The sequence below is a fragment of the Marmota flaviventris genome, chromosome 3 (assembly GCF_047511675.1).
Source record: "Marmota flaviventris isolate mMarFla1 chromosome 3, mMarFla1.hap1, whole genome shotgun sequence".
Classification (NCBI taxonomy): domain Eukaryota; kingdom Metazoa; phylum Chordata; class Mammalia; order Rodentia; family Sciuridae; genus Marmota; species Marmota flaviventris.
Genome location: NC_092500.1, coordinates 83228050 through 83372228, shown reverse-complemented (window position 1 = coordinate 83372228; position 144179 = coordinate 83228050). Strand labels below are relative to the sequence as shown.

General features: G+C 38.1%; 3 protein-coding genes and 1 pseudogene across 5 annotated transcripts; 3 read left to right on the top strand and 1 right to left on the bottom strand.

The window, feature by feature from the left end:
- Positions 1 to 33554: 33554 nt before the first annotated feature.
- Mrps35 (mitochondrial ribosomal protein S35) lies at positions 33555 to 83534 on the top strand. 2 transcript variants are annotated; one of them, XM_027934254.2, is made up of 8 exons: positions 33555 to 33701; positions 38149 to 38195; positions 39317 to 39484; positions 41467 to 41527; positions 45798 to 45937; positions 53512 to 53621; positions 55460 to 55529; positions 82808 to 83534. In XM_027934254.2, the coding sequence occupies exons 1-8, from the start codon at positions 33590 to 33592 to the stop codon at positions 83072 to 83074; spliced, it is 975 nt and encodes a 324-aa protein (XP_027790055.2). In that variant the 5' UTR covers positions 33555 to 33589; the 3' UTR covers positions 83075 to 83534. The 2 variants fall into 2 exon arrangements, with proteins under 2 accessions (XP_027790055.2, XP_027790056.1); XM_027934255.2 differs by lacking the exon at positions 38149 to 38195 and having other exon boundaries at positions 33613 to 33701.
- On the top strand, positions 65760 to 66596 carry LOC114091743 (S-formylglutathione hydrolase pseudogene; annotated as a pseudogene).
- A 5071-nt stretch (positions 83535 to 88605) lies between the features above and the next one.
- Mansc4 (MANSC domain containing 4) lies at positions 88606 to 95581 on the bottom strand. Its single transcript, XM_027934213.2, has 3 exons — positions 95353 to 95581; positions 92035 to 92169; positions 88606 to 89282 (listed from the first exon to the last, which is right to left on the bottom strand). Exons 1-3 carry the CDS (start codon positions 95579 to 95581, stop codon positions 88606 to 88608), a joined length of 1041 nt encoding a protein of 346 aa, XP_027790014.1.
- An 8194-nt stretch (positions 95582 to 103775) lies between these two features.
- Positions 103776 to 128752, top strand: Klhl42 (kelch like family member 42). Of its 2 annotated transcripts, XM_027934243.2 has the most exons (4): positions 103776 to 104292; positions 104581 to 105113; positions 117633 to 117826; positions 123290 to 128752. In XM_027934243.2, the coding sequence occupies exons 1-4, from the start codon at positions 104242 to 104244 to the stop codon at positions 123739 to 123741; spliced, it is 1230 nt and encodes a 409-aa protein (XP_027790044.1). In that variant the 5' UTR covers positions 103776 to 104241; the 3' UTR covers positions 123742 to 128752. The 2 variants fall into 2 exon arrangements, with proteins under 2 accessions (XP_027790044.1, XP_027790042.1); XM_027934241.2 differs by having other exon boundaries at positions 103776 to 105113.
- Positions 128753 to 144179: the final 15427 nt, after the last annotated feature.

The window sequence follows — 144179 nt, the reverse complement described above, 5'->3', positions numbered from 1 at the left end:
TTTTAAAATTTTTATTCTTTTAGTTATACATGATAGTAGGATCCATTTTGATACACAAGCTTGGAATATATATTATTCTACTTAGGATCCCAGTTTTGTGGATATACATGGTGGTGAGATTGTGGTATATTTATATATGTACTCATTTAATTTTTTTAAAGTTATGTTTTTGGTGTAAAAATTCTGTAAAGAAAGTAAAGTCTTTAGCAGTCTCTCCTCCACCACCCTGCTTATCACCTCAGGTTTGCTAATTATCCTTTCAGAGTTTCTATTGCATATTTAAAATATTTCACACAACAGGATCTTTTTATCCATAAATGCCTTATGACCTGCATTTAAAAAAAAAAACTTAACCATATACTGTGGACAATTTTCTAGATTTATATCATTCTCATCATTTTTTAAGACTGACATCAGTGATTTTCAATCCTGCTTGAATAATAAATTAACTTGGGAGCTTTAAAAAAAAACAAAACAACAAAAATAAAGTCAATTCTCCAAAAAAACCTATGACTAGCATTCATAGAGAGAAGGCAAAGAAAATTTTACTCTTTTTAATCTCCTGGGGGGATGTTCAACCTGGAGAGGACCCATGTGTCTTAAGCTGTACTTTGTATTTTGTGATCTAATCAATGCTATTTTCATGAATATTTGGATTACAAGGTATTTTAGTCAATACTCGTGTACTTAAAACTTGGTTTGGTCAGGCCTTAACATTTTGTCATATTTGATTCATTCTTTTTTAAAGAAGAAATGTTACAAACTTAGGCCCTCACTTTCCCTGCTTTGCTGGTCCCTTCATTTCCCACTTCCCGTGAGCATTATTCTCAATTTGGTATTTCCTTTATATAGATATTAAGGGTATTTCATATTAATATATTGTATTACCTTTAGGGACATAACCTGTAAGTAATGAATTTCCTTAATACATCTGAATTGTGCATTTAAAAATGGGTAAGATGGTCAATTTGGGGAGCGAGTACCACGGATCAAACCCAGGGCACTTAACCACTGAGCCACATCCCCAGCCCTTTTTATTTTTTGAGACAGGTTCTGAGTCTTGCAAAGTTGCTTAGGGCCTTGCTAAGTTGTTGAGGCTGGCTTTGAACTCATGGTCCTCCTGCCTCCCCCTCTCAAGGCACTGGAATTACAGGCATGCCCCACTGCCCCCAGCAAGGTGGTCAGTTTTATGTTTTATCCAATAAAAACACACAGGGGGGGGGGCAATGTAAATGGACTAACAGTGATGGGTTTTTTTGTTTTTCTTTAGTAGTACATGGATATCATACCTTTATTTTTATGTGGTGCTGAGAATCGAACCCAGTGCCTCACACATACTAGGCAAGCACTCTATACTGAACCACAACCCCAGCCCCATAGTAATGTTTTTCAAAAAGGGAAGTCACCTTATTCCCATTACTACTTTTGCTTTATCAGGATTATTGGGACAAGAAACTCCTTACAAACAAATTCTTAGCAGCGATATTTGTAGTATTTATATGGGGTTGGAGGTGGGGATTGGTAGGTGCAGTTTCCTATGCCCTGTTTATATGTTGGTTCTCAAATAGGAGCTTATTGGAGCCTGAGTGGTTAATTGAGGGGAGGGATGGGGGTGAAATAAAGCATTTTGGTGTAGGCACAGTTCAATGTTACCAAACCTGTACCAAATGCCACACACTCTACTACATGCTTTTCTGTGTTTGATCATTTATTTTCATGACAACTCTCTTGAATTGTGAATTTTCTTTCTAATATTCAGTTGTACAATTGAGAAAACCCAGATGTGCCTCCAGAACCCAGAGGCTCTCTGGAGTTGTTTGCTGCTGCTCTAGAGAGCTAGCCTGTTTTTGCATCCTGGGTCCAAAAAGGTTTGTCAGCAAAGCCAAAAGATGAGAACTCTAGGTTTCCCTTCCAACAACCTCATCACCTAGCATTGCCCTGAAAGCAAGGCCCAAACCAAATTCTGCCACATGTATAGGCATTGAATAGAAAGAAGGCACAAATACACCATAAGGCCATGCTCCAAAAGCTACAGAACTGTGCTGTGCTCCACTGTCAGCCACCAATCACATGTTGCTACTAAAGTTAAAAGTTAAATGAAAGATCTTGTTATTGAATCACATTGCCATTTTTCAAATGGCCAGCAAGCATGGTACTAGTGGCTGCCTTATTAGGACAGATGAAACATTCCCATCATCTCAGAAAGTCCTATTGGACAGAGCTGCTCTAAAAAGTTCCACACTGTGTGCCCTCTGGTGCATTTCCATGGCACTCTGAACAAATGGAAGTTTCCTTAGAAGCAGAGGCAAAAATAACTCTAGTGTCAGGATTTAGCCAACTTTCAGGATTTGACCCACAATCAGGATTAGGTGACAAAATTTCCTCAAAAGCAGCTAGAAAGAAGACTGGTGGGAGTCAGCCAAGGGCACCAAAACCCTCTTGAATTTTACTGACAAATTGACAAATAGAAATTGTACATTTAAGACATGTCATGTGATGATTTGTTTTTGTATAAACTGAACACCTCCATCCTTACATAGTTTCTATTTGGACATGGTTAGAACACCTAACTTCTACAGTCTTACAAAAATTACAGTGTAGGATATTTTACATGCTTTGAAGACAGAATATGTAATCTTGAGTACACAGGATATAATAAAGGGGAAAGTTATACATACATGATGTGCCAGAATACATTCTGTCATGTATAACTAAAACAAATAAAAGAATATAATAAAGCGGAAAAGTTATGGAACATGATCAGAATATACAAGAACACTGGAACATTAAAAGACCAAACCTAAGAATCATTTGGGATAGAAACAAACGTGAAGATGCAAGCTAAAAGCATAAAGAACATTTTAAATGACATAGTTATAGAAAACTTTTTGTATACCAGAAATGAGGTAGAAATCCACATATAGGAATCTACAGGACTCCAAATAGAACTATTTAAATAAGAAGATTTCCAAGACATATCATAAAATGCCTAACAGAAAGTAAAGAATTTTTAAAACTGCAGGATAGAAACCTAAGGTCACATTTAGAGGCAAACCAAAAATCTCATTTCTGATTTCTCAATTCAGACCATAAAATCAACGAGGACCTTAAATATGATATTTCAAGCTCTAAAAGAAAGCAACTGCCAGTCAATTTTACTTTACCCAGCAAAGTTCAGATTCAAATTGAAGGGGGAAATAAAAACTTTTCATGACAAGAATAAACTAAAAGGGCTCATGAGCACCAAACCAGCACTACAAAGAACAGTCAAAGGTAAAGTGCACACAGAGGAACAATTTCCAAAGCTCCCCAAAAGGAAGTTTGATAGAAGAATAATTTACTAAATGAGAAGACAGGATTAAATAAAATAAAATCTCAAAATGGCAGGAAACGACAAAGATACCCACAAGCTAAAGGTAAAAGTATAGGGGGAAAATTCCATGGATAAGGATCCTGAAAACAAGTAGTAGTAGCTATTCTAATATCTGACAAAGTAGATTTCAAGCAAAATTAATCAGAAGAGCCAGGCACAGTGGGGCATACCTGTAATCCCAGACACTTGGGAGGCTGAGGCAGGAGGATCGTGAGTTCAAAGCCAGCCTCAGCAACTTAGCAAGACCCTGTCTCAAAACAAAATATAAAAAGGACAGGGGATGTGGCTCAGTGGTTTAGTGCCTCCTGAGTTCAATAATTCCTGGTACCTAAAAAGAAAACAATCATAAGACATAAAGAAGGTTACTACATTCTGGTAAAAGAAACAATCCAACAAGAAGATACAACAATATTTACATACATACCTACATACATCTTTTTGTTTTAAAAAACCCTCTATGCCTTTAAATCCCAGACAGACTCCAACACAACAATACTGGGTGATTTCAACATACCCTAATCACCAATAGAAAGATCCTTAAACTTAAACTTAAAAATATCTCTGACCTAAATAATTCTACAAATCAAATGGACCTAACAGACATTTACAAAATATTTTACCCCAAAACAGCTTAATTTACCTTCTTCTCAGTAGCATATAAAACGTTTTACAAAGTAGACTATATTCTAGGCCACAAAGCAAATTTTAGCAAATATTTTTAAAATGATGTAATCTCATGTATCCTATCAGACCATAATTGAATACTAGAAATCAATAGTAAGAAAATTAATAGAAACCACATAAACACATGGAGATTGAACACTTTCTTACACGAAGAATGGATCAAAGAAATGAGAAGTCAAGAAATCCTCAGAAAAGAATAAGAACAGAGATACAGCATACCAAAATCTATCCCTAGGCCTTAGAAAAAGAAGAACAAACTAATTCTATAATCAGTAGAAGAGAAGAACTAATTAAGATCAGAGATGAAATTGAGAATAAGGAAACAATATACAGGATCAATGCAATGATGAGCTGGTTCTTTGAAAAAAAAAAATAAGATGGGCTGGAGATGTACCTCAAGCAGTAGTGTGCTCCCCTGGCATGCATGGGGCGCTGGGTTCGATCCTCAGCACCACATAAAAATAAAAAAAAGATGATGTGTCCACTGAAAACTAAAAAATAAATATTAAAAATTCTCTCTCTTTAAAAAAAAATAAGATTAACCAAAAGAAATGAGAAAACCCAAATCAACAAAATCAGAGATGAGAAAGGAGATACCATACTTCTGAAATACAGAGGATTATCAAAACCTGTTTTGAAAATCAATACTCCAATATTAATTTATTACTCCAATAAATTGGAAAATCTGGAAGACATTGACAAATTTCTAGACACATATGATGCCCAAATTTAATCCGAAATATGTAGAAAACCTAAACAGATCAATGTCAAGTAATAAAATTGAAATAGCAATTCAAAGTCTTCCAAAACTTTTCTACCAGAACTCTACTGAAGAAATAACCAGTCTTTCTCATATTATTCCATGAAATTGAAGGCGAGGGAATACTCCCAAATACATTCTATGAAACCAATATAACCCTGATACCAAAACCAGACAAAGACTCATGAAGGAAAGAAAACTACAAATCAATACCCCTGATGAACATAGATGCAAAATTCCTTAATAAGATATTAGTAAACCACATTCAAAAACACATCAAGGACACCCATGGAGCTAGGGAGGCCCAGGTCAGCTCCACCAACACCCTCGGAGCCCAGGCAGGCCTAGGTCAGCCCCACTAATGCCCACAGTGCCCGCACTGGGTCCAAGATGCATCTTTGAACACATTGCCCAACACCACCACCGGCCTCCTCCCCCACTTGACACTCCATCGCTGAAAGCAGCCCCCTCCACTTGGGACACTGACTTTGCCTTATTTAGTTGTGGCAACTCCCAGCTTGGATCACCAGCTGGGCAGGAGAGGTATTGGAACCCTGCAGGAGTACTATACGCCTAAAGTGTAAAAACCAGTAACGCTGCAGATCCTCGGTGCTAGAAGGAAAGACACATGAACAGCATGAAAAATTAGTGAAAAAGTTGCCCCAAACAAATCAAGATACTACATTATAAGAATCCATGGATAGCACAATAGAAGAAATGACAGCGAAGGAGTTCAGGATGTACATAATTAAAACGTTCTGTGAATTAAAAGATGATATAAGAGAACAAGAACAGACCGAAAAAAGATCATTTCAATAAAGAGCTACATAAGCAAATACAGGAAGCAAAAGATTACTTCAATAAGGATATGGAGGTTCTGAAAAAAAAACAGTAATCATTGAAATGAAAGAAACAGTAAACTAAATTAAAAGCTCAATAGAAAGCATCACCAACAGATTAGACCACTTGGAAGGAAGGACCTTAGACAATGAAGACAAAATATATAATCTTGAAAAGAATATAGATCACACAGTGAAGATGGTAAGAAACCATGAGAAGAACAGTCAAGAAATATGGGATAACATAAAAAGACCAAATTTAAGAGTTATTGGGATAGAGGAAGGCATAGAGTTCCAAACCAAAGGAATGAGCGATCTATTCAATGAAATAATATCAGAAAAGTTCCCAAACATGAAGAGTGAATTGGAAAACCAAATACAAGAGACTTATAGGATGCCAAATGTACAAAATCACAACAGATCCACACCAAGGCACATTATAATGAAAATGCCTAGCATATAGAATAAGGAGAGAATCTTAAAAGCCACAAGAGAAAGGAATCAGATTATATATAGGGGAAAACCAATTAGGATATCTGCAGATTTTCAACCCAGACTCTTAAAGCTTAGAAGATCCTGGAACAATATATATCAAGCTCTGAAAGAAAATGGATGTCAACTGAGAATCTTATATCCAGCAAAATTAAGTTTAGATTTGATGATGAAATAAAAACCTTTCATGGTAAACAAAAGTAAAAAGAATTTATAACTAGAAAACCGGCACTACAACACATTCTTGGCAAAATAGTCCACGAAGAGCAAATGAAAAACAACAATGAAAACCAGCAGAGGGAGGTAGTACACTAAAGGAAAAACTAATCAAAGGAGAAAACAACTGAATTTAATACCAAAACTAAACAAGAATGGCTGGAAATACAAATCATGTCTCAATAATAACCCTGAATGTTAGTGGCCTAAACTCATCAATCAAAAGACATAGACTGGCAGATTGGATTAAAAAAAAAGACTCAGCAGTATGCTGCCTCTAAGAGACTCATCTCATCAGAAAAGACATCCATCCACAGACTGAAGGTGAAAAATTGGAAAAAAAAAATACCATTCACATAGATTGCAGAAACAAGCAGGGGTTTCCATCCTCGTATCAAATAAAGTACACTTAAAGCCAAAGTTAATCAAAAGGGATAAAGAGGGACATTACATACTGCTTAAGGGAACCATACATCAACAAGATATAACAATTATAAATATATAGGTCCCAAACAATGGAGCATCTACATTCATCAAACTCTTGTTAAGTTCAAGAGTCAAATAGACCACAGCACAATAATTCTGGGTGACTTTAACACACCTCTTTCACTACTGGATAGATCTTCCAAACAAAAGCTGAATGAAGAAACTATAGAACTCAATAAAACAATAACTTAGACTTAACTGATATATATAGACTATTTCATCCATCAACAAGCAAATACACTTTCTTCTCAGCAGAACATGGATCCTTCTCTAAAATAAACCATATATTATTCCACAAAGCAACTCTCATGAAATACAAAAAAGTAGAGATACTATCCTGCATTCTATCAGATCATAATGGAATGAAGTTAGAAATCAATGATAAAATAAAAAATAACAGCTACTCCAACACCTGGAGAGTAAATAATATGCTATTGAATGAACAATACATTGCAAAAGACATCAAAGAAGAGATTAAAAAATTCTTAGGGATTAATGAGAACACTGATCTAACATATTAAAATCTCTGGGACACTATGAAGGCAGTACTGAGAGCAAAGTTCATTGCATGGAGTTCATTCCTTAAAAGAAGAAAAAAACAAATAAATGACCTAACATTTCATCTCAAAGCCCTAGAAAAAGAAGAAAAATCAACTCTAAAAGCAATAGAAGACAGAAAATTATTAAAATTAGAGCTGAAATTGATACAAAAGAAACAATTGAAAAAATTGACAGAACAAAGTTGGTTCTTTGAAAAAGTAAAATTGATAAACCTTTAGCCATGATAACAAAGAGAAGGAGAGAGAAAACTCAAATTAACATCAAATTAACATCCGTGATGAAAAAGGAAATATCATGACAGACACTACAGAAATACAGAAGATAATTAGAAATTATTTTAAAATTTGTACTCCAGTCAAATGAAAAATACTGAAGGTATTGGCAAATTTCTAGAGTCACATGATTTGACCATGTTGAACAGGATGATACACACGAATTAAACAGAACACTTTTAAGGAATGAAATAGAAGATGCCATCAGAAGCCTACCAACCAAGGCAAATTCAGGAATGGATGGATACACATCTGAGTTCTACAAGACCTTTAAAGAAGAACTAATACCAATATTCCTCAAATTATTTCATGAAATAGAAAAAAGAGGGAACACTTCCAGACTCATTCTATGAGGCCAGTATCACCCTGATTCCAAAACCAGGCAAAGACATGTCAAAGAAAGAAAATTTCAGACCAATATCTCTAATGAACACAGATGCAAAAGTTCTCAATAAAATTCTGGCAAATCAAATACAAAAACATATCAAAGAGATAGTGCACCACAATCAAGTGGGGTTTATCCCAGGGATGCAAGGTTGCTTCAACATATGGACATCAATAAATGTAATTCATCACATCAATAGACTTAAGGATAAGAATCATATGATGATCTCAATAAATGCAGAAAAAACATTCAACAAAATACAGCACCCCTTCATGTTCAAAACACTAGAACAACTGGGGGTAACAGGTACTTATCTCAACATTGTAAAAACTATCTATGCTAAGCCCCAGGCCAACATCATTCTAAATGGAGAAGATTTGAAAGCATTCCTTTTAAAAACAAGATAGTGATGCCTTTTGTCACCACTTCTATTTAACATACTTCTTGAAACACTATCCAGAGCAATTAGACAGACAAAGGAAATTAAAGGGGTACAGATACGTAAAGAAGAACTCAAATTAGCACTATTTGCCAACTATATGATTCTATACCTAGAAGACTTAAAAAATTCCACCAGAAAATATCTAGAATTAATGAATGAATTCAGCAAAGTAGCAGGATATAAAATCAACACTCATAAATCAAAGGCATTTCTGTATGTCAGTGACAAATCCTCTGAAAGGGAAATGAGGAAAACTACCCCATTTACAATAGCCTCAAAAAATAAAATAAAATACTCAGGAATTGATGACAGAGGTGAAAGACCTCTACAACAAAAACTAAAGAACACTGAAGAAAGAAATTAAAGAAGACCTTAGAAGATGGAAAGATCTACCTTGCTCTTGGATAGGCAGAATTAATATTGTCAAAATGACCATACTACGAAAAGCCCTATACAGATTTAATTCAATTCCAATCAAAATCCCAATGACATTCCTCATAGAAATATATAAAGCAGTCACAAAATTCATCTGGACAAATAAGAGACCCAGAATAGCTAAAGCAATCCTTAGCAAGAAGAGTAAAGCAGGTGGCATCACTATACCAAACCTTAAACTATACTACAGAGTATCAAAAACAGCATGGTATTGGCACCAAAATAGACTTGTAGACCAGTGGTACAGAATAGAGGACACAGAGACAAACCCACATCAATACAATCATATTACATTAGACAAAGATGCCAAAAACATATATTAGAGAAAAGATAGTCTCTTCAACAAATGGTGCTGGGAAAACTGGAAATCCATATGCAACAAAATGAAATTAAGCCCCTATCTCTCCTATCTCTCATGAACAAAATTCAATTCAAAGTGGATCAAGGACCTAGGAATTAAACCAGAGAACCTGAACCTAATAGAAGAAAAAGTAGGCACAAATCTTTATCATGTCTGATTAGGCCTGACTTCCTTAATAAGACTCCTGTAGCACAAGACTTAAAATCAAGAATCAATAAATGGTATAGATTCAAACTCAAAAGCTTCTTCTCAGCAAATGAAACAATTAGTGAAGTGAATAGAGAATGGGAGCAAATTTTTACCACACGCACATTAGATACAGCACTGATCTCTAGGATATATAAAGAACTCAAAAACTTTAACACCAAAATAATAATAATAATAATAATAATCCAATCAATAAATGTGCCAAGGAACTGAACAGACATTTCTCAGAAGATGATATACAATCAGTCGACAAATATATGAAAAAATGTTCAACATCTCTAGCAATCAGAGAAATGCAAATCAAAACTACTCTAAGATTCCATCTCACTCCATACATACATACAAATGGCAGCTATTAAGAATACAAATAACGGGGCTGGGGTTGTGGCTCAGTGGTAGAGTGCTTGCCTAGCATATATGGGGCACTGGGTTCGATCCTCAGCACCACATAAAAATAAAAAAAGATTGTGTCCACCTAACACTAAAAAAAAATTAAATAAAAAAAAGAATACAAACGACATAAGTGTTGGTGAGGATGTGGAGGAAAGGGCACACTCTTATATTGCTGGTGGGACTGCAAATTGATGCAGCCAATCTGGAAAGCATTATGGAGAATCCTTGGAAAACTGGGAATGGAACCACCATTTGACCCAGCTATTCCACTCCTCAGTTTTTACCCAAGGGACTTAAAAACAGCATACTACAGGGACACAGCCACATCAATGTTTATAGCAGCACAATTCACAATAGCTAAATTGTGGCTTCAACCTAGATACCCTTCACTAGATGAATGGATAAAGAAAATGTGGTGTATATACACAATTGAATATTACTCAGCGTTAAAAGAAAATAAAATCATGGCATTTCTTAAAATGGATGTAGTTGGAGAATATAATGCTAAGTGAAGCAAGCCAATCCCAAAAAACCAAATATCAAATTATTTCTCTGATATAAAGATGCTGATTCATAATGGGGATGGAGTTGGGAAGCACAGGAGGAATGGAGGAACTTTAGATAGGGCAAAGGGGATAGAAGGGAAGGAGGGTATGGGAATAGGAAAGACAGTGGAATGAGACTGACATCATTACCCTATGTACATGTATGAAAACATGAATAATGTGACTCTACTTTGTGTTCAACCAGAGACATGAAAAATTGTGCTCTATTTGTGTAATATGAATTGAATTGCATTCTACTGTCATATACTAATTAGAATAAATAAAATTTAAAAAATTTTTAAAAACACATAAAAAAGATAATACACCATGATCAAATGGGCTTCATTCCAGTGATGCAAGGTTGTTTCCACATACAGAAATCAATAAATGTAATTCACCACAAGAATTAAGGACAAGGATCATATGATCATTTCAATAGATGCAGAAAAGACCTTTCATGTTAAAATCCAGCACCCATTCATGTTAAAAATGCTGGAGAAGCTACATATTAAAGACCATTTATGACAAACCCAAAGGCAGCACTATATTGAATTAAGACAAACTAAAAGCAGTTCCTCTAAAATCAGGAACAAGATACAGCTGTCCACTCTCACCACTCCTATTCAATATAGTCATCAAAACATTAGCCAGACTGATCAAGAAAGAAAAGGAAATCAAAAGGATACAAATAGGAAAAGAAGAAGTCAAATTATGTTTGTTGATGACATGATCCTCTATCTAGAAGACCCAAAAAACTCCACAAGAAGACTTCTAGAACTTATAAATGAGTTCAGCAAAGCAGAATATGAGATCATTATGCATAAATCAATAGCTTTCCTATTCTCCAACAGTGATTTAGTCAAGGAAGAAATCAGGAAGACCATCCTATTCACAATACCTAAACAATAAAATAAAATAAAATACTTGGGAATCAATCTAAACAAGGAGGTAAAAGAACTCTACAATGAACTTTGTAGAACACCCAAGAAAGAAAGTGAAGAAGACCTTAGAAGACGGAAAGACATCTCATGTTCTTGGATAGGAGGAAATAATATTGTCAAAATGGCCATACTACCAAAAGCAATACACAGATTCAATATAATCCCCATCAAAATATTAATGATATTCTTCACAGAGTTAGAAATAATGATTCTTAAATTCATTTGGAAGAATTAGAGACCGAGAATAAACAAAGCAATACTACACAAGAAAAAGCAGGGGACATCACAATACCTCAGCTGAAATTATACTACAGAGCTCTAGTAACAAAAACAGCATAGTATTGGAATCAAAATAGACACGAGGACCAATGGAACAAAACAGAAGAGACAGAGACAGATCCACACACCTACAGCCTAATACTTTAAAGAGGTGCCAAAAATATGTTTTGGAGAAAAGACAGCCTTTTTAAAGAACTGGTGCTGGTAAAACTGGACAACTATACATAGAACAATGAAACTAGACCCTTATCTATCTCTCACCCTTACAAAACTCAAATTTAAATGGATCAAAGACTTAGAAATTAGACCAGAATCCTTGCAATTGCTAGAAGAAAACATAGGGTCCACACTCCATCATATAGGTACTGGCACTAACTTCCATAATAAGACCCCTAAAGTGCAATAAATAAAACAAATAATTAACAAGCAGGGTTTATCAGACTAAAAAGGTTCTGTAGTATAAAGGAAAATATTCTCCAATGGGAAAAAATCTTGTTCAGAAAGGGGATTAATATCCAGAATATATAAAGAACTCAAAAAACTTAACACCAAAAAATAATAATAATAGCCCAATCAATAAATGGGCAAAAGAACTGGAGAGAAGCTTCTCAAAAGAAGGAACACAATTGACCAACAAATACATTTTTTAAAATGTTCAGAATCTCTAGAATCAAGGAGGTGCTATACTAAATCAAAGCTATACTAAAATTTCATCTCACTCCAGTCAGAATGGCAATGATCAAGAATATGAACAATAATAAATGCTGGTGAAGTTGTGGGAGGAAAAGGTACCCTTGTGCATTATTGGTGGGACTGCAGACTCATACAACTCCTTTGGAAAGCAGTTGGAGATTTCTCAAAAAACTAGAGATGGAACCACCATCTGACCCAGCTCTCCCACTCCTTGGTATTTTCCCCCCTCACTGTTTATGGCAGCACAATTCATAATAGCTAAGTTATGTAATCAACCCAATGCCGGTCAATAGATGAATGGATTAAATTGTGTCATACACACACACACACACACACACATACACACACACACACAATGGAGTTCTACTCAGGTATAAAAAAAAGAATGAAATTATGGCATTTGCCAGTAAATGATTCAAATGAAGAGAATCATGCTAAGTGAAATTAGCCAAACTCACAAACTCAAAGGTTGAATGTTTTCTCTCATATGCAGAAGCTAGAGTGAAATAAAGGAAAGGGGGAGGGAAGAATAGGATAACTTAAAGATTAAGGGAAGATCAGTAATGTGGAAGAAGGAGATCAAGAGGTAGACTAGAAGGATGGGTTAGGGGAGGCAATGCAGAATGAATTCTTTAAAAAGTCATATTATGTGCATATATAAATAATCCACAGGGAATTTCACTTTTATGCACAAGTATAAAGAACCTATCAAATATAAATAAACAGGAAAAGGAAGTAGAGGAAGAACTTGGCAGGGGAAGGGTGGGAGAAAAAAAGGGGTAGGGAAAATGGAAAATCATGAGCTGAAATTAAATTCCATGCACCTATGAGTCTGTGGGGATGATCCCAACTACTATGTATAATTATAAAGGTTTTTTAAAATAAAGACATGGGAATGTATCTCAGTGGTAGAGCAACCCTGGGTTCAATCTTCAGTAGCACCAAAAAAAAAAAAAAAAAAGAGTACAACTCTGAATATACTAAAAACTACTGAATTATTCATTATAGAATGATGAATTTTGTGTATGAATTATGCCTCAATAAAGCTGCTCTTTAAAACAAATAAAAATTTTAAAAACACATTTTTTATAAGAACCTTCTGTACTGATCATTTCCACCTGATACCTCTTATGCTTTGTCTTATTACACTTGAAAAAACCCTTGTAATAAAAGATAGTTGTAGATAATCTGAAAAATTCTAGTAAGTATGAAGATGAAAAGTACTGCCCCTGTGATCCCACAGCATCCAGAGTTAACAGTAACCATCACTTAAAGAGTTCAGTTGATTTCCTTATAATCTTTTATTTTTCTTTCTATATACATACATATATGATTGTATATTCTTTACCATATAGATAGATAGATAGATAGATAGATAGATAGATAGATGGATATAGATAGATAGATATGGATGTCACATCAACAGAAAGTGACAAAAGTAAAATTCAATGGCACGGTCTTCAGAAAACATGGATATTCCATAATTTTTATCTACTTTCTTATTAGTGACACTTAGGTGATCACCTATTGATGACCATTAGGTTAGGTGATCAATAACCCTTAGATTATTAAGACCATTTACAGTTGTTTATTAATGATAGTAAGCCTCATTATCCACAAATCTCTTTTTCTCTCATCCTAGTCCTATAAGTTGGATAACTGGACCAAAGATCACAAGTATATTAATACCTTATGATAATTGTTACTAAATTATTTTCTAGAAAGAGTGTCTTTACTACAGCATTTGATGCTCTGGCAAGAAAGCAGGGAAGAGCACACATGCATGTGCGCACACACATGCGCACACAAACACAGTGCAGACTCTGTCACACTCAGCTGCCCACATGAAAGTGATGCTGCCATCTCCTGAGGCATAAACAAGGGGTTTCAGAAGTCCTTCAGATCCTGGGTCCCTATGACTAAAAAGTCTAACCCGCAGAAGTTTTTGTTCTGAAGCTGTTGGCTACTGTGGCAACAGAGGAACCAAATTGTAGCCATAGTATATAAGTAGAAAAAGGGAATAAAAAAACAAAGGATCCATCCCCTTTGTTTTAGTTGGTTTTTGTGTCGATATGACCATGTGTTTACATGACAAAAACAACTAGAGGAAGGAAAGTTTATTTTTGGCTCACATTTTCAGAGGTCTTAATCTGTAGAGAGCTGGTTCTCTTGCTCTGGGCCCAACCCAAGCTAGCACATCAGGGAGGAAGATCCCAGAGGACAAAAACTGCTCAGGCAATGGTGGGGTCAAGAAGCTGAGAGAGCCAGGCATGGTGGTGCACACCTATAATCCCAGCAACCTGGGAGGCTGAGGCAGGAGGATTGCAAGTTCAAAGCCAGCCTCAGCAACTTAGTGAGGCCCTAAGCAATTTAGTGAGGCCCTGTCTCCAAAAATAAAAAGTTCTGGGATGTGACTCAGTGTAAAGTACCCCTGGGTTCAATTTCCCAATACTCCCTCCCCTTCAATAAAAAGAAGCTGAGAGAGAGAGGAAGGGGCTGCAGGATGAACAACTCTGCCAGGGCATGCGTACAGTGACACACCTCATCCAGCCATATCCCACTTGCTTACAGATACCACCCAGGGAGTCCATTCAAACTAGGATGGACTGATTAGATTGCAGCTCTCATAAAGTACTCTTTTCCACCTCTGAATAGTTTTGTATAACAGGAGCTTCTGGGGGACATCTCATATCCATACCCTAATATCTACCCCTGTTCCCAAATAGCTCATGTCCTTCTTACAGTACAAAATGCATTCAGTTCATCTCCAAGAGTCCCATAGACTTAATGCCTCTGGCACTACCCCAAAGTTCAGTCTACATCCAATATCTTCTCTGAGATTCAAGGCAAACTCTCAGATGTCAGCCCCTGTAAAAAATCCAAAACGGATTACATTATATCCAATATATAGTGTCACAAAATAAACATTGCCATTTGAAAAGGGAGGAATAAGGGCATAGGTAGAAGAGTTGGGGCCAAAGCAAGACTGAAACCCCACTGGGCAAACAGGTCCCTTAATTCCACATACAGCATCTAGCATGCTTGGATACAAAATGATATTTTCAAAGGACTTGGGCAGCACTGCCCCTTTGTCCTTGCTGGTTTCACTGCAAATGGGCTCTCTTTAACCTGGGTCTCTGCAGCCCCCGGGTTTTCTTGGCAGACCATCCACGTGGTTGGCATCTCTTAATTCATAGGGTCTTCATTCAGGTTTCAGCTTCACATTTACAACTTCATGAATCAGCCTCCTGAACGTAGCCTGCAGGGAATCCAACCCTGCAACATTTTGCCTTGCTTCCCAGGCATTCCTTTGAAATCTCAATGGAAGCCTCCATGACCCCTTAACTCAAGTATTTTGAATTCCAGTAGAACCAACATCATGTGGAAGACACTAAGGTCTGCTGCCAGCTCCTGCTCCCTGGGATCAGGCCTGCAGAGGCCTCTAAGTTACTGCAGGGCTTGAGCGTGTTTAAACACTTCCTAAGCCCCCTGTATTAGCAAGTCACTCCCACAGTCTCAAAGGAATTTCATTTTCTGTATCCTGGAACAGGTAGCAAGTGCAGTCTTACAAAGTCCTGAGATGCCTTATAGGCATCCTGCTGTCTCTGTGCACAGTACTTAGCATCTCATTAAGCACTATAATCTCTCCAACAAGCATACTACCTTGGCCCCAGGTTTACATGCACCATTCTGGCCAAGTGGAAGTTTTTAAACTCCTTTAGCTCTGCTTTCTGTTCATGATTTTCACAGAACCTGGCTAAACACAACCTACAATATCCATGCCACCAATCAAATGCTATGCTGTCTTAAACTTTTCTCCACAGGATTCATTAGCCCCTTACTTTTAAATTCAGCTTCAGACAAATCTTACAGCAAAAATAGCCAAGTTCTTTGCCAGAATATACCATGAGTATCCCCTAGTCCAATTACCAGTTGAGTCCTAATATCCCTCTGAAATCTCATGTGCAACAGACGCCATTCCTGTTGGAATTCTGGTCTTCTGAACTCCCACCAGAATCACCCATTAAGTTCTGCTTACAATGCTCTACAGCTTTTCTAGTTTGCATCTCTTAACTTTTTCAAATTATATCCTGCCAACCATTTCCAAAGGCTTCTGAACTATATGGTCAAGTTAGTCACAGAACAACTCCATTTATTGGTACCAATTTTACTTTCAATCACCTTTTGTATCACCATAACCAAAACACCCAACAAGAACAACTTGGAGAAGGAAAAGTTTATTTGGCTCATGGCTTCAGAGGTCTCGGTCTCTAGATGACTGATTCCATTGCTCTGGGTCCAAGGTGAGGCAGCACAACATGGGGAAAGGGCCCAGTGGAGAAAAGCTACTCAGCGGATGGCAGGGTCAGGAGTCAGAGAGAGAGGGAAGGGCTGCAGGAACAACAACCATTACAGGGCATTCCTCCAGTGACCTCTCTTCTCTAGCCATACCTCACTGCTTGCAGTTGCCACCCAGTGAGTCCGGTCATACTGACGGATTACATGCTCTCATAATGTATTCCTTTCATCTCTGAATATCTTTGCATTAACAGAAGCTTTTGGAAACACCTCATATTCAAACTGTAACACCCTTTAGCCCTCTGAAACCTATGTTGTAAGGGAACCAAAGTGAAAACTTTACCCAGCTAGGCAGGATAGAGTCTCATTTTTGGTTTATATGGAAGTGAGACTATCTGTACAATACTCATGTGAGCACCATTTTATCAATGAAAAATCATTTGGACCAGATGTTAAACTAAAGGACAAACCTCTGGGTTTCATGTGAGATAAACATACTTGGGTTGATTTGGTTTTCTGTATATGGTCTTTTAATTAGTCATTTGATGCTAATTTCCCCAGGGAGTAGGTTATAAATAATTATTACCTTTGTATCACAACTAACCCTGTTGAAGTCTTGTAAAAAATTGCCTATGTATTGATTGTTTCATTCAGTCTTGAAAGCCACCCTTTCTTCTAGGCTTGCAGGTATGAACTTCATTTTATCATTTGTTGAATTCCCCCAAGGTCTTTAGTCAGGCTATTGCTGGTTAATTATTTGTTTTTAAGCATATAAAGCATATAGCCTTTCTTATTTTTTTATTTACAAGGTCAGCATACTTCTGTCTGAATATGACAGTGGTTCATGCAAAACCAAATACAGGAAATATTCTACTTCACTTTTACAGTAGTTTCTGTATTTTTGAAAACTTTTGGAAAAAATCTCACAACAATGTTTCTACCAGTTGAGTGCCTATCAAACTTCAAGTCCTGCAACCTACCACTTCTACCAACATCAAATCCATTTTTAACTTGTTATTGCTTCATATGAAATAAAGTCTTCCTCACAGAGTTTTTGGAATGTTTAGACATTATATATGTGGTATGCTGTGTACATGTTTTATTTTCATTCCAAACCAAGTCCCTCCTCTGTGTTGCAATGGTAGGACCTCTCTGGGGAAGCTGTTTTATTTTTTTGTAAAGTTTCAGGCAGACTTGTTTCCACCACTGATGGAGTGTGAGAATCATGTGCATTTAATAGTTATACTTCTGATTATCTGATTGTTTTCTGCACTTGTCTGTAGCCTCCATGAGTCCAAGGTGGATCTATTTGTTCTAGATATTGCCTGTATTTGCCAGCTTGGTGACTGATCAGTGACCCCTCCCCCTGAATTTGGTGGTCATAGTTAAGAAGTTCCCAGAGTTGGCATCGTTTCTTAGTGTCAGAGAGGAAATCAGAGACCATAGATAAAAATAGTTGGAAGCCAACAATTGTTCTTCCTTTGGCTGCATTCTAAACTTGACAGGGACAATCCCCTTGGTGGAAAGAGTTTTCTACCACCCCACTCGAAGGAGGAGGAGGAGGGGGGGGAGGAGGAAAAGGAGGAGGTAGGCAGGGGGTGGGGAAGGAGGAGAGGAATGGGGAGGATGTAGAATATCCCCAGGAAACAAGAAACCACAGACCACACCACAGTTGGCATATTATCTTTCTTTACCAAAAAAAAGCAAAAACCTAATAGTAAAATACTTAAAATGCTTTGTTTCTCTATGGGACTGTAAAGAAAGGGTGGAGGTGGAAGTGAGTGGTAGAAATGCTCCAGGTTGACTATCTAGAAGGATCCCAACGTATAGCAGCAGACAGGGTAGCAGCAACCTGCTCTCAGATTAACCCATTCAGAGAAAATGAAGTAGCCAGTGTTTTTCTTATATTTGGAAAAACAGAAAGATGCTGTACATTATCACAAGGGTAAGTAAAAAATGAATGTGAATAAGAGCAGGAAAACTGAATGTCTATTACAAATAATAATTCACTTCATTTCCATTTGAAGGGACTTCAAGCATAATGGGCCCAGGAAGCTTAGTCTGGGGTGTGGTGACATAGAAGTTTGATGTCTGCCTGTGACATCACAGAGTTACCACTAATTTATATACCTGCTGGACAGAACATCCTGTTCCTGTTCTCCCTCCCACCTTTAAATGATTTGCCAGTTCAGTTCTTTGCATCTCTGTTCAACCTCCTCTTTGTATAGATAAAGCCTGTTCTATACTTTTCTAAGTAAAATTAAGGTGTGGGAGGTTGCCCACCTCTGGCTAGCTCTGCGAATGGGTATTGTTTTGAGTGTGTGTACAGAGGTCTCCATTCATTCAGGAATCACTTGTACATATTTCTTGGAAGAAAATAAATTGTATAAAATAGGATAAAACACTGTTAGAAGGGAGGAGAGGAGAGAAAAAGAATACCTTCTTTTAAGAGTCATGATACTATCTAAAACCTCCCAGAATGAATTTCGGTTGTCTAGGCAACATACATACATTCTGGGCTAAGATGTTATGATGAAAGAGGATGATGACATGGTTAATAAGAACATTTGTTTATTGAAAAAACATAAAACCATGGGGGCTATGAACTATGTGAGTCTATAGGGTGTCCTAATTGAGATTCTTCAGGGTGAATTATCTTGCTTCTACAGAAATGTTGAGAGCCACAGCCGAAGGGGCCCCAGCAAACTTCCAGCTGCCGGCTGATGATTGGCTCACAGCGGCCCCAGCAACATCTAGCTGATTGGCTCCTCTGTGGTGATGCTCATTGGGCTGTTTCCCTGCCCTTTCAGACCACGGAGCTGCTCATTGGGGGACTTTTTTGGCTCTGCCCACGTGACCCAGCCAATCGGCCTCAAGAGCAGGAGGAGTGTGGGAGGTGGAGAGAAGAGCTTGTGTGGGAGAGAGAGGCTTGTGGAAAGCCGGTGGTGGCAGTTGAGGCTCTGAGGGTTTTTCCTGAGAGGCTGTTTTGTTTGGCGTGTGTGGTTCTAAAAGTAAAGTTAGTTTCTTTTGACAAGTGGCTCCTGATTGTGCCCAGCCAGACTGCGGCATTTGGTGGGCCGCACGGGGAGTGACTGAGGGTAAGTGAAACTGCTCGCCCCTGAGGGCAGGGCAAGAGATTTTCAGAAAGGGCCACTGAGACAATAAAAATTACTTGGAAATCAGAAAGACCAGTATGGGTTCCTCAGTGGCCCCTGACTAAAGAAAAGATACAAGCAGCCCATGACCTGGTCAAACAACAATTAGCAGAAGGACATATACAACCTTCTGTATCTCCCCATAATACTCCCATTTTTGTCATCAAAAAGAAATCTGGTAAATGGAGATTATTGCAAGATTTAAGAGCCATTAATAATGAGATGGTTATTATGGGACCTGCTCAATCAGGGATTCCTCAGTTGTCTGCTTTGCCAAAAACCTGGTATGTTTTAGTTATAGATATTAAAGATTGTTTTTTTTTCAATTCCAATTCATCCTGAGGATAGTCCATATTTTGCATTTACTATCCCTGCACTGAATCATGAAGGTCCTGATCAGAGATATGAATGGAAAGTACTCCCTCAAGGGATGGCTAACAGCCCAACTATGTGTCAAATTTATGTTAACAAAGTAATCCAGCCACTTAGAAATCAAAATCCTGAACTACAAATATTTCACTATATGGATGATGTATTATTAGCACACAAAGATAAAAACACATTGCTAGAATGTTATGCCACACTTACAAACTTATTAAAAAATTATAATCTAGAGATAGCAATAGATAAAGTACAATTAAATTTTCCAATTAATTATTTAGGAGTTCTATTATCCTCAACCATGGTCCATCCACCAAAAATTCAAATACGAGTAGATCAACTCAAATCACTTAATGACTTTCAAAAGTTATTAGGAGACATAAATTGGATAAGGCCTTATTTAGGTATACCAACAGGAGAGTTGGGACCTTTATTTGATATCCTAAAAGGTCCATCAGATCCAAATTCACCCCGAATGTTAACGCCTGAAGCAAGAAAGGCATTAAAAATCATTGAAACATATGGAAAATATGCATTTGGATAGAATTGATATAAGTTTGCCTTTATTATTTATTGTACTACCAACAAAAAATATTCCTACAGGAGTATTTTGGCAAGAAGGTCCATTATTATGGATACATTTATCTTATTCTCCTAACACTATTCTTACTAGGTATCCTGAGGCTGTAGGACAATTAATACTCAAAGGAATAAAAGCAGCAAAGGGAGTGTTTGGAATTTCTCCCAATAAAATTATTACTCCATATACTATGAATCAAATTGATGAGTTAGCTAATGAGTTAAATACTTGGGCAATAATCATGTGCAAATCTAATGTTTCATTTGACAACCACTTACCATCTAATCCTTTATTGTCTTTTTGGTCATTGCATCCTGTAATTTTTCCAAAAATGACAAGAAAAACACCTATCATGAATGCTCCAAATATATTCACTGATGGGTCAAATAATGGTACAACAGCAGTAGTTACCCCTGATCAAACTTTTACATTTTTAGTACCCAAACAATCAGCTCAAAAGGTAGAGCTTAATGCAGTTTTACAAGCTTTTGTGGTGTTTAAAGATTCTGTATTTAATTTATTTTCTGATAGTCAGTATGTAGTTAATGCTATAGTATCTCTTGAAGATGCTGGTAGGATTTCCCCTTCTTCTACTGTTTTCTCTTTGCTTTCCACTATACAAAGTCTAATCTGGGACAGAAAAGATCCATTCTTTATAGGACATATCAGGGCACATACAGGATTGCCTGGAGCCCTTAGTTTGGGAAATGATTTAGCAGATAAAACTACACATGACATACATATTTTCTCTACACTAGAAGAAGCTATAAATTTTCATAAAAAGTTCCATGTCAATGCTAATACTTTACAAAAGCGTTTTAAAATAACTAAGGAACAAGCTAGACAAATAATAAAACAATGTCAAAATTGTGTGACCTTTTTACCACAAGTTAATCTTGGAGTCAATCCTAGAGGATTGATACCTAACCATATTTGGCAGATGGACGTCACACACTTGCCAGAATTTGGAAAATTAAAATATTTGCATGTTACAGTTGATACTTCTTCTGGATTTTTGATGGGCTCCCTTCATGCTGGAGAAAAAACTAAAGATGTTATAGCTCATTGCTTACAAAATTTTGCCACTGTGGGTGTTCCAAAACAGTTAAAAACAGATAATGCCCCTGGTTATACTTCTACCTCTTTTAAACAATTTTGCTCAACATTTGGCATTACTCATATAACAGGAATCCCATACAATCCACAGGGACAAGGCATAGTTGAAAGAGCTCATCAAACTATTAAAATGTACTTATTAAAGCAAAAAGAAGGAATTGGGAAAGGGTATATATTCCCCAAAGATAAACTTAAAATAACCCTTTTTACTCTAAACTTTTTAAATTTGGATTCATCAGGACTTAGTGCTGCGGAAAGGCATATGTGTCCAAAAAATGTACATAAGCCCAAGGTACTTTGGAAGGATATTCTAACAGGACAATGGAAAGGTCCTGACCCAGTAATTGTCTGGAGTCGGGGGTCTGTTTGTGTGTTTCCACAGGGAGAACAGCAGCCGATTTGGATTCCAGAGAGATTAACCAAGGTCCTGACCCAGTGATTGTCTGGAGTTGGGGGTCTGTTTTTGTGTTTCCACAGGGAGAACAGCAGCCGATTTGGATTCCAGAAAGATTAACTAAAGTGATTTCTAAAGACCAAAAAGAAGATGATTTGGCTCAAATCCATAACAACTGATATCCAAAACTCCAGTTTGGCTATTCTTACATCTGCAACAGAACCAGGATGCTTTTTTCAATATCTATTTTATTATTGCCCTTTGCCATATCATGAAGTTCTATTTTGTTTTTTGAGCTCATACAGACCTAGGTTAATGTTTTGCTGATCAGTTCTATTTTTTGACTATAGAGTTTTTAAACATTGCAATGGAGATTTCACCTGTAAAAAGTTATAAGGCCTTTCTATAATGTTATGTGTTGTATGTATTATATTATGTGTGCACACTTGTGTTTTGTGTTATATGTTTGAATGTATGTATGTCCATATATCATATATGATGAGCGCTCATGATAAAATGGATCCAAATATTTTTTTTCACGTGATTTATATGGTTTAATTTAAATTGGGTAAACAACTGTTGAGGATTGTTTTAATATGTAAACAAAAAAGAAGGTTAACAGATCTGTTTGTTTACTTTCACCTTTCCTTTTCATTATATTTAATAATTCTCTTAAAGATAATGTAAATTGTTAAGAAAATTGTTTTCTTTTAGTGCCTTCTGTAATGTTACATAATTTTTTCTTTAGCCATTATTGCCAGAATTCCTATCTTCATCCCAGTGCTGGTGAAGTCAAAGATAAAACCAATCTACAGCTTCTACAATAGCCATCACTGAACTGCTTGCAGAACTTGCCTGGACACATTGTGAGCTCACCTGTATGCATTGTGAACTATCTGTTGGTGCAGCGACTTGTGGTAGTGTTGGGGTATTTTTGCTGATGATGTCATTGGTGGTACAATTTTTCCAAAAGGAGCCGTCAATTGGCTTGGTGTATCTTCCTCCCTTCTGCTTGTCATGATCATCCAGCTAAAATTTGGGGGCCAACAGAGGTGAGGCAAAGAACCTCACCCCCCCGTGGTACAAAGACCTCTCCACAGGTGTGGCTGTATACTGGACCGGTAGTCAGTGACGGGTAAGATCCAATTGCAATTGTACCAACCTAAGGACCATATGTACTATTGGACAACCTAAGGCAGGCACGGTCCCTAAGCCACATGCTTGTTGTTTAAACAGAGAGGGGGAGATGTTGAGAGCCACAGCCGAAGGGGCCCCAGCAAACTTCCAGCTGCCGGCTGATGATTGGCTCACAGCAGCCCCAGCAACATCTAGCTGATTGGCTCCTCTGCGGTGATGCTCATTGAGCTGTTTCCCTGCCCTTTCAGACCACAGAGCTGCTCATTGGGGGACTTTTTTGGCTCCACCCACATGACCCAGCCAATCGGCCTCAAGAGCAGGAGGAGTGTGGGAGGTGGAGAGAAGCTTGTGTGGGAGAGAGAGGCTTGTGGAAAGCCGGTGGTGGCAGTTGAGGCTCTGAGGGTTTTTCCTGAGAGGCTGTTTTGTTTGGCGTGTGTGGTTCTAAAAATAAAGTTAGTTTCTTTTGACAAGTGGCTCCTGATTGTGCCCAGCCAGACTGCGGCACAGAAATATCTCTTTAATACATAAAACCATGAACTATCTGAGTTCAATAGGGTGTCTGAGGGATTCTTCAGGGTGAACTTTCTTGTTTCTACGGAAATGTCTCTTTGGTGCCCGCTCACCAGGGATCTGGCTTGCCCTCTCAGTGTTCCTTCTCCCCTGAACATAGGGAAAAAAATGCTTCCTGAACCATTTGCCAATGGATCGGAAATTCAGACAATCTGTAGTCTCCGTGTCGGTAGGAATCTCTGTCTCCACTGGTTGCTTCGGTGACCCTGAAGGATCCTTTTCAGGGCAACTCTCCTGGCTTGTTATCTGCCAAGAGAAAATGGATGAATTAGATCTAGGTAATGCCAGCAGCAATGAAGTCATTATTTACTCATTTATGGAAATCTAATTTATTTTTTACCAAGAATAGCCTAACTGTAAATGCAAAGTTTCAGTACTCATTAATACTTAAAACACACACACACACACACACGCTTACTTGTATGATCATTAGTCCTTCTCTTTTCTCCTTCCCACTCTTGCCTCCCCCCTCAGTGCTCCTTGGCATTTTCCCTACATCTCTTTCCTGGCTCCTTTCCTTACTGTAGTCTCTCTCCCATTGCTTATCTCCTCAGACACTGGGGTCCACATCTGCTTCACATGAGGTACCATGACTCTATGCTGGCTAACCTGACCCCCCACCAGGCCTATTTCTTGCTCTGCAGTGATGCGGCTCAGTGCTCACCTCAGGATTTTCTTCTTCATCAAGCCTAGAAGGTACTTTTAGAAACTGGTCGCTGTGTTCTTTCTCTGGTGCTTCCCACTCTAATATATCCTCAGAACTTTCATTTTCTTCAATACTGTCCATACTTACATGGGATGGAGTGCCGGTGGACAGCTGGACATCTTCAGTGGCTTCACTGTCATCTTTTTCATCTTCTAGAAGTTCCTTAAGTTTCTGTGATACATCAGAGAGTTTGGAGATAGTTTGTTTTACCTTCTCCTTCTGGTTTTTATCTAACTTTTTGATTTCTTCCTTTAGTTCCAACATAATTGGTGAGTTTTCGTCGTTAGAGCCTGTAACAGTATCGAAGATCAGAGTAATGAGCAGTTTGCATAGCTTCTCCACGTTCAGATTTTCATCCTTTTTTCCTAGGAACTCATTCTCCTGGTTTTTGTTGTCTTCACGGTCAAGGTTTAGAGCATCCAATAATTTGGCGATATTTTGTTTGCAGATTTTCTCTGGCTTGTCCAAATCTTGATCACTTATCTCAGTGGGGATACTTAAATTTTCAGTCTCCCATGACCCATGGACAGGCGGGAAGTAGTGGGAGGAAGAGCTAGATGAAATGACGCCTTCGTAGGGCGCTATGCCCTCATAGGCAATGTTGTTGTTTTCATTATCATAGGCAGTAGCAATCTCAGGGGCTTCGGCATCCTCACTAGCAGTGATGTTTTCATAGGCAATGCCGTTGTCATAGGCAATGCCGTTGTCATAAGCAATGCCGTTGTCATAAGCGACAACGTTGTCATAGGCGACAACGTTGTCATCGGTGACAATGTTCTCATAGCCAATGCTGTCCTCCAAGGCTAAATAGTGTTCAGAGGTGCTTGGGTCTGATTTAGAATCAGAAATTTCGTCCTCTTTTTCATCATATTTATTAGTAGAGGATGAGTCATCCATGTTGTTTAAGGTATCAAAAACCGTCTCAACAAACTCAGGAAACTTCAAAAGAGAAACATTAATAGGTGATATTGGTAAGACAGTCATGTAATTTGGCAAGAATTCCCATTCAGAACTATCCCACTAAGGCAGAAGCACATCCTATGTTTGCAGTCTCCAGTTAAGGGCAGAAGAGACAGGCCTTTCTCTTTCTAAACTTATGGTATAAGAACCCTCTGTACCCTTCATCTCCATCTGATACCTCTCATATTTTTTCTTATTACACTTCAAAAAATTCCTATCCTAAAAGATGGTTGTATATAATTTAAACAATTCTGGAAAGCAGGAAGAAGGAAATCACTGCCCCTACGATCTCACCTCATCCAGAGATAATGATAACCATCAATAAAAGAGTTCTTTTTCTCTATATATACATACATATACAGAAATTAGGTCATGGCACAGCCTAAAAGAAACACACATGGCTATTCTGTAATTCTTAACTACTTTCTCATTAATTACTCTTAGGTGACCACCATTAATGACCATTATTTAGCTGTCAATGACCCTTAGAGTATTAAAACCATTAACAATGGTTGTATTAATGACAGTAAACCCCCTTATCCATAAATCTCTATCTCTCTTTTTGTAGTCTTATAGGTTGGATTATTGGACCAAAGATCACAACTACATTAAAGTCTTATAATCATTGATTCTAAGTATCTTTCTAGAAAGAGTACAGCTATTTAAATGCCTGTCCTCCCATCATCTGATGGCTTCTTTAGATTAGCATTTTCCATGATCCCCTGGCAAGTAAGTGGGGAAAAGCACACGTATACAACCATTCTCTCTCCCCCTTTCTCTCTCATCCTCTCTCTCTCAATTTCTCTCTCCTCTCAATTTGTCTCTCCTCTCAATTTCTCTCTTCTCTCTCTCTCTCTCTCTCTCTCTCTCTCTCTCTCTCTCTCACACACACACACATACACACACACATACACACACACATTTCAGTCTGTCACACCCATCTCTGAGGGTTTCCACACGAAACAGATGCTGCAAACTCCAGAGGCACGAACGAGGGATGTCTGAACTCGTTCAGGTCCTTGGTTCAAGTGGCTAAGAAGCAGCATAACTATGAGAAATCTATGTTCTGAGACAGTTGGCTACCATGGCAACAGAAGAACCATATAATAACCAGAAATGTATAAGGAGGAAAAGGGGATATAAAAATCAAAGGACCCCTCCTCTTGTTGTCATAAGTTTTTGTGTTGCTGTGACCAAAATATCCAATGAGAACAACTTAAAGGAGGGAAAGTTTAATTTGGGCTCAGGTTTTCAGAGGTCTCAGTCCATAGACAACATACACAACAACTCCCTTGTTCTGGGCCCAAGATGAGGCAGCACATCATGGGGAAGGTCCCAGAGGAGGAAAACTGCTCATCCATCCCATGGTGTGGTCAAGAAACTGAGATAGAGGAAGGGGCTGATGAGTAACACTCCCAGGGCACTCCCCCAGTGACCCAACTCCTCCAGCCATGTCCCACCTGCTTACAGATACCACCGAGTGAGCCCATTCAAACTAGGATGAACTTATTAGGTTACGGCTCTCATAATTTACTCTTTTCACCTCTGAATATTCTCCTTAACAGGAGCTTTGGGGGGCCATCTCACATCCAAAGCATATACAAGGTCCATCCTTATACCTGTATATTTTCATATTGTCTACTAAATTTGTAAATGTTTACAAATATGCTCACACAATTTTTTAAATTTTTTAAAATATATATTATATATATTTTAGTTGTAGATGGACACAATATCTTTTTATTTATTTTTATGTGATGCTGAGTATTGAACCCAATACCTCACATGTGTGAGGCAAGTGCTCTACCACTGAGCTACAACCCCAGCCCTCACACAGTTTTTATAAAGAAGTTAGCATCCATTAAAAGTAGCTCTCACTGCATTCATCCAGCTTTTAAATATAGGAAAAACACATTGTAAAAAAATAAAAACTTAATATTTAAAACTATTCTATACAGGATTTGGCTATATCACTTGCAGGGCTCTATGCAAATTGAAAATGCGGAGCTCCTTTTTAAAAAAGTTATTAAGAATTTTGTCAGGGATAGCAGAGCATTAAGCCAAGCATAGCCCCCCTTTTTTATCAGTGCAAAATATTTGATTCATATTTTTGAAAATAGGTAATTATACACAAAAAATATGGACTTCCAGTGTAACTCTCCCAGTCTCCTCCTGCAGAGGCAGTTATTGCTGTCAGTATTTATGTGGCTTTCCAGAGCTGGTCCATATCCATTTGCAGGTATATATATTTACAGTTTTTTGAAACAATTAGCACATATTACATACTTACACAAATTGTCTTACATGGATTGATTTTTAGTTTAGCATTTAGAGTTTATCTTTTATGACTTCCACATTTTTAATGTTTTTATTAGTGCATTATAGCTATATATAATAGTAGGGTTCATTCTGAAGTAATCACACATGCGGGGAATATAATTTCTCCATTTCTGTTCCCAGTACCTCTTCCCTCATTCCTCTTCATGCTGCCCACCTCCCCATTCTCCACTGCAAAGGTCCCTTTAAGAGTAGGCCATTTGCAAAACCCCAAAACAAACAAACAAACAAACAAAAAACAGCCTGGCTTCTATAAAATGTTAGATTATTTGGTTGAAAAGTTTGAAGAAAATATTTTTATCATGAGTAAGTAACTGCACCTTCAAGATCCTTTCATCTGAAAAAGTATATAATTCTTAGTAACTCCTACATGCAAGCTTTACCCTTTACACCACATTTTTCTCTTACTCCTTCTCCCCTCCCACCCCTCCTTTTTTTTTTTTTTTTTTTTTTTTTTTGAGACAGGGTCCCACTAAATTGCCCAGGCTGGTCTCAAACCGGTGATCCTCCTGTCTCAGCTTCCCAAGTACCTGTGATTACAAGCATGCACCACCACATCTGAGACAGGGTCTCACTAAGTGGTGCAGATAGCTTTGAACTTTCTATCATCCTGTCTCAGCCTTCCAAGTAGTTGGGATTCATGCTTTATCCTTTATACTGCATAAGATAGATATTATAGCCTATTTATAGTCTTACAAATGAAATTTTAATTTTTAGTATAGAATAAAATTTACTATACTTGATTTACTATACTATACTGGGGAAAATAATAAAAAGTATTTTTTACTCCTCTAGCTCTGGTCATATCTATCCTCTTTAGACTTAAAGAAAGATAAAAAACAAAAAGAAATCATAACAAAGTAGAATAGGGATATAGTTCTATTTTTTTTTTCAGTACTGGAGATTGAACCCAGGAGCACTCAGCCACTGAGCCACATACCTAGCCCTTTTTTGTATTTAATTTAGAGACAGGGTCTCACTGAGCTGCTTAGCATCTCACTAAATTGCTGAAATTGGCTTTGACTTGAGATCCTCCTGCCTCAGCCTCCTGAGCTACTGGGATTACAGGCCTGTACCACTATATCTGGTGAATCTAGGTCTCTTAACATCTTGCTTATAAATTGAGAATTCTCTGAATATGATCATACTCTTTTTGCCACTAGATTTATATGCACTTATGTACTAAAATATACAAATTTGATAGAGAAAAAGAGGCTATTGCATTGACCCTGAGTTTAATTCCAGTGACCACCGTTTATTCTATGTCTTCTGAAATGTATCTCACTTCATAACAACCAGGACAAGGAAGATATTACTGTTAACCTTTTCCTTGAAACTGAAGCTCAGAGAAGTTAGATGAATTTGCCTGAGATTGCATTCACACCCCACATCCATCTTATTAAAAGGGCCATGCTTCCAATCTTTAAAATGAGGAGAGGAAACACCATGTGAAGACAGAGGCAGGTGTTGGTCTAATGTTTCCACAAGTCAGGGATACTAAAGGTTGCTGGCAAGTATAGAAGTTAGGAAAGAAACATACAACAGATTCTCCCTTAGAAATTTCAGAAGGAACTAACTCTTTGGACACCTGGAATTTGGATTTCTAGGTACCAGTACTGTGAGACAATAAGTTTATGTCCTTCTAAGTCACCTAGTCTGTGGTACTTTGTTATAATCCTAAAAAACTAATATTCCATGCTTCTACTTTAGAGCAATAATGAGATGGTAAGAGATCATAAAAGATGAGGATGCTAGTTAATACAGATACTTATCCATCTCATGCCATTTATCCCCCCATGAACACACATATGTACTGAATGGTTCCCATGACACATTTAATGCTCATAGCTACAATACTGTGAGACACATGCATTCCCCCATGTTCTAATGGTTGTGTGCTTACCAAGTAGTTGGGATTCATGCTTTATTCTTTATACTGCATAAGATAGATATTATTACCAAGAATCAGTTGTGTTTATTCCCAGTTGTTCTTGCTATAATAATTTTGTAACTTGCTTAATAAAAAACAGGGGTTCTATGAGGCCAATATCACCCTGATCCCAAAACCAGTCAAAGACATATCAAAGAAAGAAAACTGCAGACCAATATCTCTAATGAACATAGATGCAAAGATTCTCAATAAAATTCTAGCAAATCAAATACAAAAACATATCAAAAAGATTGTGCACCATGATCAAGTGGGATTCAACTCAGGGATGCAAGGTTGGTTCAACATACGGAAATCAATAAATGTAATTCATCACATCAATAGACTTAAAGATAAGAATCATATGATCATCTCAATAGATGCAGAAAAATCATTTGACAAAATATAGCACCCCTTTATATTCAAAACACTAGAAAAACTAGGGATAATAGGAACATATCTCAACATCGTAAAGGCTATCTATGCTAAGCCTCAGGCCACCATCATTCTAAATAGAGAAAAATTGAAGGCATTCCCTCTAAAACCTGGAACAAGACAGGGATGCCCCCCCTATCACCACTTCTATTCAATATAGTTCTTGAAACACTGGCCAGAGGAATTAGGCAGACAAATGAAATCAAAGTAATATGTATAGGAAAAGAAGAACTTAAATTAGCAATATTTGCTAATGATGATATGATTCTACACCTAGAAGACCCAAAAACTCTCCCAGAAAACTTCTAGAACTAGTAAATGAATGCAGAAAAGTAATAGGATATAAAATCAACACCCATAAATTAAAGGCATTTCTGTATATCAGTGACAAAGCTGCTGAGAGGGAAATGAAAAAAACTACCCCATTCACAATAGCCCCTCCCCCCAAAAAAGATACTCAGGAATCAACTTAACAAAAGAGGTGAAAGATCTATATAATGAAAACTACAGAACCCTAAATAGAGAAATCCAAGAAGTCCTTAGAAGATGGGAAGATCTACCTTGTTCTTGGATAGGCAGAATTAATATTATCAAAATGACCATACTACCAAAAGCATTATACAGATTTAATGCAATTCCAATCAAAATCCCTATGACATTCCTCATAGAAATAGAAAAAGCAATGATGAAATTCATCTGGAAAAATAAGAGACTCAGAAGAACTAGAGCAATCCTAAGCAGGAAGAGTGAAGCAGGTGGCATCACTGTACCAGACCTTAAACTATACTACAGAGCAATAGTAACAAAAACAGCATAGTATTGGCAACAAAACAGACTGGTAGACCAATGGTATAGAATAGAGAACACAGAGTCTAACCCACAAAATTACAATTATCTTATATTAGACAAAGGTGCCAAAAACATGCACTGGAGAAAAGATAGCCTCTTCAACAAATGGTGCTGGGAAAACTGGAAATCCATATACAACAAAATAAAATTAAACCCCTATTTCTCACCATGCACAAAACTTAAAATGGATCAAGGACCTAGGAATTAGACCAGAGACTCTATGTCTAATAGAAGAAAAAGTAGGCCCTAATCTTCATCATGTGGGATTAGGCCCCAACTTCCTTAATAAGACTTCTATAGTGTAAGAATTAAACCAAGAATCAATAAATGGGATGGAATCAAACTAAAAAGTTTCTTCTCAGCAAAGAAACAATCTGTGAGGTGAACAGAGAGCCCAAATCCTGGGAGCAAATTTTTTCCCCTCACACATCAGATAGAGCAGTAATCTTTAGGATATATAAAGAACTCAAAAACCAAAAAACAAATAACCCAATCAACAAATGGGCCAAGGACCTGAACAGACACTTCTCAGAAGAGGATATGCAATCAATCAACAAATATATGAAAAAATGCTCATCATCTCTAGCAATCAGAGAAATGCAAATCAAAACTACTCTAAGATATCATTTCACTCCAGTCAGAACGGCAGCTATTATGAAGATAAACAACAATAAATGTTGGAGAGGATGTGGGGAAAGGGTATACTCATACATTTCTGGTGGGACTGCAAATTGGTACAGCCAATATGGAAAGCAATATGGAGATTTCCTTGGAAATCTGGAAATGGAACCACCATTTGACCCAGCTATCCCTCTCCCCGGACTATACTCAATGGACTTAAAAACAGTATACTACAGGGACACAGCCACATCAATGTTTATAGCAGCACAATTCACAATAGCTAAACTTTGGAGCCAACCTAGATGCCCTTTAGTGTATGAATGGATAAAAAAAATGTGAGATATATATATTTATATATATATATATATATATATATATATATATATATATATATATATATATTTTATATATATATATATATATATATATATATATATATATATATATAGCATTAAAAGAATAAATCATAGAAGATAATGCTAAGTGAAGTTAGCCAATCCCCCAAAAAAACAAATGCTGAATGTTTTCTCTGATATAAGGAGGCTGACTCATAGTGGGGTAGGGAGGGGGAGCATAGGAGGATTAGATAAATTCTGGATAGGGAAGAGGGGAGGGAGGGAAAGAGGGGGCAGGGGATTAGCAAGGGCTGTGGAATGTGATGGACATCATTATCCAAAGTACATATATGAAGACTCGAATTGGGTGTTAACGTACTTTATATATAAACTGAGATATGAAAAATTGTGGTATATATGTGTAATAAGAATTGTAATGCAAAAAAAAAGTAAATATATAAAGGCATGAATTGGCATGAATATACTCTGTATACAATGATATGAAAAAATTGTACTTATATGTGTAATAAGAATTGTAAAGCATTCCACTGTCATGTATTTAAAAAAATAAAATCAACAAAATCAATAAAACAAAAAAAAATAAAAAATACTGGATAATTTAATTAAGGCTATAGTATTAATCTGTCCTAGAGTAGGAAGGATTAGGTCATTAAAAGTACACTATGGCTAGGGTTGTGGCTCAGTGGTAGAGCACTCACCTAGCACACACAAGGCCCTGGGTTCAATCCTCAGCACCACATTAGAAAAACAAATAAATGAATAAAGGTATTGTGTACAACTACAACAACAACAAAAAAAACCCAAATATTAAAAAAAAAAAAAAGTACGCTATGTTCTATGTTCAAGTGAGTTCTTACTTTGTAATTCTAATGCTATCTGACAAACTAACCAAATCATTAAGAGTTATAGGCTATACACACACAGTGCTCACAGCATGCCAAATCTGCAGGAAGCTATACTTTTAACTACAAGAGGATAACGTTGCCCTCCCCTTATCACAAATCACTTGCACTACTTGAAGACTTTAATAAAAGTGTTGCAAGCAGCCATTGCAAATTGGGGCCCGGGAGTAGATGGCCTGACTCCTATTTTGAGAATCCCATCCAGAATACATCTGCCCCGTGTGAGTCACAATTCCCCAATCCTTTATGGGCCTTATTCGCAATTGTTTTTGAACTAACTAACTTGATTTTTAAAAATCGTTTCTCTCTTTTTATTACTTTTTTCTATTTGGGGACATCTCCTTGCACTTCAGACTGGGTCTTTGAGTGTGCAGGCGCTGGAGCCAGCATCCCCTTCTCGGGGGCGGGGCCAGGCTGGCGGGAAGGCGTGCCGTAGCCCAGATCCGCCCCTTGGGGGCGAGGAAGACTTTTTTCCTCCTCTCGCTTTCCGTTCTCGCAGCATGGCGGCACCCGTGGTCCGCCTGTGGCTCGGCCTTCAGCCGGGGGTTAGGACTCTGAGTACCTTCTCCACCGCCGTGTCCCCGGCCACTCACGCTCGGAGACCTGGCCTGCGTGAGTGTCTGCCGAGTTGCCTCCAGGTTTGGGGGGAGGTGAAAGGGCGGAACACCGGCCCGACCAGGCCGTAGAGTCCCGGGCAGGCCGATTTTCCTCTGCCGGCCTCTTCCCTGCGGGGCCACTAGGAAGGCCGCAGGTGTGGGTCGTCTTCTGCCCCCGGGTTTCCTGGCTGCCCTCTTCTGCGTGTTCTGGACACTAGCCCAGAAAGCTTGCTCTCTTTCGTGGTGACCGGCATTTTCTGGTGTTCCCGCCCCCCGGGCCACGGCCCGGGTCTCCCTCTGGTTACTAGTGCTCAATGATAAGGTTTGTCGGCAGTGTTTGAACCTTGGAGTTTCCCTAATATTTAAAAGGTATACTGCTGTGCTAGAAGAAAGTACAACTGGGAATCCCAGGTCACCAAATGGGATGACCTTCATTCCAACAGAGATTATAGGGATGCTTGATAGCGTTCTTGACAGAGAAAGATAGTGGAAAAGACAAATTTGTTGACAGAGAAATACTGTGTAGTGTATTTCTCATACTTATCATAGCACAGTGTCAGGCCATCCCGTCTCACTTCTAAGGGCTTTTCGTGTCTTTAAAGTAAATTGTAAATTCCTTAATGCATCAATAGTGGCTCCTCATAGCCTTAACACTGTTTATTTAAAATTTTTTATTCTCTGAATACTTAACTTCTACTGTATGCTCGATAGTGCCCTAGATATTGGGGATGCAGCAAAGTCCCTGAGCTAGTGAAGTTTACATCCTGTTGGGAAAGTCTGAGTAAAAAAAAAAAAAGTAAACCAGCTATATAAAATTCAAGTATTATAGATGAATGGATAAAAAAAAATGTGGCATATATACACAATGGAATAGTACTCAGCAATAAAAGAGAATAAAATGATGGTATTTTCAGGTAAGTGGATGCCGTTGGAGAATATAATGCTAAGTGAAGTTAGCCAATCTCCAAAAACCAAATGCTGAATGTTTTCTCTGATATAAGGAGGCTGATTTATAGTGGGGTAGAGAGGGGAAGCCCCAGAGGAATAGACGAACTCTATATAGGGCCGAGGGGAAGGGAGGGGGCATGGGGTTTGAAATGATGGTGGAATGTGATGGACATTATTATCCAAAGTACATTTATGAAGATATGAATTGGTGTGAATATACTTTGTATACAGCCACAGATATGAAAAATTGTGCTCTATATGTGTAATGAGAATTGTAATGCATTCCACCGTCATATATAAGTTTAAAAATTAATTTAAAAATGTCAAGTGTTTACTGTTAGGAAGAAAAATAAAGCAGAATATTGAGAATGATGTATTGGTGGAGTAGTGGCTATAGGGTAGGATGAGATAGTCAGGAAAGACTTCTGAGGAAATAAATCTTAAACAGAGCCTAGAGACATACAGTATTTGGGATAAGACCATTGTCGGCCTAGGAAACTACAAGTGAAAGGCCCACAAGTAAGAATAAGCTTAGGGATGTGATCAAGGACAGAAAGAAGGCCAACTTTCACCTAGAACTAGTGAGCAAATGGGAGAGTGGTAGGACAAGATGTCAGAGGTAATGGACTGCTCTTATAAATGGTTTGGAAGCATTTAGTTTTGGTATTTGGCTTGAATTTTATTAAAAGCTGGGGATCATGTTGGATAGCTGCTGGCTTTGAATAGGGAAGTGATGTGATTTGCACTTTTAAAAGGCCCTGGCTGCTGAATGGATAAAAATGGAGAATTGATTTTGGAGGGTAATAGTGGAAGCCAGAGACTACTGTTACAGTAGTCTGAATGTCTTGATGGTGTCTTGAGGTTATAGGAAAAAGGTGGTGTAGTTGGATTTAGGATTTTGAAGTTTGGGCTGATAGGATTTATTGATTTGTTGTGGTCCTTGAGGAGAGGTCTCAAGGAAGCTTGTTAAGATTTTTGTCCTGAGCAATTGGATGAATTGCAATACCATTTAAATGGATTGGGAAGACTGGAAGAAATAAGTGAAGAACTCTGCCAAGCATTTATTATAATTGAGACATCCATTAAATATCTTTAGCCTCTTTTTTACTCTTCAGTTCTCTCACTGTTCTCTTACATTTTCAGCCACATTGAATTTGAATTTGTTTACTTACATTGATTTTCCAAATTTTTTTCCAAATATTTTTTCTTACCTGTTGGGTGCTTGGGCTACATCCTACTCATCCTTCAAGTTTTGGCTTAAAGTTTACTTCCTCTGGGAGGTTTCCCACAACCATATTAGTTACTGTTCCCAGGAGAGACAGAACTGGTAGGATGAATGGAAAGGTAGATAAGTAGATGAAGGGATTTATTAAGGGAATTGGCTCAGGATCAAGGAGGCCGAGAAGTCCCGTAACAGACATCTACAAGCTGGCAACACAGGGATGTCAGTAGAGTGGCTCAGTCCAAGTCTGAGAAGAAAAGTATTCCAACTCCAGGAGAGTTAAAAAACAAATTCACCTTTCCTCTGCCTTTCAATTTTATCCTTCCCCTCAATGGGGGGGATTAAGAATGGAATTTATCCACTCAATCTACTGACTCACACACTAATCTCCACTGGAAATACCCTCACAGACACACCCAGAAATAATGCTTTACCAGCCATCAAGTTATCTCTTAATCCAGTCAAGTTGGTACCTCAAATTAACAAAAATGCTGGCCTTAGTGGCACATGCCTGTGATCCTGGGTACTTGAGAGACTGAGACAGGAAAATCTCAAAAGTGTGAAGCTAGCCTGCTCAATTTAGTGAGAACCTGCCTCCAAATTTAAAACAGAGCTGGGGACAGCTCAATGGTAGAGTGCTTGTCTACATGCATGAGACTCTATGTTCCATACCTGGTAACTAACACACACACACACACACACACACACAAACAAACAACAACAACTAGTTGACTAGATTCAGTTCCTTGCTGTATGTATCCATAATAGTACACTGTTTATTGAAATCACTTGCTAAAATTCTGCCTTATTTGACAGATTCTACATTCTGTGAAAGGAAGGACTGTCTCTTTTGTTCTTTGCTGACTTCCTAGTTTCTGGTACACAGCAGCACTTAAATTTATCAATGAGTGAATGGTAAAGTATTGTGAGATGAAATGAAATATGTCAGATGAAGAAATGGAGTGAATAGGGATGGGGCAGGAGCCAGGAAGATGGGAGGCACATTATAAGTAAAGAACAGAAAGTTGAGAGAAATACTAAAGGGTCTGGTACTTGAAATTCATTGTAGCTGCAGAACCTTGTAAGGGAAAGTGATCAAATTATGAAGAGTCATACTTTTGTCACCTTAACTTTTTGCTCTTTAGTTTTCTTGAATATAATAGACCTTTAAGAAGGATAATAATAGTACTTGTGTTTGTTGTAATGAGTAAGATTAAATGAAATAATGAAAATCATTTAGTACAGTGTCTTCATGTGAAAATGCTCAATAAATATAGCTGTTCTAGGATAGCAAAACATTCATTTAGAGAAACATAATGTAAGATTTTAAAAGGTATTTTCTGTTTGAAGTAATCCACATTCTTCTATAATCATGTGATTGGTAGGAATAGCCACTTTTGTTATTGGTGTTAATTATTGTATCACTGGCTTTTCTAATATATAATAGAGAAGGAAAAACTGAAGGGCTGACATTTTGATAGAATAGAGTGATTCCAAATATGAGCAAGTATATTTATAATTAGGACATTTCAAACCAATCATCTTTAAATATTCAGAATACTTATTTTTATACTTATAATTAGGACATTTAAAACCAATTATCAGGCTGGGGATGTGGCTCAAGCGGTAGTGTGCTCGCCTGGCATGCGTGCGGCCCGGGTTCGATCCTCAGCACCACATACAAACAAAGATGTGTCCGCCGAAAACTAAAAAATAAATATTAAAAAATTCTCTCTCTCTCTTAAAAAAAAAAAACAATTATCTTTAAATATTCAGAATATTTATTTCTAACTAGGTATTTTAACTTGGGAAAGTAAGTTTATTTTACTGTGAACCTTAAAATTTATTGAAAAATATTTCTTTAGATGATGAGTTCACTGTATCAGCAATCAAAATAAACTTTATGTAACTGTGAACTTTTAAAGACTATTTGTTTTTGTTAAGATGATTTTAATCTGAACTTAAAACAGATTATCATTTCATGCTTATGTTACTAAGTATTGTTTTTTTTTTTTTTTGAGGGGGGGGGGGGGTCTTAACCAGGGATTGAACTCAGGGGCACTCAACTACTGAACCACATCCCCAGCCCTATTTTGTATTTTATTTAGAGACAGGGTCTCACTGAGTTGCTTAGGCCTTGCTAAATTGCTGAGGCTGGTTTTGAATTCTTGATCCTCCTGCCTTAGCCTCCCGAGCTTCTGGGATTACAGGCATGCACCATCATGTCCGGCACTAAATATCTAAAATTGTGTTAGCAATAAGGAATAATGATGACTATTATGTTATCTTTTAGGTACAATAGAAAGAACATCCAAAAGTGAAAGGCAGCTGAGAAGAAAGGTAAAACAATTTATATACTCTACTATACACTATTTTAATGATTTCTGAAATTCTAAAGAGAGGCAGATGCTCATCACAAGGCAGAAGGGTTCTGTTAGAGAAGGCTTCACAAAGTCATGTTTATTGGGTGATTGCCACAGTCCCAGTAGGGGTTGTTAATCTTTGACCTTTTTTGCCCTGTACCCATAAAAATGGGTCATCTTTAAGAGGTATACTTACTCATATACTCCCAGGAAACAGAATATAGAACTATTTTTTATGATGCCCTTGTCAGTCATGTAGCTTGGGTGTATGCATTCATCCAACCAGTCAGTCTTACCCTGTAGGTATCTCTATGGAGGAATCCAAATTATAAGGTCAGTTGATGAGCTTGGAGTCAGAACAAAAGCACATTAGCTGGAAGTTAAGTGGCACCAAATTGTAATCATCTAGGCGGTAGTTTTTGTAGGAATATTACCTGCTTCTAGGACATACACTATACTGGTTTTGATGTTGCTTAGATGGACATTGCTGCATTTTGCCACCTTAAAGCCTACTTTTGTATGCTAGCCATCCTTCTACCATTAAAAAAATATGTATTGTGTGTGTTTTAATATATGTATTTTAAAACACATACATACGTGTGTGTGTGTGTGTGTGTGTGAATATGATTGACTAAGCTATCAAGTAGTTTTTCTCTGGGCTCGGGAGACATATAATTTCTCATTATGTATTTATTCAATCTGTTTAGCCCTAATTTACTTATTTCCAAGTTCCAAGTACTTATTTTTTTATTTCCAAGTTCTTAGTGTTCCCTTATATACTGACTTCCATGAAAGAAATATTGTATGATATATAAATAAATATACTGCATAAATAAAATGTAAAACAACTGCTGAAAGTCTAATTAAATAAATCAATTTTTAGTGAAGGAAATGTGACATTAAAAGAGATCTTTGCCAGAGAGTTTGAAGAAATAATTCAGAGATTATTTAAGTAGGTTTTTCATTTGAACAGCAATAGATTTGTTGGAGGCCAGATTTTATATAGGTTGCAATTCCACTTTTATTTCTCATAATTACTGCTTATGGTTTAAAATTAAAGAATATGTTTTAAAATTTTAAGTATTTTATGTTTCTTAGGCACTGCCTCCTAGGACAGAGAAAATGGCTGTTGACCAGGACTGGCCTAGTGTTTACCCTGTTGCAGCACCATTTAAACCCTCCACGGTACCTCTACCTATTCGAATGGGTTATCCAGTAAACAAAGGAGTGCCTATGGCAAAGGAGGGAAATCTGGAACTTTTAAAGGTAAGATTAACTGCTGGTATATTGGCTCAGACATACCTAAACAAATGCTGATCTCCCCTCTATTCCTACCCACCTTCAAGGTTCAGTATATAGCAGCATATTGTATTTTAATATAAATTTTCTTTCCAGGTGATAATATTGTACTTTGATCATTCACGATACAAAAGATTCAAAGAATCCTAAGCCTTTGAGAATGTAATTAATCAGTCTGTGTCTTTCCTTGTAGCCTCTAAGAATAGTGAAATAAGCTAATTTGAGATTGAGAATCAGGATGTGAAGATTCCATTTTTTTTTTTCTTTTTTATTATTTATTTATTTATTTATTTTGCATTACAATTCTTAATACACCATTATACAATATTTTATCATATCTCTGATTATATGTAAGGTATGTTGACACCAAATTCACATCTTCATACATGTATTTTGTATAATGATGAGGGTCTCCTTTCACCATCCATAAGATTCCATTTTTAAAAGAGGAATTTTAAAACTTTCTTTCCAGAAAGGTAGAATATTGTTTAATATTATTGTGATAGTCCACCAACTTTACCTGATTTATTGCTTAAAACAAAATAGTTCACTTTAAAAGCTTCATTTGATAGCATCTATAATGATTTATGTACTATAGATTTTTTTAAAAAGGAAAACATAAATGCTTAGTCTGAGAGTGCATATCTTAGATGATTTCCTTTTAACATACAATGGAAGTTATAGTAGAAAAGGAACTATTTTCCACTAGATGAGAGTCTTCTTTCAGAATCAAAAAAGTTTATTTAAAAGGTAATGTTAAAAAGTGAAAAAGGGGGTCTGCTTAATGACAGAGCACTTCCCTAGCATGAGTGAGGCACTGGGTTCAATCCTTAGCACCACATAAAAATGAAACAAATAAAACAAAGGCATGCTGTCCATCTACAACTATAAAAAACAAAACAAAACAAAAAAACTTAAAGTGAAAAAGGAAGAGGAAGAAGCAGTACTCTGCTACTGGACAAAGTGTAAATCAAATTTGGAAATAGGAATACTTCAAGAGACACAAGAAAGCAAACATTGAGGAAAACAAACCTTTTCTTCAAATGAAGAGAAAGAGAACTTAATTGAAAGGGAAGGCCTTTGGAAAATGTCACTGGGTGGGAGAGAACATAAGTATATTTATAATAATGTTGATGATTGTGAATGGTATTTTAATAAATATAAAAATCCAAACATTTAATGCATGCCATCTATTCAAAAAGTCACAGTATCATTGAATACACTTAACTAAGCTAATGTGTTAAAGTGCTTAGAACATTGCCTATGTAAATCCATGTAAACGTTAGCTATTATTTTTTCTTTTTATGAACTTGAGGTATGCATTTTCATGTTTCAAAAATATAAACTGAAAGTAGTGGTGAGAGGCTATAATACCACTGCTTGCGGGGCTTGAGGCAAGAAGATCACGATTTCAAGTCCAGCCTGTACAAATAGCAAGACCCTGTGTCAAAAAAATAAAAGTATAGTAAATGAAGCCACCCAGCCCATAATACCAATGGTCAGTGCCTATTTTAATATTGTAAAAGAACTACCAGATTTTATATGCTACATAGTTTATTGGCCTATGATTTAGCTTTATGAGGAAAATTACATTTTTTAATGTTTTTATTACATTTAACTACCGGACCTATAGTTCTAGCTCTTTAGGAGACTCAGACAAAAATCTAACTTGAGCCTACAAGTTCAAGACCACCTTGGGCAACCTAGAGAGACATTGTCTCAAAAAAAAAAAAAAAAGTTGGGCTGGGGATGTGGCTCAAGCGGTGGCGCACTTGCCTGACATGCATGCGGCGCTGGGTTCGATCCTCAACACCACATACAAATAAAGATGTTGTGTCCGCTGAAAACTAAAAAATAAATATTAAGGGATTCTCTCTCTCTCTCTCTCTCTCTCAAAAAAAAAAAAAAAAAAAAAGCTGTAATTTATTGTTTAAAATTTTCTATTTTAGATTCCCAATTTTCTGCATTTGACTCCTGTAGCAATTAAAAAACACTGTGAAGCTCTTAAAGGTAAGTAATATGTTTTCAAATAAACTTTATGTTGACTTTGAACAACGTTTAAAAATTTAAAGACAGATTTTTAAAAATTGATAATCTCAGGTCTGATGAGATTCAAAATACTTAGAATAGTGCCTGCATAAGTCCATGTAAACATTAGCTATTATATTCTGAGTGATTGTCAGTTTCTTCTTCTTGTTTTTTTTTAATTTTTTAGTTATTGATGGACTTTTGTTTTATTTATTTATTTATATGCAGTGCTGAGAATTAAACCCAGTGTCTTACACACACTAGGTAAGCACTCTGCCACAGAGCTACAACCCCAGCCCAGTTTCTTCTTTTTTAATGAAGGATTTTTAAGTTGTTTTCAGTGAATTATTAGATATCAAATCTGCAACTTTTTTTCCCTCACCACTCTAGACAGTAACAAAGAGAAATTGAACCATAATCCTTGCTCACATGTTTTGAACTTACTGTTGAGTTGTTAAGTCACATACATTAAAAAATTGAAGAAAATATTACAGTTTTGCCAGTAAATACAAATCAATATGATTCAAACTGAGGATAGTAAAGAAGAATGCTAAGTATCACAATAGTCAGTGGGTTCAGTAATGGGATACAACACAGGGAACAGCTATTTTGATGAAATTGTTAAGATTTTTAAAAAATTAGAAGTGATATATGCATATGGTGAATCAAAAACAAGTCTTATGTTTTCTTTTCCATACCAAGCCCATTATTCTAGAAATGTTCTCTTTTATTCATTATTTAGTTCTAGTGATTACTTTCAGAGAGTATTTATTTATACTTATGTTTATAACAAGTACTTTTTATGTTGTGTGTATATAGAATAAATAATAAAAGTAATCACCAGAATGTGATTAACACCTCCAGTTCTGGATTTATTAATTTTTGATCAATATCTGTTGATTCATAGGCATAAACATAGATTTCACCCACTTATACTAATTACTACTTCTCCTTACATGCATAAAGGAAAAGACAAATTTTTGTTCATGGTTCTATGTGTTTTCCTAATTATGTATACATTCCAAATTAATTTTGATCTAATTTGCATTGGACTATATATAGGATAAGCGCATTTTGAATTGTTCCTGGTTCATAGCTATTAGTGATTGATTTTGTAGTTTAACTCAAGAGTTAGTACCTTTGGATAAAGTCTTAATGTATTAATGCTGACTAAAAAATGTATAGCTGGCACAGTAGTCCACTCCTGTAATCCCAGGTACCTGGGAGGCTGAGGAATGAGGATTGCAAGTTCAAGGCTAGCCTTGGCAGCTTAACAAGACCCCGTCTCAAAACAAAAAATAAAAAAAGGGCTGGGAATGTTGCTTAGTGGTAGAGTGTGCCTGGGTTCAATACCTAGTACTATAAAAAAGTAAAATTTAAAATAGAATTTTTTTTTAAAGTATTGTATAAATGTTCAGCATACTTGTTAAGGCTTTTCAGGGAGAAAAAAAGAAACCCAGAAACATTTTATAGGTAAGTTGTTTATGTTGGAAGGAAATATAGGATAATGAACATAATTATGATTCAATCTGAGCTTTTGGGAGGACATTACATTAAAAAATGTAAGGGAAAAGGTATCAAAGGGTCCTAAATCAGAGGAATAGTAATTTTCTCTTAAAATGAGGATAGAAAAACCTATTTTATTTAATGTGGTCCGTTGCTTTGGGATAATGCAATGGCCTTTTCGGGTGTCTGTCTGTTTTTATTTGTGCTTGGAATTGAACTAAAATTGATGACTATTCCAAATTTTTGTGCCTTTTGGCACAAATCAGTATCACTTTTTGATCCTTTGTAATGTCAGTTAACAAGTGCATTACTCTACACTGTGATAAATTTCAATTTTCTTCTTTTTAAGCACTATTTTTAAATGTGTGTTTATAATCTAGTATTTGCTTATTTTAATGAAATATTTCTAAAATTCCTAATTTTTAAACCAAAGGCTTTCATATGGCACATTTAGAAGAGTAGCATTTCTAAAAAATATTTTTAGTTGTAGATGGACACAATATCTTTATGTATTTTTATGTGGTGCCAAGGGTTAAACGCAGTGTCTTACATGTGCTACGCAAGGAGCTACATCCCCAGCCCATAGCATTCTCTTTTACAGTACTTAAATAAGTTTTTTTAAATCTTTGCTTAATTGTGCCTTTACACTTCTGCCAGCCTCTGGATTTAGATTCCATCTTCCAAAGAACTCAAAATCTTTCAAATATTCTCAGTTCTCTTTCAAATAGGGAAAATCTGAAGTGCAGAAAAGTTAGGTAATTTGCCAGAAATTTAATAATCAGTGGTAGAAGTTGAATAAAAACCAAGGTCTTTTATTCATGTCTAGTCCATTGCTCACCTATCGGATGAGTAAAGGCTAACAGGAGTCTATTATATACTCTCCAGTTGGCTGTGTTTTTTTTTTAGACACATAATTTAGGTAATTGAATTTAAAAACTATAATTATCATCTGGAGATTGAGATGACTTATTCACAGTTTAAAAGAAAAGAAAAAGATTCAGTACAAACCCAAGAACTCATAATTCTCCAAAGTAGTCTCTTATAAAGTGCTTGGCAGTAATATATCTTATGGTACAGGATGTTGGAATTTGTTCATGATGGGATTGAAATCTAAACTCAAAAGTCTTGCTCTGTTCATTTTTTTAAAATGTCAAATGTTCTTAATTCCAAAATTATGTTTCCCTTCAAGATAACTGAATATTTATCTTTTGAACAGGATGTTTAAAGAATGATGTGAGCTATGCTTAAATTGTGAGCATGTTTTGAGTCACAGATATCAGAGAATGTTTGTAACTCAGAGTGAAATTTTACTGACTCTGATTTTAAAATTAAGCCTAAAGGGAATTAAATATAGTACTTCATATTAGAAAATTGTTATGTTGGGAATATAGTGTTAGCAAAGTATCTCTTACTGTCCCTTAAATTATCACAGAGGAGCTCCTACATCCACGTATGTTTATGACCAGCCTTTCTTGCAGTTGGGCTTTGTTGGAGAAAGCCATGAATCTGTGAGATCTAACTTGTTTGGCCCAAGAAACCAGTTACTTAAAGTAAGGGAATTTAAGGAATGAGAAGGGGAGCCTAATAGACTCAGAATTTTTCATCTCAAGCCAGAAGCCCTCTATCACACTAACTCCATAGGAATAGGACAGTATGAAGTCAGCTATTGATACTAATGGGAGGCTGAAAGGCAGTGCTCTTCTCCTCATTGACCTGACATAATACCCCTGTGCTCTGGAAATCAACAGAAAGCCATGGTCACAGTTACCATGCTTGGAACTTCCTTTTGTGGCCTAGGTCTCAGACCCAGTCCCACCTCTACTCTGGGCTGTTTTGACCAAATATATGAAGACAAAGCTGTTTCTCTTTTCATTTAGCCCCATTGGCACACAGAAGTCATGTGGAAGAAACATGAGTTATTGTTAGGATTCGTATAAGGATGACTTAGGCTTTTATGCCTGTTCAAGTTGAGGCTTTAGTCAGTTCCATTTCTGGAGAAGTATTGACTACACCTTGCTTTCCTCTTAGAACTTTTCTAGAGCCTCTTTCAATTCCTTTCAGCTGATCTTTTATAACCTTCATTTTGGAGTGAGTTAACATTATCCATTGCTTTTCACAAACAGTAATGCTGTGGGCACTGTGAACAGTTTGTTTTTAATTAATAAGGAAGAATTAAATTGTCCCATAAAAGGTATATGTAGAGCCATAATACATTTCAATTTTATTTATTTATTTAAATCTTGGGGCTGGGAATTGAACCTCATGCATGATAAGCACATACTCTACCACAGAAGTTACTGCTCCACCAAAACCTGAGGGTTCTCTTTTAACTGAACACACTGTTCTCCACCAAACCTAATTTATCCAAATCATTCCTATAATTCCTCCTTAGGGCCAGGCATGGTGGCACATGCCTCTAATACCAACAGTCAGCTCTGAGGCAGGAGGATTATAAGCACAAGGCCAGCCTGAGCAACTTAGTAAGATCTTGACTCAAGAAAGTAAAAAGATTTGGAGATGTATCTCAGAGATAGAGCACTCCTGGGTTTAATCTCCAGTAAAAAACTGCCAAAAAAGTACCCTATTTGTACTGAAGAAGAAAAGGGATAAGGAATGATGATGTGTGTGTAAAGAAAATCTGTGTTGTCATTTCATGTGACCTGAGAGTTATATAAATAATTTGGTATTGTCATTACACATTACAATGAGGAATTATTTGCAGAACTATAACTTTTTAAATTCTCAGATTTCTGTACTGAATGGCCAGCTGCACTAGACAGTGATGAGAAATGTGAGAAGCATTTTCCGATTGAAATTGACACAGCTGATTATGTTTCATCAGGACCATCTATTCGAAACCCTAAAGCTCGAGTAGTAACCTTAAGGGTAAGAGATTTGTTAAAAAATAAGAATCATTAGAATACTGTATTTAAAAATACATTTTGTAATATGATTACAAAATTAATACATATTTGTCATGGAAAATACAGAAGTTTTAAGTTATAGAATAAAATTGTCTCTAATTCTCCCATTCAAAAATAATAATTATTAATAAGTAGCTCATTTTAGTATAAATACAGGTACCCTTTGTATATTTTAATGGGATGATACCATGTATGTTGTAGTAATCTGTTCTTTTTCACTAATTAAGAATTAAGCAAAAAATAATAATAATTCCTAGTGATTTATTTTTATTTTTTATTTATATATGAGAGTGGAATGCATTACAATTCTTATGTATATAGAGCACAATTTTTCATATATCTCTGATTGTATACATAGTGTATTCACACCAATTCGTGTCTTCATACATGTACTTTGAATAGTAATGATTATCACATTCCACCATCATAATAACCCCATGCCCTCTCCCTTCCCCTCCAACCCCTCTGCCCTATCTAGAGTTCATCTATTCCTCCCATGCTTCCACTCCCTATCCCACTGTGAATAATTCCCAATATTTTTAAGCATTCTTTAATTTTATAGTTAATGGCTACATAATGTATATGTGAACATCTCTTATGTGCCTGGACAATTTTTTTTGAGGTTGGGATGCAGTGTGCTGTTTTGTTATTGTTGTTGTTGTTTTGTAGTGTTGGTATCAAATCCAGTGCTTTATGAATACTAAGCAAGTACTCTACCACTTGAGTTACATCCCCCACACCAATAATATTCTTTTATGGAAAAAGTTGTAATAAGTATCCTTAGAAACCAATATTTGTATATGTTCCAAATTATGCTCCCAAGATAATTTCCTAAAAGAAAAACTATCAGGGATGGGGTTGTAGTTCAGTGGTAGCATGCTTGCCTAGCATGTGTGAGTCACTGGATTTGATTCTCAGCACCGCATATAAATAAATTAAAAAAAATAAAGGTCTATGAACAACTAAAAAAAGTATTTTTAAAAAAGAAGATCAAGTCAAAAGAAGTAGCTCCTTTGAAGTTGTTTGATATAAATTGAAAAATTTCTGCTGAATATGTAAAAAATAAAACACTAGCAGATTGTGAGAAAGCCTATTTTCTTATACATTCTTGAATGTAGATATTATTACCCTTTCATTAACCTCTTTTCAGTTGCTCTAGACACCCGTCAACCACTAATCTTTCTGTCTCTATGAATTTGCTTATGCTTGACATTGAATAATAAAATATGTATTCTTTGGCTTAATGTTTTCAGTATGTTTTGTCTGTTCTAGCATGTGTCCTTTTTTACTCCTTTTTATTGCAAAATAATACTTTATTTTATGGATGTACCACATTTTATTTAGCAGTTTTCACAAGAATATAGATGTTGCTGTGTATTTTACATTACATCATAGGACACATAAGGTCTGGTTGTCTGATTTCTTAGTAGACTGAAAGTGAAATTGAGCACATGGTTAAGAGACTTAAAACCTGCGCATTCTATTGTGGAGTTGTTTTTGATTGTTTTGCTTTTCCCTTAAATGACTAACCTATGGGTGGATATATTCAATAAGTTTTAATCAAGTAAAATATTTTTTTCCCCTGGTGGTAGTGAGGATTGAACCTAGGGATGTTGTACCCACTAAATGACATCCCCAGCCCTTTTTATTTTATTTTGAGACAGGATCTGCTAATTGCCCAGGCTGGCCTTGAACTTGAGATCCTCCTGCCTTGGCCTTCCAAGACACTGGAATCATAAGCATGTACCATCATGCCCAGCTTCATTATATTTTTTAAAATATATATTTTTTTAGTTTTGGATGGACACAATACCTTTCCTTTCCTTTCCTTTCCTTTCCTTCCCTTCCTTCCTTCCTTCCTCCCTCCCTCCCTCCTTGAGGATTGAACTGAGGGCCTCATGCATGCTCAGCAAGCGCTGTACCGCTGAGCCAAAACCCCAGCCCCCAGCTTCATTATTTTTGATGCTCAAAGTACATTCTAAACTTTCGCCAGTGGGTACTCTTTTAAGTTGGTTCCTTTTGTTCCAATTTATTAGCATTTGAGTTTGCTTGTATTCTAGTATAAAACAGTGATCAAGGTGTATATTTCTTATTGTAGACTTGGAATCAGCCATTTCTCTAAGGAGCCCTGATACCTGTTAGTGTACAGTGGTATTTAGAAACCAAAATTGGTATGGTAGAAATTTTCAGTGGATTCTTTCAGAAGTTTTCCAGTAAATAATTGATAAGTCGGGGTTGGGATTGTGGCTCAGCGGTAGAGTGCTCGTCTAGCACATGTGAGGCCCTGGGTTCGATCCTCAGCACCACATAAAAGTGAATAAATAAAATAAAGGTATTGTGTCCAACTACTTCTAAAAAATAAATGTTAAAAAAAATAATTGATAAGTCATGGTTAATTCCCCCTTTTAATTACATGTAGCTTTTTTTTTTTTTTGGTCATTTGTATTAAACAAAATTTCTAAAATAGTATTTATATTGTCTGTTATGCTGTTCTGTACATTAATGACTATGCCTTTAGTGTTTTGTCTCTTAAGCATAAGGTAGAATTTCAGCTTAATAGTCTTTGTTATATTAGAAATGTATCCTATTCCTAATTTATTAGCATTTTTGTAATGCTCTCCTTTGAATTCCTGAAACAGTGAATTATATCAATAGTTTTCCAATTACTGAAGCATTTCTGAACTCTAGGCATATCATTCTTTTACTCTGCTGCTGATTTGCTTTGCTAGTAATGTATTTAGGATCATTGTCCTTTCCAATATTGCTTTGGAGAAACATCAAATCACCCCTCTTACCTGGAGCATACTACATGGTATTACATTTCCAAATTTTTGCCCTAGTAACTTGTAATTTAGTATTTGAAGTCTTGGTAAACACAGCAGTCATGGGGCAGTTACTTCATATATATTTTTTAAATTAAACTTTGTATTTTAGAATAGTTTTAAAATTTACAGAAAGTTTCATGAAAACTACAGAAGATTCTCATATTTTCATTCTGAATTTTCTCCTTTTGGTAGCATTTTACATTATACTATGTTACATTTATCAGGGCTAATGATTTAATTTTTTTTAATTTTTTTGGTATCAGGGATTGAACCTAGTTCTTTTTATATATTTTATTTAGAGACAGAGTCTTGCTGAGTTGTGTGAGTTCTCTCTAAGTTGCTGAGGCTTGCTTCAAGCTAAAGATTATCCTGCCTCAGCCTCTTGAGCTGCTGGGATTACACGCATGCCTCACTGCATCCAGTTAATGATTTAATATTGATATAATATTCTTAAAGTCTATGCTTTATTTGAATTTGCCTAGCTTTTACCTGATGTTCTTTTTCTGTTTTAGAATGCCATTGAGGGTACCACTTTATATTTAGTCATCATGTCTTCTTGGACTCCTCTTATCTGTGATGTTCCTTAGACTTGTTTTTGATGACCTTAACAGTTTTTTTGTTTTTCCATGCTGGAATTAAACCCAGAGTCTTATGCGTGCTAGTCAAGCACTCTACCACTGAGCTATACCCCAGTCCTAAAAGATATTTCGTTTTGTTTTGTTTTTGAGACTGGATCTTACTGTGTTTTTCAGGCTGGCCTCAAGTTCCTAGGCTCAAATGGTCCTCCTGTTCAGCCTCCTGAGTGCTGGGACTCAGGTGTGAGAGAGACACTGTGTCTGACTTGACCTTGACAATTTTAAGAATTTTAATTATGTATTTTTTTAGAATGTCCTTCAACTTGTTATGTATTTTGAGGGGGAAAATCCCAGACATAAATTGCCATTATTATCACATTATATCAAAAGTACTGGCTGTTTACGTGATTGTTCACTGATGATGCTAACCTTGATTACCTGGCTGATGCTAATTAGCATTTGTCAGTTTCTCCACTATAAAATTACCTTTTTCCTGGGCTGGGGATATAGCTCAGTTGTTAGAGTGCTTGCCCTGCAGGCACAAGGCCCTAGGTTCAATTCCTATCACCACACACACAAAAAAATTACCTTTTTCCTGTCCTTTCCAGGAAAGCGAAGTAACTATGCCAAGCCCACACTTAAGGGGTCAGGAGTTATGCTATACCTCCTTGAGGGAGAAATACCACATTCATTGTTTGGAATTCTATGTGGAAAATTTGTCTGTTCTCCCACATATATATATTTGTTCAACCATTTATGTCAGTATGGACTCATGGATATTTATTTGATACTCTTTTAATTGGCTTTTCTATTTCTTTGCCATACCTCCATCATCTGATTTTTAAACATTTTCTTATTATATGTCACTATAAAATACTCCAGACTCATCTCACATTTTCCCTGTCCTAGTCGAAGAATCAGCCATTACTCCAAATAGCCCTGACTAATGTACTTTTGATTCATCTGGAGGAGAACTGCCCATCTCTTTGAGGTACCTTTAAGAAACCTCAAAAAAAAAAAAAGGTTTTTTTTTTTTTGTACTGTATGTAGCCTGTATCCTAGTAAGAACATATAGCAAAAATGTGTTAAATCTATTTTTGTATTAAGTGCTAACAGATAGATAATTGCCAGGATTTTCTGATGTAGCTGTGATTGATTTGTAATTTTTAAAGCATGGTTTCTTCAGTGTCAGAGATCAGGACCTTCTGCATGTTAGACAAGCACTTTTCCACTGAGTATACCCCTAACTCCTGATTAATAACTTTCTTTACTAGGTTTTGGTATCAGGGTCATGCTAAATTTATAAGATGAATTTATGAAACAATAGAATTAAGCATGTGGAGTCTAGTTTGTCTCAATCAATACGGTGGGGTAAATATGATTTAAAGATATTCAGATTTTTAAATTCAGAGAAGGAAAGTGTTATGTTTTTCTCTATAGTCAGAGAAGTAGTTTAGAATTAAGAACTTTTGTTTAAGACTTTACTTTAAAGCACTGTCTTCTGTTTGTCTCGTTTATTCCTGACAAAGATCCTGTGAATGAAGTTGTACTGAGGAAACTGTCTCAGGGAGGTAAAATAATTTGATTGAAATCACGTAGCAAGTGGCAGTCCTAAAAATCAAACCGAGCTCTTTTCTCATGTGTAATACCAGAGTTTTTAAATCATACCATACTTGCATGTTGAGAAAATATCTCACATTTAAACCTTAAATTTATGTTGCTTCTTTTGTGTTAAAATATAGACATTTGAAGATAGACACATACAATCACAACCTCCTGTGATTTGAAATATCCATATTATTTTGGGGATAATATTGGTGGCACAATACCTGTTCTTTGAAAAATAGCAACTTGAAAACAAAAAGCTTAAGCATTGCTTTGAATTTTGATAAGGAAAGACAATTGAATGCCACTCCACCTTGCAATCAGTGTTAGTCCATGTAAGACTATAATTCTGCAGTGTCTTTGAGTGCTAGCAGGTGGCGTGAGTGTACTGCACACTATTTCTCAAGTATTTATGAGTTTCTGGCATTTAATGTATGTAGTTTTGAACATTAAAATGTCAATGTGAATATGAGTTTTAAGGTTGTTGTTAGCTGCTGTGTTTTTTGATATCTTATGGCAAAAAAGCTAAAACACATTTTAAAAATGCCTTAATGTATTGCTAAACATTATTATGATTTTATTGAAGGGAGTTTCAAAAGGACAGATCACTACATTCTTACTATCCTAATATAAACGCTATTCATTTTTCTCTGTAGACTGTCTCTGTATATGTGCATATGCACATGTATTTGCATAATTATAATAATGTAGGTACATTTTCTTTTTTTTCTTGTAATTCTCCATCTTGTTATTAATCTGATTTTTCATAAAATGGGTTATTTATCTCTTAAGCTGTAAACCTAGTTGTTGATACATATTCTTTCCAGAAGACTGTGGTAATTCCTAGACCATTGCCAAAAACAAAATAGATATTTTTCTTGCATTAAAGATTTGCCATTCAATGGGGAAAAATTGGCATATAAATAGGCTGCTGTGGCATGGTGTCTTGAGGGAAGTGCAGGATTATTGAAGCTAGAGACAAGAACCAGATGGAATTTAAAAACGCTTAGCCTGTTTGCTTCTTCATGAACACTTTCTTAATGCTCTACATGAAGAATAATCTATGCTTGCTATGGTTTGGATAAGAGTTTGTCTCCCAAGGATTCTTGCATTGGTAGCCCCTCAGTGTGGCAGTCTTGGGAGGAGCCAGACCTTTAAGAAGTGGTGTCTAGTGGGAGGTCCTTTGGTAATTTGGGGGAGGGATTAAGGTAGTTCTAGAAGAGAATAAGGTCATTCTCAGTGTGAGTCCTTTACAAGAGTGAGTCTGACCCCTGAATTTTTTTCTGGCTTCCTGTCTTGCAATATGTTTTCCTTTTTTTATATGTCCTCCTACATTCTGATGCCAGTGCCTTGACCTCAAACCTCCACAACTGTGAGCTAAATAAATTTCTTTATAAAATTACTCAGTTTCAGATATTTCATATAATAATAAAAAAATGGGTGAATACAATGCTTTACTTTATTTAACTGTATTATCATATCATACCTATTCATCTCTAGATACTTTTAGCTCATGCTATAATCTCTACAATTTAAAAAGTATGTTATTTTATTCCAGTATTTCCCAAAACATGTGTTAAGGAAGACTAATTCTGTGAATTATTCCTTGAAAATTGAAATCTGAGGTCAAATAAATTTGAGAATCATTTATATACCAAGCCTGTATTTTAAAGTCTCAAAATACTCCAAGAAATACATTTTTAAAATCCTGTTAATAAACTCAGCATTTCCTAAATGTAAAAAAAAAAAAAAAAAAAAAAAAATCTTAACAGGCTGTGTATTAACTTTTGGAAAACATTGAACTGAATTGTTTAAAATGTTTTGAGCTGGGCGCAGTGGCACATGCCTGTAATCCCAATGGCTCAGGAGGCTAAGGCAGGAGGATTGCAAGTTCAAAGCCAGCCTCAGCAACTTAGTGAACCCCTGAGCAACTTAGCAAGACCTTGTCTCAAAATAAAACATAAAAAGGTTGGGGATGTGTAGCTCAATGGTTAAAAGCTCCTGGATTCAATCCTTGGTATCAAAAAAAAAAAAAAAAAAAGTTTTGATCCTTCCCTGATGTAATATTCCAGCCTCTGAGACATCTGTAGCTTTAAAAAATGAATGTCCCTAAGATAGTTGCAGTGATATAGGTCTTATAATTGCATGGTAGAAATTTCTTAAAGCTATTATATTTTATCCATTTATTCTAGTGTCCAACTTTGATAATACTAATTGAGCTTAATTCTGTTTGTGCTTCTAATAAACATTGTAATTTGCCTTCTTTAGGACATGTCATTAATTCTTTCAGGAAGGTACACATGCTCAGAACTTTCAAAGAACTCCCAATAGTATATTCTTTTTATTTTATTTCTTTTTCTTTCCACGAACAAGATCAGGCTTTATAGTGTATGCCACTGTAACTGTATAGAAAGTAGTTTGAAAAGATTTATGTTTTGTAGGTTTAATATCAATACAAATAACATTGCTACTTCTTTAAACAAATTATATGAAATTATTTTTTTCAAATAATTTTTTCTTTTACTTTTAAGGTGAAACTTTCCAGTTTGAATTTAGATGATCATGCAAAGAAGAAACTTATTAAACTTGTAGGAGAACGATACTGCAAGACCACAGATGTACTTACCATCAAAACAGATAGGTAAAGAAAGAAAAGTTGAGCAGACTGTGCACATGTGTTTTTTGTCCTCCAGCACTTCAGCAATGCTTTTAGTAACGAAGGGTTATTAGCAAAGTTGTTCAATTCCTATCTTTAATATCTTCACACTAGCCTACTTTTGTTATGTTGTTCCTGTATGCAGAGAGGACTGCTTAGCTAAATTATTGCTATTTTAATATTAATTTTTATATATCCATGCATATAAAACTTAAATTTTGAAGACAAAGTATGATTTGCTAGTGATTAATGCTTAAACAGGTAGTTTGTTTTTTTGTTTTCTTAATTGGCTTTATTTGTGATTCTGTAATCTGGCAACATCTCATTCTATAAAATAGAATACATGTTTCCGTAAATAGGTTTTTACAAAATGAAAGCATCACAAAGAGTCTTGTAGTTCAAAATTAAAATTATCAAATTGTACATGTGGAAATTTATCTAGGCATTTCTGGGAATAAGCAGAATTCCAGAGCCAGGATAGATATTTATAAGTTCAGTTATAGTTTATTATATATGAATTTATTAGTTTATGATTTTCAATTGATTTAAAGAAAGGTTGTTGGTATATCTTTGCTAAATGGTTATTTTGTTATTAGAATTATACTTCAGTTGTTTCTAAATTATGTCAAAATATAAAAGACCTGTCTTTAGAGAAAAGTGAGTGTACAGGTCACCTTTCTCTCTGCCTAACCCAGTTTCAAAGCATTTGGAGGTATCAGAAACAATTTGGTGTTACATCATCAGTCTTGGTGATAGGAAGAGGGAACATGGCATACATAGAGATATAGTAATAGGGTAGAGGCAGAAAAGAAAGGAACCATGGTTTCTGATTATTTCCTTATGAGGGAAATAGATATGAAACATATTAGGAATATTCCTTTTACTCTTTTTAAAAATTGCAAAATAATGTTGAATTTTACTTTGTTCAACTTTAAAAATACCCTTTAAATGTTACTGTTTGAAACTCTGTAAATACCTGATAATGTTGCTTTTTTTCCAGTATCAATATATATGTTTTATGGTAATGCTTATATAGAATAGATAACTATTAAATAAACATAAAGGAAGAATGAACAGTGTAGTTAGTTAAGTCATTTGTCATTATATGGTTTTATTTTATATCTTAAGAAATTGGAAGAAATATTTTGTTTTTCTTTTATTAATTAACCTTAATACATGTGCTATCTCATGTATATGTAGAAGTTCTAACTAATTTTAGGATATTAGTTCTGTCTTAAATATAGCAGTAATAGTACAGAATTGTATATAGTGTAACTCATTTTTAAAGAGAATCAGCTCTGGAGAAATCAACACTTGATTAACATCTATCATCTGCCTATTTGTTTATTTATTTATTTTGAGATAGAATCTTGGTGGGTTACCCAGTCTGGCTTTGAACTCCTGGACTCTAGCAATACTCCTACCTCAACCTCCCAAGTAGATGAGACTTTTTACACACCATTGCACCCAGCTTGTCTTAACTATTTTTAAAATGGTTCATTAGATATGCTTATGCCATTCAGCAGATTTTGACGTGGCGAAGGGGACTTCAGTTGGACACAGTCATATTAAAAATAGCATAAGCTGTTGTATACAAATAACTACATTAGTGACGAAAGCAGAGTTGAAAATAACACCAGTGTTCAGTATCCTTAAATAATGTTATACATAGAATGATATACACAGAATGTTCTTATTCTAAAAACAAAATTTTCTTAAAAGCAGAGAATTTCTAAAGATATTATCTTCTGTATATACTTTGCAAATCATTCTGTATACTAAGTTTCTAGAATTTTGACTTCTTCCTTCTTTCTCTTTTAAAGGTGCCCTTTAAAAAGACAGAATTATGATTATGCAATGTATCTACTAACAGTTTTATACCATGAATCTTGGGTAAGTGTATATGAATGTTTAATGATTTTTTTTAGTGTAATTTAGATGACATTATCCTTTCAAAATACTCTTGTGTGGCAAGTACTTAATTGAATATTTTGTGGACCACCACAAAATATTATTATTCGATTATTCCATAATCGAAGCATGTATGGAATAGCATAGGTGGCTTCTCCTGATATCCAAAGCGAAGATCTTGAAGTAGTTTATCTAGTCCATCTCAGGTCCATATTAAAAAGTGCCTGAAATACTCTTGAAATGCAGAGTTTCTGACTTTTGCTAGAAAATCACAGTGTTTTGCTTTGTTGTTATGTTTTGTTTTGTGTTTGAGTGAAAGTTGTCTGTTATGGGAGAGTAATCATTTTTTGTATAACTTTAGAATTTATGATTTATCCTATTTTCCAAAACTTTGTAAAAAGGTATTTTAGGTTTATTAAAATTTTTAGTTAACATTTACTATCTGACTATTACACATTAGGAACAGTTAAGAGCAATTAATTATTTAGATAGTATTAAAAGATGTCTTGTGGGGCTGTGGTTGTGGCTCAGTGGTAGAGTACTAGCTTAGAATGGGTGAGGCACTGGGTTCAATCCTCAGCACCACATAAAAAATAAAGGCATTGTGTCCACCTACAACTTAAAAAAGAAAAGTGGTCTTGTGTCTGAATTTATTCAGTTGTAATAGAAATATATATACATTTATGAAAAAGATTTTGCTATATTTGAGCATCAACTCATCTGATTTAATGTTAGAAACTAGAATTTTTTTAAAAAGCATTTTTAGTTGTAGATGGACAAAATGCCTTTATTTTATTTATGTATTTTTATGTGGTGGTAAGGATCAAACTCAGTGCCTCACATGTGCTAGGTAAGTGAACTGTCACTAAGCTACAACCACAGCCCACCAATATGTTTTGTGTTTAGGTAATTCAAAGTTTTAATTATTGTTGGGTATCCTAGCTACTGAAATAGGAGAACCACAAGTTCGAAGCCAGCCTTGGCGACTTAGCAAGACCTGTCTCAAAATAAAAAAGGGCTGGGGACACAGCTCAGTGGTAGGATTCCCTTGGATTCAACCCCCAGTACCACAATAAAAAAATAATCATTTTAAGAATGCATTCAAATTAAGTTAAATTTTTGTAGATTGCCCAACATAAGGAACTTAGGAGATTCGGTAGCATCTCATATTAGGAACATTTGAAGGACTAGAGCTAGCTACAGAAAGTCACTCTCTTTAGATGTTCAAAGAACTTCATATGAAGAAGAACTTAAATAATTTGTTTTTATGACTTAAAGATATAACTGGGTGGAAGCAATAGTAAGATTTCAATTCATTAAATGAGAACCTTCCAAGAGAAACATCCATAGATGCCGGGGGCTATTTCGATGGGTAGAATATGTTCCATGTATTGGCCTTCTTCTCTAAGATATGGTAAAAGAAACATATTCCTGAGACAGGTAGCTGCATTAGATGGCTTTTGGGACTTCCTTCCAGCCTTCAGATACTGTGATTCTGAGAATACATGCAGCTGTTCTCTAAACTGTGAACAGCATGTTTATTGATGTTAATAATAAAACAGTTTTAAAAGAGAATGAGTGGCAAGTGGAAACAAAGAAAATTTTATTTCAAGGTTAGTAAAGAACAAAAAGTAGCTAGTTGCTCTTTTCTTCTTTTGCAGTTTTCTCATTTTCATAATTCAGCTGAATTTTCTAATTTCTGCTTCAGGAGCAATATGATAATAACAGTTAATCTCTCTTTCCTGTCAGTTGATTTTAGAAATCCCTTTGGCTTAAGATGATTAAGTTCCCTTCAGAACCAGCAACATGGCTGAATTAACTACAGTTGTATGGCTAGTGCTTAAAGAGTTAATAATAAACAATAAAAGCCAAACAGTTTTGAATTTTTCCAACAGTCTTTTTAAAATGAATTGCCCCAAAGGAAATGACAAGCATAAATAAATTCAGTGAACGTTGACTTACTGGATTCTTTCTGTGGTTCCATGACATAGAATCCAAACAAGCTTGTATTCTGGATTCATGCAAGAAGCCTTTGATCTTTAATGCTAATTAGTTTGATGCCAGGATGGGTAGCCACATATAACTGTCTTAAACAGATATAATTAAAGAATTCCTATATTAAAATTGGCTCATAGTCCTTTCTAAACAAGTACCATCAGTGAAGAAGCTTTAAGAGAATGCAGATGAGCCATGAAATTTTGCAGAGCTACTGGAACAGAATTTTTATTGAATCAGAATTCTTTTTTCCCTCACCAGCATGGAATTCATACTTGAAATTGATGTTACCACCTGGCATTTAATCCAGTATTTTAAAAGCCCCTGTTTAATCCATTGCTTTCTTTTTTATAGGCTAGCTTCTAAAGCATTTCATACTCAAATATGTGTATGCCTTGGCTTTTTAACCTTTCCATGGAGGTTACCTTTAAATAGCATTGAGAGGAAAGTAGTTGGAACCTTCTGAAGAAGGTTCATCTATACTTAAGCTTAAGGATGTTACTGTTGTATAATATTCAAAACAGTTTAACTATAGAAGTATCAAAAAGGGGATTCCAGGGTTGGGGATATAGCTCATTTGGTGGAGTGCTTGCCTAGAATTTACAATGCCCTGGGTTCAATTCTCAGCACCACCACCACCAAAAAAAAAAAAAAAGGACTGGATTCCAATGCCGGTTTCATTGCTTTCAACCTCTGAGGTTCAATTTTCTTTTAGAGAGTTTTTGGATAAATTAGAGAACACCTATGTAAGTGTGGAACAAATAATGGGTTCTCAGTAAATGGCTATTAATATTGTTAACAATACTAAAATGAAGAAACCTTTTTTCTTAGAATTTCAAATTCATTTATTTCTAATTTCAGTACATAGTTTACGATGACAGTTTACCCAATTAAAGTCATATATGTACCCTACAGTGTTTAAAATTTTAGAACATATATTCTACTCACAGTTTGACTTAATTTATAATAGTGAAACTTCCGAAATTAACTTTTATTGCATGATGTTTGTTAACCTAAACCTTCCAAAAGCAATTGGGTTAAGAAATGATTGAAAAAAGCATTTCCTAGAAGTCTTGCCAAAAGATAGAGTGAAACACAAACACAATAAAAAAAATAATCATTTTAAGAATGCATTCAAATTAAGTTAAATTTTTGTAGATTGTCCAACATAGGGAACTTAGGAGATTCAGTAGCATTTCATATTAGGAACATTTGAAGGACTAGAGCTAGCTGCAGAAAGTCACTCTCTTTAGACGTACCTACATTTACTCTGGAAGATGTAGAGCTCTGAAATCAAATTCCAAAGATTCTTCAGTGGTATTGATATTGAATTAGTACTAACAATTACTTTTTAAAATTTAAATTTTGGGCTGTCTTATTGGATTTCATGACAGACTTATTGTCAAAAATATATCTAGCTTTGTAATAGAGTGATTCTGAAGTTAGTTAACAAAAATTTCTAAGTTAGATAATTTTATACTTACTAATACAGGTCATTTTTAAATGGGATCTTACTGCAAATACTTCTGATAAAAGTAAAGTTGAAAGGAGCAGAGGCATTCAAGCCAGATTGAGTAAGCTCTACTGGGGAGTGTTCATGATACTTGTAATGGTACCTCCATCAAGTCTTGCCCCACAGACTCTAGGGATGATCCAACCTTAGCACAACTGTGAACTTGGAATGGATGTTCATTGAGAAGAAATTGAACCTGTGCCAGAAGTACTACCTGGGTGGGTTGACTTTCCTGTTTGTTCTCTGGAGCTGGTCAACATCTGCTTTTTCTAAGTCTTCCTTCCCTCCGCCTGCACTGAGCAGAGCTAAATCAAAAGTTAAGTCTGGGGCTTCCTTTTCTGGGTGATCATGCTCAACACCTGAATCACCATTTTCTAGATTTACCAGTTCTGCTGGGCCACACTATGCCCCTGATACCCCCTGCCAACTTCTGCACAGGACCTGCTCATTCTCAGAATGGGCTTCTCTTCTCTGAATTCACACTCAAGCCCCTAATACTTGTTCCCTTTTCCCATATTCTCTGCTGACATCCTCCAGCAAAGAATCTTGACTTAAAAAAATACTTTCGCAAAACCATAATCACCATTTAATTTTGAGTTCATTTTGATTGTATGTGTGTGCTGACATACACATGCATTGCCAGGTCCTATTAGAGAACACTTGAACAATGTTTGCTATGTTGTTTACTCTTTCTTATATTCAACAGCTGTTTAGTTCTTGTATACAGCCAGCCCTCCAAATCCATGGGTTTCACACCCATGGATTCAATCAATCTCAGATCAAAAATAGTCTTTTAAAAATTGCAGCTTTTGGGGACTAGGGTTGTGGCTCAGTGGTAGAATGCTTGCCTAGTGTATGCGAGGCTCTGGGTTCGATCTTCAGCACCACATAGAAATAAATAAATGAAAACAAAGGTATTGTGTCCAACTACAACTTAAAAAAATAATTTTAAAAAATCGTAGCTGTTGGGCTGGAGTTGTAGCTCAGTGGCATAATGTTTACCTTGTACATGTGAGGCACTGGGTTCAAGCTTCAGTACTACATAAAAATAAATAAATAAAAGCATTGTGTCCATCTATAACTAAAAAAAATTTTTTTAAATGCAGCTGTTTTGAACATTAGCAGTCTTTTTTGTTGTTGTTATTCCCAAAATATTTGACAACTGTATATAATAACTGTTTACATAGCATTTACATTGAGGAAACTTTAACTTCTGCAGATTTAGGAATCTGCAGACTCCTGGAACCAATCCCCCATGGATTGGGACAACTATACAAGAAAAGGTGCTATAATCCGTAGGACTATCAAAATGAATGAGCCTTCACCCTTAGGCACCTTTATTTCTGGAGGGAAATTGATGGTTATAATACAGTCTGTTGAGCTGGATAGCAGAAATTAGGCATAGTGCTGTGAGAGATGCAGACCAGGATGAATTCTACCTGACAGCTTCAAAGGAGTGGTGACAATTTTGGAAGATGGATAGAAGAATATAGTACAGAAATGGGTGAAGGACTTTCCAGACCTTGTGAGGTTAGAGAGTAGGCAGAGGTTTGGTTTGGAAGGATATAGACTAACAGGATGGGGGTAGAAAATGAGACTGGCAATAAGTCAGGTCCAGATTGTGAAGCATGCTGTATAGCTTATTCACAAAGTACACATTTATAATCAGAGGGCAACATCAAGCATTTTACTAGTTGTCTAAAAAGACATCTCTCACTATTTTAGAGTTTATAAAGGAATAAGTTGTCCTGTATCAAATGTCAAGTGTTCTTTCATTAAAAATGACAAATGTTTATTAACTGCCATTTATTTGCATGGCATCATTAGATATAGAGGTTAATATGAAACAGAAAAAACATAGTTCCCAATGGCAGAACACTAGTGAAAAACAGCATGTTTAGTAATAAATATTATAAGTGTTGTAAGGGTTGTTTTAGTTTGGGCTCTGCTCTAACAAATTACCACAGATTACGTGGCTTTAAAAAAAAGAAATTTAATTCTCACAGTTCTGGAGCTGGGAAGTCAGAAATCAGAGTGCAGCATGGTTGGACTAGAGTCAAGGCCCTCTTCCTGGTTTGCAGTAGCTGTCTTCTTGATGTATCCTTGCATCAACCAGAGAGAGAGGAAGCAAGCACTTTCCTATCTTCTTATGGAGGCACTAGTCTCATCATGAAGTCAACATTGTTGGCCTCATTATTTCCCAAAGACCCTATCTCCAAATGCTGTCATATTGGGGTTGGGGTTTCAATGTGAATTTTGGGAAGACACAGACATTCAAGGGTTGTATTATTTAGTATTTAATTTTTTATTCTTTCCCACTTACTCTTTTATATATATAGTCTTCAAGGCATTAAGATCTGATTTGAGCCTCTTATTCTATATCTAACCCGTATTTTTGTACAGGTAGGTTTTTTGTTTTGTTTTTGCAGTACTGGGGATTGAAACCAGGGATTCTGTACCACTGAGCTCTACCTCTGGTCCCTTTTTAAAAAATTTTTATGTTGCTGAAGCTGGCCTCCAACTTGTGATCCTCTTTCTTCAGCCTCCTGTGTCTGGCGAAGTTATATTATCTTACTTTCTGTATTGGTCACTAAGCACTTGACTATAGATACTTTGTCATTTATTGTTGTTTTGCCTTTCTAACTAATTGTGAAGGGCTTCATTAGCAAGGATCTGACCTTATTGTAATTTGTGCTTCAAAGTATCTAGGTTAATGTTAGGTAAGAACACTTAATATTATAATAGCTTTTGAAAGAAATATTATCCATTCTTTTAAATTTTTATAAATAGTCTTTTGAAATGGGTTTTCAACTCTATGTCTGTTCACAAATAAGGTGAGAAATGAAGAGGTAAACTTCCTTTTCAGTATTATAAAATGTGCCATATTTATTAGATGTTAGCAATAATTAGCTTACTGGTGTGAACTATTAATAATTCTTAGATAAAATTATTAACAGTCAAAAATTATGACCTCTTTTGAAGAAATATCTTTGCAAAAGTTAAAGAGACAGTGTTCATAAATGTATAATTTGGATTATGTGTAGATCAGGTTTTTCATATGACTTTATTTTTAAAGTTTAAAATTGTTTTAATTCAAAATAAATAAATAAATTGTTCTAATTCTACATTATTTTGGAAGCTCTCCACAATGTTTGCTTTTGTGAGTTTATTTTATGATGTAAATTTACATTTGACAAAGTTCATAGAATCTATATTCTTTAAAAATATTGGCTTCTCCTAGCAAGGTACATCTATTTCACATGAAGTGTGTATTCTGTTTCACACTTCATACATAAACCTAATACTACATGTTTGCTAAAGAAATGCAACTGTCTAACCACATTAACTGAACTCACATAATGAGTCTGAGAATTAATGCTGGGCCAGTAACAATAAAGAGTGACTACATGCCACAGTTTTACTTGATTCCATACAAATATGTCTGACCTTTGTTCTAAAAGTGGATCTGTGGTGTTACTATGAGGGTCATCTGTGTCTTTATCTAGACTTCTTTTTTAATTTCTCTGCTGTTTCAAATGATCACCTTGGGTTAACATAAAAAAGAAACCATGTTGGGCATGGTGGTGAACACCTGTAATCCCAGCTACTAGGGAGGCTGAGGCAGGAGGATCACAAGTTCTAGCCTAGCCTGAGCAATTTAGCAAAACCCTTTCTCAAAATAAAGTTTTTTTTCAATATGGCAGAATAGAGAATGTCACTTTCCTGGCTACACCGTGGAGTGAAACCAAGAAAACAGGCAGCTTCTCAGCAAGGTGGGTAACCCAAAAAAAGGCAGGGAGGACTTTACTGGAATTTAAAACTGGACATTCAGAGCAGATTGGGGACTCAGGAGGTTGGATGTATAAAATGAGGAAAGAGTCCCCAGCAGCACAGCCATTGCTGTGGCCAGGCTGGAAGCACCAGCCAGAGTGGTTTCTTCACAAGTGAGATGGAGGTATAAGGGGATTAAAGGAAACTGAATTTTTAGGAGGCCTGATGTGTGTGTCTAGGTATGGAACATTTATAGATCAGCAACATTGCCTGACAAACCTGAAAGGCACACTGCACATATCCCTGTGCAGAAAAGAAGCCATCATCTCTCCAGTTGAAGTGCAGAAGACAAAAGAAGGAACCATTTTGCAGCTGCAGTGGAGGAGTGGGGAGGGTGGACAGCTAAGGAAGCTAATTTCCTGGCACACCCGAGTTTGGCCCATAATACAGGCCCAGGAAGCACACACTGCATGCCATAAAGTGTGTATAAGCAACTAGGAAAAAAAATCAAACATGGAGAGAAGTTTACTGGTTGTGGAAATCCACCTAGCTTTACCCCTCCCTGTTAAACTTGCTGCTTGCAGCACTGGCAGGGAGAGAACACATCTGGTCAGGAACCAAAAGGGTGGGGGCAGGAGAGATTGAGTTTGGAGACTGAACTCAAGACCAGGAAATGTGGGGCCTGCAGGTGATGTAGGAGACTAAGAATTGACTCCTGTACTACACAAGTGGAACCCAGGGGAGATACCCGGGGTATAGTCTTCTAGTGTGGACTGTCAATTTCTGGGCCCTGGAGGTGTGCTGAAAAATTTCCAGACCAATTGGCATTCAGCGAAGAACCTGGTGCCCACTTAAGCCTAAACCCTGCCTCTAGGAATTCCACCTACAGGATTACCTCTTTCCAGCAGCCCAGAGAGTGGAGCATCTCAATCCAGATGACCCCACCTAAAACTGCTGAGAAGAGAAGCTGAGAATTTTTTGAACTCCAATGGAAAGAATTCTTTAACTTTTCATCAGGATTTTTTCTTTCTTTCTTTCTTTTTTTTTTTTTTTTTTTCTTTTCTCTGTTTAATTGTGACCTTAATGATACATGGGCATTTATACATACTCATATCTGGGCTTTTTTCTCATTTCTCACATTTCTAAAGCCAGTCATTTTTCATGGATCAGTTTTTTGAGGACTAGGATGTTTGATTAGTGTATTTTAGTTTTGTTTTGATTCTCTTTATTTTTAATTTTTTTAAATTTATTTTTCACTTACCTGTTTCCCTTTATTTTCTCTTTTCTTCCACTAACAGTCAATCTCTGTTGTTCTTTCACTCTTCCTTTAAATTTTTACTTCTGTCTTCTCTCCTCCTCCCTCATAATCATCACATCCTATATCACTTATGTTCACCCCCTGTCTACCATTTGAAATTGTAAACCCTTTTGCAAACTTGCTATTCTTTTTATAGGCAATAACTGATCACATCATTTCTGTTTATTGTGATGATTAACATTAAGATGATATAGTAGGAACTCTTTAGTTTAGTGCTGTATATTGTTTGCATTGGTTATTATTGTCTCCCCCTAAATGGTGAGGTACTGGAAACCTTCAGGAACACTACAAGCACACAGGGTAGAAACTCTGCTATCTCAGATCCTACTGCTAGATGGTTAGACACACAACTAACATGAAAAGCAAGGGAACAAATTGCCCCAGACAAACCAAGATACTTCAAAAACAGAATCTAACAACACCATGGTGGAAGAAATGTCAGAGAAAGAATTTAGAATGTACATAGTTAGAACTAATCTGCAAGATAAAGGGCGATATCAGAGAAAAAAATACAGGAAATGAAAGATCACTTCAGTAAAAAGAGATTCTGAAAAATAATCAAGCAGAAATCTTCAAAATGAAGGAATCAATAAACCTAATTAAGAATTCAATGGAAAGCATTATCAACATACTAGACTACTTGGAAAGCAGAATTTCAGGCAATGAAGACAAATATATAATCTTGAAAACAAAGTTGACCATGGAGAAAATATGTTAAGAGACCATGAACAGAACTTCCAAGATATATGGGATAACTTGAAAAGACCAAATTTAAGATTTTGGGGGATAAATGAAGTCTTGGAGATACAAACCAAAGGAATTGCACAGTCTTTTCAATGAAATAATATCAGAAAATTTCCTAAATCTAAAGAATGAAATGGAAAATCAAATATAGGAGGCTTAAAGTTCCACCAATATACAAAATTACAACATACCCATACCAAGTCACATTATTATGAAAATGCTTAACATACAGAATAAGGATAGAATTTTAAAGGCAGCCAGAGAAAAACAGCAGGTAACGTTTAGAGGGAAAACAATTTGGATCTCAGCTGACTTCTCAACCCAGACCCTCAGAGCTAGAAGGTCTTGGAATAATATATACCAAGCTCTGAAAGAAAATGGATGCCAGCTGAGACTACTACGTCCAGCAAAATTAAGCTTTAGAATTGATGATGAAATAAAAATCTTCCATAATAAACAAAAGTTAAAAGAATTCACAACTAGAAAGCCTGTACTACAAAACATTCTCAATAAAATATTTCATGAAGAAGAATTTTTTTTTAAAAAAAGTGAAAACCAGCAAAAGGAGGAACTAACATTGGAAGAATAGTCAAAGGAAAACTAATTCAAAGTAAAAGCCAGAAATAAATCAAAATGGAAGAGAATAAAAGTCATTTCTCAATAATAACATTGAATTTAAATGGCCTAAACCCACCAATCAAAAGACATAGACTGGGTGGGCAGAGCTGGGGTTGTCCCTGGTGGCCATGTTGAGGCCCACCCTCCCCTTCCAGCCGCCTCTTCTGTCCCCACCACCAACCCTGCTACAACCATAGGATCCTCAGCCCTTTGCTGCAGACAAAAAAGCAAGTTGCAATTGGACAGGAAAAGAATGGCATTCAAACAGATATCTAGCAACAAGTGCTTTGGGGGATTGCAGAAAGTATTTGAACATTACAGTGTTGAGCTGAACTGCAAAATGAAATCTACTCACCATTGAAGGCAGAAAGTGGAAAATGCCCTGCACTGTATTGGGTGTCTGGTTTCACTTGCATAGAACAAAATTTTATATCAAAATCTGGTTACCATCAAGCTGCCTCAAAACACAATCTTGTGGTCATTGCTTCAGATACCAGACCTTGAGGCTACAATATTAAAGGAGAAGATGAGAGCTGGGAATTGGCACTGGTGCTGGGTTTTATGTGAATGTCACCAAAGATCCTTGGAAGACTAATAACAGAATGTACTCTTAAGTAACAGAGGAGCTTCCCCAACTCATAGATGCCAATTTTCCAGTGGATCCCCAAAGGATGTCTATTTTTGGCTACTCTATGGGAGGCCGTGGAACTCTGATTTGTGCTTTGAAAAATCCTGGAAAATACACGTCTGTGTCAGCATTTGCTCCAATTTGCAACCCAGTGCTCTGTCCTTGGGGCAAAAAAAGCCTTTAGTGGTTATTTGGGAACAGGTCAAAATAAATGGAAGGCATGTGATGTGACCCATCTTGTGAAGTTCTATCCAGATTCTCAGCTGGGCATACTAATTGGTCAAGGGAAAGATGACTGGTTTCTTCTAGATGGATAGCTATTCCTTAAACATTTCTGCCTATGCAGAAAAGAAAATCCCTATTGTTTTTAGATTAGAGGAGGGTTATGATCATAGCTACCACTTCATTGCAACCTTTGTTGCTGATCACATCAGACATCATGCAAAATACCTGACTGCATGAAAAACTTCTAATAAGGGAGTCTCTTCAAGATTATAAAAATTAGAATTGCTGAGGGAAAATATTTCAAAACATTGGATTTCATAACTCTAAAGGAACTTCATTGAACAATTGAATCACCTAAATAAATATATATATTAAAAAAAAAGTCATAGACTGGCAAATTGGATTTGAAAACATGACCCAACAATATGCTGTCTCCAAGAGACTCACCTCATAGGCAAAGACATCCACAAACTGAAGGTAAAAGGATGAGGGAAAAAACATCTTTCATAAGGATATCGTAAACAAGCAAGAGTTTCTACCCTCATATCAGATAAAGTGGACTTCAAGTGAAAGTTAATCAAAAGGGACAAAGAAGGACACTTTTTAAGGGAACATATCAACAAGACATGACAATTGTAAATATTTATGCCTCAAACCATGAGGCATCTATGTACATCAAACCCTTCTCAGTTTTAAGAATCAAATAGATCACAACACAATAATATCGGGTAATTTTGACATGCCTCTGTCACCACTGGATAGACCCTCCAAACAAAAACTAATTAAGGAAGCTATAGAACTAAAAAATACAATGGATAATTTAGATAATTTAGACTTTACAGACATATATAGAATATTTCATCCATCAATGACTGAATACACTTTCTTCTCAGCAGCACATGGGTCCTTCTTTAATACAGACTATGTTATGTAAGTTATCTCGTATGTTAGCATGCAATTGTAGTACTTTAATATATTTTTATTGTCAGTAGGGTTATTTTGATAGCTCCCTTTCCACTGATATTTTTGTGATCTTGCTTTTTCTTGATTAGACTTCTTTCATTTTTATCAATTTTTAGCTGTATTATTTCTTCTTTATTTCATACATTTCTGTTTCTACTCTTAATTTTTCCTTCCTACTACCTAATTAGAAAATAATCTGATTGTTAATCTAGCTTCTTTCTGATACAGGTACTTTTCAGTTTAAATGTTCATCTGAGTACTGCTTCATCCCAGAGATTCTGATATTTTAAGCTTTTATTATCACTTAGTTCAAAGCACTTTTTATTTACTTTTCTTGTGCTTTCTTCCTTCACCTGTGTTTATAAATGTGAATTTAATTTTGAAGTAGTTGATATGTGGGGGAGAGGTTCTATATATCTTAAGGTGGTTGATTTCTAATGTCATAAATCATGCATGAAAAACAGTCTGCATAATTTTAAATTTTAAAAGAAAACAATGGAAATGCTTTTTATAGTGATTGTATTGGTTACATGTGTGTCAAAACTGATCAAATTGCATACCTCAAATATGTACATTTTATTGTACTTCAATTTTGTCTCAGTAGAGCTATAAAAAGAGAAAAAATAAATTATAAAGGGATAGGGATATAGCTCAGTGGTTGAATGTTTGTTGGTATGCACAAAGCTCTGGGTTTAGTTCCTGATACTGCATGGAAAAGAGGGGTGGGGAGGAACCCTAAGGGTCAGGAGAAGAATTATTCCTTTCTTAAAAGTTTTTTCAATGTAAAATGTCTTTTTTTTTTTTTTTAACACAAAGTGTTTAGTGTGGCCACCCATTTTAAATTAGGATTAAATTTGAAGATTAAGAATCAAATAATTTATCTTATTACAACTTCTTCATTTTTACATTGAGGAATTCAGACATAGAGAAGAGGTCAGGTACTTTGCCCAAGATCACAGGAACTTATTAACAGAGGAACCCAGACCTGAACTACAACTTCAGAGTTTCATATTCTTTGCATAGTATCATATTTAGTTTTGAATATTAGGTAATAACAGATAAAATCAAAGCTGACTTTGGCTAGTAGATTGCTGTCTTCTCAAAATTAGCAATTGACTGATTGAAAATTCACTGATCTCTGCAACCTGTTTTCAGCTGGGGTAAGATCTGTCTCAACTGTGAACCTTCTTAAACTATAGACACCTGGGCTCCACAGAATCAGACTGTAGCCACGAGTGTAGCTTAGAGGCTCCACAGCTAATTCTGATGCTGAACCCTGGTTATGAATGACTTCCTATCTTTTTTTAAATGAATTGTTTTTCTTATGACAAAGAGACTTGGAAAGGAGAGCTCAGAGACAGAATTTAGGGTTTGTTAAACATACCACTGGGAGTTTTGGAGAGAGCCAGCTAAAGTTCTCTTTAGAGGAGTTGGTCCTTTTACCTAGAAGAATGAAATAGCACTATACACATTGTTTCCCCTTAGTCTTTGAACGTTAATAAGGAAACTGATTAGAAATTTGGCCTCTTTTTTTTTGGGGGGGGGGGGGTGGGTACCAGGGTTGAACTCAGGGGCACTCGACCACTGAGCCACATCTCCAGCCCTATTTTGTATTTTATTTAGAGACAGGGTCTCACTGAGTTGCTTAGCACCTCACTTTTGCTGAGGCTGGCTTTGAACTCACAATCTTCCTGCCTCAGTTTCCTAAGCCGCCGAGATTACAGGCATGCGCCACCATGCCCAGCTAGTGCCACCACCCACCTCCTTTTGAGACAGTTTTTGTATTTGCAAGGAGTATCAAAGCTGATGATGTCTGGTGGGAGTTAGAATGCCAGGAGTAGGCAAGAAAGTGAAGGGATTTGTCTGTCACACACTTAGGAGTTTAGATTTGTTGTAGAAAGCAGGGATGGTGATACGCTGAAGGTGATGCACATATGCACCTCAAATCTTGTTGCCTTCAGCCATGACCTTGTTTAACTTCTGACTCTCAAAAGCCTATATATGTAAAAATCTTTAAGAAAAACCCCTTGTTCATCTTTTCCATGCAGTGGCTGAAGTCAAAAGTCTGAGAGTTATACTGTCTTCTTTCCTCTCCCCTATATCTGTTAACAATTTTTTTTTCAGTTTTTGCTTTTAAATACCTGCTAAAACTATTTTCTCCTCTTCATCCTCACTGCTATTACTCCAGAATAATCTTTATCATCTTTCACCTGAATAATTGTAAGAGCCTTCTAATTGAGTTCCTGTCTTAGTCACTTTCTGTATTACAGTTAGGGTAACTATTGTAAAAAAAGAAAGAAAAGGAAAAATCCCCCAAATCTGTTGTATCACATTGTTTTATAAAACCCTTCAATGTTTTCCCATTTCCTACGATAAAGTCTAAACTGTAGCATATCATTGGCAGTAATTTGCTACTTCATTACCAGTTACTTAGGAAATGTAGGTTTAATACACCCTGTACCTAAGCCATGATACAAAATTCTCTCAATTTTTCAAGTATTATTGTCTTATCCTTTTTTGCATTTGATCAGTTTTGCAAATTCATACGAATCTTTTAATACTCCCCAAATGTAAACTCTCTTTTTTTTCCTGCCACTCCTTTTTCCTTCCTCAAGTTAGCATTAGTTTTATCACTTTTATGGTAATTGCCTGTATACATGTCCACCTCACTCCATTAGAGTTTGTGATTACTGAGGGTAAAGACTGTATAGTTCATTCATCTTTATTTTCTCATCATCTAGTATAGTATCTGGCGTGTTAGCATTCAGTCAGTTTTTAAAGACTGATCTAAATTGAATTGATTTCTGTGACATTCAGTTAAAATTTGGCTTTGGTAGCTGAAAGAATTGACAGCAGGATTTTTTTTTTTTTCACTTTTCATCCATTATGAATATTCACCTCTCCCTGTTTTTTTTATGATTTTAAAGTTCCTTGCAATTTTTTAAATCATTAAGCTGTTTTCCCTCATATAATACAATACTTTGCTTGTAATCATAAGTTGTGGAATATTACTATGATTCATGCTACAAGCAAAGGGAGTTGTAAATAAAATGTTAGGAGGTGATAAATTTGTATGTTTAATGAAGCAGATACTTTTTTGCCTACTGTAGCTTGAGAATATACTGACCATTACATCAATTAGCTGTGTATGCTTTTCTTTTTATTAAATTTTTATTTAAAAGGGGGAAAAGATGATAGGTTTAGATTAAGTTATTCTTGTGTTCTTTTGATAATCTTTTTACCATGTCTCTGTGTTCCTCCTTAGAACATGTTGTTCTACCACTAACAAACAGTGTGGTTTGGGGCAAATTATTTAATTGCTCTGGACTTTAGTTTCCTGGTCTGTAAAGCAGATGATAATATCACGAACTCATAGGATTGTGTGAGAATTCAACTGGTTAATGCATTTAAGGGACTGAAAATAATGGTTGGCATGTGGTAAGTATCGTAATAGTCATTTGTCCTCATCCCCTCATTGGCTTTCTTTCACTTCCTTGAATGTGCTAAGCTCTTTCCAGCTCCAAGGCCTTTGTGGATACTTTTCCTCCACTGGGATTACAAACTTTGACTGGCTCCTATTCAACTTCAGGTTTCTCATTAGACTGGCAGATCCAGGAGAGTACAGTGTCTGGCATGGTAATTAGGCAGTAAAAATTATTGAATGAATGAGTAAATGATAATTGAGCCAACTGGAAAAGAAAACAGGATCACATGGAATGGAAAGTTGCTGCTTCTAGGTTTGTGGTCAGGCAGGTTTTCTCATTGCAGGCAGGGAGGAAAAGAGAAACTGTGTATTATATACATACTTTTAGATTAAATTGTGAACATAAATGTTTAGTGATTGGAACATTAAAATAGGTGTCTGTAATATAATTGAATTCTTTGCCTGAATGATGATCAACTTTAACTTACAATGGAATTTTAATTGTCCCCAATAATTTATTAATTTTATATATTAATTTTAAAGCATAAACAGTATGCTTATGCTTTAAAATTAATATATTCCAACCATACTTAGTACTGGGCTTTATTATTTATTTATTTTTTAATTGTGGTTCTGGGCATTGATTCCAGGCACACTGTACAACTGAACTACATACCCAGCCCCCACTTTTAAAAAATATTTTGAGACAGGGTCTCACTAAGTTGCCCAGGCTGGCTTGAACTTGTGTTCCTCCTGTCTGAGTCTCCTGAGTAGTTGGGAATGCTTTCACACACTAACCATGCATAGCTATTTATTAATGACATCTAATAAGTTAAATTTATTATTTATTAATGACATGTTTCTTCTCTTTAAATAGTTATTTATTGTACGGCTGCCATTGTGTCTTTTTTTTTTAATTTTTATTATTGGTTGTTCAAAACATTACATAGTTCTTGACATATCATATTTCACACATTTGATTCAAGTGGGTTATGAACTCCCATTTTTAACCCGTATACAGATTGCAGAATCACATCAGTTACACATCCACTGTTTTACATATTGCCATACTAGTGTATGTTGTATTCTGCTGCCTTTCCTACCCTCTACTATCCCCCCTCCCCTCCCCTCCCATCTTCTCTCTCTACCCCCTCTACTGTAATTCATTTCTCCCCCTTGTTTTTTTTCCCCATTCCCCTCACTTCCTCTTGTATGTAATTTTGTATAACAATGAGGGTCTCCTTCCATTTCCATGCAATTACCCTTCTCTCTCCCTTTCCCTCTCACCTCTTGTCCCTGTTTAATGTTAATCTTCTTCTCATGCTCTTCCTCCCTACTCTGTTCTTAGTTGCTCTCCTTATATCAAAGAAGACATTTGGCATTTGTTTTTAGGGATTGGCTAGCTTCACTTAGCATAATCTGCTCTAATGCCATCCATTTCCCTGCAAATTTCATGATTTTGTCATTTTTTAGTGCAGAGTAATACTCCATTGTGTATAAATGCCACAATTTTTTTTATCCATTCATCAATTGAAGGGCATCTAGGTTGGTTCCACAGTCTAGCTATTGTGAATTGTGCTGCTATGAACATCGATGTAGCAGTGTCTCTGTAGTATGCTTTTTTTTAGGTCTTTAGGGAATAGACCGAGAAGGGGGATAGCTGGGTCAAATGGTGGTTCCATTCCCAGCTTTCCAAGAAATCTCCATACTGCTTTCCAAATTGGCCGCACCAATTTGCAGTCCCACCAGCAATGTACAAGTGTACCCTTTTCCCCACATCCTTGCCAGCACTTGTTGTTGTTTGACTTCATAATGGCTGCCAATCTTACTGGAGTGAGATGGTATCTTAGGGTGGTTTTGATTTGCATTTCTCTGACTGCTAGAGATGGTGAGCATTTTTTCATGTACTTGTTGATTGATTGTGTGTCCTCCTCTGAGAAGTGTCTGTTGAGGTCCTTGGCCCATTTGTTGATTGGGTTATTTGTTTTCTTATTGTTTAATTTTTTGAGTTCATTGTATACTCTGGATATTAGGGTTCTATCTGAAGTGTGAGGAGTAAAAATTTGTTCCCATGATGTAGGCTCCCTATTTACCTCTCTTATTCTTTCTCTTGCTGAGAAAAAACTTTTTAGTTTGAGTAAGTCCCATTTGTTGATTCTAGTTATTAACTCTTGTGCTATGGATGTCCTATTAAGGAATTTGGAGCCCGACCCTACAATATGTAGATCGGAACCAACTTTTTCTTCTATCAGACGCAGAGTCTCTGAGTTGATATCAAGCTCATTGATCCATTTTGAGTTAACTTTTGTGCATGGCAAGAGAAAGAGATTCAGTTTCATTTTGTTGCATATGGATTTCCAGTTTACCCAGCACCATTTGTTGAAGATGCTATCCTTCCTCCATTGCATGCTTTTAGCCCCTTTATCAAATATAAGATAATTGTAATTTTGTGGATTGGTCTCTGTGTCCTCTATTCTGTACGGTCCACCCGCCTGTTTTGGTACCAGTACCATGCTGTTTTTGTTACTATTGCTCTGTAGTATAGTTTGAAGTCTGGTATCGCTATACCGCCTGATTCACACTTCCTGCTTAGAATTGTTTTTGCTATTCTGGGTCTTTTATTTTTCCATATGAATTTCATGATTGCTTTATCTATTTCTACAAGAAATGTCATTGGGATTTTGATTGGCATTGCATTAAACCTATAGAGAACTTTTGGTAATATCGCCGTTTTGATTATTTTAGTTCTGCCTATCCATGAACAGGGTATATTTTTCCATCTTCTAAGATCTTCTTCTATTTCTCTCTTTAGGGTTCTGTAGTTTTCATTGTATAAGTCTTTCACCTCTTTTGTTAGGTTGATTCCCAAGTATTTTATTTTTTTTGAGGATATTGTGAATGGAGTGGTTGTCCTCATTTCCATTTCAGAGGATTTATCGCTGATATACAGGAATGCCTTTGATTTATGCGTGTTGATTTTATATCCTGCCACTTTGCTGAATTCATTTATTAGCTCTAGTAGTTTTTTGTAGACCCTTTGGGTCTGCTAGGTATAGAATCATGTCACCTGCAAATAGTGATAATTTAAGTTCTTCTTTTCCTATTTTTATGCCTTTAATTTCTTTCGTCTGTCTAATTGCTCTGGCCAGTGTTTCGAGAACTATGTTGAACAGAAGTGGTGAGAGAGGGCATTCTCCGTTCAGAATGATGCTAGCCTGAGGCTTAGCATAGATAGCTTTTACAATATTGAGGTATATTCCTGTTATCCCTAGTTTTTCTAGAGTTTTGAACATAAAGGGATGCTGTACTTTTTCTGCATCTATCAAGATGATCATATGGTTCTTATCTTTAAGTCTGTTGATGTGGTGAATAACATTTATTGATTTCCATATATTGAACCAACCTTGCATCCCAGGGATGAATCCTACTTGATCATGATGCACGATCTTTTTGATATGTTTCTGTATCCGATTTGCCAGAATTTTATTGAGAATTTTTGCATCTATGTTCATTAGAGATATTGGTCTGTAGTTTTCTTTCTTTGAAGTGTCTTTGTCTGGTTTAGGAATCAGAGTGATGTTGGCCTCGTAGAATGAATTTGGAAGTTCTCCCTCTTTTTCTATTTCCCGAAATAGCTTGAAAAGTATTGGTATTAGTTCTTCTTTAAAAGTTTTGTAAAACTCTGCTGTATACCCATCCGGTCCTGGGCTTTTCTTAGTTGGTATTCTTTTGATGGCTTCTTCTATTTCCTCAATTGATATTGGTCTGTTTAGGTTGTGTATATCCTCCTGACTCAATCAGATCATATGACTTAAGAAATTTATCGATGCCTTCACTATCTTCTAATTTATTGGAGTATAAGGATTCAAAATAATTTCTAATTATCTTCTGTATTTCTGAAGTGTCTGTTGTGATATTGCCTTTTTCATCCTGTATGCTAGTAATTTGAGTTCTCTCTCTTCTTCTCTTCGTTAGCATGGCTAAGGGTGTGTCGATCTTATTTATTTTTTCAACGAACCAACTTTTAGTTTTGTCAATTTTTTCAATTGTTTCTTTTGTTTCGATTTCATTGATTTCAGCTCTGATTTTTATTATTTCTTGCCTTCTACTACTTTTGCTGTTGGTTTGCTCTTCTTTTTCTAGGGTTTTGAGATGAAGTGTGAGATCATTTATTTGTTGTTTTTTTCTTTTTTTAAGGAATGAACTCCAAGCAATGAATTTTCCTCTTAGAACTCCTTTCATTGTGTCCCATAGATTCCGATATGTTGTATCTGTGTTTTCATTTATCTCTAAGAATTTTTTAAATTCCTCCTTGATATCTTCTATAACCCATTGATCATTCAGTAACCTATTGTTCATTCTCCAAGTGATGCATGATTTTTCCTTCCTTCTTTTATCGTTGATTTCCAGTTTCATTCCATTATGATCAGATGGGATGCATGGTATTATCTCTACTCCTTTATAATTTCTAAGAGTTGCCCTGTGACATAATATATGATCTATTTTTGAGAAGGATCCATGTGCTGCTGAGAAAAAAGTGTAACTGCTTGATGTTGGGTGGTATATTCTATATATGTCAATTAAGTCTAGGTTATTAATTGTATTATTGAGTTCTGTAGTTTCTTTATTCAACTTTTGTTTGGAAGATCTGTCCAGGGGTAAGAGAGGTGTGTTGAAGTCTCCCATAATTATTGTATGGTGATCTATTAGACTCTTGAGCTTGAGAAGAGTTTGTTTGATGAACATAGCTGCACCATTGTTTGGGGCATATATATTTATGATTGTTATGTCTAGTTGGTGTATGGTTCCCTTGAGCAGTATGTAGTGTCCCTCTTTATCCCTTTTGATTAACTTTGGCTTGAAATCTATTTTATTTGATATGAGTATGGACACTCCTGCTTGTTTCCGAGGTCCATATGAGTGATATGATTTTTCCCAACCCTTCACCTTCAGTCTATGTATGTCTTTTCCTATCAAATACATCTCCTGTAGGCATCATATTTGTGGATCTTTTTTTTTTTGATCCAGTCTACTACCTGTGTCTCTTGATTGGTGAGTTTAAGCCATTAACATTTAGGGTTACTATTGAGTTATGTATTGTTTTTCCAGCCATATTTGTTTATTTATGTTACTTAACATGGTTTGTTTTTCCTCTTTGATTATTTTTCCCTTTACTGTACTACCTCCCGCTGTTGGTTTTCATTGTTATTTTCCATTTCCTCTTCCTGTAATGTTTTGCCAAGGATGTTTTGAAGAGCTGGTTTTCTAGCTGTAAATTCTTTTAACTTTTGTTTATCGTGGAAGGTTTTAATTTCACCTTCCATCCTGAAGCTTAATTTCGCTGGATACACAATTCTTGGTTGGAACCCATTTTCTTTCAGCGTTTGAAATATGTTGTTCCAGGATCTTCTGGCTTTCAGTGTCTGTGTTGAAAGATCAGCTGTTATCCTGATTGGTTTACCCCTAAATGTAATCTGCTTCCTTTCTCTTGTTGCTTTTAAAATTCTCTCCTTGTTCTGTATGTTGGGCATCTTCATTATAATGTGTCTTGGTGTGGATCTCTTGTGATTTTGCACATTCGGCGTCCTGTAGGCTTCTAGGATTTGGGATTCTGTTTCATTCTTCAAAGTCTGGGAAGTTTTCTCGTATTATTTCGTTGAATAGATTGTTCATTCCTTTGGTTTGGACCTCTATACCTTCCTGTATCCCAATAACTCTTAAGTTTGGTCTCTTTATGTTATCCCGTATTTCTTGGATGTTCTGCTCATGGTTTCTTAACAGTCTCTTTGAGCTGTCTATGTTCTTTTCAAGTTGAAATACTTTGTCTTCATTGTCTGATGTTCTATCTTCTAAGTGTTCTACTCTGCTGGTAGTACTCTCATTTGAGTTTTTAATTTGGTTTATTGCTTCCTGCATTTCTATGATTTCTGTTTGTTTTTTATAACCTCTACCTCCCTGTATAGTTGATCTTTTGCTTCTTGGATTTGTTTATGTAATTCATTGTCGAAGTGATCTTTCATTGTCTGATTTTGCTGCCTAATGTCTTCCTTGAGACTCCAGATCATCTGAAGCATGTATATCCTGAATTCTTTATCTGACATTCCACCTGCTGCAGATATTACCTCTTCTAAAGTTGAGTTGACCTGCATTGCTTGTGGTCCTTTCTTTCCTTGTCTTTTCATATTGCTTGCGTTTCTTTCTGCTTGTAAAACTGTTGTGTTATTGAATTTTCCCCTTATATATTTATATTGCTCTTGTATAGTTGCAAAGTCTCTCTTTTGTGGAGAAAGACAATGTTAACAGTTCTCAGTATCAATAGTACATCATGTAAGCACACGTTTTCCTTTCCTTATTACTACATTTATAGCTAGACTCTATGTCTACAACTGTTGGTTTCGATTATCGTTTACAAATATAATCATTAGTTTCATGAAAGGCATACTGTTTCTTGTAGCTTGAAGAAAACTGAATTTCAGGTGTAGGATGTTATGTTTATGGGGAAAGGAGTGAGGGTATGGGGTTAATCTAACTTAGTAACTTTGGAAAGCTCTAACTAATAGATGGGTAATTTATGGAAGAATGTGTAGATTCAAATTCCTATCTGTATTTATAAGATTACCCTACTTATAAATAATAAAATTTAGGGGGTTGCAAGTGGGATAGAGGGAGTAAGAGGGAGGAAAACAAATAACAAGGAAATGAAGAGAAAAAAGAGAGTGGGAAAAAGAAAATACGAGAAAAAAGAAAAGAAATAAAAACGGGGGAGGGAAGTGGGGCATATGCAATTCTTCTATAGTATATTATTCTGCTGATCCAGTTGTTAAAGACCTTTTTCGTGCACAATTTTTAGTTTCACATATGTTGAGGTTGCGAGGACCCGAGGGGGGAGGGTAGAGGAGACTGGGTGAATGGCTGAAAAGAGAGAGAAGAGACAAAAAGAAAGAAAAAAAATGTCTCGCAGAACTCTGTTTTCATTTCTTCCAGTTGGTGGCTTTGTCTATTCCTAGCTTGAGTCTCTGGGTTCAGGATGGTGGTGAGGACTTGAGCTTCCACCTGTGGCCTCTCTACTCTTATTCTCTTAGATGTAAACCAGGTGCCTGCTCCACTGCAGAACCGCACTGGTAGCCACATCAACCGGTTGGTGGGTTTTAAGGGTTGGTGGGATTTTCCAAGATGAGTTCCATCAGTTTTTCTCATAAGGTGTTTGATGAGGTGGGGGTGTTGGGGAAACCTTATGTTTGTCAAGAGTTCGGTCAGGTGACCGCACGGGCGGGCGGCAGGGCCCCTCCTCCAGTTGGAGTGGTGTCTATCGCACTGGCGGGAGGCTGGGCTCCTCCAGCTGGGGAGGTCTGTCTACCGCGCAGGTGCAGGTGGCGGCTGGGCCCCTCCTCCAATTGGGGTGGTCTGTCTACCCCGCTGGCGGGCCACTGAGCCCGTTCTCCCACCATTGTGTCTTAAGAGATCCGTAAAGCTCCAGTTGGTATTGTCCAACAAAAGGGATTCCTGGTTTTTCTCTTAAGCAGACAGGGTCAGGGTTTTATTTAATACATTCATGATTGACTTGGGTTAGGACTGGTTGTAGTTCTTGTAAGATTGAGTTCACTGTTGGTTTCTTCATTTTCCTCAGGCATAGCCTTCCTGGCTTTTGTTTGGGAACTTGGTGAGTCTGAGTTCACATCACTGAAAGAGTGCTGAGGCATTACTTACACCCTTCAAAAGTTTTGTGCTTAGTCTGGTAACTGCTTGCCCCTTGCAGCCTCAAAATCTAGTGCATCTTGAGAGGGAGATTTGTTGAGTATTTGTAAAAGGACCTCCTCCCTCTAGCAGGACTGTCTCCTAAATACTGTGAGATCATGGGACATTACACTTTGTTTTTTAGAAGCCCTGGTGCCCTAGTTTCCTATTTATAGCTTCAGAACTAAAACCAGTTATGTTTGTGGCTTCTCAAATTCTAATCTATCACACAAGCCCTGGCTAATAGCTCAAACCTCCCAAACTACTCATTTCTCTTCCATTAGATAGCATGCACAAGGCCTTGGGTTCAATCCCTAGCACTAGAGGGAAAAAAAGTATCACCTTTAGATTGTGACAGAGAAGAGCAGACTTCTTATTTCTGTTTATTTTATCCAGTTTTATAAATATCAATCATTTGATTTTTGTGAATAGGGATAACATGGTAAAACATTTGAGGCAACTGTGTTCGTATTTACCTTTAAAGTTTGAGTTTATTGCTTGATGGTGGTACAGGTCACATTCACTTTGAAGACATTTTCCAAAAGTTTTGTAAAAATGCCCCCTGCCATCATCCCTAAGTATTCCTTCCCAAACCCATGGCATAGGTACCTAGGTTTGAACTCTACTCTTCTTTGAAGTTACGTTATTAACAGCAAACATTTATATAGTGTTTACTATGAGCAGGTGCTCCTAGTACAGGGAAATCCTTGACCTCTTTTAATGCTTAGAACAGCCCTATGAAATTAGAGATGCAGCTAGGATTTAAATTGAGGCCTGAGAAACACCGAAGCCCATGTTAAATATTGTTTTATATCACCTTCCTATTTGATGTTGACCCCATTACAGATATGCAAACCTCTGTAACTCTGAAACCCAAAAAGCTTTAGAAATGGATAGTCTTTTCATGTCTCATTTGGTGGGAAAAAAATGTGATCTGAATGGATAAGAAGCTATTTATGTTATTTATTTTTTTAAGATGGGGTTATATAATGTTGCCCCAGGCTGGCCTCAAACTTCTGGACTCACAGGCATTTTTTTCTTGCCTCAGCCTCTTGAGTTGCTGGGACAATGAGTACATGCCAGTGTGCCCAGCTATTGATATATTTTATTTATTCCATGTAATGTGAATATTCGCATATCTTGCTGCAGATAGAGTAAATGTGTTAGATCAGTAGGTACTGCTATAGAATCTTTCTAAAAGAGTTGCTAAATATATGGTATGTGCACTATGTTACTTCCTAGAATACAACACATCCTGGTATGTAAAACTCTCTAAGAGATTGTAGCTCTCTATTTAATTTTTATAATATTTAGTTTTCTTTTCTGTAGAGATGTTAAAATCTCCTAGTAGGTCTGTATAAGAATTATGTGAAATAGTTAATATATATAAGCATTTGAGATACTGGTGATAGGAAATATTCAGTTTGTTGGGTTATTACTATTGATATCTTGGACTTTATATTCAGCTGTACAATTTGAATTCTAAAGCTAGAATATGTAGAAAATGTGAATTTTGTTCAGCTTGCAGCTGAAGCCCAGTGCTGCAGTATATTGATAACAAGATTAGTGAGAGCCATGCCTTTTACAGAATGTTAGTTCATTTTACCTACCAGTAACTGTTTAGAACATAGTGATTTTTCTCTTGTAAGCATACATTATCCTGTAGGCAAGGTTTTCTTACCTTTTCATGTCATTATGCACATAGAAAATCCTCTACTGGAACTGGGGATGTGGCTCAGTGGTAGAATACTTGCCTAGCATGCACAAAGCCCTGGGTTTGACTCCCCAACACCACAAAAAGAGAGAAAAGAAGGCAAGAAAATTTCTTTTTTTTTTTTTTTTTTTAAAGAATCAAATGTATAGGTCAGTTTTTATTGAGTGAATTTTGTGGATTTTTTTTTTTTGTAAATATATATATTTACTTATTTTATTTTTTAGAAAATTTCTTATCTAGGTAAATGAGGGAAGAGAATGTATGACACTACTTCTGAAACTCCAGGCTTACATGGCCTCCCTGAGGGCTGAGGGAATCAATATGGCATACCTGAGAAATACTGTGGTAAACCACCATGTATATACCAAATGTAAGGCGAAGATAAATGAAATTCTAGAAATTATTAGTGGATTTACCTTTTATCACTTCTTCAATAGATATTTTTTCAATAAGTATCTATTGAAAGCATTTTAGAAAGTCCAGATAAAACATGGATGAAACTTAAATTTTTTTTTCAGTACTGAGGGTTGAACCTAGTGATACTCTACCATTGAGTTACACCCCTCACTCTTTTATTTTTTATTTTGAGATAAGGTCTCCCTTAGTTACATAAGTTGTCTTCAAACTTGGAACTTAGAATGTTTTAAATAATTAAGTCTCTTAATTGCTTGTCTTCTACCAGTCAGGAATGAGATGGAGTAACAATTTTACTTAATGTTTTGTAAAATATATTTGTTGGTATCCTCAATTAAGTATGCTTTACCCCTAAGTTAGAATTATGAAACAATCATGATGTTTTCTTAAAATATCTAAAGCATTTCAATGAGTATATGATGTTTAATTTAGGGCATTCAATTTTTTTAAGGGTCTGTCATTTATTCTTTCTCCTAAAATTGCAATAAAAATTAGGTTGGGGGCTGGGGTTGTGGCTCAGTGTTACAGTGCTTGCCCAGCATGTGTGAGGCACTGGGTTTGATTCTCAGTACCACATACACATAAATAAAATAAAGGTCCATCAACAACTAAAAAATATTTTTTAAAAATAGGTTAGGTCTGATAATTTTGCCAGTTTTTTTTTTTTTTTTTTCAATGTACAAATTTGGAGTTTGTTAGAAATTATTTGCCACAGGGTTTTAGGGCAAGGGCACAATAAGAAGTAGTTTCACATTATCTCTACCCCACCTCCTGTCAAGCCTAGTCTTTCTACCAGATTAAAAAAGGGAATAAGAGCTTTATAGAACATAAGCTGGGAAAATTATTTCTATCTGTAAATTTCATTTAGGACTGCAAAGCAAACATTCAGGAATTGTGAATGCTTAAGACTTTGGCACAAGAATTTGGGGACCAGAAAAGATACCCTATATCTTATTAGTTTCTCTTGAAGGATTCAAAGGAAGCTTTCTTCTTGCTGGTCTGTTTGTGTTGGGGGAACCTCTTCCTTGGGTCTCAGCAATCTAAAGGGGTTTACTGATTAAGTGGTGTCTAGTGATCTATTTATGGCTTCTCTTTTTTTCTCTTTTCTCGAGCTTCTATAGAGAGGATGAGGATGAGAGATTGGCATAGGTGGAAACTATGTACCCATGTCTTAGAACACAGTTCTGATGAGACCTGAAGCTCTGCCTGCTCAAGGTTGGGTTCTTTCAGTAGGATTTTTCTGAAGTAGAATAGTATTTCTGACAGGCTTACACACCTTTTTTGTAACATTTTACTACTTTTAAACTTGTTACTCAGAATAGGGATGATTCTACAATAGTCATTAGCTTAGAATATTTGTATGTGTTAATTTGGAAAGAATGTGGCTGTTCAGCATTTCTTTGAACCAGGGCATATTACTTATTAGCTAGATTGCTTGTTTTTTTTGCAGAATGTTACATCTCCCATTCAAATCCCAAATTTGAATTATAATATCATAAAACCTACCAGTATTCCCTAGAATACATGGTAATAAATTTTGTTAAGAAAAAAACAAATACTAACAAATTTGTTTTCATTATGGAAACAAAGAGTCATTTTGATAAAAACCATGTATTGCTTATGGACATGCACATATACTTTGAATTTTTATTGTAATTGCCCTTCCCTTTCATTCCCACAAGACTGTTACAAAGATCAGATACAGTTTCCTCTCAACCTTCATTATTTTTAACCTCAGAAGTGTGAAATATTGATGTATTAAGGGAATAGAAACTACAATAAAGTTTTCTGTAATTGTTGGAAAATAGGATAGCTCTGTAAGTAAAATTTGCAAGGCAGATAGAGCAAATGAGTGGTAACAGCTTGACTGACTGGTGTTCTTAGAATAGAGCATGCAGCCCTAAAGCTGGGCCAGGTAGTCACAACAGTGCTTCATGAGGGGGTCAATCAGTGTACAAAGTGTCCCCTGGATCTCTCTACCTTTTGCAAACTTCTCTTACCTTAAAACAAACAGAGAGTTAGGGCTTGCCTAGCATGTGAGAGGCCCTGGGTTCAATCCTCAGCATCATGTAAAAATAAATAAAATAGGTGTCCATCTACAACTAAAAAAAATTTTAAATATTTAAAAAAACAAAACAAAAATATTTTGTCTTTTGATAACAATCTCAGAATTGAGAACTCTTTGTTTTTTCCTTTTAGAAAACTGAAGAATGGGAAAAAAATAAGACTGAAGCAGACATGGAAGAATATATATGGAAAAATAGTGCCTCAGAAAAAAATATCCTGGAAACACTTCTTCAAATTAAAGCTGCTGAGAACACAGAAGTAAATAAAGAAGAACTTCTTGGTACTAAAGAAGTTGAAGATTACCAAAAATCTGTTGTTACTCTTAAGAATGAGGGGGAAAATGAAATTAGCCTTTCTCAGTACAAAGAATCAGTGAAAATAATATTAAATTTGGCATGAATTACAACATAGAAAACCCTTATGATATATGTAATCAATATCTAATTTGATATAAAAGTGAAAATGTTTAAAAACCATTGTTTTACATCAGAGTTAAAATTGTTCCTTTCATTCTAATGTATGATGGCAATGATTATTTCCACGTTTTCTAAGCTTATACACTGGGTTTATTAGACTAATCAGAAGATCTCTGTGATTTCTCTGGTTCTAAATTTGATTTTATTTCTGTATAACATCTTTAATATTTGTATACTTACATATATAATATTAAAGGTGTTAATATTCATATTAAGTATTATTTTGTCACCTGCCACATTTCTTTCCCCTCAGATTGGCATTATTGATTGCTTTTGAAAGATGATTTTGGTTATTTGAAAAGCTAGGCTCAGAACCAGCCCCTACATTATCACCAATTCTGGGTTGAAACAGATCCTCAATTAAAGTATTTTCTAATCTAAAAGTTTGTTCCATCTCTCCCTTTTAGGATTCTTCATGTTATTTCAACTCTTTCTATGTTCTGGAGCTCATTTTGGCAAACCCAAGCTAGCAGAAAAATACAAGTGGATATTAGCTGGTATTCATCTCTCTGATGGCCCAGTTAGGGATGCCACAACTCGAGAACGAGATGAGGATTAGGGCCTTGAATTTCATTGGAGTAAGTGGCAAAATGAAAACTGCTTTTAAAAACATTCCATTCATTTGTCAATTCAGTGTTTGGTTTTGGTTTTGGTTTTTGTGCTGGGGTTTCAACCCAGGGCCTCCTGCATGCTAAGCTCACTCTGTACCACGGAGCTATATACCAGCAGCCCCAACTCAGTATATTACAAGTTACTTTTACCATTTCCAAGTTGTTAACAGGTGATTAATTTAAATCACAATGAAGGAATTATTGAGATTGCATTTACCTAACAGATGTATTTTGCCTAACAGAATTAGAGAATATAAATGAAAGTCAAAAGGAGTTTCAAACCAGTTGTCTAAAATATTTGTAAAATGATAGTGTGATTTGGTAGTAGTAAAACCAAAAGTCTACAGGTTATAAAAAGGATGAAAATGTTGCCTGGAGTACCAAACAACAACAACAAAAAAGAATGAGCAGTATGTTGTGTTCCAATTGGATACAGACAGTGAATGAAATGCAAGACAGTTAAAAATGACTTTTTCAATCATGTTAGAGCATACCTGAAGAAATATGTCAGCATATTTAAAATTCTGTGGTGTAAAGGAAAACAGATACAGACAGAGTTGAAAAAGGAAATATTTTGAAAGCAGTAAAAGCTGAGGGGGTGATAATTTGCCATCATGTCAGGAGGCATCAGTTGGGGTAATCATTCAGTGCAGATGAAAGGTGAGGGAATAGTACTATGCAATGAAGAATTTGATCTTGCCAAAGATAGATCTGGCCTTTGCTCTCTGCCTCTGGTAGGCAATCTACATCATACCTGAGAGGAGTATCTTTATTTAGGGTGGGGGGCAGCCCCCAAGAATCTGAGGGTGGGACCAGCCATGCCAAAAAATAAATAAAACTCACAATTCAGGGTGGGAGTTTTGGGTCACACAGTGTCAGTCCACCTAACACCTGAGATCAACTACCCCTGTGATCTAGTCAGGTATACCTGTGTGATGGATGCTTCTCTTGTGGGTGATTTTAACCTGTGCTTTCACTATGATAAACCACACTGTGCAAGTAATAACTTTCATTGAATTCTGCTAAGTTTTTCTAGTGAAAAAAAAATTTTTTGTACTTGAGATTTAACCCAGGAGTGCTTTGCCACTGGGCCATATCCCCAGCCCTTTTCATTTTTTATTTTAGTGACTTAGTTGCTAAATTGCTGAGTTGCTTAAGGCTTAATTGCTAAATTGCTGAGATTGATCTAGAACTTAGATTCTCTTGCTTTAGCTTCCTGAGCTGTTTTGATTACAGGGATGCCCTATTGTGCCCCACTCTCTAACCTGAGGGTGGTTTTGCAATCACCTGCAAACTTATAGTTTGTGTCAGAAGTGAGGACAGTGTTTGATTTAGATGTGGTGTTCCCTAAAAGCTCACGTGAGACAATGCAAAAAGCTTCAGAAGAGAAATGATTGGGTTATGAGAGTCTTAACCCAATCAGTGAATTAATCACCTGATAGGGATTAACTGAGTGAAAATTTAAATTGAGGGTGGGACTGAAGGATGTGAGAATTGGGATGTGGTTTGAGGGTATGTATTTCTATCTCTCTGTGCTTCCTGATCATGATGTAAGCTGCTTCCCTCTGCCACACTCACCCACCATGATATTCAGCCTCACCTCTAGCCTTGAGGAATAGAGCCAGCCTTCTATGGACTAAGGCCTCTGAAACCGTGATCCCCCAAATAAATTTTTCCTCTACAGTTGTTCTGGTTAGGACCTTTTAGTCATAGCAGTGAAAAAGCTGACTAAAACAGACAGCCTTGTAGGGGGCTGTGTCCTCTCAACTTTTGTAGTTTGCCAATTCCAAGTAACTGACTTGAGGCTGAGGGTCATAGCCATTGACAAGTTCAACTGCCTAAACTGGGTATGGTGGCACACACCTGTAATCCCAGCAACTGGGGAGGCTAAGCAGGAGGATTGCTAGTTTGAGGCCAGCTTGGACAATGTGGTGAGGCCCTAAGCAACTTAGCAAAATCCTGTCTCAAAAAACTAAAAAAGGGCTGGAGCTGGAGCCCAGTGATGGAATGTCTCTGGACTCAATCCCTAGTACTGCAACAGTATCTCAAAACTTGTTGCCATCATTATAATTTTAGCAGTAATGAAGTGGGTTTTTTGTCATTAATTACCTCCTTGTCCTTTAAAATCTGTTAATTGATACAATATATACTATGAACATTATCATATTCATCCTTAAGATAGGGACTCTAGGGTATATTGATAGTGCAGTCATTTCTTACCTCAAATTCTGTTGTATCATTCAGAAGTTACTTGAACACTTAGGCAACTAAGAAGTAGATCAAATCTGCTTTCTGAATTGTGGGTTTTTGTTTTTTCTTTGCCTGTTTTCATTCCAACCCAAGTATGGTAGTGCAAGGCTATAATCCCAGCTACTTGGGAGGCTGGGGCAGTTTTGGTATTTCATAAAATTGAACAGTTACAGACTTTTTTTTTTTCTTTAAAAAGTCTGGTGAGTTATATTGTTAAGAAGATTCCATGGTTACTTCCTAAGTGGGCTTAACAACCTTAGCCTTAGTTACTGACTGGGCCCTCAGATTTTTTATTGTTTCTTAATAAAATTTTAAATCTTACTCTGAAGTTTTCTTTGGTCCTTTTGGCTTCTAGTATGGATATAGTTTCTAGCCCCAGTTATTTTTGCTTCATTTCTGACTGATCTCTAGGTTGCCTGTCCAGTCCAAGTTTACTCAGTTTATCTGAAGGGCAAAAATAGGGCCTGAAGAAGGGCTGGAATATGTTGGTTTCCTTACAATTGCAAATATGTTCTTTTTAAATTATGGCCATTTCTATGAAACTATCAACTTCAAGAAATAAGTAAAATTCTGAGAAACTCCAAAGAGGAAAAGAAAAAAATTTTCCCCTTAGGAGCTGAAGTTTGTTGAAAGACCTAAGCAATTTATACATACTTAAAGTTATTTTTTAAAAGAATGAATATAATTGAGGGTGTAATTCAGCAGTTGTGTGATTGTCCAGCATGTGTGAGGCCCTGAGTTTGATGCCAGTACTACATTAAAGGAAAAAAACCATAAATATAATTGTATGGTAATTTAAATTTTGATATTCCCTTTACCAGTGAAATGGGGGTGCCCTCTTAATGTGTTAGGAAATAACACATTCTTTCTTTGCTTAATATTATGATGATATCTAATATTATGAATCATTAGCAAGTTCAGGTAAATTGATTACATTTAAAAATCAGATTTCTGGGGCTGAGGATGTGGCTTAGTTGGTAGAGTGCTTGCCTTGCATGCACAAGGCCCTGGGTTCAATCCCCAGGCCTCACACGCACACACACACACACACACACAAAAATCAGATTTCTATTTGTAGTTGATATTCCACTGACAAGAGATTTTGTATACTTTTTTTTATTAAAAGAAATATTCATTCTCTTTTTCACTGATTAACAATGCTGGAGAAAGAAACATCTTTTAAGCCATTGGACAGTCTATTTTAACACCTGAGAAAAGAGTAGTATTTTATTAATCTTGTAATAGGATGTTCTCTTATCCTTTATGCTTATTGACTATCTTTCAGGATTAAGATGAAGGGCCTGAAGATTAAGATCATTAGAGACTTGAATTACAGTATTCTGTATTTAAGAATCTGAGTGTAGCTTGGTGTGGTGTGGTACACACCTGTAATCCCAGTGGCTTGGGAGGCTGAGGCAGGAGGATCACCAGTTCAAAGCCAGCCTCAGCAACTTAGGCCCTGAGCAACTCAGTGAGACCTGTGTCTAAATAAATCACAAAAAGGGCTGAGGATGTGGTTCAGTGGTTCAATCCCTGATACCAAAAAAAAAACTAAATTTGAAAAATTTAGTGTTTAGAAGTAGGGATAAATCTGGTTTGACATTTAGACAGAGCTGAAATACCTAGAAATAGTATTTCCACCTGGGAAAAACAACGGTTTTGTTGTTTTTCTTTGGTCCTTTTGTTTAATGTGTGTGTGTGTGTGTGTGTGTGTGTGGATTGAACCTAGGTCTTTGCACATACTAGGCAAGTGCTCTCATATACCTAGGAAAACAATGTATACAAGCAAAGGATATAAAATAAAACTCCCAAATTTTGTTCAACAGAATAAAGGAGCTCAGAACCATACTTACTGAAAGATATCTCAGCTTTAGAAAATAAAATTAGGATTAGGATTGAGAAGGATCAATCAATTAAACATAAAAGAAGGAAGTATTTGCTTGTGGATTAATAACAATAATAGTGTGTTTTGGTTAAGCCACTAAATGATTTTATTACCACATGTGACAGTAATTTGACCTCAACTTTGAGATAAATCTGATGGTATTTTCTTCTTGGTGTCCTTTTTTTCCATGTTAATTGGAAAAAATAGGTTCTTAGTCTATTGGTGATTCTGAGCATGGGCTTTTGAATTAGACTGCCTATGTTTTAACTAAGTCCTGACCCTGATACTTACTAGCTATGTGACTTTAGCCAAAATGCTCACTCTCTCTTCACCTAAGCTTCCTTAGCTGTAAGATACAATAGTAATAGTATAATAATAGCATAATATTGGGCAACAATGACAGTTAATAATAGTTCATCTAACAGAGTTTCAAGGATCCAGTTAGTTCATATCCCTAAACCACTGAGAACTTTATCTCCTACATGGTACTAAATAACAACTCTAGGAGTCAGACTTTTGGAACTGTGGCAGAGGGACCACTACTCAAAAATTGAAAATAATCAAGAAAGCAGTTATGTTTACTAAACATTTTCCTTTTTAGAAATAGGAGTGACCATCCTGTATAATTATATTTTTTAATCAAACTTCCCTTGTCTTACAGAAAACTGAAAATTATTACCTTTAAAGCTTACAATCTCACAACATCTTTTAAGAGTTGTCTTTTAGCATATTATATTTTTTACTTTGCTTGGATCCTGACTTTTGCTGTCCTGGTTTATACTGGCCCTGTTGCTTTCGACAGCATCTGGTTGCCAGGATGACCATACAACAGCAAAGAAAGAGGACAGAGGTGCATAAGGCCACAGAAGCCAGCCAGGTCTTTGAAGTCACAGGTGCCCCATTAAGTGTCTCTTCTTCATTTTCAGATGTCTGGTTTCTGCTGTTGTACCCCTTGGTTTTATTTAGTAATTGCTTGCTACTGTTGAGTCGGGATGGAATAGGCATAAGAGAAAGCTTTGTGTCGATGGGCACAAAGAAAGGAGAAACAGTCTGATTGTCTGGATCACTGATTAAGTCAGTGCTTGGTGACACCATATTTACCTTGGTGGTAATGGAGTCATTCAGGGAAATGAACCTTGCCCAAAGATCTGTTGTTAATTCCTTGGAATAACCGGTACTGTTTGTGTTTACAACCAAATCTTGATGTGGGGCTGATGATGGAGCCTCTGTTGATGGCAACATACGGTTTATCGTGGTAGTTTGTTGTTTATTATCTAAATTCATAGCTTTTAGAATCCTTAGTCTATCCCACCTATCAGATGAAGAACGGGTGTTTAGATATGTGGGAGGTGATTGCTCAAAAACCAGCAAATCTGGATCCATACCTGAAAGATAAATAAAATACATTAATTCAAAGAGAAAACCTTAACCACAAATTGGAGAAAACTGTTGGGTTTTGCCACGATGAATTAGTGAACTAAGCTAAGTTCAACCATTGCAAACTCCTAAAAAGCTTAGCAATATACTAGCTTCATTTGAATTTATCTTAACTTCCAGGACATTTTCTGCTATGGACAAATTCAGCTACACCCAAGAAGGTTTTGCACAATAATAGTGTTAGTAGAAAGCTGCAGAAACAGTAACCCTGTGAGCTATGATAGAACATTTTTAAAATAAATTGATAAAATAGGATCATAATTCAAAATCAAGAGTAAAGCCTCAAATCTCATCCCTTTCCAATCCTTGAGGGTCCTGCTTTTAGTATTTCCTCTTTTGTATACTAACTCCTTTTCCTCTGACTTCCGGCATGCTCAAATCCTCTGCTTCTTTAGAGAGGAAGAAAAAAGCTCAATAGCTTTCTGATGGTCTCTGTTAAGAGACTACATGGTGGGTCTGTCTGTCTGTTTCTCTCTCTGAAATCATGCCAACATCCATCTCCTTCTTTGTTTTGCTTCTGTAGTCTTCTTAACATTCCTCACTATTCTGTCAAAATAATGTTTCTCTTGTTTTTTTGGTCCTAGAGATAGAACCCAGGGGCACATTACCACTGAGCTCTATCTTCAGCCCTTTTTATATTTTTGTTTTGAGAACAACTTAATGAGAACCTTCTCACTAAGTTGGCCAGGCTGGCCTTGAGCTTGCAGTCCTCCTGTCTCACCCTCCTGAGTAGCTGGGATTATACGTGTGCACTACCGTGCCTGGCTTTCATTTATAATTTCTTGGTTACTTGCATCTCATTGCTTTGGCTGCTCTCTGGTCCTCAATAATGCTGAGGATCCTCTTGAAATTCTTCTCGCTAGACTCCAGACCCCTTCACATTTGCCCCAGGCTCCCTGCTTCTCAATTTTACTGTTTTGCTCTCTTCTTGTTCCTAACTGGCTGTATAGTTTCTACATTCTCAGTCCTTGGCCTTAAGTTCTGCTACCCCTTGACTGCTTTTTTATCACCCTCCCTCCCCCCACACACAAGAAAATTGTCCCCATCTGCCACCACAACATTGATGACACTGGAATCTATATCACCAATTTTTTCCTCTTTCTTGAGTTCTGGCCTTGTCTCTCCAATGTCTTCCACCTGCACACCTTGTGTCGACTTAACTGAATAAGCCCAAAGCTGACATCATTACATCTGCCTCCTTGTCTCAGTCAGTGGCATTATTATTCTTCCATTCCCCAAACTGGAGTCTGCACTGGAGTGATTTCTGACTCCTTCATTTCCTTCATTCAGAAGGTAACTAAGGCTAGACACAGTGTCACATGCCTATGATAGCAAGTTTGAGGCTGGCCTGGGCAACTTAGTGAGACCATATCTCACAATAAAAAAATAAAAATTGCTGGAGATATAGCTTAGTGGTAGAGTGAAAGTGTCCCTGGATTTAATCCCAGGTACAAGAAAGAGAAAGGAAGGGAGAAAATGTGAAGAAAAAGAAAGAAAGAAAGGCAAAAAGATAAGTCCAGTTCACTCTGTTTCCAAAGAAATTCCAATATTCTGGTAATCATCCCTCCTTTCTATGGCAACTATAATTACCTTGCCCAGATCTTATGCCTCTCTGACCAAATTTTCTTTCTCTTCTTTTTTTCTTTTTTTCCCCCCTCCAGTACTGGGGAGGTATATATCACCAGTCCCTTTTATTTTTTATTTTGAGACAGGATCTTGCTAAGTTGCTAAGGCTAGCTTCACACTTGGGACTGGACTTTCTGCCTTGTGCCCTGCATGTAATTTTCCTAGACTAAGGTCATCAGACTTACCATTTTAATTATGTTGTTTCCTCATTAAATGTCTTTATCAATTCCCTATTTCTGAAAAATCCCTTCCAAAACACTACTCTGTCCATAGCCCTTTGGCTAACTGACCCCACCCTCTCTAGATAGCCATATTTTCACTACAACTTCAAATGTCACCATACAGTAACTACTCCAGTTTTCTTACTTTCCTATGATGTGATACAGAACTCATTTTGCTTCCTCCTGGCCTTTTCCAAGGACTCCCCACCACCACCTGCTGAATAAAATAGCTCTCATTAGTCTGCCCTTCTTGGAGCCTTTGTAATGAGGCAGTATCAAATATTTTTGTACTTAGTTATATCTTTTACACTAATTGGAAGACTTGTCACATCAACAAGATTATAAGGAACTTGAAGGCAAAGATATGGCCACAGTTTTCTACAATGTTGAACCCAGCCAGCCTGGAGCATTACGTTTTCAATGAATACAAATACCCCCTTTGTATTTTGATGACAAAACATTTTCTTCAGAATCCTTGTATTCAGTGTCTACAAACCTCAAAGCTGCCATTTATTATTTTCTTTATTTCTTAGCATCACCCTTTGACACTATAGTAGAAATGCCTAATTTGGCTCTTGTTGCAAGTTCTTGAAATACATGAAATACAATGCTTTAGCTTTTGTTCAATTGCATATGACTTGTGATTGTCTGGAATGAATTCATCCCTGTTGAATGTGCCAAACTAAAGGGAATTTCCTTCCAGTTTTCTGCCCTGAATATCCAAACCATTTCCAGGCAGAGTTCACTGGAAAATAATGATTTAGGGACGTAACACAGAGCTATTGCCAGGATATATGCTTCTACTAGAGTATTACCAACATTCTTCAAAAGTTCTGAAATATATCATCATTACCATCTGTTATGTTGTACAAAATGGCACTGGTCCCGGGCTCTAATATGCAGCTCTCCAAGGTTGGGCAGTGAATATGTAGGCAGTTGACATTGTCATGAATAGGATCATAGAAGAAGACAGCCAAATTACAGGAAACTGAAAAGGAAAGAGACAAAGTACATCTGTAGAAGGTCTTGATTTCCATCAGTTTGATGATCTCTGAATAACTTACATTTCTTTCAGAAATACTAGATTAACACTATATTGCAGAACTGTATTCAGACTTTTTTTTTTAATGTACTAGAGATTGAACTCAGGGGAACTTAACATTGAGCCACACCCCTAGCCCTTTTTATTTCTTTTTATTTTTTATTTTAGAAGTCTTGCTGAGTTGCTTAGGGCCTCACTAAGTTGCTGAGGCTGACTTTTTTCTTTTTGGGGTTCTGGTCTGAGAGAACTTTATTTACAAAAACAGGTGGTAGAATATTTTTACAAATGTTTTAATTTGTTCTAATTCATTATACATGATAGTAGAGCTGAGGCTTGGCTTTGAACTTGTGATCCTCCTGCTTTAGCCTCCGGAATCCCTAGGTTTACAGGTGTGTGCCACCATACCTAGTTTATGTTCACACATTTCACAGAACATTATGAATTACTGTAATGGCATTTATGAATATTAAAAAAATGCCTTTTGAAAGGAAAACATCCCTTAATTTTCTCTAAGTAATCTTTCACACATTCCATTCCAGTTGGATGTCAAGAATCATTATTTTCTAGTCTCAGTATTTTGTATTCATGAAAAATTTAATTGGCTACAAAAATCTCTGGGGACTTATATTGGTTTCTGGGTGCAATGACCTCACAGAATGCTAAGATGCTGAGGCCCACCAGAGAGAGAAATAGGAAAATAAAGGAAAAAATTCTGTAACCTAAGAAGAGGGAGTAACAGGAAGGGCAAAAGAATAATGATATTACTGGGAGAAGCCAAATGATGGAAAAGCAGCAGGCCAAGTGACCCTGACTACAGGTGTGCACTAGCCCTGTGTGCAAAAAAATTACATCCAAGGAAAAGCCTAATCAGTGTCAATTAGAGTGGCAGGCCGTGGATATGCAGCAGCATTGGCACACAGATTGTAGTGATGAAGCACATCACTTGCTCATGCTGTTTCCCCTTTTCTAATCAAATTTGTTCCTCAAAAATGTGCTATTTTCTGGAAAACCTGAAGTCAGATTTGTTGGATGCAAATCTTCAGTCAGATTATCTATCTTCCCTAAAATGCAACAGATTTTGCTTTTGTTCCAGTGTAGTCATAACCATGTGAAAAATTCGTTGGCCAAGAGGTATCAAATTATTTAATAAAATTAGACTAGAGAGGGGCAGTTTATGGTTACCAGACCCCAGAGCACGTCTTAGCTGTGGAATCGCTGCTGGTAGAAGCTGTATCACTTCTGTGTAAGGTTAACTATAAGGAGCGGCATCTCCACCATTACTTCTGGGACACCCTCAGCTTTCTGCATCCTTTATTTTTCCAGAAGAAGAAAGAATAGGACAAAAGTTAATGAATAATACATTGCTAATACATTACAGATTATAAGTAAAATCTCTAAGGACTGTGAGGTAAAGTTTTAAGGGAAAGGTATTAAAAAATTCAAATTTAAGACATTTAAATTTCTAACAAGAAAGTAGTTTATGCTGTAGAGAACAGTTTTTAAAGATTTTTTTTAATACTCCAGGTGTACATTTCAGAGTCCCATTTCTGAGCATGATTGTGGCAGTTGAAATTTCTGGCTTCTAGCTAAAATCTGGGATATGCCTTCCTGCCCTTTCCTGTTCTGAAGGAAGAAAGCCACAATGTGGAAGCTACAGAGGCTCTAGGATTGTGGAATTGTCCTAGATCTACAATAGTCCTGATAATACAGGGGCCACAGGCCTTGGGCATTCATGCCTTGGGAAATTTCAGAAAATGTACAGCCCCTCCTGTCCCCCACTTCCCCTCAGTGGTGGCTTATGAGAGTTAGAAGCATCTGGAAGGTAGAAATTTGGATCAACTGTCATTTTTAAAAGAACTCCCCTTTATTAAATTAATTGTTTTCTTTGTGCCTTATTAACATTTTTCCTTTTTCTTTTGTGCTTCAGGGGATTGACCCAGGGGTATTCTACCATGGAGCAACATCTTTGTTTGAATTTTTAGTTTTGAGACAGGATCTCATTAAATTGCCCAAGCTGGACTTGAACTTTTGATCCAGCTGTCTCAGCTTCCCAGGTTATTGGGCTTATAGGCATGTGCTGCCAAGCTGGCTGTGCCTGATCAGCTTTTGAGGACTTGGCCTGTGACATTTGCCCACATTGCTGTTCCTTGATGATCTGATAATACTCTCCAATTAGCTCCAAGTTTCATTTCAGACATCTTACAGGCATAATTGGGTCAGTGGGATTGGTGAGGGTACCGAATCATGGTTAAAAAAAAAAAAAGTGTGAAATGAAAGGTACGCAGCTCAGTGTAGTGTGTGTCTAGTTTGCAAGAAGCCCTACGCTACATCCCCAGTACTGAAAAAGAAAAAGAAAAAAAAAAAAAGTGAAACAATGAAGGGAATTATTTTAGTACTGTGTTGCTTTTGTTGTTTCTTTCCAAGTAGGTTTTAAATCATGGAGGAAATGAAAAATAAATGAAAGAAATCTTTAGGCAATTGCAACTTAAAATTCTGCAACAATGAAATGCTTTCCTGATTGAAAGCCTGAATCATATCATAGCCATGATGTTTACACCCAGATTCCATATCACAGAGAAAAAATCCATTAGAAAATTTGGAAAGTATGATTGTTATTATTTGATATTTAACAAAATATTTCAAAACATGATCTAAATTCTGTATTCAATATATCCCACATTTGTCAATCCAAGCAAGCCCATTTCAGAAATCTGCTATGGTACTACTATCACCAAAAGGCATTTTGAAAAGGAAATTAATGTGAACATTTTTGAAATCATATATGTTACATTTTGGGCTATAAAAATACTAATCCTGGTGGAAATATTTTCACTTAGCACTTTTTTGAAGAAAAGAGGATTTTGTTTCTTTTATATTCTATAGCATTCTGGGACCTTACTAGATTTGTAAATTGAGCCTGCTCTGGCTCATCCTGCAAAGCCAGTCTGGTAGCTCTCTTTCTTTCTGCTAGCTTGCTCTCAGGTTCTCTGTCTCCCCCATCTCTCATCCCGCAGAATCTTCTCTGGTCCTTTTTACCTCTTCACTGGCCTTTTGCCTAAGACTCCTGACTTAGGTCTTCATTCTTGGGCATTCCCTCCTATTTTGCTCAAGTGTTTTATTAATACTCACCATCTTTCCTAAGACAGCAGCTCCTACTGCACTTCTGGCCAGTGCTCTCAGAATAATATTTCAAGAACTGGGCTCCCAGCTTCTGAGACTCTTCCAAAACAATTTGAAGACCTGGGAAGCGGCGGATCCAGCAGTTTCTGTAAAAAACAGTGGGTGAGCAGAGAGAGTCTGATGTCCATCCCATGCTTAGGAGCAGTATCACCTCGGCTGCTACCACTGCCACATGCATTTCTTTGCTGTGAAGAGAGACTCGGAGAAAGTCTGATTTCCGGACAGAGTTTAAAACTGACCCTTAGGGTTTAAGCTCTAAATCTTCTGGGCTCTGAGTAAGGGTAAGCATCCTTGGGACCTTTCTGGAGAGTCATTTTGTAGAAAAAGGAGGCTGTCCTTTGCACATTGGTGTTTTCTTTTGTTTCTTCCCACCTGAGCCCCAGGTGAACTTGGGATTTATGGGAGTTCTTTCCAAACTCTTTTCAGGCTATTCCAATCTTCTGTCCCTTTGCCACTTGAAGACGTAGGTTCTCTCCTCTGCTTTTCTTCATTCTCTGAAAGCAAAGAGCCACAGACACCTTTTACTAAATAAATATAAAGACAAGTGGAAATCCTAGTCAAGTCTTTCTGAGGAAAACAATAATTCAGTAGCTCAAAATCAGATAAAGGAAAGATCTGTTTCACCGGAAATAAGACATTATTTTGTGAGGTCTTCTTTATGGCTTTTAAGGAACTTGTGACCTTGGATTTTTTTTAATCAGCTATTTATTTCTTTGAATTTAAATCTGGTGTCCACTAGAAAAACAGTTTGTACATTGTCTAAGTTGTTTTGTTTGTTTTTTACCTAAAAATCCTTGAAAGTAAATAAAATATTAAAATAAAATTTTTATTTTGGAATAATTGTAAGACCATTGAACATAGATCCTGGACCCTCTTTGAGCTCAGTAATTTTTTTGTAAAGTGCAGTCATAAGGGGTTGGGGTTGTGGCTCAGAGTAGAGCGCTCGCCTCACATGTGCAAGACCCTGGGTTCGATCCTCAGCACCACAAAAAAATAAATAAGTGAAATAAAGGTTAAAAAAAAAATGCTCTCCATTAAAAAAAAAAAAAGGACAATAAGATTTCTTCTAAAGATTCAGCCATTAGAAAGTGTTCATAATGTACATGGAATACAACACCCTTTGAAGTGTATAGTATCCAACCAAGAATAATTGTAATTTATGGTAAAAATTGTGAAGAGGTTTAAGAAGAGAATCACTGTTCTCTTTTTTGTTTTCTGATGTTCACATTTGCAAATTATTAAATGGATGACAGCTTTATGAAGTACATACAGAAAGGCATAGCATCTCTGAAACAAAGTAGTTGCTGTAGAATACACATTTCAATGGTTTTAAATATCTAAATAGTAACAGAAATACTTCAACTGCAGTGTCCAAACATTTGAGACTGCAGTGAACAATGGCTTCCTGGTTATATGATAGTTGTGGGTTCTTTATCTCAATCATGATAACTAATCATGTCCAAGCTAACAAATTAGTTTAAATCAAGAAATTGCTGCTTTCTTCTTTCCATTTTTATATAAAGCAGTGCTTCTGGCATGAAGTAATGCTACTTTAAAAAGGAAAAGGTGAAACTAATCTTCCTGATCTTTGATCTGTGTTTCTGTCAGACCTTTTTGCGCAATAACTTATTTACCTCATTAACCTACTTGACCCCAAAATGTTAACATTATTCAAATTTTCATCTCTCCATGTGTTTTCTAATTATAGATAGCCTACTTATAACTTTAACTTTTTAGAAACATATATTAATGGGGGAAATGAAGAAGAAAACATTTAAGACTGAATAACTTTAATTTGACTTGATTTGGAGGAAAAATGATATCACATATTAACTCCTAACTTTGCATAAGCCACATGAAATACACTAAAAATAACTATCTTATTCTAATAACTTCTTACAGAAAGAAAGTTTCAGTTGCTTACCTGCTAACAGATTGTTCCACCCGTTCTTAGGGGAGAGGGAAAATAGATTTTCTAATGGCAAAGCAAGGGACAAATGAGTAACAAAAAAAATCACTCTCTGTTTTTCATGAAATTCCATAGTTATTTCTATTAAGAACTGCCTCAGGACATAACTGGAAACTCTACTTTCTAACTTTGTGACCTCCAAATCTTTTAGTTACATTAAATGCAGTCTTTTGTGTTTGATATATAATTCCTTAAAGTTCTCTTGTTCCCTGCAGGGCTAATGGAACAATCCACAATTGTTAAAGCTGGCAAATGACATTTGAACAAAGATCAAAGTTTCATATTAAAGGATTTACAAGTTCCAATGCCAAAACAAGATTTTTATTTTTAAAAACACATTGTGTGTGTGTGTGTGTGTGTGTGTGTGTGTGTGTGTGTGTGTGTTTGCATAAATATTAAGTCTGGGAGTGAGTAACTTCTTCAGGCTAAGTATTCTGAAAAGGAAAGATAGAAACTGGACTGCAGAGACTAGGATGGGGGGACAGTCCACAATACTCTCAAAACTTGTTTATGTGGGACAAAATTGCAGAAACTAGGGAGCAACTGCAACTTTGAATCAAATTGGTATATAGCTTTTATTACAAATCTTATCAATTGTCCAGAACAATTACACTATTACAATGCGGTGATACATTATAATTATTTCCAATAGGATGCTCTTGAGAGGGGCTGGGAAATTAGATTCATATCTCAGAAAGCACTTAATTTCTGCCAACAGAATGATTCAGTTGCTCTGGTATGGGGACCAGGATTTTTGTTTTTAGAAGTGCCCCAGTTGATTTCCTATGATGTTTAGAAAACACTGATCTAGATGACTGAAATAAATGGAAGTTTATAGGAGGATGCTCACTTTGAATTAAGTAGAGTCATTTTAAGAACATGTACTTCCTTCATCTTATCTAAATCACCCCATGTTTCCATGAAAGAAGGACATTTCCATTTTGCCTGTTTAAAAAAAAAAAAAGAAAGAAAATTATTCTAGGAACACTGGAGGGACAAAAAAAAAAAAAAAAAAAAAAAACCACTAAAAACAAAAACACCAACAAAAAACAGAGATGAGGGGGGTACAGTGACACAGGTCTGTAATCCTAGCAGCTCAGAGGCTGAGGTAGGAGGATTACATGTTTGAAGCCAGCCTCAGAAACTTAGCCAGACCCTGCCTCAAAATAAAAATAAAAAGGACTGGAGATGTGGCTCAGTGGTTAAAGCACCCTTGAATTCAATCCCTGATTGATTTTTTAGTAGTGAAGTAAAAAGCATGTATTTGCTATATTCAAAAGACATTTGAAAAACAGTAAATATTTCACCCTTAAAGTTTTGAATTATGTTATTTATTTAACATTTTTATTTCATTAAATTGTATTTAAGGGGTTGGGGATATAGTTCAGTTGTTTGAGTGCTGGCCTAGCATGTACAAGGCCCTGGGTTCAATCCCCAGCACCACCAAAAAAAAAAAAAAAAAAAGTATTTAAAGATGAATCCTGAGAAATAAAAATATGTCATTAATTTTTCTTTAATTGTTTTGGCTTTTACTAAATTGATGCATAGTCACTTTAAGAATTCAAGCCATATAGAAACATGTGAAAAGAAATAAAAACCTTTAAATATCTTGTTATCTTAACATCTTGATAAACATCTTTCTGGACATATCTATTAAAATCATATATGTATATAAATACATAATATACATATATGTGTAGTTTTACATAAAATAATTTTATATAAATTAAATTGCAGATTTTTTTTAATGGTACTGGGAATTGAGCCCAGAGACTCACATACTAGGCTAGTGTTCTACCACTGAGCCACATTCTTATCACCTTTATTTTTTAAATTTGAGATAGTTTCTCACTAAGTTGCCTAGCTAGCCTCAAACTTGAGAACCTACTACCTTAGCCTCCTGAGTCACTGGGATTAAAGGTGTGTGCCACCATGCCTGGCCTACAGAACATATAATGTAGTAGGCTCGGGCTGGGGCTTAGTGGTAGCACACTTGCCTGGCATGTGTGAGGCACTGGGTTCGATTCTTAGCACCACATACAAATAAATAAAATAAAGGTCTATCAACTACTAATTTTTTTAAAAAAAAAATCTATTGTAAAATTATGTTTTTTAGTGCCTTTAAAGAATGATCTACATTGAAGTTATAATGGTTATATGACATTTCTTTTCGTTCTTTCCTTTTGTTTTTTCTTGTGCTGGAGATTGAACCCAAGGATGTTCTAATTCTGTGCTATATCCCCAGATGTTTCAATTTTTATTTTCAGACAGGGTCTCACTAAGTTGCCCAAGCTGACCTCAAACTTGGAGTCCTCCTGCCTTGGCCTCACAAGCAACTGGGATTACAATCATGTGCTACCACTTTACCTTTTTTGTTATTTTTGTTTTTTATTTTATTTTATTTTTGTAGTGCTGGGAATCAAACCCAGAATCTTCAACATGCTAGGCAAGCACTCTACCACTGAGCCATATCCCAGCCCCTCATTCTTTATCCACACCAAAAGTTACTCTGCACCACAGCTTTCTCAGCTATAAAATATCCTCCAAATGGTATTGTAATCCACAAAGATCACTTAACAACAGTGCCTGGCACATAATAAACACTCAGTAAATCTTAGCTACTATTATTATTATACATTGTGTTGGTTTCCAATTTTCTATTACTAAAAGCAATACTATGACTAAATTAAAAGGCATATTCTCCTCAAATTCTTAAATAAACTGCCTGTGTTTGATCATTACTTTGGTCTTTTATAAAACACAGTGATGAAAAGTATTTGAAATGAATTATAGTTTCAACAAAGGCCAGTCTTTATTGTTCAATGATCAGTCAATAACTGACCTATATAATTATACCTCTAGTTATATAAAAATATTTTATAAAGTTTAGAAATGATATTTTAGGTCTTTTTAAAATAAAGGTTTCACAATTCTAGATTAGCAGAAAACGTATTATGTGGTTTGTTGAAATGATTGATATAAGATGCTTCCAGTCCTAAATGATGTTATTGTCATGTTGGGGACCAAAAGGCTTGCAGGATCAGTGTCCAGTGTTGTCAGACTAACACCCCAGATTCCCTGTCCAACCTGATCTAGCCCTGATAATATTACTGTGCTTGAATGCGCATCATTCATTGAGTGTGATTTTTCAGTCTGCTTAAAAAGGCAAGAAAATACCAGTCTGAGGCATATCTATGACAGCTGGGAAACAAAAGCATCTATTCGTGAAAGATTCTAAAGAGTCAGAGGAGAGTCTAAGAGCTCATTCTTGGGGCTGACTCACTGCATCCTGCATTGTCTTTGAATGAGGCACAAATCCATCCCAAGTCCAAGTCCCTTTGATACAGGGTCTACCAGCCAAAGACCCCCACCTAATGCTGAATAGTGGATGTTGCACTTTACCTTCCCAAAGACTCTGCTAAATCCTCGGTCACTTACCTGGCGCTCACCGCAAAACCCCACCGTACTGAGGATGTCTCACTGCTATCTCAATGAGAATGGAAGTGTGAGGCCAGTGTGACAATGGAGTTTTATCAGTAATGATTTCCAGGCCAGGTGAAACAAGGGGAAGTGTTCAATAGACCCGAGAAAGAAACCTAACAAAACAAGTCCTAGATCCATATTTGGTTCTTCTGTTTTTACCAAAGAAGCCAGAATCTACTAGAATTTTTCCAGTCCCTTATTCCTGGTGTACAAAAAATAAACGATGATAACACCTTGCCATGAAGCAGCTAAATTACTCATTCAGAAGCACAGAGGTAGTATATTGAAAGAATTTCATGTTTTACCAGGATGACTTTTTTTTCTCTCTGGTTTTTAACCCTTCTTCCCCTTCCCCACATAAAATGCTTATTGGCATAGTAGGATGCATCTTCAGTTTGAAGTAGGGGAATTTTATCTATGAAGAAGATGTTATTTAACAACTTGTTACTCAAAAAGAAAGCTGAAGTTTATAGTTTGACAAATAAATGTGGGCTGGGGATGTAGCTCAGCAGTAAAATGAATGCTGCCTGAGGACCAGGGTTTGAACCCCAGCACTCCCCCCCACACACACACATACAGAATTAATTTTTAAAAAATACTGCTGGGTGCAGTGGCACACACCTGTAATCCCAGAGATTCAGGAGACTGAGGTAAGAGGATCTAAAGTTGAGACCAGTCTCAGCAACTTAGCCAGACCCTGACTCAAAATAAAAAAATAGCTGGACGTGGTGGCACATGCCTATAATCTCAGCAGCTCCGGAGGCTGAGGCAGGAGGATTGAGAGTTCAAAGCCAGCCTCAGCAAAAGCAAGGCACTAAGAAACTCAGTGAGACCCTGTCTTAAATAAAATACAAAACAGGGCTGGGGATGTGGCTCAGTGGTCCAATGCCCCAGAGTTTAATCCCTGGTACCAAAAATAAATAAATAAATAAAGTAAAAAAGGGTTGGGGATGTAGCTCAGAGGTAGAGCACCCCTGGCTTCAAGCCCCAGTACCCTGAAAAAAAAATCCAAATACATATTCTAAGTTGAGGACATTTGGTTCTGAAATCTTGGTCTGGGGAGGTTTTGAAGACTTTTTTTCATAAGATAAATATGTGAACACAAATTTCTCTCTTATAATCTTTACCCCTCCTTCTGTATTTTGTCTAAAGACAAAAAAAAAAAAATACAACAAATTTAAATATATTAACTGGATTTTATTTTCAATTCTAGAACAAGGCAACACCCTGATCAATAAAATACAATGAGTGTTCTGTATTAGCCAAGCAAAGGAGGTTTGTTTCATGGTCAGAAAAGGACCAAGGAAAGCAGAATCAGAGAACACAAAATAGATAGGTAACTCAGTTACTTTTCTTGTAAAGGTGAAAGCAGGGGTACTTCCTCATTATGTCAGCTACAGTTGGCTTCTTTGGAGATTGGTCTCTTCTCTCTCCTGAGATGGAGAACTCTACTGAGATCAGCTAAGGAACTTAGTTTGGACTTGGTGAGGTGGAACTTCAGCATGAGTTTGTGCATTTTGGTTTGAACTAGTGCAGGAGCTCAATCCAAACCAAAGGTCTCCTGAAAATTTTATTTAACATATGTTCAAAGAACAGTACAACAATATAAATATCTTAATAGGCTTGATTTTCAATTCTAGAATCCAGCAACATTTCATACTATAAATTAGAATAAGTGTTCCCATGGTGGGAGCAAAGGAAGCTGGTTTTATAGACAGAAGGGCCTGAAGAAAGCAGAAGCAAAAACCAAAGCAGATCAGTCACTTCAAAGTTACTCCGTAAAGCAGAATACCAGGAAAAAATAATGCTGACTAGTTAACATCAGGCTATTTCAGGTTACCTATTTTGTGTAAGAATTCTGTCAACTGGAACTGGCTTGTTTGGAAATTTGGATGTTATCACTGTAATCCTGATTTCTTGGAAGGTCAGAAAAACAGCTTAGTTTCAACTTGACACAGAACTTCACTCTGACTCCATTTTGATTTTTTGCCTGGTCTGTTGGGGCCTAGAGCAGAAGCTCAATCCAAAATAATGGTCTCTTCTCGTTTGTAGGTAACACCCCAATCTAACAATAGTTTTCTCTACCCTCTTCTAGGATTCATTTATGTCTCATAAGCAACACAAGAAGGTCCTTATTATTTGGAGTAAGCCTTCTTACTCCCATGTTCTGGAAGATGGGGAATAATTGGTCTTCCCTAACAGTCTTCAGTGGATGGGGTATGGGTATGTAGGGGAAGTGGGTGGCAAGAAAAAGTCACCCCTGTAGGCAGATGTGAGCATAAGCGGCCAGACCTCTGCCCAAAGGTAACATTCCGTATTGGTTAGCCCAAGCAACCTGAAGCAGGAACCTGTTACCAAGATTTTAGAAGAAAAAAGGCACGCGACCTAACTTTATTTAGCTAAGTTGTACTTCCATCTTTCTTTTAATAACATAGAGAAGACAAGGAGCCCCAAGGGCAAATGCACTGCCCCCTACTCCCCACCCTGTTGGACCCGTGCACTGGGCACCTCAGGAGCTGAACCCTGCAGAACCTGGGGCCAATCTTCCTGGGCCTTCTGCAAGATGGCTTCTACACGACAAACACAGACCTAGGTGCCAAGGTCCAGTGACGATTTAAGTGCCTCTCAGCCCATGATGCCGATTGGGCCAAATGGGCGGTGACCCCGATTTGATGTCGTTTTCATTCTCTGGATCCGAGATTCTCTCCATCCCTTTCCTTCCACGTTCCTTCCTTTTTCTTTCGCTCTTGTAAAGCAGCACGGAACAGAAACACAGTCTGCCTTACTACGTGCTCCCTGCCCCACCCGCACCCCGCTAGCATCTCCGCAGCCCCCGGCAGGAGGCAGAGCCAGTGCGCCCAGGCGGGCGGGGAAGCTGCGGGGACGCGCGCCCTCCTGCCTCTGCCGCCTGCGCGTCTGCAGCCCCGGCGTCCGAGGCCTGCAGCTCGCCCGCTCTGCCCGAAAGCCGGATCCAGCCGGCAGTTCTCGCCGGCTGCAGGGGTCCCGCCGGCGGAAGTGAGAAGGGCGGCGTGGGAGGAGGCTGCAGGCTGGGGGTTGGGATTCCCTTCCCGCTTGACGCCGCCCGGGAGAACCCGAGCTAGGACGCCCGGTGCGGGGCAGCCGGGCCTTTTTTGGTGCTGAGAGAGAACTGGAGGGCAGGGCCGTCGCTTTGAGGGAGCGAGGCTGAGCCACGGCCCCGGCGGACACCAAGAGGAGGGACTGTCCGAGAGGCCGGCAGAGCGCGGGAGCGGGCGGCCCTTTGCCTCCTGCTCCTGCCGGGCCGCCATCCCTCGGCGCGCCCTACCCGGAACCAGGCGAGCGCGTGGGGGCGGGGAGACGAGCGCGCAGAGCTGGCGGGGAGCCCCCAGACCCCCGGGGCCCCAGCCATGTCGGCGGAGGAGATGGTGCAGATCCGCCTGGAGGACCGCTGCTACCCGGTGAGCAAGAGGAAGCTCATCGAGCAGAGCGATTACTTCCGCGCCCTCTACCGCTCCGGCATGCGGGAGGCCCTGAGCCAGGAAGCTGGCGGCCCAGAGGTGCAGCAGCTGCGCGGCCTCAGCGCGCCGGGCCTGCGGCTGGTGCTGGACTTCATCAATGCCGGCGGGGCCCGCGAAGGCTGGCTCCTGGGCCCGCGGGGGGAGAAGGGCGGAGGGCTGGAGGAGGAAGAGGACATGGACGAGGTGAGCCTGCTGTCTGAGCTGGTGGAAGCAGCTTCCTTCCTGCAGGTCACGTCCCTACTGCAGCTGCTGCTGTCCCAAGTGCGGCTCAACAACTGCCTGGAAATGTACCGCCTGGCGCAGGTGTACGGGCTTCCAGACCTGCAGGAGGCTTGCCTGCGCTTCATGGTCGTCCACTTCCACGAGGTGCTGTGCAAGCCCCAGTTCCACCTCCTGGTGTCTCCTCCCCAAGCTCCGGGGGACATCAGCCTGAAGCAGAGGCTGAGGGAGGCCCGGATGACTGGGACTCCTGTCCTTGTAGCCCTGGGGGACTTCCTGGGAGGACCCCTGGCCCCTCATCCCTACCAGGGAGAGCCCCCGTCCATGCTCAGGTATGAGGAGATGACTGAGCGTTGGTTCCCGCTGGCCAATAACCTTCCTCCCGATCTGGTGAATGTCAGGGGTTATGGGTCAGCCATCCTGGACAACTACCTCTTCATAGTGGGCGGGTACAGAATCACTAGCCAGGAGATCTCCGCTGCACATTCCTACAACCCCAGCACCAACGAGTGGCTCCAGGTGGCCTCCATGAACCAGAAGAGGTAAGAGCCCCCAGCAGAGTCTGCTTCTTTCTCTTCGTTCACTTGTTTGTTCGTTCATTCCCCAGTGTTTACTGGGCCGTCACAGAGGGTGCTTTGAGGTGGGAATGACATCTTCAGGAGTGTTGCTGGCCTTGACTCTGGCACAGTTCCAGTGAACTGAGAACTTGCAAGGAAGAAGAGGCTTCAGTGAGGTCAACTAGCTGAGTGATTTTCTCTCAGGTATTGTGCCTTTAGTTAAAACTGCTTTTTTTGCTTCTCTCCTAGTGGAAAGGTGATGTGGTTTCCCAGGATACTTTAAAAGAAAACTGGTCTTTCATTTTTCTTAACTTTTGTTTTTTAGCATCTGATCCTGATTATAATGACACACTGGACAGTGATTTAAAACACTGACTTTGGGAGATTTTTGTTATCCATGACTTTGAAGCCTTCCATACTGGGAAGACAATTTGGGACCAGAAGATCCTTTTTAGGGAGTTATAAATATGTACTATATAGGATTGCCTCTCTTAGTTTTCCTTTCTTTTACTTCTTCCTTCCTTTCTTCCCAGACAGCCATCATCATTGACCCAAAACTTGAGCCTGGCAGTGGTCAACTACAGAATTGGATCACAGTCCACTTAGTATCTGGTATCTGTAGGAGATTGATTCCAGAACTCCCTCAGATACCAAAATGTGTGGATACTTAGGTCCCTTACATTAAATGGCCACAGTACTCACATATAATCTGTGCACATTCTCCTGTATACTTTAAATCATTTCCCCAATACTTATAATACCTAACACAGTGTAAGTGCTGTGTAAATAGTTGTTATACCATATTGTTTAGGGAATAATGACAAGATAGTCTGTGCGTGTTCAGTAGAGATGAAGTACCCCCATACATTTTCCACCCACAGTTGGTTGAGTTGAGTTGATGCGAAACCTGCAGATATAGGGTGCCAAATGTATTTCCATCCAACGCAGCCATCTCCTTTCCCATTCTGCAGATCCCTCCTACCAGTTCTTGGGAGACTTGAAGAAAAGACTCAAAAAGGAGAAACTTGGGGGTGGTGGTGGGAGGGGAGGTAGGGAGAGGAGCCAGGAAAGAAAGATAAAAATAAGAGCAGAGGACAACTAAAGGAAGGAAGGGGTAGGAAATAAGATGGTAGGGCCCAAGATGCCTCAATCCATTATTCAGAAGTGGGAAGAAGAATCAATGTGATCCAGGAAAGAAATGAATACCTTTCTTCCAGGCTACCTGTTGTCATCTCAAGCACCACCCTGGTCCCTGCCTGACATGTAGAGCAAAGAATTGGGGAACTCATAGCCAGACAAAGAAAGTTTGAACAGTAATGGGACATCCATTATATATATATACTCCACTCGAGGATCCCCCTATGTCAGAGATTATTTGGGGGAGCACTGGCTTTATTTCTACCATAATATAAATTCATTTGGGAAAGTGTGCTTTTTTGTTTTTTTTCCTGATGATAAACATACTGTGTGGTTATAGAAAACTGAAAAAATGAAGGAGTAGAGAGACTATCACTCCTACTCCTTCCTCCTAGAGGAAGTATCTCCAGCTTGGCACATTTTAGTCCAGCCTCTTCTTAATGCATTGTTTACGTCATTGAGATTTCATGTTTACAATTTGGTTTTAAATACGTTATTTTTAAAGAGATTTTAAGAGCTTTATTTATTTTCAACATGGGTTCTTACTATATTGCCCAGGCTGTCCTCAAATTTGAGAGCCTCCTGAGTAGCTGGGATTACAGTAAGGTGCCACCACACCCACCTTTATTTATGTATTTGTGCAGTAGGATGTGAGCTACACATCCTACCTCAGTTTTAAGAGCCTTAATTGAAGCAACAAAGGAATATTTGATAGCTATAGGCGATGCTCGGTAGGGATGGAAGGCTCAAGTTCTCTATTACCTTTTTTATATGTCTCTAGGTATATCAAGTTATACTCAATATACCATCCTTAGCACTGTAGCACTAACACTACACCTCAGACTTTTTTTTTTCTTTATAAATCCTTGGCAGTCTTTTTTTTTTTTTTTTTTAGGAATGCTCTTTCTGTCCACTTGGAAGAAAAATATTAAGTAATATACAAGGACATGCTTCTTAGAAAAACTACAAATGAGTGACAAGAGGTGGAGGCAGGAGGATTGCAAGTTCAAGGCCAGCCTCAACAACTAAGTGAGACCCTGATCAATTTAGTGAGACTTGGTCTCAAAAAATAGAAAGGACTGAGGATGTGGCCCAATGGTAAAATGCCTATAGGTTCAATCACCAGTACCAAAACCCCCAAAACTACAAATGACTTGAAAAAGTTTAGAATGAAAAAATTTAAGTATCTGTAGATGTATATTAAATTTATGTACTATAAGTTTGTAAACATGTATTTACTTATATATTGATAATAATTAACAATAGGGAAAACATGTATGTATATTCCTGAATATGCCTAGGATATGAATAATTCTTTTGTTGAGTGTATCCATGCTGTATATGCTACCCACCCCATTACTCACTTAGTAGTTAATGTATAACTATATAGTATATTTATCATCAGGATGAATATCACTTTATACGTATTTATTTTTCCTCTAAAATTATTTGTTTATGCTAATTATTTAATATTTCCACTTAATAGTACACTGTATCTGAGTTTTTTCTGTGTCAACAAATGCAGATTTACCACTGTCTTGTGTAGCATTCCAGCCTGTGGGTATACCTTAGTGTAATTAGCCTTTCCTTTATTCATAAACATTTAGGTCACTTCCATTTGCCATGATAAGCAATGCTGAATTGAACTTCTTAGTATATATGTATCTTAGTAGATGCATGTGACTTAATTCCCTATGTCAAAATCTTGAAATCCCTGGGTAGGTGGGGTAAAATAAAGTGCATGAACATTTTAAATTTTGGTAGCTCTTGACAAATTGCCTATCAAAAAATGTTCTAGTGTCCTTTCCAATCAATAGCATTTGAACATGACAATTCCATAGACTCTTGCCAAGATGAGATATTATCATCTTTTCCTCCCATTCTAATAGACAAAAATACGGGTGTGATTTCCCCTGATTAGAAGACTTTCTTTTTCATATGTTTATTGGATATTTGTACTTATTTTGTAAATAAATAATCATTGTTGTGTTTTAAAAATTCGCTTACCTTTTTCATATTCATTTTAGAAATTATATATACATATTTTTCTTGTATATTAGGTCATATTGAGAATATTTCTCCATGCTTTTATTTTTTGTTTTATATGATTCAAAAATGAAGTTCCAAAGTGGTCAGGGAGGTGAAGTGAATGAATAGAATGATGGGTGGGAGTTTTGATGATCCCGAGAACTACTCTCCCCAGAAAAGTGGGCTCTACTCTCAGCCACATCTGGTTATTTCCAAGTGGAAGTGAGGAAATGGTATTGCTATATATCCAAATATCCCAGGTTTTATATGTTGGCAATTAGTTTTATTTTAAAAAAAAAGCAATCAACAACAAAAACCTTGTAGAGCAAATAAAATGCAGCCTAGCATTAACCTGTGACCCATCAGTCTTAGACTTCAGATTTGTAATGTCTTCTTACATGAAGAAACTTTTAAGTTTTTTGAAGTTGGATTTGTTACGTGTCCTATTAGTTTTGTGTTTTCCAAAGGAAAGTCTTCTACAGCTAAAATATACAAATACTGATTTGTATCATGTTCTATCTTATGGCATGGCCTTTTTTCATTTAGATCTGAAAGTGGGATTTGTTTTCGTAAAAAGTGTTTTCAGTTTGGCAAAGTGATCATTCCTTTATCAGTGCTACATTTTAAAATTAATGTAGTTTGTTAACATGTTTTATTGTCTGGTGGAACTGAAACCTCTTTTCTGTTTCAATTAATTTTACTCTTTGTAATGGTTTGGATATGAGGTGTTGTCCTCTGGTGCCACCCCCCACAACCCCCAAAAGGCTCATGATTAGATTATGAGAGCCATAATCTAATCAGTCCATCCTAATTGGAATGGGATGAGTGGTAGCAATAGGCAGATGGGCATGACTGGGGGAAGTGGGTCATGAGGGTAAAAATCCTCTAAGAGTTCATCAATCTTTGGCCCCTTTCCCACTCTTACCATCTCTGCTTCCTCCATGAGATGAGGTGCCTTCCATGCAATAATCCTTTTATCATGTTGTTCTGCCTTACCTTGAGATCAAAGTGATGGAGTCAGGTAACCGTGTAGTGAACCTAACCTCTGAAACTGTGAACCCCAAATAAACTTTTCTTCCTCTAAGTTGGTCTTGTTGGGTATTTTGGTCATAGTAATGTAAAACTGACTAATAGAGTTATTGGTACTGAAAAGTGGGGTTGTGGCTGTGACTAGCCTGTTCATGTGGTTCAGAAGCCTTTGGACCTGGTTGTGGGAGGAGTTTTGAAAGTTTGAAGATGCCAGCTGGAGAAGCCCTGGAATGTTGTGATTGGGGCTTAATGGGTGGGTTCTGGTGAGAACTGAGAAGACCTGAATGCTGATAAGAATGCAGACTGTAAAGGCTGTGCTTATGAGGTTTTAGAGGGAAACAGGGATTCTATTTTGGCAAAGAACTCGTCTACATTTTGCCCATGTCCTGAGACTTCACATGACTCCATATGTAAAGATGATGGACTGATTAACCTGGTGGAAGAAATTTCAAGGAAGCACAGCATTCAGGTGGCGGCATGGGTATTGCCACTGGTTTTTAGCCATGTTTACTGTGAGAATCAGAAGAAAAAAATAGAACAGGACTTTAAAAACTTGCAGTTTGGCTGGAAAAGTGTGTAAAACTGGGGACAAGGAAAGTGTAGTTTTGAAGAGATTATAACCTCTAAAATGATGCTAAGTGATGCACAGAGGCAATAGGAAAGATACCTTGAGGGCCTTCTCAGGAATTATCAAGACCACACCCACCACAGGCTCAAAGGTGTAAAGGTACAAGTTCCTTTGAGAATAGACTGCAGGAGCACTCTTCTCACATGGGGAGGGCCTGCAAAGTTGTTTCACTATACTCAGTTGCCTAGTTATTCAGAGGCTGCTGCAGCGGTGCTCTCAGAGGGCTCAGCTACTGGTAAAGCTGGCAGTAGACATTGGCATTGTCCTTGTGCTAGATCTGCCGGAATGCAGGATGCTTGAGTTAGGGGGTCATAGAGACTTCAACCAAGACTTCAAAGGAAGGCCTGGAAGGCCAGGCAAAATATAGGGTCAGAATTCCTGAGAGAGTGGTGGGCTGCCTCTGAGAGAGAGGTGTATGAAGCTGTGAAGATGAAGCCAAAGCTGGAATGGAGACCCAAGGAATTAAGAGATGCCTGTAATGTGCTCTCTGCCAAGAAAACCTGCTGTCTGCAGAGAGTGCCAGGCTAAGAGAAGCCATGAGCGCTGCAACAAGTAAGGCCAAAGGAGCCAGACTGCTCCAGCCCCTGGGAGGGAACATGTTACCACCTTGTGCCCCAGATGCCAGAGGTAGAGCTATAGTAAATGTTTCCTTGGCTGGTTTTCAGTTTTTTGGGGGGGTCCTATCCCTTCTTTCTATACCCCTATTCCTCCCTTTTAGAATGCAAATATTTACTCTGTGCCATTGTATATTGGACATGTGTAACTTACTTTTGATCATTATAGGGGCTCATAGCCAAGAGTCTGCCTTGAGTCTGAGAAAAGACTTTAGATTTGGCCTTTTGGACTGTTAACACTATGGAGACTCTTGGAGATGGATTTTGCATTGTAAGATAAACATGATCTTTTGGAGGCCAGGGGTAGGATATTATGATTTGGATATGAGATGTCCCCCCAAAGCCTCTGTGTTAATGCAGGAATAATCAGAGGTGAAATGATTAGATTATGAGAGCTATATCCTAATCACTCCAAAATAGTTTGGACTGTGTGTTAGCTGTAGGCAGGTGGGGCATGGCTGGAGGAGGTGGGTCACTGAGGGCATGCCCTGGAAGGGTTCATCTTCTTTTTGGCCCCTTCCATCCTCTTTCTCTGCTTCCTGGTCTCCATGAAGTGGCCCTCTTTCCTCTACCACCACCTCTCCACTATGATGTTCTGCCTCACCTTGGGCCCAAAGCCATGGAGTCAGCCAGTCTTGAGCAGCACCTCTGAAACTGTCAGTCCCTAATAAACTTTTCCCTTTCTGAGTTGGTCTTGTTAGACATTTTGGTTGCAGCTACATAAAGATGAGGAACACATTATTTTTTGCACATTTCTCTTTCAGTTAAGTTTTTAGAGTCAACTTGTCAAGTTCTATAGGAATTTTGATTGGAATTACGTGGTATTTATAGATTAGAGGAAAATTAATAGTTTTATCCACAGTAGGGTCCCCCTTATCAGAGGTTTGGATGTCCTTGGTTTTAGTGACCATTGGTCTGATGATGTTAAGCAGAGAATTCCAGAAATAATTTGTAAGTTTAAATTGATGTCATTCTGAGTAGAGTGATGAAATCTCACACCATCCTGCTCCTTTCTGCATAGGACATGAATTAATTGTCCCTTTGTCCAATGTATCCACATTGTATACACTACCCACCCATTAGTCACCATAGTCATTTAGTAGTTATCAACAGTCTTGGTATTGCAGTGCTTGTGTTTAAGTAACCTTTTTTAAACTTAATAATGACTTCAGTGTATAAGAATAGTGATACAATTAGTATATGTCACAGAGAAACTGTAATATTTGTCCTTAAAGGAATAGATGTTCTCTATTTAAAAAGGAAAGAGAAAAGAACGTATGCTGAGGTTGCTAAGATCTATAGTAAGAATAAATCTATTTGTGAAATTGGAAAGAAAGAAAAAGAAATTCATGCTAGTTTTGCTGTTGCACCTAAAACTGTAAAAATTATGGCCATAGTGTGTGATAAGTGCTTAGTTAAAATAGAAAAGGCATTATTATAGGGTTTGGTATTGTCTGTGGCTTCATGTATCCCATTGGGGGTTGGATAAGAGGAGACTGCTATAGCTTGTAGCTAGAAAAAAAAATTGTTTTTTCATATATTTAATTCTTTTAGTCCTTTGGAAAATTTTCCTTTATTATTTTCATATAGTCTGGTTTTTTTTGTTGTTTGTTTGTTTGTTTATTTGTTTTGTTGTTTTGTTTTTTGGTGTTCCTGGAGACTAAAGCCAGAACTTCATCCCCAGCCCAACAGAATTTTGTTAAGTTGCCCAGGTTGGCCTCAAACTTGAGATCCTCCTGCCTCAGCCTCCCAAGTCTGGGATTACAGGTGTATGCCACCTTGCCCAGCTGCAGTGATCATCTTCATTGCAAAAAATTTTTCCCTGTATTTAAATTTTAAATTTTCTTTTCCTTTCAAGATATAAAGCGTCGTGCTTTTTGTACTACTATATTCATTTTTAAAATGTCACCATATGAGTCTCAGCTTCACCAAAGCACTTTCCCCATCACTACTGGAAAGAGAAACAGATGTTTATGGTTTCCTGGCCTCAGTGAGTTTAAAATCAAATTTGAATGATGAGACGAGTAAAAATAAAACCTGGAAGGGGATTGTTCCTGGATAATGCATTCAGGACAGATTCTTCTCTGGAAGAAATTTGGAACCCTGAGTGAGAAAGACAGGTTTTGGCCTCTGGCTACACAGCATTTCAAATCTACCTTGATTCACTTTTGGCAATGACTGCTTTTGGGATGTGTCCATACTGACTTTTACTTTGATGAAGGGGTCAAACTCTGAGTGGCGCACTTACCTTGGGAACTGAACCAAGCAGTGATCCAGAATCTTCAATGACAGAATTGAAAGATTTTTATATAGCTCTTTGCACCTGCAGAACATGGTGCCGTGTGACCAGCAGTGGGTAAGAAAGAAACCTTGAGCACTGCGCCCACTTGCTTGAAAAGGACAATGCAAGTGAGTATCATTCTTTGAGAGGTCTCTTTCAAGTTTAGGGGTGCAACACTGCCTTATTGTCTGAACAGGAATTTGATCTCAGGAGTCTTCGGGATATAACTCATCATGTAAAAGCTTGTGTGACCACAAAATTGCTTTCCCTGCTCGCTTTAATTAGCAATAACTTGCAGGAACTGGCCACTGTTACTGAAGTAGGTTTATTAGTGTTCTGCTTTTCAAAGTCGTCTCTGGTCTCTTCCACGACACTGAACTTTTGCTGTGAACATGGAGCTGGGGTGTGTCTTCCTGCTGGAAGTGAGCACAGCAGGTTTAGGGACAGACTTCTCAAACACTTTTCCCCGGCAGAGATGGGATCACAGTGGTCAGTCCCAATGCTTCCCAAGCTGTCCCTGATCCTCACAGCCAGCTTAAATATTGGCAGGGCATTTCTAGAAATGTGAAGCTTTGGCAGGTTTTACCCACCATGGTGGTGGTTGCAGTGAATGCAGGAATAGTGCAAAGCAAAGGGTTGTCTGTTCATCCCTCCCCCAGTTTAATTGTAACCAACAGTATAAATAGCAATTTGTGTTTTTGCTTTTGAATTTCTCAGAGGTGGGGAGGTTACTACATAGGGAAACAGCAAGCAGAGGAAGGAGAAAGGGTGGGACGAGAGGGTCCAGATGGCGTGCACACTAAATGGTCATCACCTGTGTGGTTGGGAAAGGATCCTAGCTTTTCACCCAAATTTTGACTCTAGCAAACTTCTCTGTGGAGTAAGTTACCACGGTGGTTTACATTTCCTGATATTCTTCTGGGTCAGGGCTTGTGGTCACTACTCAGGTCCCACTTCATACTTCATGCTCACGGCATCTCTGTGAGAGAGGTCCTATTAATGACCCCTTTTTCTCAAAGAGAGAACTGAGGTTCGAAGAGTTGAATTAATCTCCACAGGATCACAAGGCGAGGCTCTAAGCAGCTTGGATATTTCTGTGGCACCGTGCCTACCTGTGGTTGTATATTAATCATTGATATCTGTGCACTAGATTTAGCATGTTTCAGGTTACATGAGGATTTGAAGAGGTTGCTTTTTTTTTTTTTTTTTTTTTAATTGGTGCTGGGGACTGTGTCGCTGTCCTGAAGAGTTTTCTTCTTATTGTATTTTTATTTGTTCCTTGGTTGGTTGGTTTTGTGGTTCTGGGGATTGAACCCAGGGACTTGGGCACTGAGCTACATTCTGAACTTTTTTAAAATTTTGTTTTGAAAAAGGGTCTCACCATGTTGTCTAGTCTGGCCTTGAACTTGTGATCCTTCTGCTTCCACCTCCCAAGTAGTTGGGATTGTAGGCGTGTACCACTACATATGGCCCTAAAGAGCTTTTTATTTCTTGTAAATGAAGTAGAAATTAAATTGCTGTATTTTCTAATTTTTCTCATTTGCATTTCTATATATTTCTATGAATTAAGTGAATCAAGTATGTAGCCATGACAAATTACTTGTAATTTGGTTTTAAATTTTTTTAACCATAGTATATTAGGGATCAATATGAGGAAAACACTGTAGAAATGATCATTTTTAAAAGTGATTGATATGCCAGTCAGGTGGTGCATGCCTTTAATCCCAGCTACTCAGGAGGCTGAAGCAGGAGGTTTGAAAGTTCAAGGCCAGCCTGGGCAACTTAGTGAGACCCTTTCTCAAAATTAAAAAAAAAAAAAAAAATGGAAAGGGCTGGCGGTATAGCTCAGTGGTAGAACATCCTGGGTTTAATCCCCAGCACCAAAAAATAAATAAATAAAAGTAATTGACAGCTTGGATGCACATCTTTACACTTCAGGGGTTGAAGACTAGAAGTATTTTTGGGAAGTTGGAAATGAGGTGCCAAATGGCAAGAATCTGTAGATGAGAGAGCACTTTACAGAGTTCCACATATATCCTGGCCAGTGACTGCTGCAGTTGACAAATAAGAAACCAACCTTCCCAAGTTCGAGAAACACAGCCTTAGGACACAGAAAAGCACCCCCAGAGTGCCAACAGAGAGTGGCACTTCTTTCTGCAAGTGCTGTCCTTTTCACCCCTTACTGAGTGCCAGACACTATGCTCTTATCCCCACCTCTCAGATGGAAAAACTGAGGCACAGATAAACTGAGATTTGGTGATGTCCCAAGGCCTTCAAGATGTTCAGCAATAAGCTTTTTCTGTGCAAGCCTGGAGTTAGAACCCTTATGGTATGCCTCTTCAATGGTGATTGTGTTGAGGTGGCAGTTTCATCTTAAATCCCACATGAGTAAAGTATTTCTCTTCTCTTAAATCAGTGTGAGCAGGTTGGGATGCCGAGAAATGGAATTGTTTACTTTTTAACTGCTTAGTCACTCAGCCTCAGAAAGAAGCCCCTTACCTGTTTGCTTAGGACAAATGATCATGCTGGATGAATAGCAAAAACTGTTTTGATCTTACAAAATTTACTATCTGTGTACCTTTGGGGAGCAAAAACAAATTGAGGGCTGGTAAAATTTAGTGCTTATTTACTAGCTTGACTTCCTTTGGTTCCCCAAATTTGCACACACAGAGAGGGCACCTTGGTTGGATTTTAAGGACCATTGGCAGCAGGAAAGGCAAGCAGCATGAATCAGGGACCCCCCAGGAACTGCCACCCTGGTGGAGTCTGTTGGCATGAGAGACTGAATGGCTGGCTGGGTTTAATGGACAGTGTGAGCTCTTGTTGAAGAGTACTCTGTTCACTCTCTGATCTGAAAAATAAAACTAAATGAAAACACATTTTAAAGGTAAACATCATAGGCACCCTTTAAAAATCTTAACTTTTTAGTAGGTTATTAGTAACGTCTCTTCTGTCTCACGAGGCATCCGTGTTTATGGAACACCTATCAGGAGACCAAGCTCAGGCCTCTTTACTGCTGCTTCGTGATCTACTCTTACATAATTTTGTTTTGTTTTCCTTTTGTAGTCCCATTCCTTCCTAGCATATTGTTATTTTTGAGCCTTGTGTTGGCCTGCAAATTCACTTGACCTAGCATCTGTATTTCGCACAACAGAAAGCAAAAAAATGTCAAAAAACACTGTCCTAAAATAAATAAATAAATAAAATTTAAAAACCCAGTGTCCTATCTCAGTACCTGATGAGCGTTTGAGGTAAACATTGTGACCCCTTGTGATGCAAATCATCCTACCTTAGAGACTAGGATGTGAATTGGTCTGGGTCAGGCTGAGTTACGTGGCTGTCAGCAGAGCTGGATCTTGACCTGGGGGTTCCTGATTTGAGGCCAGGTCCTTTCCAGTTGCCTCTTGTTGCTCCTCAGCCTCTTGTTCGCTTGTGACGGGTGCATGTATCACAGCCGACTGACTCAGTACTCCCAAATATTTATCCTTCCTGGCTTTCAGAGGACCCGTGAGTCCCATATGCTCATTGAAACAAATTGATTTTATCTTATCTTTCAACTCAAAAGTCATGAGACTTATCTAGTATCTGAGGCTTATGAATAGTGTTTAATTTTATATGGGATATGATGCTTCAAACCAGTTTATTTTAATTTTATTTTTTTTGGGGGGGTACCAGGAATTGAACTCAGGGACTCTATCATTGAGCCACATCCCCAGCCCTATTTTGTATTTTATTTAGAGATAGGGTCTCACTGAGTTGCTTAGTGCCTCACTAAATTGCTGAGGCTGGCTTTGAACTAACAGTCCTCCTGTCTCAGCCTCCGGAGCTCCTGGGATTATAGGCGTGCGCTACTGCGTCTGGCAGGATCGGAGTGTTTTTAATCAGTTTAGTGCTTAATCTCCTTATTTGTAAGTTGTGAAGCAATCTGTGAGATTCCCTGTGGTGGAGGTGGAGTGCCAGTGAATGGTTAATGGAACAGGCATATTGGTAGTAAGGGGCTCTCCCCAGCCACCTTTGTCTCTGCCTGTCCTTGTAGGCAGTGCCTGTATCTACCAAGATAGAGCCATCCCGCTCAGCAGGAAGAACAGATAACTATTCTGAGAGGAGAAAGACAAGGGCGGGTGGTTGCTTTTCTCCCTTATCATTTACTCTGCCCTGGAAAAAAAAGTACAGTCATCTCCCAGTGTCCATGGGAAGTTAGCTCCAGAACCCTGTCAGATACCAAAATCTGTAGGTGCTCAAGTCCCTAATATTAAAATGACACAGTATTTGCATAAAACCTGTGCACATCTTTCTCTCTAATAATTTATGATACCTAATATAGTGTAAACACTATGCAAATAATTGTTGTGCTGCGTTTTTTAGGGGAAAATGACAAGGAAAACGAAGTCTGTACATTTAGTGTAAATGCAGTTTTTCCCCCAAATATTTTTAATCCGTGGATGTAAAACCTGTGGGCCTAGAGCATCGACTGTTTTAGTGTATAAAGTGTCTTCAGTTCCTGGCCTGAAGCTGAGCCAGGTTAGTACTTGTTATATTGAACTGCTCATCTTCAGTTGCTAATGCTGGAACGAAGTGCCATCCCTGTGAAGCCTGAGGGACAAGAGTAAAGCATGAGAAGTCCTTTCATTCCTCTGTCCTCAGGGAGGATGGCCCCCAACGTGGAGAGCTAATTTTCTGTAGCTGGCTCTCAGGTTCCACACTCTGCTTTAGCCGTTCACACCGTCGTCGTCGTACTTCATGATCAGAAGAACTGACTTTAATGGTCCCTTGTGTCTCTTTTTCAGGTCTAACTTCAAACTCGTGGCTGTTAATTCAAAACTCTATGCCATTGGCGGGCAGGCCGTTTCTAATGTTGAGTGTTATAATCCGGAGCAGGATGCATGGAATTTTGTGGCACCCTTACCAAATCCTCTGGCCGAATTCTCTGCGTGTGAGTGTAAGGGGAAAATTTATGTCATTGGAGGATATACTACCAGAGGTAAGTGGAGGGGCCAAGTGAGGGTTCTGTGTGGAAGCTTCAGTAGCCTGGGGGAGGGCAGGAGGGTGCTGAGGAAACTCTGGAATGCTGAGTGTGATTTTATACATTGATTATATATGTACACATCTGAAGGAAGGAGAATCCATATGACGGGTGGTTTAGATTGGAGGGACCTTTGATGACTTTGTGAGTGTGAAAGTTCCAATAGGGTAGGGGAAGCCATGAAGAAAATATATTTTCCTTATATTTCTGAAAACACCGCCTGTGGTCAGCTATGACCTGATTGGACCTGGTTTGTAGAGGTCGTTTGGGTCTCAGGTGCTCTCTGGGTGGGAGGTCTTTGTAAGGGTTCTTTAGCTGAGAATCCTTCTCCCAAACACACCCAGTCCACCCACCCAGCACTGAGGTGCTGCTGCCTTCCGGCAGATGTGGGCTTTCATTTGTACAAGCACATCAGGTATGGTTCCTGAAGCCCAGCTCTTGCACATTGTTCATATTGGTCCTAGGAGGTGCATCAATACTAGAGAATTCTTTTCTTGATCAGTAAGAGGCAATTGTGCTATTAAACTGTACATGTGTTTTTCATTTTTTGAGACTGGATCTCATTATGTTGCTCAGGCTAGTATCTAACTCCTGGGCTCAAGTGATCCTCCCACCTCAGACTCCTAAGTAGCTGCAGGGATGCACCACACACCTGACTCTGGGGAAGCCCTTTGTTGTTGAAACTGCTCAATATATTTTCTTCTTCCCTTTTGTTTCTTCTCTTTCCTCCTTCTTTCCTTTTCTTTTTCTTTTCTTTTTTTTTGAACTGGGGATTGAATTGAGGGCCCTGCACTTGCTAGGTCAGTGTTCTACCACTGAGCTGCACCCCAGCCCCACTTTTCACTTTGTTTTGGATGTCATTTTATAATTAGTAATTTGAAAATAAACCATGTTTCCAGCAAGTTTTATCCTGCTGTACTTGGTAGGGAGCATCCCAGGTAACAGTGGTGGAAACAGCATGTTGTGAGAGGGACAACAACGAGGGATAGCCAGGGAGAGGTGTCCTTTCCTTTACCTGCCCCCACCCCCCACCCTGTTCCTTAAAGCAGTTGTCTCCAAGTTATCTCTTGGCCAGGGAAATTTCTGTGTTTGATCTGTTTGACTGTATAGACTCCAAAACTTACAGGAAGGTATTACCGGACTCAGGTCTTTTAGCCACACTTGAATAGTAGAGTTACCATTAAATTTGACATAGTGAAATAACCTAATGCTTCTTTATGGTACAGTGTGGGCAGGACAGAGCTGTCTAACTCAGCCTGGTCACAGGCATGGAAAAGGTTCTTTTAGGCCACGAGCAGCCATATGCCACTTCCTAAAGGGCAGAAATCCATGTGCTAGTATAGAATTCAAATAGATGACAAAAATTCTTTTCACCATATCCAAATGTCTTGTTTGGGGGACTTATGTTAGAGGAAGAAATTAAATGCCAAGTATTTTGATTGACTTTTTTTTTGGTGACAGAATATTTTGATACTTTTTAAATGTTGATTCAGTGGGGAGGATGATGGGTTGTATATTATTTTCCTGTTGCTGCTGTAACAAATTAGCATGAACTTGAGAGTCTAGAACAACAGAAATGTATTTCTTCGTGGTTCTGGAGACCAAAAGGCAGAATCAGAGTTATCAGCAGGGTCCTGCTCCTTCAAATGGCTCTAGGGAAGAATTCTTCCTTCCTTTTCCCCACTTCTGTTATTCCTTGGCTAGTGGCTATGTAACACCAGTCTGCCTTCCGTTTTCACGTGGCCTTCTTATCCATGTGCATCTTCTTTTCTGTCTAGTATAAGTGTAGTTATTGGATTTAGGGTCCCACCTGTGTAATCCAGAGTGATCTTAAGGTCCTTAATTATATCTGCAAAGATTTTTTTTCCCCAAATAAGGATATACTCCCAGGTTTCAAGAATTAGTGGGTGGACATATCTTTGGGGGAGCCACCATTCAACCTACTACGTGTGGTATGTGTATTCACACACTTAAGGAGAGGTGGTGGCAGAGGAGTGCATTGGAAGGAGTAAGGCTTTGTTGTTGCTTTGCTGTGCTGGGGTTGAACCCAGGGCCTCCTGTAAGCTGCATCCCCAGCTTCACCCCCTGCCCTTTTTCACTCCACGTTGTCATCACTTGTGAAGCTATTTCCTCTCTAGTGACCTTCTGCTGAAAGTAATTGCCAGTTTTTTCTTTGCAAATAATTGAAAAAATATGAGACTTAGCAGATACTTCTTTTACCTTCAACCTTGGTGTTTATTTAGGTTTCAGTGAACAACTTTCTATGCTCCGATAGCCATGGCCTCTCCAACCCCAATCTCCTGTCTCCAGGCACGTAAACTGTTATATATCTATAAGCAGTTTTAAGAATCCCGATTCCTCCCTAGACTGAGTAATGCGGAATGCATCCTGTGGCCTGACACAAGGTGCACACCTTCCTCAACTTCTCTTATCACCAGGAACTGCTGAGCACCAGTGCCTGAACAATACTCTGCTGGTAGATTTCCTGGTTTTTCCATGACCTTGGCTGAGCAAATGTCCTTTAGAAGGAAAGCCCTTCTTGTGTGTTTGGTAGCATTACAAGCCACTGCTAGTGAGCCTTCTTCACTTGGGCCACCCACCGTGATTTCTGCCCTGGATTCCAAATGCCAAAGACCATGATGGGATGGTTAGTTGATGTGGGTGGATGGGTGTTTGTGTAAGTCTTGAAAACAAAAGTGTTTTCGAAGATGAGAGTTCAGGGCAGTTACTTGCACTCTGAAGCCCTCCTCCTCTGCATGGGCTTTCCCAGCTCTTTGTAAGAGTTCCCTGTAGTTCAGTCATCCCAGTTGTTATGGGAAAAATATATATCAGAACTTAAAGCTGCGTTCTTAGCCTGCCTACTACTTAAGTTAGGTGAGGCTTTTAAAATTCAATAAATAATAATTCATAACTTCAAAATAGCTATTTGATATTTTAATTCTTTGGCAAGCACTAAAGAAATAAGAATTCAACAGAAAGTCATAGTAACCACAGAAGGAAGAAGGACGATTTGTGAAACTTCAAAATCAAGTTTAAATGAAAAGATTATCCCACCAACTCAAGATCACCTCAGTACATAGTCTAAGTGTGCTGAGTGAGGAAAAAGAACTCTACAGAAGACATGGAGAGACCTTGTTGCCTGAACTAAGAAATCAGTGGGATTGTCACTAGAATAAGTCCTTTATTCCTTTAGTGGGGAGTCTAGTTACTAAGTCAGGAGCACTTTTTAGCAGATGAGTGGCCAAACTCCCTCAAACCCCTCTCCTAGAATGGTTTTACCACAGAGGCTACAGTAAAATGAAATATGCAAAGATATCAATCAGGACAGTTTCCTGAAGCTGTAATAATTCTAGAATTTCTATAGTACACAGAGTTGCCCACGTAGGACGTGGTCTGTCTGCATGCCCTTCTGGGAGGCTCTTTGGCTGGACCAGATGTGGCTGTGGAGCTCTTTAAGCATTGCTAACTCTGGGTGGGCCCTTCTTTCTCAAGAGGGGGGTGCTGAAGGAAGAGGCAAATCCTTGAGAAAATGAGCTGTCTTCTGAACAGCTTCTGTAGCCATTGAAATGCTGTATGCTTTAATAGTGATCCAAGTCCCAAGTTGATCTGCCCCTCCACTCCTGAGTTTTTGTTGTTTGTTTAACAACAAACAGAAAGTTCATTCTTTCTGATAACTCATAACACTCTTTTTCCTCAGAGACTAAAATATTACATTTATTCTTTCTTAGAGGAGAAAAGGAAAAAACAATTAAAAAAAAAAAAAAAAAAGAAAAAAGCTAGCTGGGCACAGTGGCACACGCCTGTGCTCAGGAGGCTGAGGCAGGAGGATCGCAAGTTCAAAGCCAACCTTGGCAAAAGCAAGTCATTAAGCAACTCAATGAGACTCTTCTCTAAATAAAATATAAAATAGGGCTGGCGGGTGCAGGTGGGGGGGGTTGCTGGGGTTGTGGCTCAATGGCAGAGCACTTACCTAGCATGTGTGAGGCACTGGGTTCAATTCTCAGCACCACATATAAATAAATGAATTAAATAAAGGTCCATTAACAACTTAAAAAAAATAGGGCTGGAGATGGGACTTAGTGGTCGAGTGCTCCTGAGTTCAATCCCCTGTACCCACCCACCCCCCCCCCCAAAAAAAAAAAGAAAGAAAAAGAAAAGCTAGGCCTGGTGCTATGGTGCATGCCTGTAGTCCCAGCTTCTTGGGGGGCTGAGGCTTGAGGATTGCAAGTTCAAAGCCAGCCTGGGTAATTTATTGAGAATCTGTCTCCAAAATAAGATGAGGGCCTGGGGATGAGGCTCAGAGGTAGAGCACTTGCCTAGTATCCATAAGGCCCTGGGTTTAATTTCTAGCACTGCAAAAATAAATAAACTAGCTAGGCTGGGAATGTAGGTCAGTGGTGGAGTGTCCCTGGATTCAGTCCCCAGTACCAAGGAAATAAAAGCTAGATATTCTAAATTTCACAGGCTCTTTTCAAAGAGAGAAGAGGCAACCTTTTTCCCTAAAGAAAATAGCTATTAATTAGAAATAATATTAGAGAGACCTTTCAAGTGTGATTTCATCCACACAATTAACCATCTCTTTAGAAGTGGGCAGGGGAGGGTGGGCCTTTCTTAGTTTTTTTCTCCTGTGTTACAACTGGGAAGCAGAATAGCCAGGTGAGTCGGTAGCTTGTTACAAGGCAGAAGGTGAGACTCTCTGACATTTCTCTTGACTTGTAACTTTGTGTCCTTTCCTCTTGCCAGTCCTTGTAGATACTGCTGAGCTTGTAGATACTTGTGTTCTTAGGGTCAGCTGTCCAGGATAGGATCTTCAGGGCTGGGTTTGCAGGTCAATGGTAGAGCACTTGCCTAGCAGGTATAAGATCTTGGGTTTGATTCCCCTGCACTGACCTGACCTGATAGTTCACAGGAGTGAAGGTACCAGCGAGGAGGGACTATATTTAAATCAAAGCTGTTTCTCTGGCTCTAAGACTCTCCCAAGGGGGGCCGGGGCTGGGGGGGGAAGCGCATGAGCCTATTTTTCTGAAATATTTTCTAAATTATTTTCACCAAATAATTCTACCAATAGTGTACTTATAACACTGTTCAAGGGTTTCTAAGCCATATCCATTTATTTTCAAATACTAAGCTTTTTTTTTCCTTAATAACTGAACTGAAATCATCCCAAGAATGATACTTAAAGAACAGATTTATTTTAAGTTATATTCATTGTATAGTTGCATTTCCAGGAGGTAGATTGGGATGAACCCAAATGTATCTTTTCCCAGCCATTTGGAAAACTGTTTCTCAAACCTGTTTTTCTGAAAGGGTTTTTCCTCCTTGTGACGGAATTATGCACACGGAAGAAGAGGTTTATGTACGGCCTGGGTCATCTACAGTGTTGCTGATGGCTGTCATCATTTGCTTCTTTCTGTGTTTCAGACCGAAACATGAACATTTTGCAGTACTGCCCCTCTTCAGACATCTGGACGCTCTTTGAAACATGTGACGTTCACATTCGCAAGCAGCAGATGGTGTCTGTGGAGGAAACCATCTACATTGTGGGGGGATGTCTCCACGAACTGGGGCCCAATCGGAGGAGCAGCCAGAGCGAGGACATGCTCACTGTGCAGTCCTACAACACTGTCACCCGGCAGTGGCTCTACCTCAAGGAGAACACATCCAAATCCGGGCTTAACTTGACTTGCGCACTCCACAATGACGGCATCTACATCATGAGCAGGGACGTGACCCTGTCCACCAGCTTGGAGCACCGAGTTTTCCTCAAGTACAATATCTTTTCAGATAGCTGGGAAGCATTTCGGCGATTCCCAGCCTTTGGACATAACTTGCTGGTTTCTTCTCTTTATCTGCCCAATAAAGCAGAAACATGACTGAATTGACTTCGTACTTCAAACAAACCTGGTTCAAGACCAAAAAAAGGAGAAACAAAAAACAACAAAGGGAGACTGATTTCTAAAGGGAAAAAAATGTGTGCTAGAGTAGGTCACGGATATATACCAGTAGCAGCTGTAAATAAGCTTACTTGAACTAATTACTTGAAAACTTGTGGAAAAAGAGACCAACTTTATTATTTTTTAAATTATTGATTTTTAAATTATGGGAACAAATCCATGATAATGTTTTCATCCAAATACAATATTCTTGGGTCAGTGATGGAAACTTAGCATTAAAAAATGGGTTCAGGGGCTGGGAATATAGCCCAATTGGTAAAGTGCTTGCCTCATATGCACAAGGCCCTGGGTTCAATCCCCAGCACCACTAAAAAAAGTAAGTGGATTCATTGGGTCTGCTTGGTAAAGGGCCAAAGTCAATGATAGACATGAATGGTAAAGATGATTTTAAAATCTGTTTTATTTAGGTCACTTTAAATATCAGTAGTACCTTAAGTAGGAGACTTTAAATTATCAATTTACTTGATAATAACTTTGTTATTCTCCCTCCTCTCCCCGTCTTACCCACAGGTACTTCTAATGTGTTTAAAATAGGGTTCCATGTTCATATATTTTATTTGCACACTACTTTTCAGGAAACCTCCAATGATGGAACCCTAGAGTGAATCCTTGCAAGCAGTCAGTCCTCCCAAAATTTGTTTAAAACATTCTCAGTTTTCTTATCTTTTTTTTTTCAGTTATGAATGACAAAATAAATAGATTGATAAAACCTCTTTACTTCATATGTGGCATATTGCAGATCTATGTGGATCACATAAATTGCATTTCTAGGCCTACTATGTTGTTTAAAAGAGAGGGTATATTGTTTAAAAGGATGGCTATAAACATATATTTTTAAAATTGAATCTTGTATAGGAAGGGAAGGAAATACCAAATAAGAAAAAAAAAATTGCCTTTAAGAATTCCTTTTATTGAATGTATTTGACTTAGTTTTTGTTTATCACGTTTAAATCAGGATACCTTTCTAATCTTAGCTTTGTAGTTCACGTTTTGCTTTTGTGGATTAAGGTGATGGTGGCTGTAAAACATTTGTGCTAGAAAGAGAGGAAGAAGAGAGAAATGGCCACTGGTTGTTTTTTTTTTTTTTTTTTTTTTTTAACCTCTGCTACTGGGGATAGAACCCAAGAGTGTTTTACCCTGAGTTACATCCCCACTGTGCTCTCAACACCCTGCCATTTTTAAAAATTTTGAGACAGGGTCTTACTGAGTTGCCCAGGCTGGCCTCAAACTTGACATCCTCTTGTCTCAGCCTCCCGAGTCACTGGGAGTGCAGGTGTTTGCCATCACCCCTGACCACCTCTGGTGGTCTTTCTGAAATTAGGTAAGATGCTTGACTTACCTTAGTTGTGAACCCAGGTGGCTCACACAGCAATAGCAGTGAACAACTCAAGCAATTTCATTAAGTCAGTTAACAGTGAGTAAAAGCTTCTGCCAATCATAGATCAACATTCCTTTACAAATATATACTCGGGTAGAGTATGCCAAGTGCATGACTAGCCATACATACATGAGGGCCTGGGTTTAATCCCCAGCACTAAGCACCAACGAAAAACTCTATACCCATACTAATGGAAATTTTATTTTGATTGAAAAACATTTTCTGAGGTTATCTGGTATTTTGTAATGGAATCAGTAAAACTGTGAGCCAGAGTCCAACTTTCTGCACTAATGGCAGGCAAAACCACTTTAGTCACAGCGTGCCTCTCCTTAAGAAAGCCCCTTAGAAAAACAGAACCGTCACAGTAGATAAACGTGTTCCCAAACACTGTGTGCCTCCAGCATGCCATTCACCGTGCAGATGCAGTAAGGAGAACAGTCGCTCCAGAGTTCTTCAGTTCGTTGAAGCAGTCACTACAGGGTTTCTTTACAACCATGGCCTCAAGTATCTGGTTACAAAAATCCCATTTGCATGACTTTCCAGAAATATTAGGCAAAAATGATTAAGCCTTTATTTTGGGCAAGGAGATAAATCTTTGTATCTTGTCAGCAAATAATTCTATTAGTAGTCTACTTATAGCACTGTTTAAGGGTTTCTAAGCCATACCCATTGATTTTCAAGTACTAAGCTTTTTTTTTTTTCCCCCTTTCTAAGCAACTTTGAACTGAAATCATCCCAGGAATGATACTTAACGAATAGATTCATTTTAAGTTATAGACATTGTAGAATTGAATTTCTAGTGACCTCTATTTTCATGATGTATCTTTTAAAGTTTAATTTATTTTTGTTGCTACAGAGTTTAACTTTTTAAGGTCGTAGGTGTTCAGAAGACTAGCCAGTGGATTTAGTATGAACCCAGGTGATTAATTTGTACATAATCACATCACATAAACCACAGTATTATTTCTGCCAACCAGTTAATTCTCTTGCTGATTACATACTTTGGGTCTATTTTCCTAAGGCTGACAATTAGATTTTTTGGACCAAGTGAAGGTAAACTCTGATCCACAAAGCTCTTTTATAAGCTTGATTTGATGTGTGTGTGTGTGTGTGTATGCTTGTATATTTTAGCTCTAAGATACACAGACTCCTAACAAGATTTTGTTTTCAGCTGCCAGCAGTGAAAGATAGAATGTGTAATAGGAACAGATCTGTGGCTTTTATGACATCACCCTGCTGTGCGCATCATCTGTGTTGACATTTTGAGGGTAGTTTTTATTTAGCTCGCTCTCTCATTGGTGCCAGTATTATATTGAAGACTCTGCCTATAATGAAGGCAATGTTTCCATGAAAATCTCCCCTTATCCCAAGACTGTCCTTTATTAAATTTGCTAATATCTATTTTCTTCCCATTCGCCTTCTCTAAATGCTTTATCCTCCCCCATCCCCAGATGCTCCTGAGGGGTGCTGACTTACTCTCTGGGGAGGGAAGTGGCTGGGAGGACCCAGTTGGAAGCTGTCTGGCCAGAAGTACCCATCTTCACAGGATGGTCTGGTGGAGGAGAGGTTGTTGTTTCTTCCTGTCATTCCTTCTGACTTTACTTTCAAAAACGCCTAGTTTCAGAGGTCTCTCTCTTTAGCCTCATTTAAAAGGTTTTCTGATGGATGTGTAAGAGTTGGTTGTTTTTGACAGTATTGGTTAAGTCATAATAATAAGGTATTAAGGAGACATGGATACCAGTAGGAAATAAGCGAAAGACATAAGCAGGAAAACCAAAGAGAACTGAACTCTGCCATCTTTATTAGTTTTTAAAGCCAAAATCCCATGTAATTCCAAATGCCTTAGATATTAATTAAAGCTATCGTGTGATAGACAAAGCTCTTTATCTCTACAAAACAAATAAGTAAATGTTTCCTTTCAATGAACAGTTGCTTACTGAACGTCAAGGGTGCAGTGCTTTCTGATGTCCAGGTAAAGTTATGATCCTTTCTGTTTGGCCAAGAGGTAAATTGAGGAGAAAAGCCTTGTTTTTCCTTATCAAACAGCATTCGGTGAAGAGTGGCTTATGCAGACCACTCAAGAGGCAGCCTGGTGAAGGGAAAAGGGAAGCATCTCGATGCCTTTTTCCTAGATGAGCAGCAGAGAGTGTGTGGCTTCTGTGCTGCTGTTCTTTCAAGGTGACATTATGAAGGATTGTGGCCCTCCCTCCCTAGGTCAGGATTCGCACTCAGAACCCATGTCCAATCCATGCTTCCAGATACCACTTACCCATCCATCAGAATGGAATGAAACCTATTTTCAACCCTGCTTTAGGAGTTAAGGCCTTGAATGCATGAATAGGTACCTTGAGAAATGGCTTTCAAAGCAACAAGTGGATTCATCTCCATTCCCTGATTACCAGAAATGCTTCAGTGTCTCATCAGAGCAAGATAATGCTGAGAACCAGGAACACATGAATAGTAAGCCACAGTCCCTGACCTGGAAGAGTTTACAGCCTTGTAAATGTCTGCTCTAATGGTCTAAACAGGGCTTTCTTCTCAAAGGTGTTAGCTTCTTTCGGGCACATTGCTCTGGTCTGGCAGCCTCTTCAGTCTGGGTCCACAGTCTGTCTTTGACTTCATGGTATCATCATCATCATCATGAACCTGTTTTTCTTTAAATTCAAACATCCCATCCTGTGGTTTAGTTTTTTACCGTATTTTTTTCCCTCACTACTTACTATAATCTCTATACTTCATTTTAAGTCACATGTAATCTGCTTTATTTAGAAATATTAGCTAAGCATTACAGCCTTTGTAGCAGAGGGCTTGGCAACTTGATCTGATGGAAGGAGGAGGGAAGAGAGCCTGCTCTCCGCCTGTCTGTGTGTATAGCTTTGCCTCCAACACGCTCCCATGAGGGGGATTAATAAATGTTCGCTCAGACACTACTAAAATCAGTTGATTCTGCCTTTGTGATGATTATCCAACAGTAGCTTTCCACCCTTCGGTTTCATTCACCAAAGAGTGTTTGTTTCCCACCTTTTGTGTGAACTTGGGAACACAAGGCACAGCACACCAGTGCACATCTGCTTCACTTTTGCCCTCACGGTTCTGATCCATTCCTACAGGAAACATTAATCACAAAAGAGGGTCCATTTTGAAGAGCAAAGGGTGCTGAAATCACTTTTGTAGGGTTGGCTGGTGCTTTTTCAAATGGTTGCCAAGGTTTATTATTGATAAAGAAAAGGAAAATGTGATTTGCATTATTGTGTCGTTAAAAACAATTTCAGAATAGGGACACTTCGGTCGTCCCTATGATGTTTTCCTATCTAGTAGTCATTTTAGGAAAAATGATATTCTGTAGGATGAATAGTTCTGTTTTGTTTTGACTGATACTTTGTTAAAAAAAAAGTTGTACGGAGTCTTTAATTCTAAGTGTGGCTTGAAAGTGTGAACATTATCATGATTCATTTAAATGCAATGCCTGCAAAGCACTCACAGTGACAGCATTTTGTTTAGAACTAGAACTATAGAAGAAAATTTTCTTCAAATAAAATAGTTCTGAATCAGTGTCTGTTGTCTGTTAGGTTCTGTGCACCACCATAGGGCTATGTCAGATACTGGAGGAAAGAGGAGAGTCCCAGGGGAGGGGGGGCTGTCATTTGTAAGGAGGTCAGGGGATGGCAATCCTGCTGAAGCCACACTGGGTAGTGGTACCTGGAGCAGCAGTGAGGGTTTGGAAAAGAGGGATCTAAGACTGGCTTAGAATCCTGAGCATCCTTGGATCCATCCTTAGCCCCATCCTATACTCTTTGAGTCCTTAGCATTCTGAATAAAAGGCTGGGCACAGTAGCGCACACCTCTAATCCCAGCGGCTCAGGAGGCTGAGACAGGAGGATCATGAGTTCAAAGCCATACTCAGCAAAGGTGAGGTGCTAAGTAATTCCGCGAGACCCTATCTCTAAATGAAATACAAAATAGAGCTGGGGATGTGGCTGAGTGGTTGAGAGCCCCTGAGTTCATTCTGTGGTACCAAAAAAAAAAAAAAAAAAGGCAGAGTCTAAATCCCACAATTTAGCAACGATGGCCCATCGTGTTCTATGCCTCTCTGTTTTGAAACTTTTCCCATTTTCCGTTTAATCACTTCTCAAAAGCTGAGACACAACTTCTTGCCTTTGCATCACGTTGGTTGTGGCTCTGGTTTTGAGGCTGGGAACGGGGTCTGGAGGTCAAAGTCGCCAAAAGGGGTCAGTCTGATGCTGTTCCATAGTTCGTTCATTTCTTTTCAGCCTTTGGTTCATTTCAACACACACACCCTTGCATGTACTTCAACAATGAGCCCATTTAAAGTCCACTACCACCCCATAGAAAAGTCTAAGACATACTTACCTTTCTCCCCAAGGGAGATGATCTGAGCCAGGAACTGCATAAAGGTGACACATGGCTCATGGATCCCAAGCCCAGGGGATGTCCATCCCTCCTAAATCAGAAGACAGTCTACAAATACATGGGTAATTAAACCATTTCCCTATACCACAACACATGGTGGGAGGATGACTGACAGGAGGACGATGCCCAACACTAATCAAGCTCTTACTCTGCACCAGTCATCTAAGTTTCACATCAATCCCAGGTGGGAAATATCAGTTTTACCCCCACATTACAGTTGAGGAAACTGAGGCATTGCAGAGTAAGAATTGGACTTTGTAAAAGAGAGAAGGGAAAATTATGTAAGCTGTCATTGATTCAAAGTATACTATTGAAATCCCAGCGACTTGGAAGGCTGAGGCAGGAGGATGGTAGGTTCAAGGCCAGCTTGGGCAATGTAGACGCAGTTTTAAAAAATAAAAAGTACTTGGACATAGCTCAGTGGTAGAGCACTTGCCTAGCATGTGTGAGGCCCTGAGTACCAGTACTTAAAAACAACAAGTACACATTCTCTTTTTTTCCTTGCTGGTCAGGGATAGCAAGGCTCCCTGCCCCAATGGAGCAGTGGGTTTCTGGGTCATCCAGTCTGAGAGCCCCTGGTTCTGGCTTTGTACCCGGGTACAGCCCTTCCTTTTAGCACAGTTATTAGGAAGTGCATGGAGGGAAGCCTGAAAATCTCTGTAGAGGACAAGGAATCCCAGGGCCTGTTGCAGGCCATCGACATTGCTTGGCAACCAAATCCCTTTAAAACCCCCTGCTAGATGCTGGTAGGTCTGACGTCTGACAACTCTGTGGGTTAAAGGCCCAGATTTAGTGGAGCACACTTTCTTGAACTTGGAGTTACCCTGTGATTAGTCATAGGCTTCCTGCCCCTACCCTACACCCTTAGCTGGATGGTACCAGTCTCTCTCTCAGCTTTGGGAAAACAGTTGTGCCTCCCCTTGCCAGACAGCATGCCAGGGGATGCTGCCATGTAAAACTCAGAATGGCATCTGGCACATTGTCAACACACAATAAACAAGAGCTGGTATTATTAACAAAGCTCTTGGCTATTCCTTTATATCTTCAAATGGGCCAGCTTGGCTGGAAGCCTTCACCTTCCTTAATATATCTTACTGAAGTCATTAAAAGGTAGGTAACAGCCTGTATTCCCAGGAACTTGGGACGCAGAGGCAGAGGGATAACGAGTTTGAGGCCAGCCTCAGCAACTTAGACTCTGTCTCAAAATAAAAATGCAAAAGGGCTGGAGGTGTAGCTCTATCGTAGAGCACCCTTGGGTTAAATCCCCAGTACCACAAAAATTAATTAATTAAAGAGGCAGGTAATGAACTCCAAGATCCTGGCATATTCCTATCCCTTCTCCCCACCAATTGGCTTGAGTGGTCTGAATCCCAAGATCCAGCAGCATAATCATTTGCTTTGCTTAACACACGAGGAGATCTTACCTATCTTGTCTCTCTCCCATATTTAGTTCATTACATATTTCAGCTTTGGATATCTAAAACATCCATCCCAAGCGTCAAACCCTTTATTCAGACTTGGCTTGGACTAGCCCAGGTCATGTGTCCATTCTCTGAGGTAAGCACTGTGGCCAGGGGATGGAGGAGGAACATCAGCTCAACCATATGAAATTAATTCAACTCAGATAACATGGGTCTCACTTAGCAAAAAAAAAAAAGGGTTTGACTGTTAATGCTCCAAAGACCAGCTGAATAATCTGAGGATCAAGCAAAGCTCAGTTTATTATGCTGACTGCAGAAGGAGGACAACCCCTGCCAAAGGCTTAGTAGTGTCTCAGCAGGGAGAAGCTGGTTCTTTTGGCCTGGGTTGGGTGATTTTAGAGTGGGTCTTAAGACTGGACAAAGTTTATTATATACAGACTTTGGGCATAGGACTCTGTAGGCATAGCACCAAGAGTCTCAAGCTAGTCTTCATGAATAGTTTTGGTAGGTAAGCTAATTAGTTGGTTCATGGTGTTATGGAAGATGAGTCTTATGAAAATACTTATTCCTGGAGACAGCTAAGCTGCACCTTGGCACAGATGATTGTCTTTTAGAGCAGGTCTTACATACTTGTCTTATTCCTGTTCTATACTGCACTTTCCTCCACAAAACAGAAAGCGTTTTATCGATCTCTTTATCATTCTACGTCAGGCCATTTGCCAGATTCTTTTTTTTCCCCCCCTGGTACCAGGGATTGAACCCAGGGGCACTGAACTACTGACCTACATCTCCAGCCCCTTTAAAAAAATTTTTATTTAGAGACAATGTCTTGCTGAGTTGCTTAGGGCCTTGCAAAATTGCTGAGACTGACATCAATGTTTATAGCAGCTCAATTCTCAATAGTTAAACTGTGGAGCCAAATTAGCTGCCCTTCAACAGATGAATGGATAAAGAAAATGTGGTACATGTACACAATGGAATATTACTTAGTCTTAAAGAAGAATGAAATCATGGTATTTGCAGGTAAATAAATGGAACTATAGAATATCATGCTAGTGAAATAAGCCAATCCCCACAAAACAAAAGCTGAATGTTTTCTCTGATAAATGGATGCTGATCCACAGTGGGGAGGGGAGTAGGGAAGAATGAAGGAAATTTGGATTGTGCAGAGGGAAGTGAGGGGAGGGATGGGGCAGTGGGGATGGGAAGGACAGTAGAACGTGACACACATTATTACCCTGTATACACGTATGATCACACTACTGCTGTGACTCAGCAACAGCCAGAGGAATGAGAAGTTATGCTCCATTTGTGTACAATGTGTCAAAATGCATTCTACTGTCATGTACAACTAACTAGAACAATTTAATAATATTTCTGAGGCTGGCTTTGAATTCTTGATCTTCCTGCCTCAGCCTCCTGAGCCCCTGGGATTGCAGGCATGTACCACCAGCTATCAGATTCTTATATATATATCAGATTATTTATGTATTTGTTGCATTTGTGTGTGTATATGTGCAATTACATGTGTGTCGTGTGTGTGGTGCTAGTATTGAACCCAGGGCCTTGTATACACTAAGTAAATACTATACCCAAGCCCCATTATTTATTTAATTTGGAAGGTTTTGCAGACTTCTGGGGTTTTCTAAAAAGAAATATAGGTTTTTTTGGTTTATTCAGTCCTAAAATTTCCTAATAGGAAATAATAAAGTGTTTTCTTAATGAACAGCGCTTATTAGGCAAACAGTATCATTTTCTGTCAATGCGCATAACCCATAAACGTGGGAGAAATTTCAGCTTCTGCCTGGAAACTTGACCAGGAACCCAGGAACCCTGTAGGTAATGGGAGTTGGGCTCCATCTTGTCATTGTTGTCTTATCAGAATTAATATTTGGACAAGAGTGATGTCATTATCATTAGTACTGAGGATTGAACCCAGGGGCTCTTTCCTACTGAGCTTTATTCACGGTGCTTTTGATTTTCTAATTTTGAGACAGGGTACCAGTAAATTGCTGAGACTGGCTTTAAACTTGTGATTCTCCTGCCTCAGCCTCCCAGGTAGATTGGATTACAGGTGTGTGTCACCACACCTGGCTATTATCATTTATAGAATCACTTTCTTCCTAAAATCTGAATTGAATGTTACAAGTATACAGTTACCAGAATTTGAATGAGAAAAAGAGACAGAGAAAAATCAGGGACGTGTTTTTCCAGGGAGTGTGTTGTTAAAGAGCTAGTGTCTGGCCTGTGTTCTGCTTCCCCTGAGGGCCTGCGAAGGGTTTCTTGAAGGGAAAGGAAGTTCAGGGATTAGATCTAATTTCTCTCATGTCACTTTCAACCCTGATTAATTTACAGGTGTTGTTAGGTGGAAGGACAAGGAATTAAAGGAAAGAGATCTAGAAAGAGATGCTGTAATACAAGTGGTTTGTGGCTGGGGCCAACTTTTCTGGCCAAGTCTAATGTGTGCGTATGTACGCATTTGCCTGCTGGTCTTCTTTCGCCAGTGTTTCTGTAATTAATTGTCTGTTGGAAAGTCGAGTTACAGGGCTGTTTTAACAAAGTACCCCAAACCTGGTGGCTTAAAATGACAGAAATTTATTGTCTCACAGTTCTGGAGACTAAAATCCAAAATCAAGGTGTTGTCAAGGGCGTGCTCCATCTGAACGCTGCAGGGCAGCCCTTCCTTACCTCTATTCCTAGCTTCTGGTGGTTTCCTGGCAATAGGGCATTCCATGACATGTAACTGAATAAAACTCTGTTTTGTCACCACGTGGTTGGTATTCTCCCGTCTCCACTGGAACATGGCCACCTTCTTACAAGGGCACGAGGCAACACACCTTGGAGTATGACCTCATTTTAACTTTATTAGTTGTATTTGCAACAACCTTACTTCCAAAACAGGGACTATCCTTAGGGGCTTGTGGTTAGACCTTCAACATCTTTATTTAGGGAAGACACAATTCAACCATAACATGTTTAATCTTCTTTCAGACTCCTATTAATTTTGCTATTTTCTACATATATCACTCATCAAGAAGGGATACATTACATGAACTGAGGTCTACTTGGATTTGCATACCTTGATGCCTCCCATAAAGTAGTATCTTTTAATAATTACAGGTCTAATCAGGCACAATGACCCAGGCCTGTAATCTCAGCAATTTGAGAAGCTGAGGCAGGAGGATCACAAGTTCAAGGCCAGCCTTAGCAATTTAGCGAGACTCACACCAACTTAGACCATTTCAAAAAAAAAAGGGCTAGGGATATAGGTCAGCAGTGCAGTGCCTCTGGGTTCAATTCCCAGTATCAAACAAAAACAAAAACAAAAACAAACCAACAAAACCAAAGAAAATCACAAGTTTAAAAGAAAAGGATAGGTAAATATGGTGCTATTGGTCATACTTTGGTTTCAATTTTTACTTAAAAACAAAGTGTCTTTCACAATTGAATAAAATTATAAATGACAAGAGGAACAGTAGAAATTGCACAAACACTTGGGAATTAAACAATATATTCCCAGTGACTGATGGGTCAATGGAGAAATTAAAGAAAAATTTTTCAAAATGTCTTGAAACAGATGAAAATACTGGCTACATGTGATGTTTTCAGGCACTTGTCCCTTTGGCTTTTGGGGGCTCCTTCCTTCATAAAAATATACCAAGAATTTTGTTTTATTATTCTATTAGTATATAGACAAATATAACCTAGTCTGAAGCCAGTGCTATTTTTTAATTGTTATTTATCATTCATTATTACCTATTAAATTATGATACCCATGTTTTCTTCTGATTTTAAAAGAGTTACAATTCAAACACTTTTGTATTTCTCTAGTAGAAGTATCATGGCACCATGTCGCTATGCCTCATGGATAAACCAGTCCTGTCTCACTTAGTCCTAGATGTGGCCACCTTGTCTTGTGCCTGAGTACTACAAGTCAAAGATCCCCTTCCGAGAACCCTAGCATCAGACAGCCTGGAAACAGTACCAGGTGACCTGGATTTCACCACAAGGACCTCATTTTTCTCATTTGTGGAGTGAGGTAGTAGTGATACTGGCTATCTTATTGGTTTCCTATGAAGATTACCTGAGAAACTGAACACTTTCCCTAAGATCTCAGCTATGCTGGGTACTCCATGCACAATAGCTACAATTCTTGCTCATCCTAGTTTGTATATGTAATAACCCATAGAAGGGGCCCTAAAGGGGATCCAGTACATTATTTAATGACTTACTTTCTCCCCTCATTTCCTGATGCAGCTGCAGAAGGAGATTGATGGGGGAGTACAGGTACGTCACATAGAGTCAGTGCCATCACTTGAAAATCACTTACACAGAAAGAAGTAGAGGAGGGTTTCTATGTTTCTCTTGGAAGGGTGCTGGGATGAGGAAAGCTGAAAACACATGAAAATGTTCTGTGTTCCCTACGATCGTTGGTGTTGTTGTTGGGCTCTGGGCTCAGGTCTGGACAGCAGGCTGTCCTGTAACACAGGAGCCAGTGCTCTTGATATAAACTGTTGTCGTGAAAAGGGGTGCCATTTTCTGACTACTTACAACCTCCAGGATGGTGGGTACATGGCCAGTCCCTTGGCTACAGCAGATTGGGAGTCACTGAAAACCTAAAAAGACTTGACCTTCGTATTTTCCCAGCTCAGTTTTCAGAGAGGCGTTTTCTAGTAGTGCTGATGTTTATTTGTTCTGAAGTCTTTTCTGCTCTGTTGTGGGGTCTTGAACTTCAACAATCTTCAGAGGCAGCTTTGTGAAGTGGGGTTTAAATATCACATACTCCCAGATTGGTTGCATTGCTTCAAAATATTTCCCATTTTGGTGCCTGCCCAGGGGTCCCTTTAAAGCATGGTGATTATTGTTTCACCAGCACAATTGCCCTTCTGTTTTCTCCTGAGGTTTGTAAGGTTATCCTGCTCTCCTCATAAAGAGCAGGGTAAATCTTTCTGGCAGGAAGGTGAAATGAAATGGCAGCTGCTGTGAATACTGTGGAAAGCAAAACCTGTCTCCCACACACCTACTTCCCTACTTAGATCCTAATACATTCGAGATATGAAGAAAATTTCAAAGTTGACAGCGTTGAACAAAATTACCATAGAATCAGGTTTGTCCGCATGTAATGGAAATCCTAAAATAACAGTACCTTAAATAAAATAGAAGTTAATTTGCCTGGTAGGGCATTGCACGCCTATAATCCCAACCACTTGAGAGTTCAAAGACAGCCTCAGCAACTTAGTGAGACCCTCAAAATAAAAAATATAAAGAGCTGGAGATGTGGCTCAGTGGTTAAGTCCCCCTGGGTTCAATCCCTGATACCAAAAAAGAAAAAAAAAATAGAAGTTAATTTTCTGTGATAAAAAAGAAGCTTGGGAGCAAGCAGTCTGGAATGGTGTGCGGGACTGGCCTGTATCTGAAAACCAGATTTTGGCATCTCTTCCCTTCCTAACTTTATATTCAATAATATAATATTGGTAACTTGAAATTAGCCATGATGGAGTATTTACGTCCCAGAATTGGCAAATGTCACAAATCAGTAGGAATGACCCTTCAGAGAGCCTGCTGTTTACCATTTAACTACATACCAGGCCAGGAATGGTGGCACAGACCTGTAATCCCAACTTCACAGGAATCTAAGGCAGGAGGATTGCAAGTTCAAGGCCAGCCTCAGCAACTTAGGGAACAGACAGATGTGAATGATGGGAACATGAGACTGAGAGAATAATTCTATCAAATGGGCCCACTGTGCTGACTCTCACATTCTTTTTTTTCCAAGAAGCCATTTATCTGCAGCTCTGCTTGGCCTCAGTGGACAGGATAGGTCACATTCCTCAGCAAACTAACTGTTATTTGCAAGAGAAATGCAGGCCTGAAATTGATAAGAGGAAACAAAGTTACCCTCAAGGGGAGACTTTTTTGACCCTTTTCATGGACCAGATCCCAAAACTCAGGGAAATAAGGATAATTCCTCCTAACTACAAAATCTGTAAGAATTTATGGTTCCAATTAGAATAAGTCAGCATGGGACAAGGTGACCTACAGTTGTCATGGCCATGGGGATTTACAAGTCTGATGTCATGCTGCTGTCAGTCAAAAGTCAAGAGGTGGGTCTGGATGGGACTCTCTAGAAACTTCTCTGGGATCCCCAATAAAACTGGAATGCAGGAGAGGCACACTGTTCCTGTCCTCTAAGAGGACCCACTCTCTCCCTTGAGAGTGTCCCCTTTCCCTTTTTCTTCAATAAACTCTGAGTAACATGTCTGAAATCTTTCTGACTTGATCATAGAATCAGGGTTTGGAGAGGGGAGTGTCTTTGCATTGCCTCAGTTTCTCAGGAGGTCCCAACTCTGTAACAGCAAAACCCTGTCTCAAAATAAAAAATAAATAAATAAATAAATAAATAAAGGGGGGCTAGGGACATAACTCAGTGTAGAGCACCCTTGTGGACGAGGCTCAGTACTACAAAACAAAAACAAACTCAAAACCCAGCACACCACTGCCCTCTCTCCAATGGATTCCAGGCTCTTTCTCTCCTCCTGCCTCACCATCCTCCTATGAGGCTCTCATTCTCATGTCATTTTATAGTCTAAAGTCCCTGCAAGAAGCTCAGCCATTAGTGTACACACCTTCCAGGTGGCAAGAAGAAATCAGAACATAAGGGTACAGATATTGAACGCCAGCAGTGTTTTAAAGAGGTCTCTCAGACGTTGCTATACATTTCTTTGGCAAATTCTTAGATGCATGGCTGTGCCTGTGAGGGAGGCTGGGAAATGTAGTCTTTAGTAGGAGAATGATATGTCCCCTGAAAGGTAGGTGTAAGGTGCATGGTTGATCTGGTTGTCAACCTGACGGGCTTGGGAGACACCTAGGAAAGCCATCAAGCATACTTCAGGGTGTGTCTGTGAGAACATTTCCAAAGAAGACAGGGCCGTGGGTCAGTGAGCTGAGGGCAGGAGCCGTTGTTTTGCTGCTGCCCTGTTCTGGAGACGCCAGACTCAGGTTCTTCAGCTTTTGGAGGTGGGCTCACACCAGCGCCTCTCCAGGGAGCTTCCAGGCAGGCCTTTAGCCTTCACCGGTCCCTCTTGTTCGGAGGCTTCCGGCTTTTTTTTCCCTGCCCACCAGACATTGTGGGAATGTTACAGAGCTGGGGACTTCCAAGAAACTGAGGCCGCTTGAAGACCCCCTCTTCAAACCCCAATTCTTGTGATCAAGTCAGAAAGATCTCAGATCTGTTGCTCAGAGTAATGGGAAGGAGTTTATTGAAGGGATAAGGAAAGGGAAAGGGGACATTCTCAAGGGGGAGAGTGAGTCCTCTCAGAGAGGAGAAGGGCAATGTGCCTCTCCTGCTCTCCAGTTTTATTGGGGATCCCAGAGAAGTTTCCAGAATTCCACCCAAATCCATCTCTTGACTTCTGACTGATAGCAGGGTGACATCAGACTTTCAAGTCCCCACTGGGATGGCAACTCTAGGTCACTCTGGCCCATGCTGACTAGTTCTAATTGGATTCTTAACCATATGTTCTTTATGGTTAGCCGGAACTATTCTTATTTTCCAGAGTTTCAAGATCTAGTCACAAAAGTCTCCTCTATCAGGGTAACTTTGTTTCCTCTTATCAACATTATGTGGGTCTACATTTCTCCTGCAAATAACAGGTAGTTTGCTGAGGAATGTGACCTATCTTGTCCATGGAGGCCAGGACAGGCTGCAGGTAAGTGGCTTCTTGGAAAAGAAAGCATGTGAGGATCAGCACAGTGAGCCCATTTTATAGAATGAGTCTCTTAGTTTCATGTTCCCACCATCCTCATCTGTCTGTTCCTTAATAGGACTATCAGCCGCTGATCTTGTAAGCCAATCTAATAAATCCCCACTCATAATTATACCTACATTCTCTTGGTTCTGCTCCTCTAGAGAACCCTAATATAAGAGGGGTCTGTAGTTGAGTTTTAAGATATCCTTAATGATCTTCATCTTGCATAATATCTTGCCCTTGAGCAGGGGTGGACCTTGTGAATATGATGAAATAACCACTGCTCTGATTATATTAGGCCCCCAAATAGTTGACATTATGATGGGGAGATTATCCATGTGGGCCTGATGTAATAAAAAAATTCTCTTTTAAAAATATTTATTTATTTTTAAGTTTTAGGTGGACACAATATCTTTATTTTACATTTATGTGGTGCTGAGGATCGTACCCAGTGCCTTGCTAAATTGCTGAGTTTGAAACAAGTGCTGAGTTTGAAAGTGGATTTTTTTTTCCAGTCTGAAGAGAAGCACTCAGGTGGGCCAACACCTTGCTTTCAGCCTTGGGGTGCCCTGAGCAGAGAACTGTCCATGCCTTGCCAGTCTTCTGACCTAGAGAACCATGAGTTTGTTAATGAGTGTTGTTCTAAAGCTGGCAAATTATTACACAGCAAATGAAAAGGGAAACAGAATCTACTCTTTTTTTTATACCTTTATTTAATTTATTTATTTTTATGTGGTGCTGAGGATCGAACCCAGCGCCTCGCACATGCTAGGTGAGTGCTCTACCGCTGAGCCACAACCCCAGCCCCCAGAATCTACTCTTAAGGAAGAAGGAATCTACAGATATTGGAGTGGACAGCTTGCAGTCTTTGCTCATTGATGCAGTAAAACCCCTATATTTGTTACACCTGATGGAATCAGAGGTCAGTGAGCCTAACCTCGTGCTGGCATCTGGGACTGCTCCTGTTCAAAGGAACTTTAATATGCAGAACAATGGTCCCTTTCACACTTGGTGTCCCTGGGCAGACCTTGTACCTGAGTCCCTGCTTCCTCTCTTACTCTGAAATTCCCCTTGTGTTGTGCGTTGAGATCTGCAGCCAGTAGCTCTCTAGGCTGACATTCTGCTGGTCCAAGGTGCTTTATTGAGGAGGAAGCCACCCGAGGAGAAGGGGCCCACCCCATCCTCATCCCCTTTGTGCAGGAGAGGAAGAGGGAGGGTGTGTCTGGAGAAGAGAGAAGGGTTCTGCTCCTTTGTTCCCCCCCCTGAGAGCTCTGCCCTCTTTGGTCTGTACCCCTCTGCCTGCTGGAGTGAAGAAAACCAGGAATGACCAAAAGAGCACTCTGTATCTCCATTTCTTGAAGTTTGGGATTTGGACTTTTGTCAGTTACAGAGCCCCCAGGCCTCTGTTGGTGAAGAGCTCCTTTAACCAGAATCATTACTCTCCATGCTCTTCCTTCTAAATTCCATTGCAGCTCTGAGGGCTTTTGGCTCTCCAAGAGTTAATGAGTAGCTAGGTGTGGTCCTGCATGTCTGTAATCCCAGAAACTCTGGAGGCTGAGGCAAGAGGATTGCTAAAGCCAACCTCAGCAATTTAGCAAGGCCCTAAGCAATTTAGTAAGACCCTGTCCCAAAATAGAAAATAAAAAGTGATATGGCTCAGGGGTTAAGTGCCTCTGGGTTTAATTCCTGGTATTAAAAAAAAAAAAAAAAAAAAAGTAAATTATGGAGGTGAGGTTGAAACTTTTAAATTCATGTTATCAGGGGCTGGGGATGTGGCTCAAGTGGTAGCGCGCTCGCCTGGCATGTGTGCAGCCCGGGTTCGATCCTCAGCACCACATACAAACAAAGATGTTGTGTCCGCCAAAAAAAAACCCACAAAAATAAAAACAATAAAAAAAAAATTCGTGTTATCAGTCATAAGGAACTGCCACATATATTGTCTTTAATTAGGTGACAAGCCAAGCATGGCATCAGCATTTTGTATATATATTATTATGTTTTTCATTTCTTTGGTGGTGGTGCTTTTTATTTTTTTAATTTGTTCTAATTAGTTATACATGACAGCAGAATGCATTTCAGTTCATTGTACACAAACGGAGCACAGCTTTTCATGTCTCTGGTAGTATATGATGTAGAGTTGCACCATATGTGCAGTCATACATGTATCTAGGGTAATGATGTCTGTCTCATTCCACCTTCTTTGCTACCCGCATGTCCCTCCTCTCCCCACCCCCCTGCTTTGCCCAATCAAAATTCCTCCATTCTTCCCATGAACCTCCCCGCCTCCTTATGGATCAGCATCCACTTATCAGGGAGACCATTTGGCCTTTGGTTTTTGGGGATTGGCAGTGGTGCTTTTTATTTGAGACAGACTCTTTCTAAGTTGCCAACGCAGGCCTTGAACTTGTGATTCTCCCACCTCAGTTTCCTGAGTAGCTGGAATTACAGGCATGCATGACCATAGCTAGGCCTATACACATTATTTTATCACAGCAACCTCAAAGGATACATAGTATTAAGTAACCAGACTCTAATTCCAAAGCCCATTGTCTGAATTGCTGCTACATGATTCCCAGAGGAACTGCTCACTCTGAGACAAATAACTCAGGAGTCATGGATGTTTTTCCTGATAATGGTAAAGGATCTATACTCAAGCATAAAGGTAATAGGTGGGTGGGTAGCATGTTAGAATAGAATGGAATTTTTAGATCAATTTGATTAATCTGTGATTTCTTGTAGAGTGGCCTTTCCAAAAGAACCACAGTCTGTTGCTGAAATCTTTGATAAATAGGATTGAGGTGAAAATGTTTACTATAAATATGCTTAGAGTGGGGTGAGGAAGGTATAAGGTCCTTGCTTAGCATCTGAATGGGCATCTTAAGTGACAGCTGCCATTTTAAGGACAAAATTTTGCTTTCCCACCCAAGGGCATTTCTGAGAAAGGCTCACACCTCCCTCATACCAACCCAACCCCTAACCGCCCTCATTAGGACCCGCCTGGCTCTGATTCCTGAACCTGCCCCATAAAAGTCCTAGAACCCAAGCATGTTTGCCTCTCCCCTCTCTCTGCTATCGAGAGATGGCCTTTATTCGTCAGCTCTGACAAATAAACTCTCCTGTGTATCTCGGCCTGTTCTCCGTCTTTCATGTCTCACCCATCTCTGGTTCCTCACTTTCCCTTCAGAAGGAAGGAGTTTACCATTCAATACTTTGTAACTCTTGCCCTGAGTCCTCTTTACCCCTGGCTCCTGCCGGAGGACCAATGGCAGCCACATGTCCTGGTCACCCTCTCTGTCCTCTTCTGATCCCCTCCTGGCTTCACAATCTCTCTTTTCCATTCTCACTCTCTTACATTTTCTTTCAGCAGGTAGCTTTCTTCCTTGTATCCATCAATTGGCCTCCCTTTCAGATGCTTCTGATATTTCCACCTGTTTTTTTTTTGTTGTTGTTGTTGTCCTTAAAACTGGAGTGTCCCAGTGGCTGAGCACAAGAACTCTCCTTGAAAGCTGGGAAAGGGAAAGATTGACTGTAATATTTTTGTGCATCATCATAGGAGTCTAAGGCCATCTTTTTTGTTCAGAGTGCATAGAAACATAGCTTCCTTGGTACCTAACATTGGTCATATATTTTAGGATCTTGGACTCCAACACTTAATGTGTGCCAGGTGCTCTGGGGAGTTCCTAGACAAATTAACACAGAAACTAACATTGAAATACAAATTAGGATAAAGACCACAAAATAGAAAAGAGTGATCTGGAAGTGAAAAAGCAAGAGTAAAAATCAATTTTTCTATGAGGAAATATGAAAACTGAGAAGAAGAGTTAGGAAGAATTTAGCCATGAAAAGACCTGATAACTGACAGCTAGGACTGCATGCTGAAGGCCTGGAGGATGGCAGGACCTTGGTAAATTGGAGGGACAGAAAGGAGGAAAGTGGGTAAGCAGGTGTGGGGAACAGGGTGGAACACACAAGGTTCTTTAGGCCACATTGAAATAGAGCTAGCTTTTTTCAAATTCATCTTGGGAAATTGTTTTTATTAAATCTGAATACATGGGGGTGTACTATTTTCCTAGGGATCATATAGCAAAGTACCACAAACCTGATGTCTTAAAACAACAGAATGTGTTCTCTCCCAGTCTGAATGGTAGAGGTCTGAAGTCAAGGTCTCAGCAGAGCCAAGCCCTCTCTGAAACCCTGGATTGTAGCCTCCTTTGCCCCTTCCTAGTTTATGGTGGTGGCTGGCAATCCTGGGGGCTCTTTGTCTCACAGCTGTGTGACTCCAGTCTTTCATGCATCCCCCCCATAACATTCTTCTCTCTTACAAAAACACCAGTCACATTGGAATAAGGGCCCATCCTACTCTAGTATGATCTAACTTAATTAGTTGCACTTGACCTTATTTCCAAATCAAGTCACATTCTGATGTAGTAGGTGTTAGGACTTCAACATATTTTCTTGGGGAACACAAAGCAATTGGTGAGGAAATAGTATGTTTTAACATGTGGTGAAGAAATGGGCTCCCTCCCATGCCCTTGGACACTTCATTGATTTTAAAGTTGTCAGTGCCCTTAGTGCTGGTATACTTTTGTGCTAACTTGAATATGGTTGTTATGGTTTAGACATGAGGTATCTCCCAAAAGCAAATGGTGAGACGATACTAGAACATGCAGAGGTGAAACGATTGGGTTATGAGAACCTTAACCTGATCAGTGTGTTAATCCACTGCTAGGGATTAATTGGGTGGTAACTGTTGACAGGTGAGATGGGGCTGGAGGGGAGTCACCACCTCCTTTGGGATATATATATATATATAATATATATATATTATATATATATATATATATAATATATATATATTATCCCAGGTGAGGAATGCTCTTTTTGCTTTCTGATGGCCATGTGCAGAACTTCTTTCTTCCATGATGCCCTCTGCCTTGATGTTCTGCCTCACTTTGGGCCCAGAGCAATGGAGTCAGCCATTTATGAACTGAGACCCTCGAAACCTTGAGTCCCAAATAAACTTTTCCTCCTCTAAATTGTTCTTGTAAAGTCTTTGGTTACAACAATGGAAATGCTGACTAAGACCATGATAGATTTTTTAAAAAAATATTTTTAGAGATGGGATCTTGCTATGTTGCCCAGGCTGGTTTAGAACTTCTGGGTTCAAATGATTCTCCTGCTTCAGCCTAGTAGCTGGGACTATTGCCAACATGCCCAGTTAACTTTTTCTCTTTTATAAGTAAATTGCCTCAGATATTTCACTGTGGTAATAAAGCTGACTAATATGAATGGGATCCATGATCTCCATGGATTTTAGTTGCAGAGATTAGAGTGTAAGGAAGAAAATAAATATGGAAAGCATTAAAATATGACTTATAT

What these genes read in the sequence shown, in the direction of transcription:
- Mrps35 (XM_027934254.2), top strand. Translation starts at nt 33,590, where the DNA reads ATGGCGGCACCCGTGGTCCGCCTGTGGCTCGGCCTTCAGCCGGGGGTT. An exon ending in GAAATCTGGAACTTTTAAAG is followed by an intron (nt 39,485 to 41,466) that starts GTAAGATTAACT and finishes TTTCTATTTTAG; the next exon opens with ATTCCCAATTTTCTGCATTT. An exon ending in CTCGAGTAGTAACCTTAAGG is followed by an intron (nt 45,938 to 53,511) that starts GTAAGAGATTTG and finishes TTTACTTTTAAG; the next exon opens with GTGAAACTTTCCAGTTTGAA.
- Klhl42 (XM_027934241.2), top strand. Translation starts at nt 104,242, where the DNA reads ATGTCGGCGGAGGAGATGGTGCAGATCCGCCTGGAGGACCGCTGCTAC. An exon ending in GCCTCCATGAACCAGAAGAG is followed by an intron (nt 105,114 to 117,632) that starts GTAAGAGCCCCC and finishes TCTCTTTTTCAG; the next exon opens with GTCTAACTTCAAACTCGTGG. An exon ending in TGGAGGATATACTACCAGAG is followed by an intron (nt 117,827 to 123,289) that starts GTAAGTGGAGGG and finishes TCTGTGTTTCAG; the next exon opens with ACCGAAACATGAACATTTTG.
- Mansc4 (XM_027934213.2), bottom strand. Translation starts at nt 95,581, where the DNA reads ATGCATGTGGCAGTGGTAGCAGCCGAGGTGATACTGCTCCTAAGCATG. An exon ending in CTGCTGTCTTAGGAAAGATG is followed by an intron (nt 92,170 to 95,352) that starts GTGAGTATTAAT and finishes TTTCCTTTTCAG; the next exon opens with TTTCCTGTAATTTGGCTGTC. An exon ending in TTTGTACAACATAACAGATG is followed by an intron (nt 89,283 to 92,034) that starts GTAATGATGATA and finishes TTTATCTTTCAG; the next exon opens with GTATGGATCCAGATTTGCTG.